General features: G+C 45.8%; 3 protein-coding genes and 1 non-coding gene across 7 annotated transcripts; 2 read left to right on the top strand and 2 right to left on the bottom strand.

Annotated features, from left to right (window-relative positions):
* Nucleotides 1–16,793: 16,793 nt before the first annotated feature.
* LOC140207047 (uncharacterized) lies at nucleotides 16,794–24,627 on the bottom strand. Of its 2 annotated transcripts, none has more exons than XM_072275367.1 (2): nucleotides 23,838–24,627; nucleotides 16,794–19,816 (listed from the first exon to the last, which is right to left on the bottom strand). In XM_072275367.1, the coding sequence occupies exon 2, from the start codon at nucleotides 19,496–19,498 to the stop codon at nucleotides 17,429–17,431; it is 2,070 nt and encodes a 689-aa protein (XP_072131468.1). In that variant the 5' UTR covers nucleotides 19,499–19,816; nucleotides 23,838–24,627; the 3' UTR covers nucleotides 16,794–17,428. The 2 variants fall into 2 exon arrangements, with proteins under 2 accessions (XP_072131468.1, XP_072131469.1); XM_072275368.1 differs by lacking the exon at nucleotides 23,838–24,627 and adding an exon at nucleotides 22,755–23,789.
* LOC140207048 (uncharacterized) lies at nucleotides 24,308–34,021 on the top strand. Its single transcript, XM_072275369.1, has 2 exons — nucleotides 24,308–24,430; nucleotides 31,655–34,021. The coding sequence occupies exon 2, from the start codon at nucleotides 32,063–32,065 to the stop codon at nucleotides 33,083–33,085; it is 1,023 nt and encodes a 340-aa protein (XP_072131470.1). The 5' UTR covers nucleotides 24,308–24,430; nucleotides 31,655–32,062; the 3' UTR covers nucleotides 33,086–34,021.
* Nucleotides 34,022–47,100: 13,079 nt separating this feature from the next.
* On the bottom strand, nucleotides 47,101–85,912 carry LOC140207712 (uncharacterized). 3 transcript variants are annotated; one of them, XR_011888630.1, is made up of 3 exons: nucleotides 85,828–85,910; nucleotides 62,343–62,505; nucleotides 47,101–47,474 (listed from the first exon to the last, which is right to left on the bottom strand). XR_011888630.1 is itself a non-coding variant. In XM_072276264.1 (2 exons), exon 2 carries the CDS (start codon nucleotides 69,562–69,564, stop codon nucleotides 68,761–68,763), a length of 804 nt encoding a protein of 267 aa, XP_072132365.1. In that variant the 5' UTR covers nucleotides 69,565–69,971; nucleotides 85,828–85,912; the 3' UTR covers nucleotides 68,334–68,760. The 3 variants fall into 3 exon arrangements, 2 of the variants coding, with proteins under 2 accessions (XP_072132365.1, XP_072132366.1); XM_072276264.1 differs by lacking the exons at nucleotides 47,101–47,474; nucleotides 62,343–62,505 and adding an exon at nucleotides 68,334–69,971 and having other exon boundaries at nucleotides 85,828–85,912; XM_072276265.1 differs by lacking the exons at nucleotides 47,101–47,474; nucleotides 62,343–62,505; nucleotides 85,828–85,910 and adding exons at nucleotides 68,334–69,971; nucleotides 79,467–79,486.
* A 24,398-nt stretch (nucleotides 85,913–110,310) lies between these two features.
* trnai-uau (transfer RNA isoleucine (anticodon UAU)) lies at nucleotides 110,311–110,404 on the top strand. Its single transcript has 2 exons — nucleotides 110,311–110,348; nucleotides 110,369–110,404. It is a non-coding gene; the product is annotated as a tRNA-Ile (tRNA).
* The last annotated feature ends 33,775 nt before the right edge of the window (nucleotides 110,405–144,179 follow it).

Here is a 144,179-nt window from a genome sequence, read left to right as displayed (position 1 = left end):
TTGTGTTTTGTTTTCATGCATTCTTTGACTTCCCTTGTCAGCTCAACCTTCCGTTAGACCACATTGCGTTTGGGATTGCTTTATCCTGGGCCGTCCAGATTGCACCCAGAAACTCCAACTGTTGCTTTTCTGCCATCATCCCTGCCAGTGTTGCCCTCCAATAAACTTCAGCCACCTCCTTTATCAAGCCTCAGCAGTTTCCTTTCCTCCACAGTAATGATGATAATCTGATTTTCGCTTCTCCCTCTCAAACTGCAGGGTGAATTCTGTTATGTTATCATCACTGGCTCATTATACAATACCCAATCCAGAGCTGCCTTTTCCTTGCTGGGCACAACCACATGTTGTTATAAAAAGCAATCTTGTAGGCATTCTGCCATTGCCTTCTTTTAGATCCAGTACCAACATGATTTTCCCCATCTACCTGCAAAGTGAAATCCACTATGGCCTGCTTCTGTGTTGCATGAGTCTGTGACTCCTTCCCTTGCTCTCTCAATTCTACTGTCTTACACTTTCTCACTCCCCTCAACATCTCACTTTGTACCAATACATCGTGTTTCAATGTGCGATGTTTTACCAAATGTTACCTGTTCTAGGATGTGAAACCCCTCTGTTCTCCCTCTGTCTGCATCCTTTAACAAATAAGAGAACAGAACAGGGCAGAATTACCAGAGGGATGTTCCTATTACATCTGTAATGCCCACGGAAGCAAGAGCAAATAATTTGGAATGTTTTGCAGGGAAACAGAATATTCAGCCCAACAAACTGTGTGGCATCTCTCTTGAAATCCCCCCTCCACTTTTCTATTTATCTTTCTGTCTCTCTAAGCTGACTAGCCGGTCTATCTGCCTGCTGTACACCACTTGGTCATTATTAAAATTCTGCCAACATTTCTGCAAACCGCACCTTTATAGATGGTGTTTGAAGCACTCACACTCACTCTGTCCCCAACACTCTTGAATTTCTGGCTTACTGTCCTCCTATTTACCTCATCGCCCTGTTCCAGGAACTCCTGTCACTTCTGCCTCTGTATGAATTTGCATCTGTGGTTTTCAACATGCTATACCTGCGTGAGTGAAATGAACAGACCTTTGTTGTCAATCTGTGTGTTTCCTGTTGCCTATAATTTCCTGTTTTTTAAATTTTCCTCATTAAAGAGTGGAGTGACATTTACAATTTTTCATTCCCCTGAAGCCAGTCCAGAGTCTACAGATTGTTCCCTGGAGCATAGAGGAATGAGGGGAGATTTGATAGAGGTACAGTATATAAAATTATGATGGGTATAGATAGAGTGAATGCAAGCAGGCTTTTTCCACTGAGGCAAGGGGATTAAAACACCAGAGGACATGGGTTAAGGGTGAGGAGGGAAAAGTTTAAAGGGAACATTAGGGGGGGCTTCTTCACACAGAGAGTGGTGGGAGTATGGAATGAGCTGCCAGACGAGGTGGTAAATGCGGGTTCTTTTTTAACATTTAAGAATAAATTGGACAGATACATGGATGAGAGGTGTATGGAGGGATATGGTCCGTTTGCAGGTCAGTGGGCCAAGGCAGAAAATGGTTCGGTACAGCCAAGAAGGGCCAAAAAGGCCTGTTTCTGTGCTGTAGTTTTTCTATGGTTTCTATGGAAAGATCACCACTAATGCCTCCACAAACATTTCTGCTACTTTCAGACCTGTCGGCTACGCAAGTACCTTCTTCCTAGTAACATCAACTACACTCTCTTTGCACCCAACACTCAATATTCTGGCATAGTGACAGTGTCTTTCACAATGAAAGCCAACGCAAAATAATTATTAAGTTTGTCCACCTTTCTTTTTTCCCCATTACGACCTCTCCAGTGTCATTTTCCACTTGCCTCTCTTTTGCTCTTCGTATATCTGAAAAAAAGCTTTTGGTATCTTCTTCCATGTTATTGGCTAATTAATCTTCTGATTTCATCTTATCTTACCATTTTTTAATTGTTTTCACTTTGTTTTTAAAATCCTCTAGTTTCCAAAAATTGTTTTACTGATTGCCCTCTTTTGATTTTATACTGTCTTTGACATCCTCTTTTCAGCCATAGTTGCCTCATCCTCCCTTCACAATATTTCTGAAATTTTGATATTTATCTACCCTGTTCCTTCTGAATTACTCCCATAAATTCCAGCCATTGCTGCTCTGACATTATTCCTGCTAATGTCCCTTTCCAATCACATTGTCCAGGCCCACTCTCATGCCTCTGTAGTTCCCTTTACTCCACTGCAGTATTGATACATCTGATCTTAGCTTCTCCCATTCAAATTGCAAGGTGAATTCTATCATATTATGATCACAGTCTGATTACACAAGCCCAAATCCAGACTTTACCCTCGTGTGCTCAACCACAAGCTACTTCACAGGCATCTTACAAATTCCTTCTTTTGGGATCCAGCACTAACCTGATTTCCCCAGTCTTCCTTCAAATTGAAAACCCCATGGCTATTATTACATTACCCTTTTTACGTGACATTTCCATCCCCTGTTGTAAATTGTAGCCCACATCCTAGCTACTGTCCAGAGGTCTGCATATAACTCCCATCAAGAGCTTTTTGGAAGCTGATTGACAGAGAAAATTTTTCTGTTTTCTGACTGATGACACAAACAATATCTGTGGTGAGGTGCTCCACTGGTCGAGGAAAACATGTGTTGGGAATGGTTATATCTAGTGTGGGAGCCATTCCTGCTTGTTTATCCTGTAATATTATATTTGAATGGTTATTATGGATTGTCCTATCTGAAATAATGTATTGATTATCATATAATTTGTAAGATTTGACTCTAAAACTGGATCAGGCTTGAATTTATGGTGCCTTAATGAAGTGATGGAGGGCATTGATGAGTTTGTATTTTAAAGCAAGATTTTGGTGAATGATATTTGCCACTTGATTGTACCTTTGTAATTAATCAGATTGAGTTAAACTGCTGCAGGATCCTGAGACGTGTTGGATTGTGTCTGGTTTCTCTTGGCATTTTCTGCATTTACTGCCTTGTTTGTTTGTATTTCCTGTATTTTTGATTTTTTTTCCCTTTTGTTAACCACCTTATCCTGTATTTCTGCAAGGAACCCCTCTGTTTCTGGGAAGAGGTCTCCAACTCTCAGTCAGGTGTTCGATGCTTCCTTGTCACCATCTGGTCTGCTCAGATCATTGGGATGTCTCCCATGGAGGGTCATACTCGTTCCACTGGTTAATATTTTCTTCCATAGTGATGATTCATTTTTCTGAGTTGGCCTCTCATTGAAGTTTTCTGGTCTGTATTTCTTATCACGATTGCGTATACACACACATGGAGTGCTGAATTCTGTTCATTTTTGATGAAAATATATACTTTCTGTTGTGTGATTTTTTTTCAAGTGTCTTATTTCTCTACCTTATTCTGTCCAAGGTAGTGTTAATCTAAGTGTGTTTGAGTATAAATAGTCTTTTCTAAAGTTTTCTACAGTTTTTGATGAAAATATATACTTAGAAGTTTTATTTGACTGTTGTGTGATTTTTTTTTTCATGTTTGTTATTCCCCTTCCTCCTCCTGTCCCAGGTAGTGTTAATCTAACTGAGTCTGAGTGTAAATAGTCTTTTCTAAAGCTTTCATTTCAGTTCTTTATCTTTGTTAATTTTCCCGATTGAAATGCGACCAAGATATTTTTATATAAAAGAAAGTCAATGTCGATATTGATACAAGTGTTTATTGCCTTTGTTGTATTTGTTAACTATTGAGCTCTGTTTGGCAAGTTTTTTAAAGCCTTGAACTAAATTTTGTTAAAGGTTTCCCCTATTTTGCACTATTTTCTATTTTCTTTGCTTGTTGATATTCCAGAGACGTGGGTGTCAAGAGTCCCGATGAAGGGTCTTGGCCCGAAATGTTGATTCCCATCCATAGATGCTGCCTGACATGCTGAGCTCGTCCAGCACTTTGTGTGTAGTTCTCTAGATTTCTCGCATCTGCAGGTCCTCTTGTTTCCAGATACTTATACATTTCTTGAAAGAACAAGCTGGTACTGGGGTTGTGTGGCTTTTTTACTAAAATATTAAACAAGATCATTAGAAAGAGGTGGCATAAAGTTGGAAGGTGCAGAATCTGTGGGTAGAATTAAGGAATAGCAAATGTACAAAAAAAATCCCTGATGGGAATTGTATAGAGACCACCAAACAGTAGTGAGTATGTGGTCCACAAATTACAATGGGAGATAGAAAGTGCGTGACAAAAGGGCAACGTTACAATAGTCATGGGGGATTGTCATGCAGGTGATTAGGAAAATTAGGACGGTGTTGGTCTCAAGAGGAGGAATTCCTAGAATGTCTACAAGATGCTTTTTTAGAGCAGCTGGTGGTTGAGCCCACTTGGGGATCAGCGATTCTGGATTGTGTGTTGTAATGAAGCGGAATTAATTCGGTCACTTAAGTTCAAAGAACCCTTAGGGGCAGTGATCTTAATATGATCAAATTCACCCTGACATTAGAGAAGGAGAAGCTAAAGTCCGATGTGGAATAAAGAGAATTACAGAGGCATGAGAGAAAAAATGGTCAAAATTGATTTGAAAAGAACGTGGGCAGGGATGAAAACAGAGCAGCAATGGCAGGAATTTCTGGAAGCAATTCGGAAGGCACAGGATCGATACAGTGGCATGCAAAAGACACATCACAAAGAGGAAGTAGTATTCCAAAGGTAAGGTGACAAAACCATGGCTGATAAGGGAAATCAAAGACAACATAAAAACCAAAGAGAGGGCATAGAGCAAAAATTACTCAGAAGTTAGAGGATTGGGAAGCTTTTAAAAACAAACAGAATGCAACTAAAATAATTAAGAAGGAAAAGATGGAATACATAGGTGAGTTAGCCAGTAATATTAAAGAGGATACCATTTTTTTCTTCAGGTACATATAGTGTACAAGAGAGGTGGAAGTGGATATCGGACCACTGAAAAATGATGCTGGAGAGGTATTAATGGGGTGGGGGTGCAAGGTGAACTGATGAACTGAATAAGTATTGTACATCACTCTTATCTGTCGGAGACACTGGCAGGAATATGAAAGTCCCAGATGTCAGTGGTCAGAATGTGTAAAGTTACGTTACTCGGGAGAAGTTTCTTGGGAAACAGAGATGGTCTGAAGGTAAATAGATCACCTGGACCAGATGGTGTTCACCCCAGAGATCTGAAAGAGGTGGCTGAAGGGATGTGGAGGCATTAGCAATCATCTTTCGAGATCTTACCCCCACCATCCGAAATGTCCTCTCCTCACCCACCCTCCCAACTCCAGTCCTGGCCCCGCTTGCAGGGCAACAGTCTGCCGGTGTTTGCCCCCAATGTGGTGAATCGCCACCACCGTGGGCTCAGACATTTCCACAGATGAGCCCCTCCTGTCCCCACCGGGACAAACATCCTGTCCGCCCCCTCTCTCACCGTCTTCATCCTCTCCCTCCCCGGGGAACCGGCATCAAACCGACGGGCCGAGCGGTCTCCTCCTACCTGTCAGCGATACATCAGACTCCGGCCGCAGGAGACGCTTCACAAACGCCCCAACTTCCCTCGGAGGGAAATGGAAATAAATCAGAAAGCGGACATTTACTTTCAGGTTTATCCCGCTTTGACGGAGAGATCGGACACGGGGTCAGCGGGGGTAACGCCCTCTCGGCCGGTCCGCCTTCGCGACTGGGTGTAACCAATGATTGACATCGGTTCGCACCAATGGGAATAGCGCAGCGGCTGAATCCTCTGTTGACAGCGGTGGGGCAGGGACTGGTCACGTGATTAGTAGCCCAGCCGTTAAACCGATAAAGCTCGAGCTCACCAGAGCGTGGGTGACGTAAGACACTGCGCACGTGAGGGCAGATCCCGGTGTGGGAGACCCATGTGTGACGTCAGGCACGTGGGGGGGGCTGTTCGACGTCACCTGTGGGGGATCGCTCGTGTTTAAAAACACCTGAATGGACGTTTCTTCTGATTTCAGTGGGACAACAACATTAATCACGGGTTTCATCACTGAATCCAGTGTTGTGAGATGTAAAGTCCCCTGTTATGTGTCCGGCTGTGCCGTGTTGTTGGTGGAGTGGGCAGCGTGGTGTTTGTCTCGATTCGGGTCACAACACCAGAATTGCCAGCGGGGTCCACACACAGTGTATTAGTGACCAGAAAACCTCCCGTCCCTGCAGTCTCTGTCTCCTGGTAAACTCAACACCCTGACAATGTGGACCATAGACACCCCTTCCTCTCAGAGTCAGGGGATCATTCAGACAGCTGATCAAAGAGAGGAATTATATTTATTGGTCATTAAAGTTCATTGTGGATTATCGATACCCCTTCCTCACCCGCCCCGTTTTTGTTCCGATATTTCCCCCCTTCCTTCTCAGTCCTGAAGGAGGGTTCAGCTGGAAACGTTGACTGTCCATAGATGCTGCCCGGTCTGCCGAGTTCCGCCAGCATTTTGTTTGTGTTGCTTCGGATTTCCAGCATCTGCAGACTGGCGGTGCCGCGGCGAACCTCCTGCAAAACGCAGACTCGGTGCAGACCCCAGCCGTCGCCGGTGGTCCTCCTGTACGGGCGGCGGTGAGGAAGGGGCTGATCTCGGGTTTGTGTAAATCGAGGGCCGGTTGCAGTGGGAAATGTTCGAGTACGAGCTCTGCCAGACAGTCAGAGGCTCCGGGCTCTGCGGTCTTGCAGCCCCGGTTTTATTTTGCGCTGAGCTGGGATTGTGGAATCATTTAGTTGTGGGTCCCCTAGCTGGAAGGGTGGATGTGGGTGAAGGGGATCTGACTACGTGTACGGGTGGTGTGGGCTGAATGGTGGGAAGGATATGAATGAAATTTTATTTTTCGGTCAGTACAAACAACAAAAAACATCATTCTCGACGATGATTTCATAAAACAACAAAAACATAGATATTCTTTAACACAGAGCGAAAGGGTGTAGGCTGAAGCTACAGCTTATTACACCTACCCCTCTTACTAATACAAAAACATATTTGGTGTCAATCTTAACATCAAAATGAAAGCATTGATAATCTTTTAACACAAAATCCAGTTCCAAGTATCATTAATTTACATTACTCCCGTTTATTTTAAATCATGTGTTTTATATTTGTTCATTAAATTATTCTGATATATTTTTAAAAACTTTTTTAAGTGTGGTGCATGTTTTTAAATTCTCACTACAACTGTTCCATAGATTCACCTCTCCGACTGAAATACAATGATTCTTTTACATTTGTTCTTATCCTTTGATTTTGAAATATACACATTCCTCTCAAATCATGTTGACTTTCTCTCATTTTAAACCAGGGGTCACCAATCTTTTTCACATTGCGGACCGGTTTAATATTAACAATATTCTTGCAGACCGGCTGACGAGGGTGGGGTTGGGTGGTGTTAATCACGACCAGAATACAGGTGATAAGTCAACTATAAGTCACTTATAAGTGGCTAATACACTCAATTTCGTTTCTAAAAGGGTTTATGTAATGAATTTATTTTTAAACACACAGCACATATTTTCCTTGCATGAATATAGTGATAACTCAACTATAAGTCACTTATAAGTCAATAGCTTCATAACATTTTAAGTAACGTTTGGATATTAAACACACAGCACATATTTTCCTCGTATGAACATATAAAATCATTGCAACACACCAATATCGCTGAATCAGTGGGAGCCCTGGGCTTGTTTTCCTGCAACAAGACTGTCCCATCGAGGGGTGTTGGGAGACAGCGATACTCGAAGGGAGTTCCTTATGTCCAGTCTATTCTGCAATTTAGTTTTCGTTGCATTCATTGCAGAAAACCCCGCTTCACAGAGACATGATGTCGGAAATGGAAGCAACGTTTTCAGTGCTTTCGTGGCTATCTCAGGATATTCAGCCTTGACTTTGATCCAGAATGCCGGCAGGGATGTTATGTCAAACATACTTTTCAGCCCACTGTCACTTGCAAGCTCGAGGAGTTGATCTTCTTCCCGCGCTGACATGGATGATTCACTGGGAACATTCACAAATGGGTCATGGACCAATTCCTTTGCACGTCTCGGGTCATTTGTGTTTGGGAAGTAACACTCGAATTCTGTCGCCAGCGAAGATAGGTGATCGCGCTCCAGCTGTGAGAGGGATGGTGCAGCCTCAGTCTCTCCCAACATCCCAGCTAATGTTGGGAACATGTCAAATATGCCCCTGTCCACTCACCGTCCCCCAGTTCCAGTTTGGCTTTGAAAGCAGACACTTTATCTGCCAACTTGAAGACAGTTGTCATTCTCCCTTGAAGTGACAAATTGAGTTCATTGAGCAGGTTGAAGAGGTCACACAGATAAGCGAGTTTTGCTCTCCACTCCTCGTCACTGAAGTGTGCTGCCAGTGGTGACTTTTTTCCTGAAAGAAATCTCTGTAGCGGCTCTCTTAACTCAAAAACCCTGGCCAGGGCTCTCCTCCTTGATAGCCACCTGACTTCAGTGTGTAAGAGAAAGCGTTTGTGTTCTGCATCCATTTCCTCGCAAAGCTGCTCAAACAGACGTGAGTTAAGGGCTTTTGCTTTGATGTGATTGATAACTTCAACAACGTCACTCAATACGCTGTTAAGATCAGGTGACATTTTTCGGCTAACCAGCATTTCGCTGTGTATGATACAGTGTGTAGACTCGGGTAGTGAAACCAGACAGCCGTCCAGTCACAGCTGCAGCCCCGTCTGTGCATATTCCAACACAGAATGATCAGTCCAGTTAGCCTGACATGCAGTCATTCAAAGACTTGAATAGTTCTGCCCCAGTTGTGTTAGTTGGCAACGGCAGTGCACATCGTCTTGAAATATATATCGCACATAAACCAGCAGTATTGCCTTGTTGTCGACATCGGTAGACTCGTCGACCTGGATAGCATACCATGGTGACTCGTTAAGCCGTTCCAACAGTTGTGCTTCGATGTCCTCCGCTATGGCATCGATTCTCCTTGAATCTGTGGTAGCTGAAAGAGAAACCTGTGCCATCTTGTTAGCTGCAGCTTCTCCCAACAGTTCACGGCACATGACCTTGGCAGCAGGCAGAATCAATTCTTCACCAACGGTGAAAGGCTTTTTAGCCTTAGCAATCCGGCTAGCCACTAAGTACGACACTCTCAGAGCGGCAGCATTTGTGGAGGTGGTGGCTCTCAGCACTTCCTTCTGTCCCACTTGCTCCTGTCCCGCTTGCTCACATTTTTTCCGCACAAAAAACTAAACGGGTTTGTCTTTAAGTGCAGGGTGCTTGGTCTCAAGGTGCCGAAGCAGTTTTGAGGGCTTCATTGCCTCATTAGACAGCTTGTCTCCACATACCACACACAGGAGGCTTGGAGCGTGCGAGTCTCCGGTCGCAATAAATCCGTGTTTTATGTACGACTTGTCGTATTTTCTGTTGCAGGAAGCTTTCTTTTTTTTTGCAGTCTCGGCCTCAGCTGTCTCTGCGTTATCATCATCGTTAGGCCTTTTCTGTCCCCTACCACCTCTTCCAAAGAAACTCCGAAGCAACGTTTGTTGTTTACTCATTGAGTAGCTGTAGGGCCTATGGGAAGAGACGGGGAAATATATATGCCAACTAACCAAAATTCTCCAAGCATTACATTCACAGGTACAACAGGCTTACAAGGAAGAGAACTACCCCACAGACAGGAGTGACTATCCCACCATAGAACCTGGGAATTTTGTCCTGAGCAAGATCTGGGATCGAGGGAAACTGGGACCTCAGTGGAAGCGACCATATCAGGTGTTACTGACCACTCCCACGGCTGTGAAACTGAAGGGGCAATCTCGGTGAATACATCAAACAGACAAAAAACGTGTTACTGAAGGAACATTGTGGATGGACTCTCTCGGACTAAAGGAAAATGTATTGGTGTACGTGTTTATGTCTTTGAGAGGGCTCACCCCAGCATCCGGGGGCCCCCATGTTAACACCTTTCTGTCACACCTATGCCAAACAGGTGGAACTAGGGGCCTGCTGGGTTTGTGGTGAAATTCCCCAGCATGGTAAAACTATGGTTCCAATGTCAGTAATGTTACATGCTTAAGGAGATCTGTGTTTTTTGTGAGAATGCGGTAATGGTCTTTTGGAGGTCACCTGATGTGATTTTCCCGCCGATGTGAGGTCAGGTGATGACATGTGCCCCGTGACGAAATAAGGGTTGACTCAGGTGACGCAGTGGGGTTTTGAGTTTGTGGATTTCCAGGTAGAATGTGTTGTGCCTCCGTTTCTGTTACGTGTTTGTTTTTGTGACGCAGTTTCATTTTTAAAACAGAAGGTGTGTTCTCTTACAAGATATTGTATTTGAGCTGGGAATTTGTGGCTGGAAGTGCCAATTTACTCAATTCTGACAGTTTTGAAGGGAGAGTGAAGAATTCATCTAAGTGAAGGATCGAGAGAAGTCGACATCGGTTGTCAGTTTAATAAAGAATCGACCTTATTGAGTCTTCGTTGGAGAGAACCTGCATTGAGATAACTCTTGCAATAGCGCAATGAGTTCATGCACAAACGCTCTCTCTCTCTCTAAAAGGAATTTGAGGTCAGTTGATTTAAACTGTTTATTTTTGGCATCGGGAATCCTGTGGACAGAACCGGCAGTAAAGGTGCGTCGGTGAAGAAATCGTTCTCCAGAGAAGTCTCTCCCAATTGAATGTGTAAAACTGTTGGACTTTCGAAGTTATCGCTTTAAGAACTGTACCTGACTGTATCGCTTTAAGAACTGTTTTCAGCATTTAACACTTTAAGAACCAGAGTCGAGTGGCGAGCTGGTGAACAACTGCGTACCTGTTAACCTCCAGTTAAAGTTTTCCTTTGTCTTTACCTCCTTATCGTTTATACGTGTTTAATAAATGTTTGGTTGTTTTTATAAAACCTGTCTCGGTAAATATTCATTGTTGCCGGTTACGCAACAGTAATCCCACTGAACCAGAGTGAGGAACTCTCAGCCTGAGCTTTCTCAAATAACACCCAGGGAAGTGAGGTGAGGAACTGTGGTCCAGTCAGAGATAACTGTGGCTGTCAGTGTTCTGAGGGATGGTATCTCTCAAACAGAACTTCCTGTACTGGGAAACATGCATCCTGGCCATACTTGCAGGTGCCCAGCAGCGGAGAGGAATAACTGAGACTGAGCGATTTTGGATGATCGCTTTTCTCTCCTATGGAGTAGCCAGGAATTCACGAGAGATAATCAATTTGGCTACAGCACTTGAGGAGCTGGCCACAATACTGCAGGGGCCCTGACAGAATCACAGGCCCAAGTAACAGAAATATCCACTGAAATGATTGCAATCCGGCAAACAATCCCACAGAATCGTATGGCTTCAGATTTTATCCTGGCTGAGAAAGGGGGAACCTGTGCTATTATTTACACAGAATGCTGCACCTATATCCCTGATGAGTCTACTAACATTACATCCCTCTCCGAGCACACTGCCAAGGAGACTGACAGCATCAAGAAAGTAGGGCAGGATTTACACAGGTTCACTGAAGGGTCGAAATGGTGGTCTTCGGAGGTATGTTCGGTAATATGTGGGACGAGATATTGCATTATGGCCTAATAGTTGTACATATAATTGTTCTCATTACTGATGTCTGCTGTTTTTACCCTCTGATAAATCAATGCCGTACTCGGTTGCTTTCTCTGTAAAAAAATACTGCTTTGTTGATCATGTAATGATGAAAAGGAGGGAGTAATAAAGTATGTAAAAGGGTTAGCACTTCGTTAAACAATAGCAGCCTGTTTTTCTGAAAGAAACTGCTGATGATCAACAGATGTGCTGAGCCATGCTGAGCCATATTTCTCCTTGAGGGTAGCTAGCTAGGATTTCAGGATGCTTATCTCCCTGTGCACTCATGTGCAGAGATAGGACAACTTCAGTCTGTTCTGTGTGTGTAAGCCATTATGACTATTTTGTAATTTGTCTTTAGGGGCTGTCATGTAGTAAATAACTTTGGCTCCAGCCTGTCTTGTGTGTGGGGTATCTGGATGGATATACCTGTGGCATAAGCGGAATTGTTAGTCAGTTGGTGGATTGGTCGGGAACAGTCCTGGACTGAGTAAGCCCCGGGTGCTTGGAATAAAGAGTTTGTACTTATACGGTCTCTGAGTGACTTTATCCGGATTCGACTTCCACAGAATGGGAGTGGTTTTAAAGGGCTGGGCTGCTGGAAGCACATTACCAGACCTGGAATGATTGTAACTGGGTCTGAGAGAAGACCCTGCCTTCCTCCTGTAACCCTGAAGCTAATTAGCAATCATGAATATATTAATCTGTCATAAATATACCCAAATGACAGCCTCACCCAACCTCTGTGGCAACAACTTCCACAGATCAGACATACTTTTGCCAGAAAAATTTTCTCATCTCAGTTTTTAAGGTAAGCATCTTTATTCTGAGACTCTGCTGTCAGATTAATATCTAATGGAAACATCCTCTCCATGTCCACTGTATCCAGGCTTTTCAGCATTTCGTAGGTTTGCTTAACCATACATCCCTCCACCACCCCCACCGTCCCTCTGAACTCCATTGAGCACAGGTGCAGAACCATCAAATGCTCCTCAGACATAAAGCTGATCATTGCTGAAATGCCATGTGGTGATTGGTAAGTTCGTGGCCTAAGGTGGAAGGAGTCAATTTTAGAAAACCTAGCATTTTTCAATTATCTGAAACAGAAATACCACAAAAGTTATTAACTCCAAACTTTCTGCATAATCACTCAAAGAGTTGAACTACACGTGGATGTAACGAGAGCTGTATAACTTTAGGCCTTCCAACTTAGGCCACGAACTTATCAATCACCCCTCGTACAGCTCCGGCACCAAAAAATTGCCACTGCACCCCTGCTCCGGCCGTCCGGCAGAGCTAGCGCTGATTTCCCAATGCCCTAACCCAGATTTACACAACCCTGAGGGTATCCAACTCACCGTCGCCCAAACAGCACACACCGGCTATAGCTGCTGTCGGCACTGCGCATGCGTATAGCAGGAGGTTCTCCGCAGCACCACCGGTGGCCGGAGGTCTGCTCATCCCACCAGTGACCGGAGGTCCATGCAGCGCCACCAGTAGCCGGAGGTCTATGCAGCGCCGCCAGTGGCCGGAGGTCCATGCGGCGCCACCGGTGGCCGGAGGCGGGATGGACGACGGAGAGGTAAATCACAAACAGGACAAAGTCTGCAGATGCTGGAAATACAGAGCAACACACATAAAATGCTGGCGGAACTCAGCAGGTTGGGCAGCATCTATGAACAGCCGACGTTTCCAGTTGAACCCTCCTTCAGGACGGAGATGGAATGGGGGAAAAATCTGAATAAAATCGGGGCGGGCGAGGAAATGCCGAGCTGGAAGGTGATAGGTGAAGCCAGGTAGGTGGGAAAGCTCAAGAGCAGAAGAAAATATGATCTAATAGGAGAGGAGAGTGGAGAATAGGAGAAAGGGAGGGAGCAGTGGACCCAGAGAGAAGTGATCAGCAGGTGACAGGACGTGAAAAGTCAGAGAGGAAGAGAGGGAGTGGGAGGGAGAGGTGAGCGGGAGATTTGTTCACCGGAAGGAGAAATCGATATTCATGCCATCAGGTTGGAGGGTACTCAGAATGAATATAAGGTGCTGATCCTGGACCCTGAGGGTGGCCTCATCTTGGCACAAGAGGAGGCGATGGGTTGACACGTCGCAACCGGAATGGGAATCGGAGTGAAAATGTTTATACACCGGGAAGTCCTGCTCGGAGCAGATAGTTCAAAGGTTAACTTATTATCAAAGCAGGTATCCATATACAACTCTGAGTTTTTGTTCTTCTCCAGAGAGCCACGAAACAAAGAACATGAAAGTCGTTCAGAGAGAAACATCAAGCTTCCCCAGCATGAAAAAAATAACGGCATCCCAATGGTTCACCTTCAAAAAAATCCGTCTCACCGCACAAAACGCAACAATTAATATTGACCCCCCCCAAAAAAAAACAACCCTACCCCGCACAACTGCGGAGGAGCTAAATATAATTCCTCTCTTTGATCAGCTGTCTGAATGATTCCCTGACTCTGAGAGGAAGGGGTATCTATGGTCCACATTGTCAGGGTGTTGAGTTTACCAGGAGACAGAGACTGCAGGGACGGGAGGTTTTCTGGTCACTAATACACTGTGTGTGGACCCCGCTGGCAATTCTGGTGTTGTGACCCGAATCGAGACAAACACCACGCTGCCCACTCCACCAACAACACGGCACAGCCGGACACATAACAGGGGACTTTACATCTCACAACACTGGATTCAGTGATGAAACCCGAGATTAATGTTGTTGTCCCACTGAAATCATAAGAAACGTCCATTAAGGTGCTTTTAAATACGATCGATCCCCCCAGAGGTGATGTCACACAGGCGCACCCACGCGCCTAACATCACACATGGGCTCCCCACACCGGGATCTGCCCTCACTTGCGCTGTGTCTTACGTCACCCACGCGCTGGTGAGCTCGAGCTTTATCGGTTTAATGGCTGAGCTGCTAATCGCGTAACCACGCCCTCCTGCACCGCTGAAAACCAACGCTTCAGGAGCTGCTCTATTCCCATTGGTGGACAGGAATGTCGATCAGTGTTTGCACCCAATAGCAGAGGCGGACCAGTCGAGAGGGCGTTACCCCTGATGAAATCGTATGCCACGCCGACGGCGGACTCACTGTTCGAGCGGAACAAATCCCAAAGTAAATGTCCCATTTTTTGATTTACTTCTAATTCCCTCCGAGGGAAGTTGGGGCGTTTGTGAAGCGTCTCCTGCGGCCGGAGTCTGATGTATCGCTGACAGGTAGGAGGAGACCGCTCGGCCCGTCGGTTTGATGCCGGTTCCCCGGGGAGGGAGAGGATGAAGACGGTGAGAGAGGGGGCGGACAGGATGTTTGTCCCGGTGGGGACAGGAGGGGCTCATCTGTGGAAATGTCTGAGCCCACGGTGGTGGCGATTCACCACATTGGGGGCAAACACCGGCAGACTGTTGCCCTGCAAGCGGGGACAGGACTGGAGTTGGGAGGGTGGGTGAGGAGAGGAGATTTCGGATGGTGGGGGTAAGATCTCGAAAGATGATTGCTAATGCCTCCACATCCCTTCAGCCACTTCTTTCAGATCTCTTGGGTGTTCACCATCTGGTCCAGGTGATCTATTTACCTTCAGACCATCTCTGTTTCCCAAGAAACTTCTCCCGAGTAACGTAACTTTACACATTCTGACCACTGACATCTGGGACTTTCATATTCCTGCCAGTGTCTCCGACAGATAAGAGTGATGTACAATACTTATTCAGTTCATCAGTTCACCTTGCACCCCCACCCCATTAATACCTCTCCAGCATCATTTCCCAGTGGTTTGATATCCACTTCCACCTCTCTTGTACACTAAATGTACCTGAAGAAAAAATGGCGTTCTCTTTAATATTACTGGTTAGCTCACCACTGTATCCCATCGTTTCATACTTATTTATTTTAGTTGCATTCTGTTGGTTTTTAAAAGCTTCCTAATCCTCTAACTTCCTAGTAATTTTTGCTCCATGCTCTCTCTTTGGTTTTTATGTTGTCTTTGGTTTCTCTGATCAGCCACGGTTTTGTCACCTTACCTTTAGAATACTGCTTCCTCTTTGTGATTTGTATATCCTGTGCCTTTCAAATTGCTTCCAGAAATTCCTGCCATTGCTGCTCTGTTTTCATCCCTGCCCGTGTTCTTTTCAAATCAATTTTGACCAATTCTGCTCTCATGCCTCTGTAATTCTCTTTATTCCACATCGGACTTTAGCTTCTCCTTCTCTAATGTCAGGGTGAATTTGATCATATTAAGATCACTTGCCCCTAAGGGTTCTTTGAACTTAAGTGACCTAATTAAATCCGGTTCATTACAACACCCAATCCAGAATAGCTGATTCCCAAGTGGGCTCAATCACGAGCTGCTCTAAAAAAGCATCTTGTAGGATCTCTACGAATTTCTCCTCTTGAGACCAACACCATCCTAATTTTCCTAGTCACCTGCATGACAATCCCCCATGACTATTGTAACATTGCCCTTTTGGCACGCATTTTCTATCTCCCATTTTATTTTGTGGACCACATATTTACTACTGTTTGGGGGTCTCCATACAATTCCCATCAAGGATTTTTTTTTTTTTTTTTTTTTTAACATTTGCTGCTCCTTAAATCTACCCACAGATTCTACACCTTCCAACCCTATGCCACTTCTTTCTAATGATTTTGTTTAATATTTTACCAACAGAGCCACACACAACCCCACAACCAGCTTGTTCTTTCAAGAAGCATGCAAGTATCTGGGAAACAAGAGGACCTGCAGATGCTAGAAATCCAGAGAACTACACACAAAGTGCTGGAGGAGCTCAGCATGTCAGGCAGCATCTATGGATGGGAATCAACATTTCGGGCCAAGACCCTTCATTGGGACTCTTGACACCCACATATCTGGAATATCAACAAGCAAAGAAAATAGAAAGTAGTGAAAAATAGAGAAAACCTTTAAGAAAATTTAGTTCAAAGTTTTTTTTTAAAAAACTGCCAAACAGAGCTCAATAGTTAACAAATCCAACAAAGGCAATAAACATCTTCATCAATTGACTTTTTTTTGAAATAAAAAAAATATCTTGGTCCCATTTCAATCAGTCAAATTTACAAAGATAAATAAGAACTTTAGAAAAGTTTAGAATAGACTATTTACATTCAAACCCACTTAGATTAACATTACCTTGGACAGGAGGAAGAGAAGTAACACACACGAAAAAAAAAAATCACACAACAGTCAGATAAAACTTCTAAGTATATACTTTCATCAAAAATGAACAGGATTCAGAACTCCAGGTGTGTGTATGCAATCGTGATAAGAAATACAGACCAGAAAACTTAAATGAGAGGCCAACTCAGAAAAAGGAATCATCACAATGGAAGAAAACATTAACCAGTGGAATGAGTATGACCCTTCATGGGAGACATCCCAACCATCTGAGCAGACAAGATAGTGACAAGGAAGCGTGGAGCACCTGACTGAGAGTTGGAGAACTCTTCCCAGTGTCACGTACACACAACCCAGTAAAAGTATCAGCAGCAATAGAACACACGTTACGTGGTATCTTATGGTGTTGTTTCACTAAGTACCGGAGACAGAGTTTAAAACAGAACTGATTTATTTGTCACAGATCCAGAATATTAAACTCCAGTCCCATTAAAGGTGAATATGCAGTAGAAGAAACTTCTCCCATGCCCAGTGACCAGGGTGCAGAACTGGGTGTGGTGAGCAGCAACAATAATTGCAGAATTCATAAACTTAAAACTTTTCTGACTACAGTAGTGTGTCATAAAGTTACATACATGACTGAACACCTTCCACAGTCACAGCAGGTGAACAGCATCTCCGCTGTGTGAACTTACTGGTGTCCCTTAGACCAAATAGATGGGTGAAACCCTTCCTTCAGTCTGAGCAGGTGAATGGCCTCTTTCCAATGTGTACTGCCTGGTGTGCCAATAGGTCGGATGACCGAGTGAATCCCTTCCCACACACTGAGCAGATGAATGGCCTCTCCCCAGTGTGAACTCGCTGATGTAGCTTCAGGTGGCATGATTGAGTGAATCCTTTCCCACAGTCTAAGCAGGTAAATGGCTTCTCCCCAGTGTGAACTGACTGGTGTGCTTGTAGGCTAGCTAACTGTGTGAATCCCTTCCCACACAACGAACAGGTGAATGGCCTCTCCCCAGTGTGAACTCTCTGATGTACCTTCAGTTGAAATGACCGGGTGAATCCCTTCCCACAGTCTGAGCATGTGAACGGCCATACTACAGTGTGGACTGACTGGTGTCTCTGGAGGGTGGATGAGTGGTTGAATCCTTTCCCGCAGTCTGGGCAGTTGAACAGCCATTTCCCTGTGTGGGATGCCAGGTGTGTCTGCAGGCTGGATAACTGAGTGAATCTCTTCCCACAATCTGAGCAGGTGAACAGCCTCTCCCCAGTGTGAACTGACTGATGTGTCAGCAGGTGAGATGACAAAGTGAATCCCTTCCCACAGTCTGAGCAGGTGAATAGCCTCTCCCCAGTGTGAACTTGCTGATGTACCTTCAGTTGAGATGACTGAGTGAATCTCTTCCCACAATCCGAGCAGATAAATGGCTTCTCCCCAGAGTGAACTGACTGATGTGCTTGTAGGCTAGCTAACTGTGTGAATCCCTTCCCACAGTCTGAGCAGGTGAATGGCCTCTCCCCAGTGTGAACTCTTCGATGAACCTTCAGTTGAAATCTCCCAATGAATCCCTTCCCACAGTCTGAGCAGGTGAATGGCCACTCCCCTGTGTGAACTGACTGGTGTCTCCGTAGGGTGGATGAGTGAGTGAATCCTCTTCCACAGTCTGAGCAGGTGAATGGCTTCTTTCCAGTGTGGGCTGTCTGGTGTGTCTGTAGGCTGGATAACTGAGTGAATGTCTTCCCACAATCCGAGCAGGTGAACGGCCTCTCCCCAGTGTGAACTGACTGGTGTCTCAGTAGGTTAGATGATGAAGTGAATCCCATCCCACAGTCTGAGCAGGTAAACGGCCTCTCCCTGGTGTGAACTGACTGGTGAGCCAGAAGGTTGGATGATTGAGAGAATCCCTTCCTACATTCTGAGCAGGTGAATGGCCACACTCCAGTGTGAACTGATTGGTGTGTCTTTAGGCCAGATGACCTAGTGAATCCTTTCCCACAGTCTGAGCAGATGTACGGCCATTTCCCAGTGTGAACTGACTGGTGTGCCTGTAGGTGGGATGACTGAGTGAATCCCTTCCCACAGTCTGAGCAGGTGAACGGCCTCTCCCTGGTGTGAACTGACTGGTGAGCCAGAAGGTTGGATGATTGAGAGAATCCCTTCCCACATTCTGAGCAGGTGAATGGCCACACTCCAGTGTGAACTGATTGGTGTGTCTTTATGCCAGATGACCTAGTGAATCCTTTCCCACAGTCTGAGCAGGTGTACGGCCATTTCCCAGTGTGAACTGACTGGTGTGCCTGTAGGTGGGGTGACTGAGTGAATCCTTTCCCACACTCTGAGCAGGTGAAAGGCTTCTCCCCAGTGTGAATGCGCTGATGTACCTTCAGTTGACATGACCGAGTGAATCCCTTCCCACAGTCTGAGCAGGTGAACAGTCTGTCCGCAGTGTGAATTTGCCGATGCACCTTCAGTTGAGATGACAGAATGAATCCCTTCCCACAGTCTGAGCAGGTGAATGGCCTCTCCCCAGTGTGAACTCGCTGATGTACCTTCAGTTGAGATGACAGAATAAATCCTTTCCCACAGTCTGAGCAGGTAAACGGCCTCTCCGCTGTGTGAACTGCCTGGTGTGCCTGCAGGTTGGATGAGCGAGCGAATCTCTTCCCACATTCTGAGCAGGTGAACGGCCTCTCCCCAGTGTGAACTGTTTGGTGAGCTAGTAGGTTTGATGAGCGAGTGAATCCCTTCCCACAGTCCGAGCAGGTGAATGGCCGTTCCCTGGTGTGAATTCGCTGATGAGCCATTAGGTCAGATGATCGAGTGAATCCTTCCCCACAAATTCAGCAGGTGGCCAGCCTCTGCCCAGTGTGAACTAATTGATGTGTCCGCAGGTGGGATGACTGACTAATTCCCTTCCCACATACAGAACAGTGAGTGGCCGTGCCCCAGTGTGGAATTGCTGATGGACTTTCAGTTCAGATGACTGAGTGAATCCATTCCAACAGTGTGAGCAGGAAGGATGATTGAGTGAATCCCTCGATCCACTTCTTAATGGACAAGAAGGGCAACACTGGCGTGTTGTCTCTGAGATTCTGGGAGACAAATTCCTTGCCGTTCTTAACCTGTGAAAAGATTTACAAAATACATCAGTGGGTGAAGGCAACATTTCAGATGAGATCACTTTAGTCACCAAGATGTGATCTGACATCACACTGTGCTTGGGCCCTGACGATTTCTGCACTTGTCTTCCGCAGAGTCCCAGGGAACAACTTGTCAGGCCCTGGGAATTTATCCACGCTAATGTGCCTTAAGACAGCAAACACCCCCACCTCTGTAATCTGTACAGGGTCCATGAAGTTGATGCTGCTTTGCCTCACTTCTATAGACTCTGTGTCCAACTCCTGAAAAATAGAGATGCAAAAAAAAAAAAAAAAAAAAAAAAAATAATTAAATCTCCCCCATCTATTTTGTCTCCTCACATAGATTACCATTCTGATCGTCCAGAGTGGGCATGTTTCTGTACTGACCTTCTCCATGTTTCTGTGGCAGAGAAGCTGGCCAAACTTGACTGGAAGGGGAAACTGGTAGGCGTGACAACAGAGCAGCAACGGCTGGAGTTTCTGGGAGCAATTCGGGAGCTGAGTGATTGATACATCCCAAAGAAGTGGAAGCATTGTAAAGGCAGGAGGACACAACCATGGCTGAAAAGAGAAGCCTAAGCCAACATAATAACCAAAGAGACGGCAAACAAAAGAACAAAAAGTATTAGGAAGCTTTTAGAAAGCAACTGACGACAACTAAAAAAAAAATGTCAGATGAGCTCACGGCATGAAATTATGATTATTGTAGTCATTAATGAATCTTGGTCGCACCCAACAGTCTGAGGCATTTAGAGGAACAAAATATCCGGGGCCTCGATATCCCTTAAAAACCAAGGTTCCCTGCACCAGTTAACTTTCAACTTTTACTTTGACAGGCACATACAAACTCTACACCCTCAAAACTTCACTTCTGAAGGCCTCCCACTTACCAAGTACTCCTTTGTCAGAAAACAGCCTGTCCCAAACCACACTTGTCAGATCCTTTCTGATACCATCAAAATTGACCTTTCTCCAATTGAGAATTGAACCCATGGTTCAGTCTTCACTTTTTCTATATTAACTTGGAATCTCCTGACATTATGATCACTACATACAAAGTGTTCCGATACACTAATTTCTGTTACTAGCCCTGGATTATTTTCTAATAGTTTATTGCACACTTCTATGTCGGGAATTCTACATGCTGACTTCGGGCACATTTGACAAACTCTACCCATCCAGTCCTTTTATATACGGGAGCCCCAGTAATCTTTGGGAATTTAAAATCGCTCACTATATGAAGCATTCTTTCTTGGCATAGTCTGTGATCTCTCCACAAATTTATTTCTCTGAATTCCTCAGATTGCTGGGTGCAAACAAGTCCCAGTAATGGCTACAATATCATATTCCATGCCCTGAGGTCTCTGGTGTCAAGAAAACAACCTCTCTCTCATTGTCACAAAAACAAAGGAGCTGATTGTGGACTACAGGAAGAATGGAGACAGGTTAACCCATATTTGCACCAATGGATCTGGGGTTGAGAGGGTGAACAGCTTTAAGTTCCTCGTCAGACACATCACAGAGGATCTCATGTGGTCTGTACAACAGTGCCTCTTTCACCTCAGACGGTTGTAAGAAGTTTGAAATGCAGCCCCCAATCCAAAGAACTTTCTGCAGGGACACAACTGAGAGCATCCTGACTGGCTGCATCACTGCCTGGCATGGGAACTGTACTTCCCTTAATCACAGACTTTGTAGAGTGGTGTGTACAGCCCAGCACATCTGTAGTTGTGAACTTCCCATGACTCAGGACATTTACAAAGACAGGAGTGTAAAAAGGGCCCGAAGGATCATTGGGGACCCGAGTCACCCCAACCACAAACTGTTCCAGCTGCTACCATTCAGGAAACAGTACCGCAGCATTAAAGCCAGAACCAACAGGATCCGGGACAGCTTCTTCCACCAGGCCATCAGACTGCTTAATTCATGCTGATACAATTGCATTTCTAAGTTATAGTGACTGTCGTGTTCTATTATAACTTAATAAAAATTGCATGTTGCACATTCAGACGGAGATGTGACATAAAGATTTTTACTCCTCATGTATGTGAAGGATGGAAGTAATAAAGTCAATTCAATTCAATTCACCCTCTCCACTATCTGTTCTGTCATTCTGGCTCCCATTCCCACTACAACTTCAGTTTAACCCAGCCTGTCTCCACCACACTAGCACCAGCAAGCCTTACCACTACGACATTAGTCCCCTTCTAGTTCTGGTACCCTAACTACTGAACCCACATCACCCCTTTGACTTTCCTCTGCCAGATAACCACCCACCCCACCTCCTCCAACAGTTTCTAAAGTGGTAGAACAGAGAACACAGAAAACCTACAGCACAATACAGGCCCCTCTGCCCACAAAGCTGTGCCGATCATGACCCTGGCTTAGGACTACCTGGGCTTACCCATAGCCCTCTATTTTTCTAAGCTCCATGTAGCCATCCAGGAGTCTCTTAAAAGACCCTATTGTTTCTGCCTCCACCACCACCGCCAGCAGCCCATCCCATGCACTCACCACTCTCTGCATAAAAAAAAAACTTACCCCTGATGTCTCCTCTATACCCACTTCCAAGCACCTTAGAACTATGCCCTCTCGTGCTTGCCATTTCAGCACTGGGAAAAAGCATCTGATTATCCACATGATCAATGCCCCTCATTATCTCGTACACCTCTATTAGGTCACCTCTCATCCTCCGTCACTCCAAGGATAAAAGGCCGAGATCACTCAACTTATTCTCATAAACCATGCTCCCTAATCGACACAAAGTCCTTGTAAATTTCCTCTGCACCCTTTCTATGGTCTACCTGTTGTTGTGGGGGATGGCCACAAGAGTACTGTACACTGCGATGGCTATTTAACCTCATTCCCCTTCCTGACTCTCACCCAGTTTCATGTGTCCTACACCTTGGGTGTAACTCACCTCTGTTCAATGTCATATCAATCACCCCTCCGACTGCTGATGAATCCAGAATTCATTCATTCCCAGCTCCAACTCCTTAAACTGGTGACACAACATGTGCAGACTGAATGTTATATATGGAGGTTCTCATTTTAACAGCTAGCAAATCATGGTCAATAATCATTTTTATCTGCTCTGGGTTTGATTGACTTCATCTGCACTCTCACACAACCTATGTAGCAGGCCTGCAGTGGGTAATGAAGAATTTTCTCAACAGAGCATTTGAACACCGTCCATACGTGATTTGCTTGCTAACTGATGCTATAAAAAGTCATTTTTTTTCAAATATCGCTCCATTTCTTCCCACTTGCAAATTCTCCAGCAACTTTTGCATCACCACAATACACACAGGTAACACCAGTTTCTGTTTTGTACATAAATATTTCCCCTGAACCCTCCCCCAGGTGACTGACAGTGGTAAACTCATTGATGGCAATGTCAATGAATATGAAGGGAAGGCAGTAGTCTGTCCCATTGGAGTCTGGCACATTTGTGATGTGAAAGCTACTTGTTGCCCAGTACAAAGCTGTTTGATATCATTATGTACCCAGACAGAGTGGGTCAAAACATGTTCTTACGGGTGGAAAAGTCCAGAACAAGAGGAGGTAGAACAAGCAAAACACACAAAATGCTGGATGAACTCAGCAGGGCAGGCAGCATCTATGGAAAAGAGTACTAATGCTGAGTTCCTCCAACAATTTGTGTGTGTTGTTTGGATTTTCAGCATCTGCAGATTTTCTCTTGTTTGTGATTGGAAGTAGAACAAAGGTGATTTTCTCAACAGCTGATGTAAAATATTTTGTTCCCTTTCTCCGAGTTCCCAGTCCTTGCATTTAGACAGCTGGAGCTCAGCTCTGTCTGAGAGATCCATCGGTTCCCACTCCCTCATCAGCCGGAAGCTCCCCGGGGCCCGTGTACGGAGCGTGGGGCTGAGAGAGAGGGAAGAGAGCAGGACTGTCCCGGGATTGCGGGCTACGATATCTGGATCTCACAACAATTGTCCCGAAGTCGGTGTTAAAATCCCGCCCGGAGATTCTCTCTCACCTCTTGCCGATCCTCCCGAGGCCTTTGTGTATTGCGCGCATGAGTGATATTCGGGAAAAGCGCAATCCTGACGCCTGCGCATTTGATCGGTGCTTCAGCGACGGCTAAATTTACAACTCCCGGCTTTATGGGTAATCAGGGCACCATTAAAAGTTTCCGCAAGCACCGCTTCCATGTCCACACCTCAGTTTTTTTTGTGTGTATAGAAAACTCAGCAGCTATTTTAACACAGAAAGCGGCTCCCATAAACAATATACTCAATAGAAACTGGTATTCCGTGTATCTAATACCGAAGTACAACCCTCTTAGGCAGAGTGGCGGGCAACTGGAGTCTCTGCCTGTGGTGGGAAACCCCACCGGTCACGTGATCCCATTTGCCCCCTTCCATTTGACCGCGGATGGGCAGCATCTGCGCGTATGTTTCCGAGGCCCCGCCCTCCGGATGATGTAACACTGACGCCGCGCATGCTCACTGCATCCAGATGGGTGGTGTTTTCCTTTCCGCTCAGTGCTGAAGCCGATTCATCTGCGGCAGCGGGATCGGGAAAGGTCGGGATCGCTGTCCGCGGGCCGAAGTTTTCACTTTCCCATCGGTGAGTATTGAGACCGATCCCGAGCGAGGAGATCTGATGTGGGCCGTGATCCCCGAACTGAGGGCCAGTTACTCATTTAGTACCCAGTTATTTGGGCTCGTCAGAAATGTGTCGACTTTACTTAATCTGCGTTGAACGATCCAAACCAGGAGCCCAGGCTGTCTGTTTCCACAGAATTGAAACGGGAGTCCCGTCAGCCGGTCACGTGAGGCTGTTTTACCGCAGATCTGCCCCGCCCTCCGCTTTGTGACGTAGGATCACGTGGTGTGCCAGCCGTGGGGGTGGTGTGTGAGTGGCAGATTCAGCTGTTGACTCTGTGAGGCTGGGTCCTGGTGCAGCACAGTTTCTGATCCAAGTAAAATGGACCCGGGGTCGAGCTGCCCGGGTTTATGAGGCGCTGAGTTCTGGGATCAGATCTTTGTTTCTGGGGTTCCTTTGGAAACAATGACTGCTGATCTGAGGAGAGACTCGAGGAAATCTGCAGATGCTGGAATTTCAAGCAACACACATAAAAGTTGCTGGTGAACACAGCAGGTCAGGCAGCATCTCTAGAAAGAGGTACAGTTAGGACAAGGGTCTCGGCCCGAAACGTCGACTGTACCTCTTCCTAGAGATGCTGCCTGACCTGTTGCGTTCACCAGCAACTTTTATATGTGTTGCTTGTAACCTGAGGAGAGGATGCGTTCCCATTCCATCCTCACAGGTAGTGGCTGCTCTGTGTTTGCATCAGTAGAAATAAAATAGACCAGTGTTCAAACTGTGTTTGGAAATTGCCCCTCACTGTCACCTGTCTATCAGGCAGTGGAAATAAAACATAAACCCAAGATGCAGGAGATCTGCACTAAAAACTGAAAATGTGTGAGGCCATTCTGATAAAACGTTATTAACCTGAATCATTAAGTTTGTTCCTCTCCCCACAGCTGTTCCTTACCTGCTGAGTGTTTCTGGTAATTCCAGTTTTTTTATGAAACTCACTGGTTTATATTTCCTGAAATGAACCTGTTTTAAGCTGGGAATGGAAATGGCTCATTTTGACATAATAGAACAGTAAAGAAAGCACAACTTTTCCCTGGTACCAACTTGTCTGTTATTCCTGGAAATGTGTTCAGTACAGTTGTTGCTGACAAGGTTTACAAGAATAATCTCAGGAATGATCGGCTTTATGTATTGTCACGTACCCCGTGATGGGTTAAAGATCCAGCAGAAATGGAAAACACTTTGAAGTCCAGTATTGCTATTAACTAATATTATTTATTAGTAACTACACAATACAGTAATATAAATGCAGCTATGTCAAACAGGTTAGCAATGAATATATATATATAGGAATATATAAAAACCAAGCTTCTTCAAGTCTAGGGGTAAATAGATCATCTTACAATGATGAGTAAAGTTCAGTTCAGTTCGTGGTATTGAGTTGAGTAGTGATGGAGAGAGAGAGAGGAAGAGATTTGAGTCTTCAGGTGAGCTGATGGTGTTGATCTTCCCGTTGTCCTCTGAAATCCTTTTGAAGTCACTGACTGTGACCACAACAAAGGGGGCCGTTCTTATGTGGTGGAATTATCAACCCACGCGAGGGTTCGACACATGAATAGCTCCCCACCGGTCACACCCTTTTCACACTTCAAGAGCCGCTGATCGATTCTCCAAAACCCACCTTTTCTATGGGCACAACAAAGCTCATTCAGTGTCCAAAACCATTGTGTCTGTAGGTCTATCATCTGACCTTCTATTTATCTCAGCGCACTGAATACCAACTGCCTATCAAGTAGCTCCTCCCTTCTCTCTGTAAGAATACAGAAGCTGAGAGTGTCCTTGCAAAAGTGTAAACATGCTGCTGAAAAACCATAACATCATCTCAAAGCAGTCTTTGTCTCTCTCTCTCCTTCTTTCTCTCTCTTTTAACAAGGTGTCTGGTGTTGAATACACCTCTATCTCTCTTTTCAAAAGCACAGTTCATAGGGGTAATTCAGGACCCCCGTCACAGTATGAGGAGCATTTGATGGTTCTGGGCCTGTGCTCAATGGAGTTCAGAGGGACGGTGGGGGTGCTGGGGGGATGTATGGTTAAGTAAACCTACCGACTGCTGAAAAGCCTGGATACAGTGGACATGGAGAGGATGTTTCCATTAGATATTAATCTGACAGCACAGTCTCAGAGTAAAGATGTTTCCCTTTAAAACTGAGGTGAGAGAATTTTTTTGGCAAAAAGCTGTCTGATGTGTGTACGGGTTTCAGGTTACCAACCATTCCCTCTTTTCCCAGGTGTGTACAATTATGTTCCCATCATTAAAGGCTTGGTCTCCTGCGAAAGTGCTGTAGCAGGCCACAAATTGCTCCCAATAGTTTGGTCCCGATTCCCCAGGCTTAGGTTTTTATTAAAGTACCTTAGTGATATCTACAGGTTGGTGGAGAGCCCTTTCCAATGCTTGAATTATCTGGTCTGTCTGTTCATTCTCATTATGGTTTCCCGCCTGTAACTCCTGATAGGTTTGGTATCTCAATTCTGCCTTCTATTTCCGCCCCTCATCAGCTGAGAGAATCATGCAGCAGAGACTGAATAAATCTTGCGGGGTCACATTGAACACTTGTATAGTACTGCGGACATACTGAGCAAACTGTGCTGGTCTTTCTTTTCTCTGTGGGGCCTGATTCATGATCATTATCATTTCTTTAGGCTTCCAGGGTGCATACACAGGAATCACTGAGGGCTGTCCCTCCTCCTGCTCGTGGACTGGGCATCATTCGGGTCAGCAATTGTCTTTGTGGAGCCATTAACTCTGGGGTTTTATTGGATTCTTCCCTCCCTGTCTCAGTATAATCCTCGGTATTTCCTTTCTGGATCTCAGGGTATAGGGACCTCCCCTCCCCTGATGCCGCTGTTTTACCTGAGCCGCCACCGTATCTGAGTACTGGGAGAATTGGGGTTCGGGAGCACGGGTGCACGGGTCGGTATGCCAGACATGTGTTCGGGATCCCTTGTTTCCCTATCAGTTAGAACTTTAGACTGACGTTCCTGCCCTTCCCTCCTATGTAAGCCAGCCTTGGTTTGCTTACGTTGTTTTTCCTGCTCTCGTTTTCAACGCCCATCCACCATTCACACTCCGGTTTTAGCCTCTCCCAACCTTTGGCATTCCTTCTGCAGTACATACCTTTGTCCGTTTGTCACATGCATTATTCCTCCAACTTGCTAATAATATACTGTTCCTCTTTACATCTGCCTTTTCCTTCCATTCCCTTTTCAACAACTTCCACTTCTTTCCACAGTTCTTTTTCCATATCAAATTTACTGCTTTTTCTCATGAGGTAATATCCCACCACAGTCTGCTTGGCACTCCCGATATTGGGATCCTGTTTGTGACGCCGAATGTTGAAGTTAAATCTGAATAAAACTTGAGAGACCAGCTTCTTATCATCACCACAGTTTATTGTGTATTCTGCTGCAGGAGTTTGAGACCCAGTTGTCAAAGGGAAGGCAGGTAAGCACTGCCACCAACTGACAAGAGGAATGAGTTAGTCAGGTTACAGCCATATATTTATACATAGTAAGCCCCATACCTTACTGTTGGTAGATGTTATTTGAACTGGTACAGCCACCATGTCTGTTGGTGCAAAACTTAATTAATTAGATAAGAGAGCTCATAAGGTTTTAGTTACAGAAGGATGTACCATCCAGTCCTTATCCGTTGTTCCCTTTGTAAGGCCCTGACTTAATTACAGACAGATGTTCATTCCTGTCCTTATCAGTGAGTCCTCCTCCCTTTACTCAAAAGAGGGTACAATGTATAATGTTATCAACTAACGAAGGTACAATGTATAATGTTATCAGCTCTCAGTCTGTCTCTCTGCAAGCTGCAGAGAACTGGTAATGAGCCTGTCATAGCTAACTGCTGATGACAGAGTTTACTTCAGTTCAACATTCCTGTTCAGTCCCAATTATTCTTTTAGCCAGAGGTTACATAGGTTCGAAATGATTTTTTAATATATCCTCAATTCCTCAGGAGGATTCAGGGAAAATATTTATGTCCAATACAGAAACTAGTGTTACCTGTGTGTATTGTGGTGATACAAAAGTTGCTGGAGAATTCACAAGTGGGAAGAAGTGGAATGATATTTGGAAATCTGACTTTTTAAAGTGTAATTTAGCAAGCAAACCACAGATGGACAATGTGCAAAAGCTCTGGTGAGAAAATACTTCATCACCGGTTACAGGCCTGCTACATAGTTTGTGTGAGAGTGCAGATGAACTCGATCGAACCCAGAGGAGATCAAAGTTCCTATCGACAGTGATTTGCCAGCTGTTAAAATGAATACCTCTCTATATAAAATTCACTGTGCACATGTTGTCACTGGGTAAAAAAATGCACAGTACAAGGTTTATGTATACGCTGGTCATTAAAAAATTAGAGGGGACATTGGTGGGAAGGTGGGGAAACCTCCAGTGTCCCTGATGCCCTCACCTACAAGAAGTTCATCCAGCTGCAGCTTGTAACCCTGTACTTTAAAGAGTTGGAACTTGAAATGAATGAATTCCAGATCATCCAGGAGTTGGAGGGGGTGATAAATATGACATGAAGAGAGGTGAGTTGCACCCAAGGTGCAGGACACAGGAAACTGGGTGAGAGTCAGGAAGCGGAATGAGGTTAAATAGCCATTGCAGAGTACTCTTGTTGCTATCCCACACAACAACAGGTAGACCACTTTTGAAGCTTTTGGGGAGATTACCTGGCAGAAAAAATTCAAAGAGAGGACAGCGGATTCGTTAGTTAGGGGAACAGAACGAGAGGGGACTAATACCCTAGTGGTTAGCCTTGCTAGTGTTAGTGGGGGGGAGGAGGGGTGATGTGGTTAAAATAGTTGTAGGAGGAATGGGAGCCAGAATGACAGAACAGATAGTGGAGAGGGTGAATTCAATTGACTTTATTACATACATCCTTCATATACATGATGAGTAGAAATCTTTACGTTATGTCTCCATCTAAATGTGTAATTTAGAGTCATTTATAATAAATAGTTTTTTCATAGGACATTCAATATAACATAGAAATGCAATTGTATCAGCATGAATTAATCAGACTGATGGCCTGGTGGAAGATGATGTCCCGGAGCTTGTTGGTCCTTTTGCTGTGGTACTGTTTCCTGGATGGTAGCAGCAGGAACAGTTTGTGGTTGTGGTGAATTGGGTCCCCAATATCCTTCGGGCCCTTTTTACACCCCTGTCTCTGTAAAAGTTCTGAATAGTGGGAAGTTCACATTTACAGATTCGCTGGGCTGTCCGCACCACTCTCTGCAGGGTCCTACGATTAAGGGAAGTCCAGTTCCCATACCAGGCAGTGATGCAGCCAGTCAGGATGCTCTCAACTGTATCCCCTTAGAAGGTTCTCAGGATTTGGGGCCCAATCCCAGACTTCTTCAACCATCTGATGTGAAAGAGGTGTTGCTGTGCTCTTTTCAAAACACAGCCATGTGAGATCCTCGGTGATGTTTATGCCGAGGAATTTAAAGCTGTTCACCCTCTCAACCCCAGATCCATTGATGTCAGTAAGAGTTACCCTGTCTCTAGTCCTCCTGTCGTCCACAATCAGCTCCTTTGTTTTTGTGACAATGAGGGAGAGGTTGTTTTCTTGACACCAGTCAGATGTTGTTCAGACCTCAGACAGGGTCAGCAATCAAATGGCTGAGCATGGTGCGATGAATGTGCTGAGCTGAATATATCATAATGCAAGAAGCATCATAGGAAAGCCAGATGAGCTCAGGATAGGGAATTATGATATTGTAGCCATCATTGGGATTTGGTTGCACCCAACAGTCTGAGGGATTGAAAGGAACAAATTTGTAGAGAGTTCGCAGACCATGCCAAGAAACAAAGGTTGATTCAGTAAGTTATTTTAACTTTCTATATTTTGACTGGGACTCCCATACTGTAAAAGGACTAGATGGTTTTGAGTTTGTCAAATGTGCCCTTAATCAGTTTGTAGAATTCTCGATGTAGAAATGTGCAATAAGCTGTTAGGAAATGATCCAGGGCTGGTGACAGAAATTATTGATCATAATGCCATGAGATTCAAAGCAAATATGGAAAAAGAGAGGTCTGGATCACAGGTTGAGATTCTAAATTGGATGGTATCAAAGGATCTGACAAGTGTGGTTTGGGATAGGCTGTTTTTTGGCCAAGGAATACTTGGTATTTGGGAGGACTTCAGAAGTGAAATTTTGAGGGTGTAGCATTTGTATGGGCCTGCCAAATTAAAAGTTGAAAGGTAACTGGCGCAGGGAACCTTGGTTTTCAAGAGATATTGATGCCCTGGATATTTTGTTCCTCTAAATGCCTAAGACTGTTAGTCAATGCCGAAAAAACATTTAAGCTGTCTAATGCAACTACCTGCACCGGGACCATCACCCTCCATACCCCCACCATCCAGGTACCTATCAAACTTCTTTTAAATGGTGAAACCGAGCTCATATTCACCACTTGTGCTGGCATCTCATTCCACACTCTCACGACCATTTCAATAAAGAGCTTTTCCACATGTTCCCGTTAAATTTTCACCTTTCCCACTTACCCATGACCTCTGGTTGTCATCCCACCCAACCTCAGTGGAAAAAGCCTGCTTGCATTTACCCTATCTATACCCTCATAATTTTGTATACTTCTAACAAATCCTCAAAGCAATGTATAATTTCCTTGTTTATGTTTAGAGCCTTTTTCAGGTGTATAAGATGATAAGGGGCATTGATCGTGTGGATAGCTAGAGGTTTTTCCCCAGGGCTGAAATGGCTAACACGAGGGGGCATAGTTGTAAGCTGCTTGGAAATAGATACCAAGGGGATGTCAGTGGTAAGTTTTTTTACACAGAGAGTGGTGGGTGTGTGGAATGCACTGCCAGCTATTTGTGTGAGAGTGTTTCAATTACTGTGGGGCCAGACACCCATGAAGCTCACTGAGAACAGGGAATAATACCAATGGAGAGAGTCAAACTGAGCCAGGTCACAGATTGGAGATGACAGAAATGCCCCATTCTTATAGAGATAGGAAGACCATCAGAGAATTTGATGGTCATTCCAGATACCAGCACTGTGCGCAGTTAGAAGATGATTTCTGTCTCCAACTTGGGTTGAACTTCACTGTAACAGTGTGATGTCAGATCACACCTTGACAACTCAAGTGATCTCATCTGAAATGTTGTCCTTCACCCACTGATGGATTTTGTAAATCTTTTTACAGGTTAAACACGACAAGGAATTTGTCTATGGGAATCTTGAACCCAACACGCCAGTTTTGCTGTCTCTGTCCAGATATTTATGAAGTGGAGCAAGGGATTCACTCAATCATCCTTCCTGCTCAGATGTGGGGAGGGATTCACTCAATCATCTGACCGACTGACATGCTCGTCATTTTACACGGGGGGGAACCCGTTCATCTTGCTCAGACAGTGGGAATCAATTCAGTCAGTCATTTCAACTGAAGGTACATAAGCAAGTTTGCACTGGGACAAGGCCATTCACCTCTTCTGTGTGTGAGAAGGGATTCAGTCGGTCTTCCCACCTGTCGACACACCAGTCAGATCACACTGGGCAGAGGCTGTTCATCTGCTGAATTTCTGGGGAAGAATTCGCTCAGTCATCTGACCTAATGGCTCACCCGCGAGTTCACACCAGGGAGCGACCATTCACATGCTCAGACTGTGGGAAGGGATTCACTTGGTCATCTCAACTGAAGGTACATCAGCAAGTTCACACTGGAGAGAGGCTGTTCACTTGCTCAGACTGCGGGAGGGGATTCACTCGGTCATCCGACCTACTGGTACACAAGTCAGTTCACACTGGGGAGTGGCCATTCACCTGCGCAGACTGTGGGAAGGGATTCAGATCGTCATCTGAACTGAAGGTACATCGGCGAGTTCACACTGGAGAGAGGCCATTCACCTGCTCAGACTGCGGGAAAGGATTCACTCAGTCATCTCGACTTAAGGTACACCAGCGAGTTCACACTGGGGAGAGGCCATTCACCTGCTCAGACTGTGGGAAAGGATTCACTGGGTCATCTCAACTGAAGGTACATCAGCGAGTTCACACTGGAGAGAGGCCGTTCACCTGCTCAGACTGCGGGAAGGGATTCACTCAGTCATCTCAACTGAAGGTACATCAGCGAGTTCACACTGGAGAGAGGCTGTTCACCTGCTCAGACTGTGGGAAGGGATTCACTTGCTCATCCCAACTGAAGGTACATCAGCGAGTTCACACTGGGGAAAGGCCATTCACCTGCTTAGTGTGTGGGAAGGGATTCATTCTGTCATCTTACCTACTGACACACCAGTCAGTTCACACTGGAGAGAGGCCATTCACCTGCTCAGACTGTGGGAAGGGATTCACTAAGTCATCTAATCTGAAGGATCATCAGAGAGTTCACACTGGAGAGAGGCCGTTCACCTGCTCAGTTTGTGGGAAAGGATTCACTCAGTCATCCGGGCTACAAACACACCAGTCAGTTCACACTAGGGTGTGGCCATTAACCTGCTCAGACTGTGGGAAAGGATTCACTTTGTCATCTCAACTTAAGGTACATCAGCAAGTCCACAATGGGGACAGTCCGTTTACCTCCTCAGACTGTGGGAATGGATTCACTCAGTCATGTAATCTGAAGGAACCTCAGTGAGTTCACTCTGGGGAAAGGCTGTTCCCCTGCTCAGACTGTGGGAAGGGATTGACTCAGTCATCGAACTTTGTAATACAATACCAGGGTCACACTGGGAGAAATTTTCAATAAGCTGCATGCTGCATATTTATCCATCACCATTGCTGAATACAATTTCGAGAGTGACTGTCGGCGCTGAACTCTGCAATTATTGCTGCTGCTCACCACACCCAGTTCTGCACCCTGGTCACTGGGCACGGGAGGAGTTTCTCCTGCAGCCTATTCACCTTTAAATGGACTGGAGTTTAATATTCTGGATAAGAGACCAATAAATCAGTCCTATTTTAAACACTATCTATGGTACTTAGTGAATTTATAACACACCTAGTGTACAGTAGAGCGTCAACTCAGGCCGGCTGGACCCTGCCATGTATTCAGTTCCAAAACAGTCCTCTGTTTAAACCCTCCCCTGTTGTTCATCTCTCGCTCTCCCTGTGGGATAGGTTCCAGTCACCACGCTGTGGGTGAAGAGGTTTCCCTTGAACTTCCTGCAGACTGAAGAAGTCGAGGAGAAGGGAATCATCAGCGGGGCGTGGTAACGAATGACAGAGTAGCAACATTTGGAAGCTGATTGACAGAGAAAATCTTTCGGATGTCTGACTGATGACACAAACACCACAAACTGTGGTGAGGTGCTCCACTGGTCGAGGAACATGTGTGTGTTGGGGAAGGTTTTATCTATTGACTGTTGTGATTTTATTTCTCATGTGTGTTATTTCTCTTCCTCCTTCTATCCAAGGTAGTGTTAATCTAAGTGGGTTTGAGTGTAAATAGACTTTTCTAAACTTTTCTAAAGTTCTTATTTATCTTTGTAAATTTTACTGATTGAAATGGGACAAAGATATTTTTATATAAAAAAGCTAATGTCGGTATTGATGAAAGTGTTTATTGCCTTTGTTGTATTTGTTAACTATTGAGCTCTGTTTGGCAGGGTTTTTTTAAGCCTTGAACTAAATTTTGTCAAAGGTTTTCACAATTTCACACTACTTTCTATTTTCTTTGCTGGTTGATATTCCAGACACGTGGGTATCAAGAGTCCCAATGAAGGGTCTTGGCCTGAAATGTTAATTCCCATCCATAGATTCTGCCTGACATGCTGAGCTCCTCCAGCACTTTGTGTGTAGTTCTCTAGATTTCTAGCATCTGCAGGTCCTCTCGTTTCCCAGATACTTATATGCTTCTTGAAAGAACAAGCCAAGAACAAGCTGGTAGTGGTGTTGTGTGGATCTGTTGGTAAAATATTAAATAGAATTGTGAAAAGACGTGGCATAGAGTTGGAATGTGCAGCATCTGTGGGTAGAATTAAGGAACAGCAAATGTAATAAAAAATCCCTGATGGGACTTGTATAGAGACCTCCAAACAGTAGTAAGTATGTGGGCCACAAATTACAGTGGGAGATAGAAAATGTGTGCCAAAAGGGCAATGTTACAATAGTCATGGGGGATTGTCATGCAGGTGATAAGGAAAATTAGGACGGTGTTGGTCTCAAGTGGTGGAATTCCTAGAATGCCTATAAGATGCATTTTTAGAGCAGCTCATGGTTGAGCCCACTTGGGGATCAGCTATTCTGGATTGGATGTTGTAATGATGCAGAATTAATTAGGTCACTTAAGTTCAAAGAACCCTTAGGGGCAAGTGATCTTAATATGATCAAATTCACCCTGACATTAGAGAAGGAGAAGCTAAAGTCCGATGTGGAATAAAGAGAATTACAGAGGCATGAGAGAAAAAATGGTCAAAATTGATTTGAAAAGAACGTGGGCAGGGATGAAAACAGAGCAGCAATGGCAGGAATTTCTGGAAGCAATTCGGAAGGCACAGGATCGATACAGTGGCATGCAAAAGACACATCACAAAGAGGAAGTAGTATTCCAAAGGTAAGGTGACAAAACCATGGCTGATAAGGGAAATCAAAGACAACATAAAAACCAAAGAGAGGGCATAGAGCAAAAATTACTCAGAAGTTAGAGGATTGGGAAGCTTTTAAAAACAAACAGAATGCAACTAAAATAATTAAGAAGGAAAAGATGGAATACATAGGTGAGTTAGCCAGTAATATTAAAGAGGATACCAAATTTTTCTTCAGGTACATATAGTGTAAAAGAGAGGTGGAAGTGGATATCGGACCACTGAAAAATGATGCTGGAGAGGTAGTAATGGGGTGGGGGTGCAAGGTGATGGCAGATAAACCGAATAAGTATTGTACATCACTCTTGTCTGTCGGAGACACTGGCAGGAATATGGAAGTCCCAGATGTCAGTGGTCAGAATGTGTAAAGTTACGTTACTCGGGAGAAGGTGCTGGGAAACAGAAGGTCTGAAGGTAAATAGATCACCTGGACCAGATGGTGAACACGGCAGAGATCTGAAAGAGGTGGCTGAAGAGATGTGGAGGCAATAGCAATCATGTTTCGAGAATCGTTAAGGAAATTATATCCTGATAAGTTTTTTTCTTCACTACTCCCCCTCTCCCAGTTTCACCGATCACCTTCCACTTCTTCCACCCCTCTCACCCCCACACTCTTCATCTGAGGTCTCAGCTTTTATCCCCCAGTCCTGGTGAAGGGTCTCGGCTCAAAACATCGACTGTTTACTCTGTCCCATATGTGCTGCCTGGCCTTCTAGGTTCCTCCAGCATTTTGTGTATGTGTTGCTTGGATTCCCAGCATCCACAGATTTTCTTCTGTTTCTGATAAAAACAAAAGCGGGATCATATTATACAGCAAGAAAATGGTGGAAAAGTTAGAGGATTGGAAAGCTTTTGCATAACCAACAGGAGACAACTGAAAAAAAAACACAGGAGAGACAAGATGAAAAATGAAGGTAAGTGAGCCAATGATATCAAGTTGTTCAGATATATAAAGAGTAAAAGAGAGGCAAGAGTTGATATTGTACCGCTGGAAGATGATGCTGCTGAGTCAGTAATAGTTAAGAAATAGCGGCTGAGTGTAATAAGTATTCTGTGTCAATCTTCACTGTGTAAGACACTAGCATTATAAGACCATAAGACATAGGAGCAGAATTAGGCCATTCAGCCCCATTGAGTCTGCTCTGCCGTTCTATCATGTCTGATCCCGGTTCTCACTCAACCCCATGCACCTGTCTCCTCGACATCTCCTGTAATGCCCTGACTGATCAGCAAACTACTAGCTTCTGCCTTAAATGTACCCACAGACTTGGCCCCCACTGCCGTCTGTGTCAGAGAATTCCACAGATTCACTGCTCTCTGACTAAATAAAATCCTCCTTAACTACTCTAAAAGGTGGCTCCTCAGTTTCGAGGCTGTGCCCTCTATTATGGCTACACCCACCATACAAAAAGTCCTTTCTTCATCCACCCTATCCAGACCTTCCCACATTCGGTGGGTTTCAGTGAGATTTACCCCCCATCATCTGCATTTATTAAACATGTGTCAGTGCAGGAGTACAGGCCCAAGGCTGGCAAACGCTCCTCATATCTTAACCCCTTCATTCCTGGAATCATCTTCTTGAACATCCTCTGGACTCTCTCCAATGACAACACACCTTTTCTGAGATATGGGTCCCAGATACTCTTAAGTGCAGCCTAAGTAGTGTCTGGTAAAGTACCAGCATTATCTCCTTGCTTATATGTTCTACTTCACTTTCAATAAATGCCAGCATTGCATTTACCTTCTTTACCACAGACTCCACCTGTAAATTAACCTTCTGGGAGTCTTGCCCGAGGTCTCCTATTTCCTTCTGTACTTCTGTTGTTTGAACCTTCTCCCCAATCAGATAATAGTTCACTATTGTTCTTTTTGCCAAAATGCATTATCCAATATTGTATTTCATCTGCCACCTTTTTGCCTGTTCTTCAAATTTGTCTGTGTCCTCCTGCAATCGCATTGCTTCCTCAGCACTACCAACGCCTCCACCTATCTCTGTATCATCTGCAAACCTTGCCACAAAGCCATCAATTCCATTATCCAAATGATTGACAAACAATGTGAAAAGTAGCGGACTGAATACTGACCCCTGAAGACCACTAGTCACTGCTAACCAAACAGAAAAGGCTCCTTTTATTCCCACTCTTGGCTGTCAGCCATTCCTCTGTCCATGCCAGTATTTCTCCTGATTTTTATCCTGTCAAGCAGTCTCATGTGTGACACCTTATCAGATGCCTTCTGAACATCCAAGTAAATGATATACACTGTCTCTCATTTGTCCACCCTGCTTATCACTTCCTCAAAGAACTTTAACAGATTTGTCTGGCAAGATTTCCCTGTATAAAAGCTATGCTGGCTTTGACTTATTTTATCATTAGTCTCCTAGTACCCCAAAACCTCATCTGTTATAATAGACTCCAACACTTTCCCAGCCAGAGGTTAGTCTAACTGGACTATAATTTGCTTTCTTTTGCCTTCCTCCCTTCTCAAAGAGTGGATTGACATTTGCAATCTTCCTGTCCTCTGGGACCATGCCAGGATCAAGTGATTCTTGGCAGGTCATGACCAATGCATCTGTTATCTCTTCAGCAACCTCTCTCAGGACTCTGGGATGTAGTCCATCTGGTCCAGTTGACTTATCCACTTTAAGAACCTGAGTTTGCCTAGCACGTTTTCCTTTGTAACAGCAATGGCACTCACTCCTGCTCCCTGACACTCACGGATCTCTGGCACACTGCTGGAGTCTTCCACAGAGAAGATGGATGTAAGGTACCTATCAAGTTCATCTACCATCTCTTCCCCATTTCTATCTCATGAGCATCATTTTCCAGTGGCCCAATATAAACTCTCACCTCCCTTTCACAATTTTATAATGGGTCATATTTTTGTCTGGTTTGCTCTCATATTTCATCTTTCCCCTTCAAATAGCTTTTTGTTTAGTTGCTTGTTGTTGGATTTTAAAAGCTACCCAATTATCTAACTTCCGAATCACTTTTTCTACCTTATATGCAGTTTCCTTGGCTTTTTTTTACAGTCCTTATCTTCCTTTGTCAGTCACGGTAGCCTAGCCCCGCTGTTTGAGAACTACTTCTGCGGGACATATCTGTTCGGTACATTATGAACTATTCCCAGAAACGTCAGCCATTTCTGCTCTGGCGTCATCCCCACCAGTATCCTTCTCCAATCCACCTGGAGAATCACCTCTCTCGTGCCTGTGTAATTCCCTTTGTTCCATTGCGATACTACGCATGTGACCTATGCTTCTCCCTCACAAATTGCAGTAGGAATTCAATCACATTATAATCACTGCCTTCTAATGGTTCCTTCACATTAACCTCCCTAATAAGATCTGGGTCATTACACGACACCCAATCTAAGATAACAGTTCCCCGAGTAGGCTCAACCATCAGCTGCTCTAAAAACCCATTTCATAAGCACTCAATACATTCCCTCTCTTGCAATCTCACACAAATCTGACTTTCCCAATCCTCCTGCAGATTGAAGTCAATTGTATCATTAAATTTAATACATAAATGCCTAACATTCAGGAGTATCTGGGGCAGAAGTGAGGATACATGCTTTTACCAAGGACAGAAGGTGTTTTGGAATCTGAAAGGCCTGAAGGTAGATAAGACTCCTGGACCAGAACGTGAACACCGCAGGGTTCAGAAAGAGGTAGCTGAAGAGATTGTGAAGGCATTAGAGTCATAGAACACCACAACACAGGAAAATGCCATTCAGCCAATCTAGTCTGTGCCAAAGCTGCCGAGTTCCAACAACTTCCAACTGGACCATGGCCCTCCATATCCTTCTCATCCATGGACCAAAGCAAACTTCTCTTAAAGGTTGAAATCAACCCTACCATTTGCTCTGGCAGCTCGTTGCACACTCTCCCCGCCTCTGAACAAATAATTTCCCCCTTAGTTTTCTCTTAAAGTAATGAGTAATTATCTATACGAATTACTAGATTTTGGAACAGTTCTGGCAGACCAGAAAGTTGCAAATGTCACTCCACTCATTAAGAAGAGCGGGAGGAAGAAGAAAGAAAATTATAGGTCTGTTAGTCTGATCTCAGTGGTCAGGAATATGTTTGAGTGTATTAAGTGTGAAATTTTTGGGCACTGTAATTGGGGACGAATGATGATGGCAGTTATATACAGGACAAGGTCAGCAAGATTCCTTTAGAGGAAATCGTGTCTGACAAATCTCTTGGAATACTTTGAGGAAATAACAGGCAAGATAGATAAAGCAGAGACGGCGCATGTTGGTTGCTCAGACTTTCAGATGATCTTTAACAAGGTACCCCATGCAAGGCTTATTGAGAAAGTAAGGAGGCAGGGGATCCAACAGGACATTGCTTTGTGGACTCAGAACTAGCTTGCCCACAGAAGACAAAGAGTGGTTGTAGATGGGTCATATTCTGCATGGAGGTTGATGACCAGTGGTGTGACTCAGGGATCTGTTCTGGGACCCCAAATCTTCGGGATTTTTATAAATGATCTGGATGAGCAAGTGGAGGGATGAGTTTGTAAATTTACTGATAACACAAAGGTTGGGGGTGTTGTGGATAGTGTGGAGGACTGTCAGAGGTTACAGCAGGATATTGATAGGATGCAAAACTGGGCTGAGAAGTGGTAAATGGAGTTCAACACAAATAAATGTGAGATAGTTCATTTTGTTAGGCCAAATATGATGGCAGAATATACTATTAATGGTAAGACTCTTGGCAATGTGGAGGATCACAGGGATCTTGACGCCGAGTCCATAGGACACTCAAAGCTGCTATGCACATTGACTCTGTGGTAAAGAAGACGTACGGTGCATTGGCCTTCTGTGGGATTGAATTTAGGAGCCAAAAGCTAATGTTGGAGGTTTATAGGATCCTGAATAGACCCCACTTGGAGTGCTGTGCTCAGTTCTGGTCACCTCACTACAGGAAGGATGTGGAAACCATAGAAAGGGTGCAAGGATGTTGCCTGGATTGGGCAGCATGCCTAATGGGAATAGGTTGAGTGACCTCTGCCTTTTCACCTTGGAGCGACAGAGGATGAGAAGTGACCTGATAGAGGTGTATAAAATGAGAAGCATTGATCATGTGGAGAGACAGAGGCTTTTCCGAGGGCTGAAATGGCTGTCTCAAGAGGACACAGGTTTAAGCTGGAGGATGAGAGGTGACCTGATAGGGGTGTACAAGATGATGAGAGGCATTGATCTTGTAGATTGTCAGAGGCTTTTCCGAGTGCTGAAATGGCTGCCACAAGAGGACACAGGTTTAAGGTGCTGGGGAGCAGGTACAGAGGAGATTGTCAGGGGTAAGTTTTTTACACACAGACTGGTGAGTGCATGGAATGGGCTGCCAGCAACGGTGGTGGAGACGGATACAATGGGGTCTTTTAAGAGACTCCTGGGCATGGAGTTTAGAAAAATAGAGGGTAGCCCCAGGTGATTTCTAAAATAAGGACATGTTCGGCACAGCATTACGGGCAAAAGGGCCTCTATTCTGCTGTAGTTTTTCTATGTTTCTAATTTCCATTCATATTTCTCTGTCCTCACTGACAGGAACATTGAAACAGCAGGAGGTGGCCATTCAGCCCCTCTAACCATCAACAAGATGACGGCGGCTCTCCCATCTCAGCCATGTGTTTCTGTCCGATCCTCATTTCCTCAAACCCTTCAGTCTCCACACATCTGCCCATCTCTATTTTATGTGAGGACGATCACTGAGTCCTCACTGCCCTCTGTGGTGGGGATTACAGAAATTCACCACCCTCGGAGTGGAGACATTTCCCCTCATCTCAGTCCCAGACAGTCCACCCCCTTTTTCAGAGACTGGGATCCCTGGTTCAACCGGTAATGATGTTGTGCATTTCAATGTGTTCACCTCTCAGTCCTCGATTCTCGAAATGAAAGGGTTATCACATTTGATCTTTCTTCATATGATGACCCACCACTCCAGGGATCAGTCTGGTGAATCTTCATTGCACTCTCTATAACAAATACTCTCTAACTCTTTGTTAACCCTCTATGGAATTAATTTCCATCTTCTGCAGCCCCGTGTTGCCCCAACCACTCACCTCCCACCCCTGTCACTATTTCCACCTTCCCACCTCCCCCTCACCTGGACCCACCTCTCACTCCCCAGCTCTTGCCCCATCCCCACCCCTCACCTCTTTTCTCTGACTATTTCCCGTCCACTCTCAGTCCAGAGGGAGGCTCTCGGCCCGAAATGTTGACGGTCCATTTCCCTCCACAGATGCTGCCCGACCCACTGAGTTCCTCCGGCAGTTTGTTCTTTGGTCTGTATAACCCGTGTTAGTGTGGGGAGCGGGATTTTACACCATATTCCCGGTACAGTCTCAACAAAACACAAATAATTGTCACTTTGCCCGGACCATTGGCCCCGCTTGCAGGGCAACAGTCTGCCGGTGTTTGCCCCCCAATGTGGTGAATCACCACCACCGTGGGCTCAGACATTTCCACAGATGAGCCCCTCCTGTCCCCACCGGGACAAACATCCTGTCCGCCCCCTCTCTCACCGTCTTCATCCTCTCCCTCCCCGGGGAACCGGCATCAAACCGACGGGCCGAGCGGTCTCCTCCTACCTGTCAGCGATACATCAGACTCCGGCCGCAGGAGACGCTTCACAAACGCCCCAACTTCCCTCGGAGGGAAATGGAAATAAATCAGAAAGCGGACATTCACTTTGGGATTTGCTCCGCTTTGAAGGTGATTTCGAGCTTGGGCGGCAGACGGGTCAGCGAGGGTTACGCCCAGTCGGCTGGTTCGCCTCCGCTATTGGTTATAACCCGTGATTGACATCGCTGTGCACCAGTGGGATTTCGGCAGCTTCTGAAACCTTTGTTGACAGCGGTGGAGGGGCGGGGGGAGGAAGAGGCTGGTCACGTGATTAGCAGACTAGTCGTTAAACCGATAAAGCTCGAGCTCACCAGCGCGTGGGTGACGTAAGACACCGCGCACGTGAGGGCAGATCCCGGTGTGTGACGTTAGGCGCGTGGGTGCCCCTGTGTGACGTCACCTGTGGGGGATCGCTCGTATTTAAAAACACCTGAATGGACGTTTCTTCTGATTTCAGTGGGACAACAACATTAATCACGGGTTTCATCACTGAATCCAGTGTTGTGAGATGTAAAGTCCCCTGTTATGTGTCCGGCTGTGCCGTGTTGTTGGTGGAGTGGGCAGCGTGGTGTTTGTCTCGATTCGGGTCACAACACCAGAATTGCCAGCGGGGTCCACACACAGTGTATTAGTGACCAGAAAACCTCCCGTCCCTGCAGTCTCTGTCTCCTGGTAAACTCAACACCCTGACAATGTGGATCATAGACACCCCTTCCTCTCAGAGTCAGGGGATCATTCAGACAGCTGATCAAAGAGAGGAATTATATTTATTGGTCATTAAAGTTCACCCAGATTCGTTTAGACGGATTTGATGTGGAGTTCGGGGGTCACAGTGAAAGGGCGGCAAGGCTAAACTCTCTCCCTTGACCAAACAGTCTTTCCAGCTGAGGCAGCAATTCACAATTTACTTCCTCTGACCTTTCATACCTCTCACCTGCTTTTCACTTCTCCCTGGGTCTTCTCCTCCATCCCTTTCTCCTATTCTCTAATCTTCTCTGCTACTAGATTTCTTTTCCCTCCTGCTCTTGAGGTTTCCCACCGACCTGGCTTCAACTATCATCTTCGAGCGAGCCTTTTCCTCAGCCGCCCTGTTTTTATTCAGATATTTCCCCTCTTCTTTCTCAGTCCTGAAGAAGGATCTCAACCAGAAACGTCGACTCCTTTTGATAGATGCTACCTGACCTGCTGGGTACCTTCAGCATTTTGAGAATTGTTTTGGATTTCCAGCATCTACAGACTTCCTCGGGTTTGTGATTTACTTCTTAGTCGTCACTTCGGCCACCGCAGACTCTGCGGAGACCTCTGACAACCGGCGGCGACGTGCAGACCTCCAGCTACCAGTGGTGCTGCGGAGACCTCCGAGCTTCCTGCTGGATGCAGGCGCAGTGCCGACCCCAGGTGTCGCCGTGGTTCTCCGGCGAGAAAGGGGCTGATGTCGGGTTCGTGTAAATCGGGGGCCGGTTGCAGTGGAAAATCATCAGTACCGAGCTCTGTCGAACGACTGGAGGCTTCGCCCTCTCCGGTATCGTAGAACCATAGAACATTATAACACAGAAACAAGCCATTTGGCCCTTCTTGGCTGTGCCGAAACATTTTTCTGCCTAATCCCATTAACCCGCACCTGGACCACCTCTCACCCATGTACCTGTCCAAGTTTTTCTTAAATGTTAAAAGTGAGCCCGCATTTACCACTTCATCCGGCAGCTCATTCCAAACTCCCACCACTCTCTGTGTGAAGAACCTCCCCCTCCCATATTCCCTTTAAACTTTTCCCCCTTCATCCTTAACCCACGTCCTCTGTTTTTTTTTCTCCCCTAGCCTCAGTGGAAAAAGCCTGCTTGTATTCACTCTATCTATACCCATCATAATTTTATATACCTCTATTAAATCTCCACTCTTTCTTCTACGCTCCAGGGAATAATGTCCTAACCCTTTCTCTGTAACCGAGTTTCTCAAGTCCTGGCAACATCCTTGTAAACCTTCTCTGCACTCTTTCAACCTTATTAATAGCCTTGATATTAATAATTTGGTGACCAAAACTGAACACAATACTCCAGATTCGACCTCACCAATGCGTTATGCAACCCCACCATAACATTCCAACTCTTATACTCAATACTTTGATTTATAAAGGCCGATGTACCAAAAGCTGCTTTACGACCCTATCTACCTGTGACGTCAGTTTTAGGGAATTTTGTATCTGTATTCCCAGATCCCTCTGTTCTACTGCACTCCTCAGTACCCTACCATTTACCTTGTATGTTCTACCTTGGTTTGTCCTTCCAACGTGCAATACCTCACACTGGTCTGTATTAAACTCCATCTGCCATTTTTCAGCCCATTTTTCCAGCTGGTCCAAGTCCTTCTGCACGTTCTGAAAAACCCTCCTCACTGTCTACTACACCTCCAATCTTTGTATCGTCGGCAAATTTGCTGATCCAATTTACCAAATTACCATCCAGATCATTGATATAGATGACAAATAACAATGGACCCAGCACTGATCCCTGTGGCACACCACTCGTCACAAGCCTCCACTCAGAGAAGCAATTCTCTACTACCACTCTCTGGCTTCTTCCATTGACCCAATGTCTAATCCAATTTACTACCTCTCCATGTATAGCTAGGAACTGGATCTTCCTAACTAACCTCCCATGCGGGACCTCGTCAAAGGCCTTACTGAAGTCCATGCAGACAACATCCACTGCCTTCCCTCAATCCACTTTCCTGGTAACCTCCTCAAAAAACTCTAATAGATTGGTCAAACATGACCTACCATGCACAAAGCCATGTTGACTCTCCCTAATAAGTCCCTATCTATCCAAATACTTGTAGATCCTGTCTCTTAGTACTACTTCAAATAATTTACCTACTACCGACGTCAAACTTACCAGCCAATAATTTCCCAGATTACTTTTAGATCCTTTTTAAACAACAGAACAACGTGAGCTATCCTCCAATCCTCCGGCACCTCACCCATAGATATCGAAATTTTAAATATATCTGCCAGATCCCCTGTAATTTCAACACTAGTCTCCTTCAAGTTCCGAGGGAATACCCTGCCAGGTCCTGGGGATTTATTGACTCCAATTTGCCTCAAGATAGCAAGCAGCTCCACCTCTTCAATCTGTATAGTTTCCATGACCTCATTACTTGTTTGCCTTATTTCCATAGATTCCATGCCAGTTTCCTTCTTAAATACAGACACAAAAAAACCATTTAAGATCTCCCCCATTTTTTTTGGTTCCATACATAGCCAACCACTCTGATCTTCAAGAGGACCAATTTTATCCCTTATAATCCTTTTGCTCTTAATATACCTGTAAAAGCTCTTTGGATTATCCTTCACCTTGACTGCCAAAGCAACCTCATGTCTTCTTTTAGCCCTCCTGATTTCTTACTTAAGTATTTTTTTGCACTTTTAATACTTCTCAAGCATCTTATTCGCTCCCTGTTTCCGATACATGTCATATATCTCCATCTTCATCTTTATCAGAGTTCCAATATCCCTTGAGAACCAAGGTTCCTTATTCTTATGCACTTTACCTTTAATCTTGACAGGAACATACAAACTCTGCACTCTCAAAATTTCACCTTTGAAGGCCTCCCACTTACCAATACAGGAACAACCTGTCCCAATCCACACTTTTTAGATCCTTTATCATTTCTTCAAATTTGGCCTTATTCCAGTTTAGAACCTCAACCCGAGGACCAGATCTACTTTTATCCATGATCAAGTTGAAACTAATGGTGTTATGATCACTGGAACCGAAGTGTTCCCCTACACACACTTCCGTCACCTGTCCTAACTCGTTTCCTAATAGGAGATCTAATATTGCATCCTCTCTAGTTGGTAGCTCTATATATTGATTCAGGAAACTTTCCTGAACACATTTTACAAACTCTAACCATCTAGACCTTAAACAGCATGGGAGACCCCTATATTAAGCTGCTAGCCAAAGCAAGATTTACATAAGGATAGATGACTGAGTGAATCCCTTCCTACATTCACAGCAGGTGAACATCCTCTCCCCAGTGTGAACTCAGTGATGCACATTTGGTTGATTTGGCTGAGAGAATCTCTTCCCAATGTCTCAGCAGGTGATTGGCCTCTCTCCAGTGTGAACTGACTGGTGTCTCTGTAGTTGAGATGACCAAGTGAATCCCTTCCCACAGACTGAGCAGGTGAACGGCCTCTCCCCAGTGTGAATTCGCTGATGTACCTTCAGATTAGGTGACACAGTGAATCCCTTCCCACAGTCCAAGCAGGTGAACGGCCGCTCCCTGGTGTGAACTCGCTGGTGTGTCATCAGGGTGGATAGCCAAGTGAACCCCTTCCCACACACTGAGCAGGTGAACGGCCTCTCCCCAGTGTGAACCCGCTGATGTTCCTTCAGTTTAGATGACCGAGTAAATCCCTTCCCACAGTCTGAGCAGGTGAACGGCCTCTCCCCAGTGTGAACTGACTTGTGTACCAGCAGGTCAGATAACCGAGTGAATCCCTTCCCACAGTCTGAGCAGGTAAAGGGTCTCTCCCCAGTGTGAACTCTCTGATGTACCTTCAGTTTAGATGACTGAGTGAACCCCCTCCCACACACTGAGCAGGTGAATGGCTTCTCCCCAGTGTGAATTGACTTGTGTACCAGCAGGTGGAATGACTCAATGAATCCCTTCCCACAGTCCGAGCAGGTGAACGGCCTCTCTCCACTGTGAACTCGCTGATGTACCTTCAGTGTAGATAAGCAAGTGAATCCTTTCCCACAGTCCCAGCAGGTGAACGGCCTCTCTCCAGTGTGAACTCGCTGATGTACCTTCAGTTTAGATGACCAAGTGAATCCCTTCCCGCAGTCTGAGCAGGTAAAGGGTCTCTCCCCAGTGTGAACTCTCTGATGTACCTTCAGTTTAGATGACTGAGTGAACCCCCTCCCACACACTGAGCAGGTGAATGGCTTCTCCCCAGTGTGAATTGACTTGTGTACCAGTAGGTGGAATGACTCAATGAATCCCTTCCCACAGTCCGAGCAGGTGAACGGCCGCTCCCTAGTGTGAACTCGGTGATGTACCTTCAGTTGAGATGAACAAGTGAATCCCCTCCCACAGTCCGAGCAGGTGAATGGCCGCTCCAAGGTGTGAACTTGCTGGTGTGCCATTAGGGTCGATGACTGAGTGAATCCTGTCCCACATTCTGAGCAGATGAATGGCCTCTCACCAGTGTGAATTCGCTGATGTACCTTTAGTTTAGATGAGCAAGTGAATCCCTTCCCACAGTCTGAGCAGTTGAATAGCTTCTCCCCAGTGTGAACTGACTTGTGTACCAGTAGTTCGGATGACCGAGAGAATCCCTTCCCGCAGTCTGAGCGGGTGAACGGCCGCTCCCCGGTGTGAATTCGCTGGTGAGCCATGAAGTCAGATGATCATGTGAATCCTTTCCCAGAAGTTCAGCTGATGACTAGCCTCTGCCCAGTGTGAACTGACTGGTGTGTCCACAGGTGGGAAAACCAACTGAATCCCTTCTCACCCACAGAACTGGTGAATGGCCTTGCCCAGTGTGAACTTGCTGATGTACCTTCAGTTGAAATGACCGACGGAATCCATTCCCACTGTCTGAGCAGGGGAATGGCCTCTCCCCGTGTAAAATGATGGGCGTGTCAGTCGGTCAGATGATCGAGTGAATCCCTCCCCACAGTCTGAGCAGGAAGGATGTTCGAGTGAATCCCTTGCTCCACTTCTTAATTATTTGGACAGAGACAGCAAAACTGGTGTGTTGTGTTCGAGATTCCCGTAGACAAATTCCTTGTCATTTTTAACCTGTAAAAAGATTTACAAAATCCATCAATGGATGTACGACAACGTTTCAGATGAGATCACTTTAGTTGCCGAGGTGTGATCTGACATCACACTGTTACAGTGAAGTTCAACCCAAGTTGGAGAGAGAAATTATTTTCTAACTGGGCACAGTGCTGGTATCTGGAATGACCATCAAATTCTCTGATGCTCTTCCTGTCTGTATAAGAATGGGGCATTTCTGCCATCTCCAATCTGTGACCTGGCTCAGTTTGACTCTCTCCATTGGTATTATTCCCTGTTCCCACTGAGCTGCATGGGCTCCTGGCCCCACAGTAACTGAAACACTCTCACACAAATAGCTGGCAGTGCATTCCATACCCAGCAGTCTCTGTGTAAAAAACTTAGCCTGACATCCCCTTGGTATTTATTTCCAGCACCTTAAAACTATGCCCCCTCGTGTTAGCCATTTCAGCCTTTGGAAAAAAAAACCTATGGCTGTCCACACGATCAATGCCCCTCATCATCTTGTATACCTGAAAAAGGCTCTAAACATAAACAAGGAAATTATACATCGCTTTGAGGATTTGTTGGAAGTATACAAAATTATGAGGGTATAGATAGGGTAAATGCAAGCAGCTTTTTCCACCAAAGTTGGGTGGGATGACAACCAGACGTCATGGGTACGTGGGGAAGGTGAAAATTTAATGGGAACATGTGGAAAAGCTCTTTACTGAAATGGTCGTGAGAGTGTGGAATGAGATGCCAACACAAGTGGTGAATATGTGCTCAGTTTCACCATTTAACAGAAGTTCGGATGGGAGCCTGGATGGTAGGGGTATGGAGGGCAATCGTCCTGGTGCAGGTAGTTGCATTAGACAGCTTAAATGTTTTTTCAGCATTGACTAGATAGGCCAAATAGCCTGTTTCTGTACTGAACTACTCCATGTTTCTGTGACAGAGAAGCTGGCCAAACTTGTTTGGAAGGGAAAAGGTAGGAGTGACAATGGAGCAGCAATGGCTGGAGTTTCTGGGAGCAATTCGGGAGCTGAGTGATCGATACATCCCAAAGAAGTGGAAGAATTAGAAAGGCAGGAGGACACAACCATGGCTGAAATGAGAAGCCAAAGCCAACATAAGAAGCCAAAGAGAGGGCAAATAATGAGCAAAAACTATTGAGAAGCTTTTAGAAACCAACAGAAGACGACTAAAAAAAAAAGTCAGATGAGCTCTGGGGTGGAATTATGATATTGGAGTCATTAATGAGTCTTGGTAGCACCCAACAGTGTGAGGCATTTAGAGGAACAAAATATCCAGGGCCTCAATTTCTCTTGAAAACCACAGTTCCCTGCACCAGTTGCCTTTCCACTTTTATTTTGACAGGCACATACAAACTCTACACCCTTGAAACTTCACTTCTGAAGGCCTCCCACTTACCAAGTACTCCTTTGCCAGAAAACGGCCAGTCCCAAACCACACTTCTCAGATCCTTTCTGATACCATCAAAATTGACCTTTCTCATATTTAGAATCTCAACCCATTGTCCAGACCTCTCTTTTCTCATATTTACTTTGAATCTCATGGCATTATGATCACTAATTCCTGTTTTTACTCCCATATAAATCCTATTTGTGACAGATGTCACTTTGAGGTGGCTTCTTTGACTTATATGTTCTGATCTCGCCCCTCTTGGAAAAATTCTGGAAAGATATTTTTGATATTATTTTAACAGTTTTGCGTTTTGATTTACAACTCCATCCAATTACGGCAAGTTTTGGTTTGCCAATGACGGAACATAGATCTTCATCCTCTTCAGCTTGTCGGATAATCCCACTTGTTACATTAATGGCCAGAAGATCCATTTTATTAAATTGGAAACAAACCAACCTCCCCCTCTACATTTCAATGGTTTTCCCAAACTATATCATGTTTAAATTTAGAAAAAATCAGAAGTGTCACGATTCGAAGAAGGGGTCTGAGAGTCTGAGTGGGAGTGCCGAGAAAGACATTTTTGAAATTTTCGTTATTTTTTTTTCACCAACGGCATTCTGAGAGGCGGGACTGCGCAGGCGTGTGACGTCGGGCAGTGCAGCGCGGCAGATTTAAAAGGGCAGACATCCTGCTTCGGGTTTGATTCGAAGAAGGAGTCTGAGAGTCTGAGTGGGAGTGCCGAGAAAGACATTTTTGAAATTTTCGTTATTTTTTTTTCTCCAACAGCGTTCTGAGAGGCGGGACTGCGCAGGCGTGTGACGTCGGGCTGTGCAGCGCGGCAGATTTAAAAGGATCAGAGCCTCATAGAGTGGGCAGCGGAGTTTGCGGGCGGCGGAGTGAGCCGGGAGCAGAGTGAAGACTTAAGGGCTTCGGCTCAACAGGCTTCGGCGGAAACAGGCGAGGCGAGGGAGGTTTGGCATCCATTTTCTGTTGTTATTTGAGGAGAGGGGCAGTATGAGTGTGAGGGCAGTTTGCTGTTCTCGGTGTCGGATGTGGGAGGACCTGGAGTCTACAAGCCTCCTGGAGGTCTACATCTGCGCCAAGTGTATCGAGATGCAGCTCCTAAGGGACCGCGTTACGGAACTGGAGCTGCAGCTCGATGACCTTCGTCTGGTCAGGGAGAGTGAGGAGGTGATAGAGAGGAGTTGCAGGCAGGTGGTCACGCCAGGGCCATGGGAGGCAGACAAGTGGGTCACGGTTAGGAGGGGGAAAGGGAAAGGTCAGGTAATAGGGAGTACCCCGGTGGCTGTGCCCCTTAACAACAGGTACTCCTGTTTGAGTACTGTTGGGGGGGACAGCTTACCCAGGAGAAGTGACAGTGGCCGTGCCTCCAGCACAGAGTCCGGCCCTGTAGCTCAGAAGGGTAGGGCAAGGAAGAGGAGGGCAGTTGTGATAGGGGACTCGATAGTAAGGGGGTCAGATAGGCGATTCTGTGGACGCAGTCCAGAGACCCGGATGGTAGTTTGCCTCCCTGGTGCCAGGGTCCGGGATATTTCTGATCGTGTCCAAGATATCCTGAAGTGGGAGGGTGAGGAGCCAGAGGCCGTGGTACATATAGGTACCAATGACATAGGTAGGAAAAGGGATGAGGTCCTGAAAGGAGAATATGGAGAGCTAGGAAGGGAGTTGAGAAAAAGGACCGCAAAGGTAGTAATCTCGGGATTACTGCCTGTGCCACGCGACAGTGAGAGTAGGAATGCGATGAGGTGGAGGATAAATGCATGGCTGAGGGATTGGAGCAGGGGGCAGAGATTCAAGTTTTTGGATCATTGGGACCTCTTTTGGCACAGGCGTGACCTGTACAAAAAGGACGGGTCGCACTTGAATCCTAGGGGGACCAATATCCTGGCAGGGAGATTAGCGGGGGCTACTGAGGTGACCTTAAACTAGAATGGTTGGGGGGTGGGAATCAAATTAAAGAGGCTAGGCGTGAGGAGGTTAGTTCACTACAGGGGGATGGGAACCAGTGCAGAGAGGCAGAGGGGTGTAAAGTGAGGGTAGAAACAAAATGTACTATGGAGAAAAGTAAAAGTGGCAGGCCGACAAATCCAGGGCAAACATTAAAAAGGGCCACTTTTCAGCATAATTGTATAAGGGCAAAGAGAGTTGTAAAAGAGCGCCTGAAGGCTTTGTGTGTCAATGCAAGGAGCATTCGTAATAAGGTGGATGAATTGAAAGTGCAGATTGTTATTAATGATTATGATATAGTTGGGATCACAGAGACATGGCTCCAGGGTGACCAGGGATGGGAGCTCAACGTTCAGGGATATTCGATATTCAGGAGGGATAGACATGAAGGAAGGGGAGGTGGGGTGGCGTTGCTGGTTCAAGAAGAGATTAACACAATAGAAAGGAAGGACATAAGCCGGGAAGATGTGGAATCGATATGGGTAGAGCTGCGTAACACTAAGGAGCAGAAGACGCTGGTGGGAGTTGTGTACAGGCCACCTAACAGTAGTAGTGAGGTCGGAGATGGTATTAAACAGGAAATTAGAAATGTGTGCAATAAAGGAACAGCAGTTATAATGGGTGACTTCAATCCACATGTAGATTGGGTGAACCAAATTGGTAAAGGTGCTGAGGAAGAGGATTTCTTGGAATGTATGCGGGATGGTTTTTTGAACCAACATGTCGAGGAACCAACTAGAGAGCAGGCTATTCTGGACTGGGTTTTGAGCAATGAGGAAGGGTTAATTAGCAATCTTGTCGTGAGAGGCCCCTTGGGTAAGAGTGACCATAATATGGTGGAATTCTTCATTAAGATGGAGAGTGACATAGTTAGTTCAGAAACAAAGGTTCTGAACTTAAAGAGGGGTAACTTTGAAGGTATGAGACGTGAATTAGCTAAGATAGACTGGCAAATAACACTTAAAGGATTGACGGTGGATATGCAATGGCAAGCATTTAAAGGTTGCATGGAGGACTGGGAGAATTACAGAGTTCAGCAGAGGAGGACAAAGGGCTTAATTAGGAAGGGGAAAAAAAGATTATGAGAGAAAACTGGCAGGGAACATAAAAACTGACTGTAAAAGCTTTTATAGGTATGTAAAAAGGAAAAGACTGGTAAAGACAAATGTAGGTCCCCTGCAGACAGAAACAGGTGAATTGATTATGGGGAGCAAGGACATGGCAGACCAATTGAATAATTACTTTGGTTCTGTCTTCACTAAGGAGGACATAAATAATCTTCCAGAAATAGTAGGGGACAGAGGGTCCAGTGAGATGGAGGAACTGAGCGAAATACATGTTAGTAGGGAAGTGGTGTTAGGTAAATTGAAGGGATTGAAGGCAGATAAATCCCCAGGGCCAGATGGTCTGCATCCCAGGGTGCTTAAGGAAGTAGCCCAAGAAATAGTGGATGCATTAGTGATAATTTTTCAAAACTCGTTAGATCCTGGACTAGTTCCTGAGGATTGGAGGGTGGCTAATGTAACTCCACTTTTTAAAAAAGGAGGGAGAGGGAAACCGGGGAATTATAGACCGGTTAGCCTAACGTCGGTGGTGGGGAAACTGCTGGAGTCAGTTATCAAGGATGTGATAACAGCACATTTGGAAAGCGGTGAAATGATCGGACAAAGTCAGCATGGATTTGTGAAAGGAAAATCATGTCTGACGAATCTCATAGAATTTTTTGAGGATGTAACTGGTAGAGTGGATAGGGGAGAACCAGTGGATGTGGTATATTTGGATTTTCAGAAGGCTTTTGACAAGGTCCCACACAGGAGATTAGTGTGCAAACTTAAAGCACACGGTATTGGGGGTAAGGTATTGGTGTGGGTGGAGAGTTGGTTAGCAGACAGGAAGCAAAGAGTGGGAATAAACGGGACCTTTTCAGAATGGCAGGCGGTGACTAGTGGGGTACCACAAGGCTCAGTGCTGGGACCCCAGTTGTTTACAATATATATTAATGACTTGGATGAGGGAATTAAATGCAGCATCTCCAAGTTTGCGGATGACACGAAGCTGGGTGGCAGTGTTTGCTGTGAGGAGGATGCTAAAAGGATGCAGGGTGACTTGGATAGGTTGGGTGAGTGGGCAAATTCATGGCAGATGCAATTTAATGTGGATAAATGTGAAGTTATCCACTTTGGTGGCAAAAATAGGAAAACAGATTATTATCTGAATGGTGGCCGATTAGGAAAAGGGGAGGTGCAACGAGACCTGGGTGTCATTATACACCAGTCATTGAAAGTGGGCATGCAGGTACAACAGGCGGTGAAAAAGGCGAATGGTATGCTGGCATTTATAGCGAGAGGATTTGAGTACAGGAGCAGGGAGGTACTACTGCAGTTGTACAAGGCCTTGGTGAGACCACACCTGGAGTATTGTGTGCAGTTTTGGTCCCCTAATCTGAGGAAAGACATCCTTGCCATAGAGGGAGTACAGAGAAGGTTCACCAGATTGATTCCTGGGATGGCAGGACTTTCATATGAAGAAAGACTGGATGAACTGGGCTTGTACTCGTTGGAATTTAGAAGATTGAGGGGGGATCTGATTGAAACGTATAAGATCCTAAAGGGATTGGACAGGCTAGATGCAGGAAGATTGTTCCCGATGTTGGGGAAGTCCAGAACGAGGGGTCACAGTTTGAGGATAGAGGGGAAGCCTTTTAGGACCGAGATTAGGAAAAACTTCTTCACACAGAGAGTGGTGAATCTGTGGAATTCTCTGCCACAGGAAACAGTTGAGGCCAGTTCATTGGCTATATTTAAGAGGGAGTTAGATATGGCCCTTGTGGCTATGGGGGTCAGGGGGTATGGAGGGAAGGCTGGGGCGGTGTTCTGAGTTGGATGATCAGCCATGATCATAATAAATGGTGGTGCAGGCTCGAAGGGCCGAATGGCCTACTCCTGCACCTATTTTCTATGTTTCTATGTTTGATCCTTCGGTTAAATTTGAAGAGACTTGGAAGCCATTTATTCAACATTTTCATATGATGTAGTTTGACCTTTTCTGAATCCTTTTTATTAACTTGGAATATGTGAATAGAGGAGCGTAGTTGACGACATTAATGAATGTATTCGATCTAATATATTGGTTCAACCTTGTTTTGTTCTGTTTGCTTTTTTTAGGGTTTAGCAATTAGTTCTATTTCTTTTTTTTTGGTTTTTTGGGTTTTTTTGCAATATCATTTTCTTCTCATTTCTTTTTTCTTCATGATTGACTATATCGAGAGTTTGGAAGTCTATTACACTTGGACTATTTGTAGTATTTTTTGTATATGTTTAATAACAATAAGGTAATTCCAATCTTTGTATCACTATTGTTATTATGTTTATGAACTTGAAAATTAATAAAAAGATTAAAAAAGAAAAAAGATCACTAATTTCTGTCACCAGCCCTGGGTCATTTCCTAACAGCTTATTGCACACTTCAATGTCAGGAATTCTACATAGTGATCAAGAGCACATTTGACAAACTCTTCCCCCTTTTACAGTATGGGAGTCCCAGTCAATATATGGAAAGTTAAAATCACTTACTGAATCAACTTTTGTTTCTTGGCATGGTCTGCGATCTCTCTACAACTTTGTTCCTCTAAATCCCTCAGACTGTTGGGTGCAACCAAGTCCCAGTAATGGCTACAACATCATAATTCCCTGCCTGAGCTCATCTGGCTTTCCTACGATGCTTCCTGCATTGTGATATACACAGCTCAGCACATTCATCGCACCACACTCAATCATTTGATTGCTGACTCTATGTGAGGTCTGAACAACATCTGACTGGTGTCAAGAAAACAAACTCTCTCTCATTGTCACAAAAACAAAGGAGCTGATTGTGGATGACAGGAGGAATGGAGACAGGCTAACCCCTATTGACATCAATCGATCTGGGGTTGAGAGGGTGAACAGCTTTAAGTTCCTTGGCATAAATATCACCAAGGATCTCACATGGTCTGTACATACCGGCTGTGTTGTGAAAAGAGCACAACAGCACCACTTTCACATCAGATGGTTGAAGAAGTTTGGGATGGGACCCCAAATCCTAAGAACTTTCTACAGGGACACAATTGAGAGCATCCTGACTGGCTGCATCACTGCCTGGTATGGGAACTGTACTTCCCTGAATCGCCGGAACCTGCAGAGAGTGGTGCAGACATCCCAGCACATTTGTAGATGTGAACTTCCCACTATTCAGGACATTTACAGAAATAGGTGTGTAAAAAGGGCCGAAAGGATATTGAGAGACCCAATTCACCACAACCAAAAACTGTTCCTGCTGCTATCATCCAGGAAACGGTACCACAGCAAAGGACAAACAGGATCCAGGATATCATCTTCCACCCGGCCATCAGACTGATTAAGTCATGCTGATACAATTGCATTTTTATGTTACATGGACTGTCCTATGTACAAACTATTTATTATAAATTACTATATTTAGATGGAGACGTAACATAAAGATTTCTACTCCTCATGTATATGAAGGATGTATGTGATAAAGTCAATTCAATTCAATTCACCCTCTCCACTATCTGTCCTCGCAGTCTGGCTCCCATTCCTCCTACAACTTACTTTAACCACATCACCCTCTCCCCCCACACGAGCACAAGCAAGCCTTACCACTGGGATATTACTCCCCTCTTGTTCTGTTCCCCTAACTAACGAATCCCCTATCATGCCTCTGACTTTCCTCTGCCAGGTAATCCCCCCCAACAGCTTCTAAAGTGGTCCAACTGTTGTTGTGCAGGTTAGCAACAAGAGTACTCTGCAATGGCTATTTAAACTCATTCTCTTCCTGACTCTCACCCAGTATCATGTGTCCTGCACCTTGGGTGTAACTCACCTCTCTTCATGTCATATCTATCAACCCCTCCAACTCCTGGATGATCAGGAATTCATCCATTTCAAGTTCCAACTCCTTAGAGTGCAGGGTTACAAGCTGCAGCTGGATGCACATCTTGTAGGTGAGGGCATCAGGGACACTGGAGGTCTCCCCACCTTCCCACCAATGTCCTCTCTAATTTGTAATGACCAGTGTGCACTTAAATCTTGTACTGTGCATTTTTTTACCCAGTGACGACATGTGTACAGTGAATTTTATATAGAGACCCTGACGAAGGGTCTCAGCCCGAAACGTCGACTGTACCTCTTCCTCGAGATGCTGCCTGGCCTGCTGTGTTCACCAGCAACTTTGATGTGTGTTGGGTAAATTTATCTGATTGTTAATTGAGCAGGAGGCTTCATGCCCGGTAAATTACTAAGAGAACATGGGTCAATTGCAGTCGATTGACACGAGTGGGCCAGGAGCAGCCCTACACAATATGTGTGAGAGTTTTCCAGACAAGGAAAAGGATTTGTGAATGCTGAGTGCAGAGCTGAATAAGAAATTGGGGACAAAATGTGGCCACTGGGGGGTGGGGGGAACCTGGGATACTACCTCATGAGAACAAGCAGTAAATTCGATATGGAAGAAGAACGGTGGAAAGAAGTGGAAATTGTTAAAAAGGGAATGGAAGGAAAAGGCAGATGTAAAGTGGAGCAGTATATTATTAGCATGTTGGGGGAATGATGCATGTGACAAAGGGATAGAGGTATGTACTGGAGTAGGAACGCCAAAGGTTAGAGGACGCTAAAAGCAGAGCGTGAATAGGTGAAAGGGGCCGAAAATGAGAGCAGGAAAAACAATGTAAGCAAACCAATGCCGCACTAGGTAGGAGAGAAGGGTAGAAACATCAGTCTAAAGTTCGAACTGATAGGGAAACAAGGGATCCTGAAACCGTCTCTGGCACACCGACCCTATTTGAGGACAGTGACTGTGATGAACTGCCCACCTGAATGCTGCCCAAACCACGAGCAGGAGGGGGGAGAGCCCTCAGTGATTCCTCTGTCTGCACCCTGGAAGCCTCAAGAAATGATAATGATCATGAATCAGGCCCCAGATAGAAAAGAAAATCCAGCACAGTTTGTTCAGTATGTCCGCAGTACTACAGAAATGTACAATGCGATCCTGCATGATTTATTCTGTCTCTGCTGCATGATTCTCTCAGCTGATGAGGGGTGGAAATGGAAGGCAGAATTGAGATACCAAACCTATCAGGATTTACAGGCAGGAAACCCTAATGAGAATGAACAGACAGAATGGATCATTCAAGCCTTGGAGAGGGCTCTCCAACAACCTTCAAACATCACTAAAATACTTGAATGCAAACCTAAGCCTGGGGAATCGGGACAAGACTATTGAGCGCGATTTGTGGCCTGCTACGGCACTTTCACAGGAGACCAAGCCTTTAATGATGGGAATCCGTTCCCCCAGTTTAATGCCTTACTGCTCCAATGCTTACCAACTAAGTTAGCCAACACGATTAAAACAAATAACATGGATTAGACTGATAATGACCGAAATCAAATGCGACGAGCTTTGACATATTATTGGGACCCGGCTTTCAAATCCTGATCAACCCCAAAGGGAACTAATATTAAAAGTGAATATGTTCAGCAGGGTGAAGGACGCGAGCAAGCTATATCTGGGGATCAGAAATGGGAACAAAAACCTACCAAGGGACAGGTGGGGACAACAACGTGTTCAGAAATTGACAAGCAAGGAAGCTTCCAAACATGAGTACCACCCCTCGGGAAGAGCCCAATGTAATATTGCAATTTGCTGGAATTCCAATTCCGTTTATGATTGATATGGGCGCAACCATAACCACTCTCAATCAGGAAATAGTATCAGAAAAGAGATTCCAGCTATCAGATTCTACAATCACTCTGTCTGGGTTTGAAGGCACGGAACGTACGTATTCACATACTCAGCCACTGAAGGTGGAATTCCAGGGAGACCCAGTGTTTGGTTTCATTTACAGTCACCACCAGTCAGGGGTGTAATCTAGCAGGGAGAGACTTGCTCTGTCCGTTGGAAGTTGAGATTCTATGCACGGACAAGGGTATCACCCTGGTACTAGCGAACAATCGACTGCTTCCCTAGTTTCCGCCCCCCCCAGTGGTGGGAACTTAATCTGAACTCCACTGCGTTTGAACCCCTTCTGCCAGCGGCCAACTCTCATGTGACTCTGTACTATGACCCTACGGGGTGCTCAACTGAGGAAAGCCAATATTATGCACCCCTCGAGGGACAGACGTTCCCAGTCACGGTGATTGGAGGGGTTAAAGGAAGAGAGGGCAGTGCATTACTTGCCGAAGTTCCGGATTTCCTTTTGGCCACAGACAGGTCTGGTGGTTCCCCATACCACCATTAGGGTTTGCCCTGGGTTCAAGCCAAAGAACTTAGGGTTCCTTGCCAACACCTTGACGAAACAAGCCTCCAGCACCGAGGGAGACTGGCAAGACTTGGCCACGGGCCAACTCCGATACTGGAAGGAGTCGGAGGTGAAGACGGGACATCTGAAGACACTCTTTTAATATTGACTGAACTCAAGACTCATCTCTGGGCAATTTCAGGCCATTAAGTTGACAGCACCAACTGCTCCCCTGTCCGGATCACCGTGAAGGAAGGACAGACTTTCCCATCCATTCCGCAATACCCCCTCAAGCCCGAGGCAACGTTTTATGAGGATGGAAGTTGTTTTGTGGATCCAACAGGAAAATGATATTCTGGCTATGCGATAGTGACAGACAGTGAAATAGTTGAGCAGGCCTCTTTTGAAGCAGCTGTCTCCGCCCAGAAGGCTCAGTTGATTGCTCGGACTCGTGCCTGTATCCTAGCAACAGACTAAAGTGTGAACGTTAACACAGACTCCCGTTATGCATTTGAAGTTGCACATGACTACAGGGCTCTCTGGAAAAATGGGAATTCCTGACTTCCTCTGGCCACCCCATTAGTAATGCTGCTCTACAGCTACCTCAAGTTTTGGCTATTATTAAATGTGAGGCCTACACCCGCATGTCCGACCTGGTCACTAAAGGCAATGCTTTAGCAGATAAGACAGCAAAAATTGCAGCAGAATCCTCGGTAGTTGTAGTTTCCTTGGATTCCCGTCAAGCAACCCTCCGTGACTTAAGCAGAATGGGTTTGCCAGACATGCGGGAGGTACGTACTTTTCACGGGGACGCCTCTGAGGAGGAGCGCAAACTGTGGTCCCAGGTGGGGTGCCAGAAAGACCCCGATCTAGGTTTTTGGATCAACCCAGTGGGACAGGTTTGTGTTCCTGCACAGTTTTTACCAATATCGGTCGATTATATACATAATTGAACACACCTAGAAAAGGAGGGAATGGTTGGTAACCTGTACCCTGCACACCGGGTATGACTCCCTTGACAGGTGGACCTATTTTATGTCTGCAAGTTGATTATATTGAATTGCCTAGAGTACATTGCTATCGATACTGCTTAGTTATTATAGATGTGTTTAGTAGATGGACTGAAGCTATTCCAACTACTAATAATACTGTTATGACTGTTGTGAAGATATTATTACAGGAAATATCTCCCAGGTACGGCCTGCCAGAGATGCTGAGCTCTGACAATGGCCTACACTTTGTGGCAAAAGTAAACAAAGGAGTATGTAACGAACTAGCTAACAAGCAACAATTCTACTGTGTACAACACCCACGGGCCGCTGGCATAGTGGAAACAGCCAATGGCACTCTGAAGAGTAAATTGGCCAAACTAACAGCAGAGACTGGACTCACTTGGTGAAGGTCCTACCATTAGTCTTATTCCACATGAGGGTTACCCCACAGGGGGGAACAGGGTTGTCACCAGCTGAAATCATTTATGGATGGCCCATGAGGACACCCTGGGGACCAAGACCTTGTGTACCATTGCTCCCAGAAAGTCTACCAGCAAAATTGGATACGCATACCCTCGGGGAAGAGATGGGGAATTATATATGCCAACTAACCAAAATTTTCTAAGCATTACATTCACAGGTACGACAGGCTTACAAGGAAGAGAACTACCCCGCAGAGGGGAGTGACTATCCCACCATAGAACCTGGGAATTTTGTTCTGATTAAGAACTGGGATTGAGGGAAACTCTGACCTCGGTGGAGAGGACCATATCAGGTGTTATTGACCACTACCACGGCTCTGAAACTGAAGGCGCAATCTCGGTGGATACATCGAACAGACTACAAACGTGTTACTGCAGGAACTGAGTAGTAGGACTCTCTCAGACTAAAGGAAAATGTGTTGGTTGATAGTGGTGTGATTAACCCCTCGGTTTCTTGCCGTGGACTGTCATTTTAGGAGAGAGTGCCTGAGTGACGTCAGCCGTCGGCTTTCTCGGCTCCTGTTTGAGAGAGAGAGAGCGAACTATTTGACTATACAGCGTGTTTACATTGCATATGTGGATTTTGTTGGAGCATCCTGTGGCTACCACTTTTGTTAACCCTTAGCTGGTTTCGGGTGTGTTATGTGGGAACCACTTGTGAAAAGGGATATTCTGTGGAAATCACCGTCGGTAATACCTTGTGTTTTGGATCTGGATTAGGAAAACCTTGTCACAAGACAAGATCACAAAACAAAGGTGCAGAAGTAGGCCACTCAGCCCATCGAGTCTGCTCCGCCATGTGGTATCCACCTGTGTGTTCACCCTTGCCTGGTTGGTAGTTCCCTTTGAAGATGGTATTCCTGTGGTAAGCTACCTTTGGTGATAATTCATATGTGGATTTGGAACGACAATGGATAAGATCTACGGCAACTGTTAGCCTGTTTTACCACCGTGGAATTCGACGTAATTGCCTTCTCTCGACATTCACCTTGGATTACAAATATCTCTCATCATTTATTCCGTGGATGAACTGAACTTTCATACTTTACCATCTAAAAGCTTTAAGCTTGGTATTCCCTGAGCTCAATGGTTTGGGAGTTACATTTACACATATCTATACTCATAACACTGTTAACTTTAGATTATCTTGCTTAAGTTGTTATATTATAAGTAGATACTAATAAAGATAGTGGTTTGAACATCAAAACCAGACTCCAGATGTCATTTATTGCTGCTGGTTCATTTGAACTGTTACGGGTATGTAACAGTGGTGTTCGTGTTTATGACTTTGAGAGGGCTCACCCCAGCATCTGGGGGCACCCATGTTAACACCTTTCTGTCTCTCTGTCACACCTATGCCAAACAGCTAGAACTAGGGGCCTGCTGGGTTTGTGCCAAAATTCCCCAGCATGGTAAAACTATGATTCCAATGTCAGTAATCCCGCTCAACCAGAGTGAGGAACTCTCAGTGGTCCAGTCAGAGATGACTGTGGCTGTCAGTGTTTTGAGGGATGGTATCTCAGGCCCCCACCAAATGGAAATTCCGATACTGGGAATCATGCATCCTGGCCATACTTGTATGTGCCCAGCAGCGGAGAAGCTGAGACTGAGCGATTTTGGATGATCGCTTTTCTCTCCTATGGAGTAGCCAGGAATTCACGAGAGATAATCAATTTGGCTACAGCGCTTGAGGAGCTGGCCACAATACTGCAGGGGCCCTGACAGAAACACAGGCCCAAGTAACAGAAATATCCACTGAAATGACTGCAATCTGGCAAACAGTCCTACAGAATCGTATGGCTTCAAATTTTATCCTAGCTGAGAAAGGGGGAACCTGTGCTATTATTTACACAGAATGCTGCACCTATATCCCTGATGAGTCTACTAACATTACATCCCTCTCCGAGCACACTGCCAAGGAGATTGACAGCATCAAGAAAGTAGGGCAGGATTTACACAGGTTCACTGAAGGGTCGAAATGGTGGTCTTCAAAGGCCTGTTCAGTAATATGTGGGGCATGATATTGTATTATGCCCTAATAGTTGTACATATCATTGTAATAATTACTGTTGTAGGCTGTTTTTACCCACTGATGTCAATGCTGTACTCTACTAAACAATAGCAGTCTGTTTTTTCTGAAAGAAACTGCAGATGATCAACAGAAGTGCTAAGCTATGCTGAGCCATATTTCTTCTTGAGGGTAGCTAGCTAGGGTTTCAGGATGCTTATCTCCTTGTGCACTCATGCATAGAGATAGGACAGCTTCAGTCTGTTCTGTGTGTGTAAGCCATGATGACTATTTTGTAATTACAGGCTGTAATAGTAAATAACTTTGGGCTCCAGCCTGTCTTGTGTGGGGGGTATCTGGATGGATATACCTGTGGTGTAAGGGGAATTGTTAGTCAGTTAGTGGATTGGGCAGGACAGTCATAGACTGTTCCTGTTTGAGTGACTGACTGAGTAAGCCCTGGGTGCTTGGAATAAAGAGTTTGTACTTATACAGTCTCTGAGTGACTTTATCCGGATTCCAGTTCCACAGAATGGGAGGGGTTTTAAAGGGCTGGGCTGCTGGAAACACATTACCAGACCTGGAGTGATTACAACTGGGTCTGACAGAGGCATAACTGGCTCTTCTGGGCACATTCAATCTCACTCCAACTATTTCCTACCTTCCTTTGTACAGGTATGTAATGTCTAAAGGACCAATGTTTGAGTAAATGTAACTCACCAAACTTTCTCCTGACTGAATCACTGGTTTCTCCAACTCAGAAGGATTCTCTCCAGTTGATGTTCTTAATCCTCGGGCTGGTTCAGTTGTTGTTGTTTCCTCGTCTTCAGTTGTGGTTTGATTCCAGTTGTGGGTTTTTCTTCCAATTAATGTCTCACTTTAACTTTAACATGAAAGATAATGAAACACATTAACAATAAAAAGGAGAACCAAACATTTCTGCTTCATGTTTCTAAGAACAAAACTCACTGAAATTTAAACGTTGAAGGCAAATATAATGATCTCAGTGAACAATCTTTTATTGTCCCTCACACGTCACAAAACGATATGGGATAAGAAGGAGCCATCATTCAGTCATGGTAAGACATAAGACACAGGAACAGAATTAGGTGATTCAATCCATCTGGTCTGCCCCACCACTCAACCATGGCTGAGTTTTATTCCAACACCATATTCCTGCCTTCCTCCTGTAACCCTGAAGCTACTTAGCAATCATGAATATATTTATCTCTGTCATATATGTACCCAAATGGCAGCCTCAACCAACATCTGCAGCAACAAATTCCACAGATCAGACATCTTTTCGCCATTTTTTTTCTCATCTCAGTTTTTAAGGGAAGCATCTTTATTCTGAGACTGTGCTGTCAGATTAATATTTAATGGAAACATCCTCTCCATGTCCAGTGTATCCAGGCTTTTCAGCATTCGGTGAGTTTACTTAACCATACATCCCTCCACCAACCGCACCGCCCCTCTGAACTCCATTGAGCACAGGAACAGAACCATCAAATGCTCCTCATACATAAAGCTGATCATTCCTGAGATTATTCTTGTAAACCTCGTTAGCAACAGCTGTACTGAACACATTTCCAGGAATAACAGACAAATTGGTACCAGGACAATTTACAGGGAAAAGTTGTGCTTTCTTTACTGTTCTACTATCACAGAATGAGTCATTTCCATTTCCAGGTTAGATGAGGTCCATTTAAAGAAATATAAACCAGTCCAGGGTGAATGTAATAAAAAGAAGCTGGAATTACAAGAAACGCTCAGCAGGTGAGGAACAGCTGTGGGAGAGGAACAAACATTGCAATTCAGGTTAATAACGTTTCATCGGAATGACTGCAAACATTTTAAGTTTTTAGTGCAGATCTCCAGCAAGTTGAGATTCTGCTTGATTTTCACCGAGGGACAGACAGGTGACAGTGAGGGGGGAGGGGATTTCCAAACACAGTTTGAACACCAATCTCACTGGTCTATTTCAACTGTTGTAAACACGGAACAGCCCATTTACTCATGGCCTCTCTCTGTGAAGATGGGATGGGAACTCAACTGTTTTGTTGAAGACAGAAATGGAGATCACTCCGCATGAGAGAAAGTGTACTCTTCTTTGCTGACTCTCCTGTAAATTCATGGGGTTGAAAATATTCATAACACTGGACGATGATCAGTCTGATCCATTTACCATCTGTTTCCATGGCAGATCTCTCTGGAGTTGTTGATCTAACCAGGCTGTGGACATCTGTCATTCTTCAGGGAATTACTAAAAAGTGAAGAATGAATATTGTGAATCTAGACCAAGAGAAGAACCCCTGAGGCAGGTCTAGAGGAAGTCTTGAATGTGCTGCTGATATAGTTGTTATCATAGAACAAGGTCACTTAGTGTATCACTCCCATACAATTTATTGGAGCAATCTATTTGACCCATTCCTAAATTAATTCCCTTTAGAAATTCTCTATTGAAACAGTATCCACCAACTTTTCAAAGAGTAGCTTTAAGATCCTGATTATCATGTAAATTCAGATAAAAGGGCACCGCAGTGTCACAGTTGATAGAACTACTGTGTCACAGATCCAGCACTCCAGGTTCAATCCAAGCAACGCACACAAAATGCTGGAGGAACTGACCTTTTCCTCTGGAGAATAGATACTGCACAATCCTTCCTGCTTCAGCAGAGGATATCTCAGATGCAGGTCACTATTACTTGAACAAAGATTCAATAAAGGTCGATCCTCTCCAATACAATGACTTAGACGAGGCAATAATGACTTAGACGAAGGAATTAAATGCAGCATCTCCAAGTTTGCGGATGACACGAAGCTGGGTGGCAGTGTTAGCTGTGAGGAGGATGCTAAGAGGATGCAGGGTGACTTGGATAGGTTAGGTGAGTGGGCAAATTCATGGCAGATGCAATTTAATGTGGATAAATGTAAGGTTATCCACTTTAGTGGCAAGAACAGGAAAACAGGTTATTATCTGAATGGTGGCCAATTAGGAAAAGGGGAGGTGCAACGAGACCTGGATGTCATTGTACACCAGTCATTGAAAGTTGGCATACCGGTACAGCAGGTGGTGAAAAAGGCGAATGGTATGCTGGCATTCATAGCAAGAGGATTCGAGTACAGGAGCAGGGAGGTTCTACTGCAGTTGTACAAGGCCTTGGTGAGACCACACCTAGAGTATTGTGTGCAGTTTAGGTCCCCTAATCTGAGGAAAGACATTCTTGCCATAGAGGGAGTACAAAGAAGGTTCACCAGATTGATTCCTGGGATGGCAGAACTTTCATATGATGAAAGACTGGATCGACTAGGCTTATACTCTCTGGAATTTAAAAGATTAAGGGGGGATCTGATTGAAATGTATAAAATTCTAAAGGGATTGGACAGGCTAGATGCAGGAAGATTGTTCCCGATGTTGGGGAAGTCCAGAATGAGGGGTCACAGTTTGAGGATAAAGGGGAAGCCTTTTGGGACCGAGATGAGGAAAAACTACTTCACACAGAGAGTGGTGAATCTGTAGAATTCTCTGCCACAGGAAACAGTTGAGACCAGTTCATTGGCTATATTTAAGAGGGAGTTAGATAAGGCCCTTGTGGCTAAAGGGATCAGGGGGTATGAAGAGAAGGCAGGTATAGGGTTCTGAGTTGGATGATCAGCCATGATTGTATTGAATGGTAGTGCAGGCTCGAAGGGCCAAAAGGCCTACTCCTGCACCCATTTTCTATATTTCTATTAATACAGCCCAACGACATCAGCTTTACCCAACTCTGGCAGTTCCTGTACTTTAGTAAGGTCTTCACTCTCCAATACTACTAACAATAGAAAGTAGAACTCCACTTTAAAACGAAACTGCACCATAAGGCGAATACGCAGCATAACAGAGTATCTGACAAATTAAATAACAAACTAAACTTAAAACTCAACTGGAAAAACTAACTGCATCGCACCAGAGGTCTCTCTTTATATACCTGGTGAGAACATGTCATCACATGACCTAACATCGGCGGGAAAATTACATCATGATCATCACATGCTGAATTACATCATGGTCATAAGACAGTTACAAGATATCCATGAGGTATATCATGGGCTCATAACTTGTTAACCAGCCTCATGTTTGGCACCTTGTCAAAGACCTTCTGAAACTGCAGGTTCACATCATCAACCAATTCTCCTTTGTCTATCTTACTTATTACCACTTCAATAAATTCAAAGAATTTCAGCACACTTTTCAGGCAAGATTTTCCCTTGAGGCAAACATGCTGAAGGCTGATTTTATTATGTGCCTCAAAATGCCCTGAAAACCCATCCCCAACAAGCGACACTACTATCTACCCAACCAATGAGGTCAGACTAACTGTCCTGAAACTTACGTTCTTCTATCTCTCTCCCTTCTTGAATAGCAGAGTGACATTTCCAAATTTGGAGTCTTCCGCAACCATATCAGACTTCATTGATTCTTGAAACATCATTACTAATACCTCCACAATCTCTTCGGCTACCTCTTGCAAAACTCTGGTATGTACACCACCTGGTCCAGGTGATCTATTTACCTTCAGACCTTTCTGTTTCCCAGGAACTTTCTCTTGAGTAACGGCAACCTCACACACTTCTGACCATAGACATCTGGACTTCCACCATCCCACTGGTTGCTTCCACAATGAGGATTGATACGAAGTACTTATTCAGTTCACCCGCCATCTCCTTGTTCCCCATTACTACCCACCCCACCCTCCCCAGGCATAGTTTCCCTCTGGTCTGATATTCACTCTTGCCTCTCTTTTACACTTTATGTATCTGAAGAAACATTTGGTATCATCTTTAGTGTAATTAGCTAGCTTCATATTCCATCTTTTCTTTCTTAATTACTTTTTTAGTTGCCTCTTGTTGGTATAGAAAAGCTTCCCAATCATCTAACTTCCCACCAGGTTTTGCTCTGTTATCTGCCCTCCCTTTGGCTTTGCCTTCTCATTAGATGTGGTCGTATGATGTTGTCTTTAGAATAGCTCTTCCTTTTTGGAACATATATATCCCGTGTCTTCCAAATTGCTTCCCGTAATTACAGCCATTGATGCTTGGCCATCATCCCTGCCAGTGTTTTTTTTTCCCCCAATTAAATTTGGCCAATTCCTCTCTCATGCCTCTGCAGTTGTCCTTATTCCATGGATATACTGATACATCTCTCTTTAGCTTCTCCTTCTCAAATATCAGGGTGAATTCAATTATATTAAGATCGCTTGCCTCTCAAGGTTCTTTTGTTTTTTTATGCTCTAAATCGGTTCATTGCCCAACACCAAATCCAGAATAGCTGATCCCCAGCTGGGAACAACCAGGAGATTGGTGACCAGTGGTGTGCATCAGGGATCTGTTTTGGGACCCTTACTCTTTGTGATTTTTATAAATGAGGAAGTGGAGTGATGGAGTAGTAAGTTTGCTGATGACACAAAAGTTGGGGGTGTTGTGGATAGTGTGGAGGGCTGTCAGAGGTTACAGCAGGACATTGATAGGATGCAAAACTGGGCTGAGAAATGGCAAATGGAGTTCAACCCAGATAAGTGTGAAGTGGTTTATTTTGTTAGGTCAAATATGAGAGCAGAATGTACTACTAATGTAAGACTCCTGGCAGTGTGGAGGATCAGAGGGATCTTGGGGTCCAACTCCACAGGACGCTCAAAGCAGCTGCGCAGGTTGACTCTGTGGTTAAGAAGGTATAACGTGTATTGGCCTTCATCAATTGTGAGATTGAAGTTAGGAGCCGGGAGGGAATGTTGGAGAAATATAGGACCCTATTCAGAACCCACTTGGAGTACTGTGCTCAGTTCTGGTCGCCTCACTACAGGAAGGATGTGGAAACCATAGAAAGAGTGCAGAGAAGATTTACAAGGATGTTGCCCGGATTGGGGAGCATGCCTTATGAGAATAGGTTGAGTGAACTCGGCCTTTCTCCTTGGAGAGACGGAGGATGAGAGGTAACCTGATGTATAAGATGATGAGAGGCATTGATCGTGTGGATAGTCAGAGGCTTTTTCCCAGGGCTGAAATGGCTGCCACAAGAGGGCACAGGTGTAAGGTGCTGGGGAGTAGGTACAGCAGAGAGGTCAGGGGTAAGTGTTTTCTACAGAGAGTGGTGAGTGGGTGGAATTGGCTGCCGGCAACAGTGGGGGAGGCAGATACGATAGGATAATTTAAGAGACTTTTGGATTGGTACATGGAGCTCAGAAAAATAGAGGGCTATGGGTAACCCGAGTAATTTCTGAGGTAGGGACATGTTCAGCAGAACTTTATGGGCCGAAGGGCCTGTATTCTGCTGTAGGTTTTCTATGTTAACTCTTCAGAAGCAGAGAGCATGACCCATAATGTGGAAATCAGCCATGAATGAGGAGGTTAACTACCAATGTCATTCTTCCTCAGCCTAGAGATTTGAGGGGAGAAGAGCATGTCAGATAGAATTGCAGTCAACTTGACTTCTTCAGTCTGCAGAAAATTCAAGGGAAACCTCTTCACCCAAAGAGTCGTGACTGTTTGGAACCCATCACCACAGGGAGAGCGAGAGATGAACAATAGGGGAGGATTCAAAAGGACTGTCATGGAACAGAATCACTGGCAGGGTCCAGCCGGCCTGAGTTGCCTCTTTACTCTATATTAGGTGTGTTATAAATTCACTAAGTACCGGAGACAGAGTTTAAAATAGAACTGATTTATTTGTCCCAGATCCAGAATATTAAACTCCAGTCCCAATAAAGGTGAATATGCAGCAGAAGAAACTCTTCCCGTGCCCAGTGACCAGGGTGCAGAACTGGGTGTGGTGAGCAGCAGCAATAATTGCAGAGTTCAGCACCGACACTCTCGAAATTGCATTCAGCAACGGTGATGGATAAATATCCAGCATGCAGTTCACTGAAACTTTCTCCCCAGTGTGAACCCGGTAGTGTGTCACAAGGTTAGATTACAAATTGAATCCCTTCCCACATTCACAGCAAGTGAACGGTCTCTCCCAGTGTGAACTCAATGATTCACATTTGATTGAGAAGGCTGAGAGAATCTCTTCCCAATGTCTGAACAGCTGAACGGCCTCCACCCGGTGTAAACTCACTGGTGTCTCTGCAGATGAGATAACTACATGAATCCTTTCCCACATTCACAGCAGGTGAACGGCTGCTCCCATGTGAACTGACTGGTGTGCCAGTAGTTGGGATGACCGAGTGAATCCCTTCCCACATTCTGAGCAGGTGAACGGTTTCTCCCCAGTGTGAACTTGCTGATGACTCAGTAGGTGGGATGACTGAGCAAATCTTTTCCCACAGACTGAGCAGTTGAACAGCTTCTCCCCAGTGTGAGCTCGCTGGTGTCTCTGAAGAGTGGATGACCGACTGAATCTCTTCCCACAAACTGAGCAGTTGAACGGCTTCTCCCCAGTGTGACCTGACTGGTGTACCAGTAGTTCGGATGACCGAGTGAATCCCTTCCCGCAGTCTGAGCAGGTGAACGGCCTCTCCCCAGTGTGAACTGACTGGTGTACTAGTACGTCGGTTGACTGAGTGAATCCCTTCCCGCAGTCTGAGCAGGTGAATGGCCTCTCCCCAGTGTGAACTCTCTGATGTACCTTCAGTTTAGATGAGCAAGTGAATCCCTTCCCACAGTCTGAGCAGGTGAATGGCCTCTCTCCAGTGTGAACTCGCTGATGTTCCTTCAGTGTAGATGACTGAGTGAATCCCTTCCCACAGTCTGAGCAGATGAACGGCCTCTCTCCAGTGTGAACTCGCTGATGTTCCTTCAGTGTAGATGACCGAGTGAATCCCTTCCCACAGTCTGAGCAGGTGAATGGCCGCTCCCCGGTGTGAACTCGCTGGTGTGCCATTAGGGTGGATGACCGAGTGAATCCTTTCCCACAGACTGAACAGGTGAATGACCGCTCCCCGGTGTGAACTTGCTGGTGAGCCATCAGGTCAGATGACTGAGCAAATCCTTCCCCACAAATTCAGCAGATGACCAGCCTCTGCCCAGTGTGAACTGACTGGTGTGTCCATGGGCAGGATGACCAACTGAATCCCTTCTCACACGCAGAACAGAGGAATGGCCTTGTCCAGCGTGAACTTGCTGATGTACCTTCAGTTGAGATGACCGAGTGAATCCATTCCCACTGTCTGAGTAGATGAATGGCCCTTCCCCTGTGTAAAATGACAAGCGTGCCAGTCAGTCAGATGATTGAGTGAATCCCTCCCCACAGTCTGAGCAGGAAGGATGATCGAGTGAATCCCTTGCTCCACTTCTTAAATATCTGGGCTGAGACAGCAAAGCTGGCGTGTTGTGTTCAAGATTCCTGTAGACAAATTCCTGGTCATTTTTAACCTGTAAAAAGATTTAGAAAATCCATCAATGGGTGAAAGACAACATTTCAGATGAGATCACTTGAGTTGTCAAGGTGTGATCTGGCATCACACTGTTACAGTGAGGTTCAACCCAAGCTGGAGAGAGAAATCATCTTCTAAATGGACACAGTGCTGATATCTCGAATGACCATCAAGCACTCTGATGCTCTTCCTGTCTCATTAGGAATGGGGCATTTCTGCCATCTCCAATCTGTGACCTGGCTCAGTTTGACTCTCTCCATTGGTATTATTCCCTGTTCCCACTGAGCTGTATGGGTGCCTGGCCCCACAGTAACTGAAACACTCTCACACAAATAGCCGGCAGTGTATTCCATGTATCCACCACTCTCTGGGTAAAAAACTTACCCCTGACATCCCCTCGGTATCTGTTTCCAAGCACCTTAAAACTACGCTACCTTGTGTTAGCCATTTCAGCCCTGGGAAAAAACCTCTGACTATCCACACGATCAATGCCCCTCATCATCTTATACACCTAAAAAAGGATATTAACACATTACTTTGAGGATTTGTTAGAAGTATACAAAATTATGAGGGTATAGATAGGGTAAATGCAAGCAGCTTTTTCCAGAGTTTGGGTGGGATGACAACCAGAGGTCATGAGTAAGTGGGGAAGGGGAAAATTTAATGGGAACATTTGGAACAGCTCTTTACTGGAATTGTCGTGAGAGTGTGGAATGAGATGCCAGCACAAGTGGTGAATATGAGCTCAGTTTCACCATTTAACAGAAGTTTGGATGGGGGCCTGGATGGTAGGGGTATGGAGGACAATGGTCCCGGTGCAAGTGGTTGCATTAGACAGCTTAAATGTTTTTCGGCATTGACTAGATGGGCCAAATAGCCTGTTTCCATACTGAACTTCTCCATGATTCTATGACAAAGAAGCTGGCCAAACTTGTTTGGAAGGGAAAAAAGTAGGAGTGACAATGGAGCAGCAATGGCTGGAGTTTCTGGGAGCAATTCGGGAGCAAAATGATCGATACATCCCAAAGAAGTGGAAGCATTGGAAAGGCAGGAGGACACAACCATGGCTGAAATGAGAAGCCAAAGCCAACATGAAAGTCAGAGAGAGGGCAAACAAAAGAGCAAAAACTATTGGGAATCTTTTAGAAACCAACAAAATATGATTAAAAAAAATATGATGAGTTCAGGGCATGGAATTATGATATTGCAGTCCTTAATGAGTCTTGGTAGCACCCAACAGTCTGAGGCATTTAGAGGAACAAAATATTCGGGGCCTCAATATCTCTTGAAAAACAAGATTCCCTGCACCAGTTACCTTTCAACTTTTATTTTGGCAGGCTCATACAAACTTGACACCCTCAAAATTTCACTTCTGAAGGCCTCCCACTTGCCAAGTACTCCTTTGCCAGAAAACAGCCCGTCTCAAACCACACTTGTCAGATCCTTTCTGATACCATCAAAATTGACCTTTCTCCAATTTAGAATCTCAACCCATGGTCCAGACCTCACTTTTTCTATATTTACTTTGAATCTTATGGAATTATGATCACTAATTTCTGTCACCAGCCCTGGATCATTTTCTAACAGCTTATTACACACTTCTACGTCGGGTATTCTACGTACTGATTAAGGGCACATTTGACAAACTCAAACCCATCTAGTCCTTTTACAGTATGGGAGTCCCAGTCAAAATATAGAAAGTTAAAATCAGTTACTGAATCAACCTTTGTTTCTTGGCATCGTCTGCAATCTCTCTACAAATTTGTTCCTCTAAATCCCTCTGAATGTTGGGTGCAACCAAGTCCCAATAATGGCTACAATAACATAATTCCCTGTCCTGAGCTCATCTGGCTTTCCTACGGTGCTTCATGCATTGTGATATACTCAGCTCAGCACATTCATCGCACCATGCTCAGCCATTTGATTGCTGACTCTATCTGAGGTCTGAACAACATCTGACTGGTGTCAAGAAAACAAACTCTCCCTCATTGTCACAAAAACAAAGGAGCTGATTGTGGACGACAGGAGGAATGGAGACAGGCTAACCCCTGTTGACATCAATAGATCTGGGGTTGAGAGGGTGAACAGCTTTAAGCTCCTCCGCATAAACATCACCGAGGATCTCACATGGTCTGTACGTACCAGCTGTGTTGCGAAAAGAGCACAGCAGCACCTCTTTCACATCAGACAGTTGAAGACGTTTGGGATGGGGCACCAAATCCTAAGAACTTTCTACAGGGACACAATCGAGAGCATCCTGACTGGCTGCATCACTGCCTGGTATGGGAACTGTACTTCCCTTAATCGCAGGAAATTGCAGAGTGGTGCAGACAGCATAGCGCATCTGTAGATGTGAATTTCCCACTATTCAGGACATTTACAGAGATAGCTCCGTAAAAAGGCCCCAAAAGGATATTGGGACCGAATTCACCACAACCACAAACTGTTCCTGCTGCTACCATCCAGGAAATGGTACCACAGCAAAAGGATCAACAGGCTCCAGGACATCATCTTCCACCAGGCCATAAGCCTGATTAATTCATGCTGATAAAATTGCATTTCTATGTTATATTGAATGTCCTATGAACAAACTATTTACTATAAATAACTATAACTTACACATTGCACATTTTTGACGGAGACGTAACGTAAAAATTTCTACTCCTCACGTATATGAAGGATGTATGTAATAAAGTCAATCAAGTCACCCTCTCCACTATCTGTTCTGTCATTCTGGCTCTCATTTCCCCTACAACCTGTTTTAACCACATCACCCCCTCCCCCCACACTAGCACAAGCATATTAGTCCCCTCTTGTTCTGTTCCCCTAACTAACAAATCCCCTATCACCCCTTTGACTTTGCTCTGCCAGGTAATCCCCCGTAACAGTTTCTAAAGTGGTTTACCTGCTGTTGTATGGGATAGCAACAAGAGTACTCTGCGATGGCTATTGAACCTCATTCCCCTTCTTGACTCTCACCCAGTTTCCTGTGTCCTGCACCTTGAGTGTAACTCACCTTTCTTCATGTTCATATCTATCACCCCCTCCAACTCCTGGATGATCCAGAATTCATCCATTTCAAGTTCCAGGTCCTTAAAGTGCAGGGTTACAAGCTGCAGCTGGATGCACATCTTGTTGGTGAGGGCATCAGGGACACGGGAGGTCTCCCCACCAATGCCCCGTCTAATTTGTAATGACCAGTGTGCACATAAATCTTGTACTGTGCATTTCTTTTACCCAGTGACAACATGTGCACAGTGAATTTTATAAAGAGAGGTATTCATTTTAACAGCTTGCAAATCACTGTCATTTAGAACTTTGATCTCCTCTGGGTGCGATGAAGTTAATCTGCACTCTCACACAACCTATGTAGCAGGCCTGTAATGGGTAATGAAGGATTTTCTCACCAGAGCTTTTGCATATTGTCCACATGTGGTTTGCTTGCTAAATTACGCTTTAAAAAGTCAGATTTTCAAATATCACTCCACTTCTTCCCACTTGTAAATTCTCCAGCAACTTTTGCATTGCCACAATACACACAGGTAACACCAGTTTCTATACTGGACATAAATATTTCCCCTGAACCCTCCTGAGGAATTGAGGATATATAAAAAAAATCATTTTGAAACTACGTAGCCTCTGGCTAAAAGAATAATTGGGACTGAATAGGAATTTTTGAACTGAAGTAAACTCTGCCTTGAGCGGTCACCTAAGACGAGCTCATTACCATTGCTCTGCAGCATGCAGTGAGACACAATGTGAGCCGATAACACTCTACATTGTACCTTCATTTGAGTAAAGGGAGGAGAACTCGCCGATAAGGACAGGAATGAACATCTGTCTGTAACTAAGGCAGGGCCTTGCAAAGGAAATAACTGATAAAGACTGGACTGTATATCCACCTGTAATTAAAACCTTGATTTAGCAAACTCTCTTATCAAAGTAATTATGTTTTGCACCAACAGATTTGTGGGCGTACCAGTTCAAATAACACCTTGCAAGAGTAATGTATGGGGCTTACTATGTATAAATATACGGCTGTAACCTGACTAAGTCAGTCCACTTGTCAGATGGTGGCAGTACTTACGTGCCTTCCCTTTGACAACTGGGACTCAAGCCCCTGCAGGAAAATGCACAATAAACTGTGGTGATGATAAGAAGCTGGTCTTCCAAGTTTTATTCAGATTCAGCTTTAACATTTGGCGTCACAAACAGGATCCCAATATAGGGAGTGCCAAGCAGACGTACTGAGTAAGTGGCTGGACCACTCTGGGACTGCAGACACCGATCGGGCGCCCAATAGGTATTTTACCTTGTCTCACTCTTCGTCAGTTCCTCTGGAGGTACGGTTCCTCGCCCAAGGCTGATTTCATACCTTGACGGGATCGGGAAAGGATCTATTGGAAGACTTGTAGAAGGTAGGCAAAGTTTTATTAAGTGGACAGGAGGCGGTACTGGGTAAATTTTACTAAGTGGGCAGGAGGCAGACGTGCCGGGTAAATTTATCAGTTGAGCAGGAGGTGCCAGCCGGGTAAATTTATTAAGTGGGCAGGAGGTGGTACTGGGTAAATTTCTCTGATTGTTAATTGAGCTTTGTGCCGGGTAAATTACTTGGAGAACATGGATCCACTGCAGTCGATTGATAGGAGTGGGCCGGGAGCAGCCCTACACAGTATGTGTGAGTTTTCCAGACAAGGAAAAGGATTTGCAAATGTTGAGTGCAGAGCTGAATAAGAAATTGGGGACAAAATGTGGCCACTGGGGGGGGGGGGGGGGGGGGAACCTGGGATATTACCTCATGAGAACAAGCAGTAAATTCGATATGGAAAAAGAACTGTGGAAAGAAGTGGAAACTGTTGAAAAGGGAATGGAAGGAAAAGGCAGATGTAAAGTGGAAGTTGGAGGAATAATGCATGTGACAAAGGGATAGAGGTACGTACTGCAGAAGGAACGCCAAAGGTTGGGAGACACTAAAAAGCGGAGCGTGACTGGGTGGATGGGCACCGAAAACGAGAGCAGAAAAAACAATGTAAGCAAACCAAGGCTGGCCATGATAGGAGAAGGGCAGGAACGTCAGTCTAAAGTTGGAACTGATAGGGAAACAAGGGGTCCCGAACCCATGTCTGGCATACTGACCCTGTCTGAGGACAGTGACCGTAATGAGGAGTGGGCACCCACCGTACCTGGGGCCAAGTGCACCCAGTGCCCCTGAACCCCAATCCTCGGGGTACTCAGATACAGTGGCCGCTCGGGTAAGACAGCGGCGACAGGGGAGGGGAGGTCTCTATACCCTGAGATCCAGAAAGGGAATACAAAGGATTATTCCGAGTTGGAGGGAAGAATCCAATAAAACCCCAGAGTTAATGGCTCCACAAAGACTATTGCCTACCCGAAAGCTGCCTAATCCACTAGCAACGGAGGAGGGAAAGCCTTCAGTGATTCCTGTGTATGCACCCTGGAAGTCTCAAGAAATATAACTCCAGCCCCAGACAGAAAAGAAAAACCAGCACAGTTTACTGAGTTATGTCCGCAGTACTATACAAATGTATAATGTGACCCCACAAGATTTATTCGGTCTCTGCTGTATGATTCTGTCAGCTGATGAGGGGTGGAAATGGAAGGCAGAATTGAGATACAAAACCTATCAGGATTTACAGACGGAACATCATAATGAGAATGAACAGTCAGACCAGATTATTCAAGCCTTGGAAAGGGCTCTCCAGCAACCTGTAAACATAGAAACCATAGAAAAACTACAGCACAGAAACAGGGCCTTTGGCCCTTCTTGGCTGTGCCGAAGCATTTTCTGCCTAGTCCCACTGACCTGCACACGGACCATATCCCTCCATACAACTCCCATCCATGTATCTGTCCAATTTATTCTTAAATGTTAAAAAAGAACCCGCATTTACCACCTCTCCTGGCAGCTCATTCCATACTCCCACTACTCTCTGTGTGAAGAAGCCCCCCCCTAATGTTCCCTTTAAACTTTTCCCCCCTCAGCCTTCACCCATGTCCTCTGGTTTTTTTCTCCCCTCGCCTCAGTGGAAAAAGCCTGTTTGCATTCACTCTATCTATACCCATCATAATTTTATATACCTCTATCAAATCTCCCCTCATTCTTCTACGCTCCAGAGAATATAGTCCTAACCTATTCAACCTTTCTCTGTAACTGAGTTTCTCAAGTCCCGGCAACATCCTTGTAAACCTTCTCTGCACTCTTTTGACCTTATTTATATCCTTCCTGTAATTTGGTGACCAAAACTGAACACAATACTCCAGATTCGGCCTCACCAATGCCTTACACAACCTCATCATAACATTCCAGCTCTTATACTCAATACTTCGATTAATAAAGGCCAATGTACCAAAAGCTCTCTTTACGACCCTATCTACCTGTGACGCCAGTTTTAGGGAATTTTGTATCTATATTCCCAGATCCCTCTGTTCCACTGCACTCCTCAGTGCCTTACCATGAACCCTGTATGTTCGACCTAGGTTTGTCCTTCCAACGTGCAATACCTCACACTTGTCAGTATTAAACTCCATCTGCCATTTTTCAGCCGGTCCAAATCCCTCTGCAAGCTTTGAAAACCTTCCTCACTGTCCACTACACCTCCAATCTTTGTATCATCAACAAATTTGCTGATCCAATTTACCACATTACCATCCAGATCATTGGTATAGATGACAAATAACAATGGACCCAGCACTGATCCCTGTGGCACACCACTAGTCACAGGCCTCCACGCTGAGAAGCAATTCTCTACCACCACTCTCTGGCTTCTTCCATCGAGCCAATGTCTAATCCAATTTACCACCTCTCCATGTATACGTAGCGACTGAATTTTCCTAACTAACCTCCCATGTGGGACCTTGTCAAAGGCCTTACTGAAGTCCATGTAGACAACATCGACTGCCTTCCCTTCATCCACTTTCCTGGTAACCTCCTTGAAAAACTCCAATAGATTGGTCAAACATGACCTACCACGCACAAAGCCATGTTGACTCTCCCTAATAAGTCCCTGTCTATCCAAATGCTTGTAGATTCTGTATCTTAGTACTCCCTCCAATAACTTACCCACTACCGACGTCAAACTAACTGGCCTATAATTTCCTGGATTATTTTTCGATCCTTTTTTAAACAATGGAACAACACGAGCCATTCTCCAATCCTCCGGCACCTCACCTGTAGACACTGACGTTTTAAATATATCTGCCAGGGCCCCTGCAATTTCAACACTAGTCTCCTTCAAGGTCCGAAGGAATACCCTGTCAGGTCCTGGGGATTTATCCACTTTAATTTGCCTCAAGATAGCGAGCACCTGCTCCTTTTCAATCTGTACAGTTTCCATGATCTCCCTACTTATTTCCCTTAATTCCATAGACTTCATGCCAGTTTCCTTAGTAAATACAGACGCAAAAAACCTAATTAAGATCTCCCCCTTTTTTTTGGTTCCGCACATAGCCGACCACTCTGATCTTTAAGAGGACCAATTTTATCCCTTATAATCCTTTTACTCTTAATATACCTGTAAAAGCTCTTTGGATTATCCTTCACTTTGACTGCCAAGGCAACCTCATGTCTTCTCTTAGCCCTTCTGATTTCCTTCTTAAGTATTTTCTTGCACTTTTTATAATCCTCAAGCACCTTATTTACTCCCTGTTTCCTACACGTCATACAAGTCTCTCTCCTTCTTTATCAGAGTTGCAATATCCCTTGAGAACGAAAGTTCCTTATTCCTATTCACTTTGCCTTTAACCCTGACAGGAACATACAAGCTCTGCACTCTCAAAATTTCTCCTTTGAAGGCTTCCCACTTACCGATCACATCCTTGCCAGAGAACAACCTGTCCCAATCCACGCTTTTTAGATCCTTTCTCATTTCTTCCAAATTTGGCCTTCTTCCAGCTCAGAACCTCAACCCTAGGACCAGATCTATCTTTATTCATGATCAAGTTGAAACTAATGGTGTTATGATCACTGGAACCAGAGTGTTCCCCTACACACACTTCCGTCACTTGTCCTAACTCGTTTCCTAGCAGGAGATCTAATATTGCATCCCCTCTAGTTGGTACCTTTATATTGATTTAGAAAACTTTCCTGGACACATTTTACAAACTCTACTCCACCTAGACCCCTAACAGTATTGGAGTCCCAATCAATATGTGGAAATTAAAATCCCCTACCACCACAACTTTATGTTTCCTGCAGTTGCCTGCTATCTCTCTGCAGATTTACTCCTCTAATTCTCGCTGACTATTGGGTGGTCTATAATACAACCCCACTAATGTGGCCATACCTTTCCTGTTTCTCAGCTCCACTTATAAGGACTCAGTAGACAAGCCCTCTAATCTGTCCTGCCTGAGCACTACTGTAATATTTTCCCTAACGAGCAATGCTACTCCCCCACCTTTCATTCCTCTGCCTCGATCACATCTGAAACATTGGAACCCTGGAATAGTAAGCTGCCAGTCCTGCCCCTCCTGTAGCCAAGTTTCACTAATTGCTACAACATCATAATTCCATGTGTCAATCCACGTCCTCAACTCATCTGCCTTCCCCACAATACTCCTAGCATTGAAATATATACACCTCAGAAGATTTTTACCACCACTCACAACCTTTCTATTTGCGGCTTTGCTTGAACTTTTAACATCATATATTTTCACCCCAGCCTCACTGTCAGCTCTGGCACTCTGGTTCCCATCCCCCAGCAAATCTAGTTTAAAGCTTCCCCATCCCCCTGCAAATCTAGTTTAAAGCCTCCCCAATAGCACTAACAAACCTCCCTGAAAGGATATTGGTCCCCCTGTAGTTCAGGTGTAACCCGTCTCTCTTGTACAGGTCCCACCTGCCCCAGAAGAGGTCCCAATGATCCTGAAATCTGAAACCCTGCCCCCTACACCAGTTCCTCAGCCACTTGTTCCTCCTCCAGAGCATCCTATTCCTACCCTCACTGGCACCTAGCACAGGTAGCAATCCTGAGATTACCACCCTCGAGGTCCTGCTTTTCAACTTCCTACCAAGCTCTCTATACTCACTCTCCAGGACCTCCTCACTCTTCCTTGCTATGTCATGGGTACCGATGTGCACCACGACATCTGGCTGGTCACCCTCCCACTTCAGAATGTCATGCAATCGATCAGAGACATCCTTGACCCTGGTACCCAGGAGGCAACAAACCATCCTGGATTCTCTGTCCCGACCACAGAACCTCCTATCTGTACCTCTAACTATTGAGTGCCCTATCACTACCACTCTCCTCTTTTCCCCCCTCCCTTCTGCTGTGATATCCCAGGACCCAACCTCACAGAGTCACACAGCTGAATCTGCCACTCACTGACCCTGAGAGTCTCACACATCATCCCCACATTTCACACTGGGTGGTGCAATCCGGGATTTCCCCACAACCAATGTCCAGCTGCTCGAACTCCAGCTACCCACCACTCCGTGCAAAGAAATAAAGTTGTCGCTCACATCTCCTCTTACCTTAAATGTATTAGACATTTCAACCCCCAGGAAAAACATATCGTCTGTCTGCTCTATCTATTCCTCTCGTAATCTTATAAACGTCCATCCAGTCTCAGCCCAGCCTGCTCCGCTCCAGAGAAAACAACATAAGTTTGTTCAACCTCTCGTTTCAGCTCATGCCCTCTAATCCAGGCAGTATCCTGGTAAACCTCTTCTGCGCCCTCTCCAAAGCCCCAACATCCTTCCGAGAGTGGGGGCGACCAGAACTGTATGAAACACTCCAGATGTGGTCAAACTGGAGTTCCATAAACCTGCAACACAACTTCCCGACTTTTCAACTCAGTGCTTCAACTAATAAAGACAACCGCGTCATTTGCCTTCTTATCCACCCAATCAATCTGTGCAGTCTCTTTCAGGGAGCGATGAGCTTGGAGTCTAAGATCCCTCTGATCATCAACACTGTTCAGGGCTTTTGCATTTAACGGTGTACTGTCTCATACATTCGACCAACCGAGCTGCCAAGATCATCATCACTAATCAAATCTCGGAGGGGGTTCGGAGACTGGACAGAGGATGAACAAGATGGGCAGGAATGAGCAGATGGAACCAGGTGGGAGAAGGGATCAAGGACAATCACTGATGATCCTCCAGCAATACACAGATACTGAATTAATCACACATACTCCTGAATAAAAGATCCTAAAATGACAAAGTTAGAGGAAACAATAAGAATTTTGGCATATGCCCTTTGACCCTCACCAAATTTTTATCAACACATCATAGAAAGTTTCCATCCGGACACTTCACGCATTTGTATGGCAACTACTCTTTCCGTGACTGCGAGGAACAGTAGAGAACTTTGGATACAGATCAGCACACCACAGAAATCATTCTCCCCCCTAGACTTCACCGTCCCTCAGTAAAGCAGGCAGTGAAATCAAAGATCTCCAAAACCTGGGATGTTCTCCTTTCTCACCCACCCCAGTCAGGGAGAAGACACAACAGCCATAAAGCTTCAGGACAAATGTGAGGAGCCTCAGGAAGCGAGGCAAGTTGGGGGAAGTTAATGGGACTCAGTGGCCAACATCAGATTTCCCCAACACAACATGGAGAAAGAATTACCACCCATCCGGGGACTTTCAGCACACACCACATGATCTTGCATCACAAAGCAGAGGGTGGGGCACAGCTGCGGCACACAGCCTCACCTGAGCTGTTGGCGAGACTCCCACTTCAATTGTGCGGAAATAGACAGCCTGGGCTCCTGGTTTGGATCGTTCAATGCAGATTAAGTGAAGTCCACACATTTTTTGACGAGCCCAGAATAACTGGGTACTAAATGAGCAATCGGCCCTCAGTTCAGGGCTCACAGCCAACATCAGATCTCCCCGCTCGGGATCGGTCTCAATACTCACCGATGGGGAAAGTGATATCTTCGGCCCGCAGACAGTGATCCGACCCCCCTGCACCCCAACCCAGGAGGCGAGGATACTTTCCTGATCCTGCAGACGACCCACTTCATCACTGAGCGTAAAGGAAAACACCGCTCACTCGGAGACTGTGAGCATGTGCGAAGATCTTGTTATATCTGCGGTTAAATGCCAGGGGCAAATGGGATCACATGACTGGTGGGGTCTCCCATCACCCCAGGCAGAGCACTCCAGCTACCCACTACTCTGTGGAAAGAAACAAACTTGCTGCTCACATCTCCTCTCACCTTAAATATGTTAGACATTTCAACCCCCAGGAAAAATATATCTTCTGTCCACTCCTCTCGTAATCTTATAAATGTCCATCCAGTCTCACCCCAGCCTGCGCCGCTCTGGAGAAAACAACACAAGTTTGTCCAACCTCTCGTTATAGCTGATGTCCTCTAATCTAGACAATATCCTGGTAAACCTCTTTTACACCCTCTACTATTATTCTGATATTTCACATTCTTAAAATACTGATCCTAACTGACCTAAGACTGGGAATGTTTTCTTGGATTAAATGTCAGGAATTGTGTAAAACTGAGTATTTGGCTATGGTGTCTGTAAGCTTCTGACGTCAACAGTGGCCATTAATATGAAAAACAAAATTTGCTAGCATATCAAACAGAAAAAATGGCAAATTTTTGGTTCTCATTGATCAATCAACAAGCCTGAGCATTAACACCGCCAAAATAGTTTATTTGAAACGTGATAAGGAAGGTGATCCCCATTTTATGTTTTCAGATCTAATTGAACTGCCTGATCAGAAATCTGCAACTATTGTTAAGCATCTTTTGAATTGTCTCATGAACCATGGGTTTGATGACTCTTACTTGAAACAGAACCTTGTAGCATTTGCTGGTGATCGGGCGAACGTAATGCCTGCTGTCAAATCTGGTGTTGCTACAATTCTCAAGGAACATTACCCTGATGTGACAAATTGGCACGGTCTTAATAACAGATTAGAACTTGCAGTAGGTGATTCAGTGAGAGAAGTTCATAGAATAAATCATTTTCAATTACTTATGGACAAATTATATTCTGTTTACAGTAGATCATCTCTAAATCAAAAGGAACTGTCTGAATGTGCCTCTCAACTAGAACTACAAATTTGCGAAATAGGCCGTGTTCTGGGCACCAGGTGTGTGGCTAGCTCATTTCGAACAGTTTCAGCAGTGTGACAAAATTATGAAGCACTGTGTTTTCATTTTGAAAAAGCAATGAAGAATGAAACAGGATCTGGGAGTGAGAGAAAAACCTATGAAGGTCTGTTGAAAAGATTCTTCAGGACAGTTTCTATTGGACTGAGCTCTAACGTATGACACGTTGCATGAACTTGGTTTACTGTCAGAGTGTTTACAGAAACACACTACTACGACTGTTTATGCAGACAAACTGACCCAATGGATCAGAAGATCACTGCATGGACTGAAAGACCAACCTGGTACAAAAACTCTAGAAGCTCAAGAGGCAGTTGAAAAGGGGAAGTTTGGAGAAATTACCTTAACAAGCAACAACAAAATTGTCTCCATTAACTATCGACAATTTCTTGCTCGTCTTATAAACAATCTGCAGCACCTTATGTTCACGGCAACATCCTTGAAAGGTTCTCAAACTTCCAAACCTCAAAGTATGTATTAATTCCCAGCCAAATGAAATGTGTGTCCTTGATAAAGATAACTGGCCGGCTGAAATACCGCTTAATTTTTTTTTCAAGTCAAGTTGTATTTTATTCTCATTTCGACCATAAACTGCTGGTACAGTACAGAGTAAAAACGAGACGACGTTTCTCCAGGACCCTGGTGCTACATAAAACAACACAAAACTACACTGGACTATGTGAGACAGCAAAGGCTACCCAAGACTACATAAAACAACATTAAAAAACTGCACTAGACTACAGCCCTGCACAGGACAACATAAAGTGTGCAAAAACAGTGCAGGGCAGTACAATAATTTATAAACAAGACAATAGGCACAGTAGCGGACAAATTACAATATAATAATAAATGATGTGAATGTCAATCTAGACTCTGGGTATTGAGGAGTCTGATGGCTTGGGGGAAGAAACTGTTATGCAGTCTTGTCGTGTGAGCCCGGATGCTTCGGTACCTTCTGCCTGATGGAGAATTATGGAGAAGCTGCAATATCATCTTTCCGTAAGAGGTCTAAGCCTTCTTCTTCCTCTGCAATAAATGCCTTCGGAGATTACGTGGAGGATCGTGGACTCCGCATCCCCCAAGATTTATGCCCCTTACTGAGCTGTTCACAAGTTATTCCTATCAGTACTGCTGAGTGTGAGAGAGGATTCAGTCACAACAACTTGATAATAACAACAACACACTCAAGGACTCTCATAGATCATGTATCATCACTTATGTTTGTTAAACTACACAGACCTCCTCTAGTTCAGTGGAATCTGAGCCGTATGTCACAACATGGCTGCAGTACCACAGATCAGATCAGCAGATGATACCAGGACAAGAGTTGCTTCAGACCCACGAACACATATTACACCTGACCCTTTGTGGAAATTATTGTGAAACTTCTCATTGGTGGTGTTTGGTAAGTAGGTAATTATTTTTAAATTGGTAAAATACATGATTACTGTCTTTTTCTTTACTCGCTTGATAATTATATTTTATGATAATTAGTGAGTGCAACCGTGTAATACTTAGTCATATTATTAAATTATTATATGTTTTATTGTACCAGTTACACACTGAAATGTACTGATAGGCTATACTATTGTTCATGTTTTAACTATCACTATATTTCTGTGTAGCTCTGGAATTGATATATTTCTTTCATCTTGGTTTACCATTATACCAGCGCCAAAGAAGAAGAATGTGGGCTGCCTTAAGGACTATTGCCCGGTAGCACTTACATCGACAGTGATGAAATGCTTTGGGAGGTTGGTTATGACTGAAATGAACTCCCGCCTCAGCAAGGACCTGAACCCACTGCAATTTGCCTATCGTCACAATAGGTCAACGGCAGACACAATCCCCACAGCTCTTCACACAGTTTTAGACCACCTGGACAACACAAGCATCTACGTCAGGCTGCTGTTCATCGACTACAGCTCCGCATTTAATACCATCACTCCCACAATCCTAATTGAGAAGTTGCAGAACCTGGACCTCTGTTATTGCATTCTCATCTTCCTAACCAGAAGAACACAGTCTGTGCAGATTGGTAATAACATATCCTCTTCGCTGACGATCAACACTGGCGCACCTCAGGGGTGTGTGCTTAGCCCACCGCTCTACTCTCTGTATACACATGACTGTGTAGCTGGGCACAGCTCAAACACCATTGAGAAATTTACTGACAATACAACCATTGTTGGTTGAATCTCAGGTGGTGACGAGGGGGCGTACAGGAGTGAGATATGCCAGCCAGTGGAATGGTGCCACAGCAACAACCTGGCACTCAATGTCAGTAAGACGAAAGAGCTGATTGTGGACTTCAGGAAGAGTAAGACGAGGGAACACGTACCAATCATCATAGAGTGATCATAAGTGGAGAGAGTGAGTAGCTTTAAATTCCTGGGCATCAAGATCCCTGAGGATCTAACCTGGTCCCAGCATATTGAAGTTGCTGGTGAACGCAGCAGACCAGGCAGCATCTCTAGGAAGAGGTACAGTCGACGTTTCAGGCCGAGACCCTTCGTCAGGACTCGGCCTGGAACGTCGACTGTACCTCTTCCTAGAAATGCTGCCTGGCCTGCTGCATTCATCAGCAACTTTGATGTGTGTTGCTTGAATTCCCAGCATCTGCAGAATTCCTGTTGGTTGTCCCAGCATATCGATGTAGTCATAAAGAAGGTAAGACAGCAGCTGTACTTTATTAGGAGTTTGAAGCGATTTGGCATGACAACAAACAAGCTCAAAATCCTCTATAGCTGCACTGTGGGGAGCATTCGGACAGGCTGCATCACTGTCTGGTATGCAGGGGCTACTGCACAGGACCGTGAGAAGCTGCAGAAGGTTGTAAATCTAGTCAGCTCCATCTTGGGTACCAGCCTACAAAGTATCCAGGACATCTTACGAAAACGGTGTCTCATAAAGGCAGCATCCATTATAAAGGACCTCCACCACCCAGGGCCTGCCCTTTTCTCACTGTTACCATCAGGTAGGAGACACAGAAGCCTGAAGGCACACACTCAGCGATTCAGGAACAGCTTCTTCCCCTCTGCCATCTGATTCCTGAATGGACATTGAAAGCTTTGGACACTACATCGCTTTTTAATATACATCATTTCTGTTTTTCCACATTATTAACAATCTATTCATTATGCATAATGATTTACTTTTTTATTTATTATGTTTTAATTTATTTCTTATCTATGCCAGAATATGTATTGCATTGAACTCCTGTTGCTAAGTCAACAAATTTCACGTCAATTGACTGTGATAATATACCACACTCAATTTGTTTACCTGTTCATTACTCGATTGGGGCAAGGAGGTTGCCCAGTACATGAAATCAGCAGGTACACAAACTGGGTGTGACATATATACGGAGAGGATCTAGGAAATGGCAAGCATTTTGTCAGCTCCGGCACCTAAAACAATTAGCACTGCACCCCTGCTGAAAGGACATCCCACTTTCTAACAACCGCCCCCTTTCAGGCCTAGGGTCCCACATCTTTCCGACCACTCACCCCACACCCACAGTCCACCCGTAACCTCTACCCACACACAGACAGATCCCCTTCACCCCAAACCCCCTCCCAGCCTGGGAACCACAACTGACTGATCCCACAGCCCGGGCTCGGACGCAAAGCTAAAACCGGGGCTGCGGGACCGGAGAGCCCGGAGCCTGCAGCCGTCCGGCAGAACTCGGTCCCGGCCCTTTCCAACTGCAGCAAACCCCCGATTTACACAAACTCCATTACTCACCTCCCCGATAGCAGAACCGCCGGCGACAACTGTGCTGGGCACCGGACCGACGTTCAGCAGGATATTCGCCGCAGCACCACCCGTGGACGGAGGTTCATGCAGCGCCGCCGGCGGCCGGAGGTCCATGCAGCGCCACCAGTAGCCGGAGGTTCATGCAGCGCCGCCGGTGGCCGGAGGTCCATGCAGCGCCACCAGTAGCCGGAGGTTCATGCAGCGCCGCCGGTGGCCGGAGGTTCATGCAGCGCCGCCGGCGGCCGGAGGTTCATGCAGCGCCACCAGTAGCCGGAGGTTCATGCAGCGCCGCCGGTGGCCGGAGGTCCATGCAGCGCCGCCGGTGGCCGGAGGTTCATGCAGCGCCGCCGGTGGCCGGAGGTCCATGCAGCGCCGCCGGTGGCCGGAGGTCCATGCAGCGCCGCCGGTGGCCGGAGGCGGGAGGGACAGCGGAGAGGTAGATCACAAACACGACAAACTGCAGATGCTGGAAATCCGGAGCAACACAAACAAAATGCTGGCGGAACTCAGCAGGCCGGGCAGCATCAATGAACATTGGACGTTTCCAGTTGAACCCTCCTTCAGGACTGAGATGGAATAGGGGAAATATCTGAATAAAATCGGGGCGGGCGAGGAAATGCCGAGCTGGAGGGTGATAGGTGAAGCCAGGTAGGTGGGAAAGCTCAAGAGCAGAAGAAAATAGAATCTAATAGGAGAGGAGAGTGGAGAATAGGAGAAAGGGTTGGAGCAGTGGATCCAGAGAGAAGTGATCAGCAGGTGAGAGGACGTGAAAAGTCAGAGAGGAAGAGAGGGAGTGGGAGGGAGGGGTGAGGGGGAGATTTGTTCATCGGAAGGAGAAATCAATATTCATGCCATCAGTTTGGAGGGTAACCAGACGGAATATAAGGTGCTGATCCTGGACCCTGAGGGTGGCCACATCTTGGCACAAGAGGAGGCGATGGGTTGACACGTCGCAACCGGAATGGGAATCGGAGTGAAAATGTTTATACACCGGGAAATCCCGCTCGGAGCGGATAGTTCAAAGGTTAATTTATTATCAAAGCAGGTATCCATATACAACTCTGAGTTTTTGTTCTTCTCCTGAGGCCACGAAACAAAGGAAGAACATGAACCCCGTTCAGAGAGAAACATCAAGCTCCCCCAGCATAAAAACAAGAACGGCATCCCGATGGTCCACCTTAAAAAATACCCGTCTCTCCGCACAAAACACAACAATTACATCGACACCCCCCAAATAAAAACAACCCTACCCCGCACAACTGCGGAGGAGCTAAATATAATTCCTCTCTTTGATCAGCTGTCTGAATGATCCCCTGACTCTGAGAGGAAGGGGTGTCTATGGTCCACATTGTCAGGGTGTTGAGTTTACCAGGAGACAAAGACTGCAGGGACGGGAGGTTTTCTGGTCACTAATACACTGTGTGTGGACCCCGCTGGCAATTCTGGTGTTGTGACCCGAATCGAGACAAACACCACGCTGCCCACTCCACCAACAACACGGCACAGCCGGACACATAACAGGGGACTTTACATCTCACAACACTGGATTCAGTGATGAAACCCGTGATTAATGTTGTTGTCCCACTGAAATCAGAAGAAACGTCCATTAAGGTGCTTTTGAATAAGAGCGATCCCCCACAGGTGACGTCACACAGGCGCACCTACGTGCCTGACGTCACACATGGGCTCCCCACACTGGCATCTGCCCTCACGTGCGCGGTGTCTTACGTCACCCACGCGCTGGAGAGCTCGAGCTTTATCGGTTTAACGGCTGGGCTACTAATCACGTGACCAGCCTCTTTCCCCCCCCACCGCTGTCAACAGAGGATTCAGGAGCTGCGCTATTCCCATTGGTGCGAAGCGATGTCAATCACTGGTTACAACCAATAGTGGAGGTGGACCGGCCGAGAGGGCGTTACCCCCACTCACACCGTGGCTCGCACAAGTGTCAAACTCCTCATCCGAGCGGAGCAAATCCCAAAGTAAATGTCCGCTTTCTGATTTATTTCCATTTCCCTCCGAGGGAAGTTGGGGCGTTTGTGAAGCGTCTCCTGCGGCCGGAGTCTGATGTGTCGCTGAGAGGTAGGAGGAGACCGCTCGGCCCGTCGGTTTGATGCCGGTTCCCCGGGGAGGGAGAGGATGAAGACGGTGAGAGAGGGGGCGGACAGGATGTTTGTCCCGGTGGGGACAGGAGGGGCTCATCTGTGGAAATGTCTGAGCCCACGGTGGTGGCGATTCACCACATTGGGGGGCAAACACCGGCAGACTGTTGCCCTGCAAGCGGGGCCAATGGTCCGGGCAAAGTGACAATTATTTGTGTTTTGTTGAGATTGTACCGGGAATATGGTGTAAAATCCCGCTCCCCACACTAACACGGGTCACACAGACCAAAGAACAAACTGCCGGAGGAACTCAGTGGGTCGGGCAGCATCTGTGGAGGGAAATGGACCGTCAACATTTCGGGCCGAGACCCTCCCTCTGGACTGAGAGTGGACGGGAAATAGTCCGAGAAAAGAGGTGAGGGGTGGGGATGGGGCAAGAGCTGGGGAGTGAGAGGTGGGTCCAGGTGAGGGGGAGGTGGGAAGGTGGAAATAGTGACGGGGTGGGAGGTGAGTGGTTGGGGCAACACGGGGCTGCAGAAGATGGAAATTAATTCCATAGAGGATTAACAAAGAGTTAGAGAGTATTTGTTATAGAGAGTGCAATGAAGATTCACCAGACTGATCCCTGGAGTGGTGGGTCATCATATGAAGAAAGATCAAATGTGATAACCCTTTCATTTAGAGAATCGAGGACTGAGAGGTGAACACATTGAAATGCACAACATCATTACCGGTTGAACCAGGGATCCCAGTCTCTGAAAAAGGGGGTGGACTGTCCGGGACTGAGATGAGGGGAAATGTCTCCACTCCGAAGGTGGTGAATGTCCGTAAATCCCCACCACAGAGGGCGGTGAAGAATCAGTGATCGTCCTCACATAAAACAGAGGCCGGCAGATGTGTGGAGACCGGAGGGATCGAGGAAATGAGGATCAGGCAGAAACATGTGGCTGAGATGGGAGAGCAGCCGCCATCTTGTTGATGGTTAGAGGGGCTGAATGGCCACCTCCTGCTGTTTCTCACTTGGTGTTTCAGTGTTCCTGTCCAGTGAGGCCGGAGGAATGTGAATAGAAATTAGTGTTTACAAACACAGACTGATTTAAATGAAACCTGCACATTTCCAGTTTGTGTCTGAAAAGTGTGTTTGATCGGGATGGGAATCGACCCCATAACTCTGTGACCTGGAGGTGGAGGGAAAGGGACAGGGAAGATATGGAGGGATATGTAACTATGCAATAATGTGGGAAATGTGGCGGATGGGTCGGGCAGCGGGTGAGGGGCAAGGAGCAGAGTCACCTGTTCAGGTGGGAGACCCTCCACCCGTCACCTGATCCCGTTTCCTGTTCACATTTCCCCGCAGATCTGCAGCATCTGCCGCTCACTGCTCTACGTGTCCGTGTAGCTTCATCTTCTGCCCATTCAGACAAGGCAGTGAGATCCGGATCTGTCACGTCCTCTCGTTGTGGGTGGACAATATGTTTTTATCTGCAATATTTTCAGCATGTTTCATTCCACTGTTTTTACCTGCTGAAGTGCAGCCAATGTTTCTGGATCTATGGCCCATTTATGTGAGAATTTAGCCTTTTCTATTTATCTGAGCTTCTTATAAATGTGTAGTTTAGTTAAGCTTCACTCCAGAATTTGCAATACAACAACCCAGTCAGTCAAATAGTTCCACACAATTAAAATAGTTTATTTTTATGTTGTACTACTTACATAATTTAACTGTTTAATATGTATGTTCTTATTTTAAATCACAATTGTTAAAATCTATTGTTATGAATTAGGTTCTACTGCTGCTGCAGAGACAATGAATTTCATGACAAATGCCGGTGCTATTAAACCTGATTCTGATATTGATATGGGAGACCCACACCGGTCACCTGATCCCAGTCACCGCAGATCGTAATGCGAGATTGAAGCCTTTTCCATTTATCTGCATTCCTCAGAAATGACAACAGTTAAGTTTCCTTCTGTGGTTCCAGAGCAGAAGCTCAGTCTGTCTAATATTTCCACACAATTAAAATGGGAATTTGTTTATTATCATCACGTACTGAGCTACAGTGAAATTCTTGCCTGACGTACCATCCACACAGATCACTACATTACTACAGTACATTGAGCTGATATACGACAAAACAATAACTGTAACAAAGCATTATGGCTACAGAGAAAGTGCAGTGCAGATAAACATATGGTGCAGGGTCACGTCGAGTTACACTGTGAGGTCGAGTCCATTTTATCATTCATTTGGCTTATAACCGCAGACAGGAAGCCGTCCTTGAGCCTGGTGGTACGCGCTTTAAGGCTTTTGTATCTCTTCCCCGATGGGGGAGCGGGTTTGCAGCAAGAATGTCCGGGTTGTGAGGATCTTTGAGTACACGGCCTGCTTTTCCGACACACAGGAAGTGTAGGAAGAGTCCATGGAGGGGAGGCTTGTTTATCTGATGTTCTCTACTCTCCAAAGTTCTCTGCAGTTCCTTGCCGTCATGGACAGAGCAGTAGCCATACGAAGGCGTGAAGTATCGACAAGAAGCTCAGAGACCTCGGCCCTCACCCTGCCCTTGTGTAGCTGGATCCTGGACATCCTGTCAGATTGCCGGCAGGTGGTAAGAGTGGGCTCCCTCACCTCTGTCTCTCTGACCCTCAGCACACATACCCCACAGGGCTGTCTCCTTGGCCCCCTCCTTTACTCTCTGTATTCCCATGACTTGTGTAGCCACCCACAGCTCCAATCTGCTAATTAAATTCGCTGACGACCCTACATTGATTGGCCTAATCTCAAATAATAACTTTCAATCGATCAAATGCATCCTGACAAGGCTCGGTCCAGACAAACTTTTCAACCTTCTTTGTGTAAGTGAAAAGGGGGTTGGAGTATGGGATAGGAAGGGTTAAATGGTGTATGTGATCTGGAAAATATAGCAGGGGCGGGAACTAGACAACAGAACCGGGCACGGTTAGGATGTTGCAACTGCATGCTCATCTCTCAGAACAGAAGCGCTGACTGACCTGTACCTCTGCACCTGAAGCTGTTGTGACCCTGATGAAATTGCTGACCACTAAACCGTCATAAGCGTGGACAGGGGAAACAGCTGCTAACTGAAACCTTTCTTTTGGATATAAATGTAACCTTGTACTCGTGCTGGGCAGAGCTGACTGCCAGACGCTGTAGAAGCGTATGGTGGTTACCTCTGCTCGGATCAGGTTGAATAAAGAATTGATCGTGGTCTCTGAGTGAATGGTGAATTGATAAGGACAACTTGGCGAGCCAGCCAGGAGTCCCAACGGGAGCCTCCAGCGGCCCTGGTGTTAGTGAACTAGCGATCCACTGGACGCCGCTGAGACGGGCGGGCCCACGGGGTGACTTTCCCCCGGTCCTCTCACGGTCTCCTTTGGTTGCTTGTTCCCCTCAGGGTTCCTGCTGAGCTGCTCAGCGGACTCCACGGACCACAGTCGGTAGAGGCCACGAGGGGAAGTGGTTTTAACGTTGACGGATTTCTGTATGAGAATCTGTATGAGAAATAGTGTCTGAGAAACGGGGAGTCGGGGACTCCGGGGCCAGGGGCCGACACGTAGTGAAATAGTGTCTGAGAAACAGGGAGTCCGGGACTCCGAGACCAGGGGCCGATACGCAGTGAAATAGTGTCTGAGAAACGGGGAGTCCGGGACTCCGGGGCCAGGGGCCGACACGCAGTGAAATAGTGTCTGAGAAACGGGGAGTCCGGGACTCCGAGACCAGGGGCCGACACGCAGTGAAATAGTGTCTGAGAAACAGGGAGTCGGGGACTCCGAGACCAGGGGCCGACGCGCACGATTTGTTTTGGAGGTCCAGGACCTCAATGAGGGGTTACAATCCCCGATGAAGTATTATGAGTATTAAAGCCTGCCGGTGCTAATAAATTGGGCAGCGGATCATTGGTAGTGACCTATTACATTTTTCTTTGAGTGTGTTACAGCAAATTGGTCAGCGGGTTAGTGGCAATATCCTATTACATTTTGAAGCTGGTAACCATTCTAATTGGCGTAGGAGGGGACGGGGTGTGTAGATTAAATTGATCAGCACAGGGCAGAGCAGACGTTTGGCCAAACACAGGGGAAGTGGCTCTCCCCTGCAGTCCATCCGGATGCTGTAGCAACGTTTTAGGTACACTTGTGAACTAGTGGAAATCTCGCTTTTCTACGACTGACTGAGTTGGGGTCGCCTCGCACACGAGTACTGCAGTAAAAGAATCGGGGAGGGACGGGTGATATTTCACTGAAACTGCATCCAGCCTTAGACCGGTTGTCAAGAGGGGAAATCTCCCACGCGAAGGTCAGGACCTTGAAGTGGATTCGGGAGTAAAGTGATAAACATGGGTCAGACTGTGAATAAGGGGGACATTACCACCCCACTCGGAAAGATGTGTAAGGAAAATCCGGAGCTAGAAAAGAACCTAAGACGTCTTAGTGCGCGCTTAAATAAAAGATTGGTGGTGGGGGTGGAAATTGGCCATTGGGGGGAACTTGGGACCTGGACAAATGCAAAAAAAAAAACAGAGACTGAAGTCTGGAAGCAAAATTGCTCTCAATAATGGAAAGATTTGATTACAATGTGGGTAAAAGTAGCGGACAGATTAAATGAGCGTTCCAGACAGACATCCTGGGAAGAAAATGCCAAAAAACGAAACATCCCTATTACCGATGATCAGGGCCAGGTCCGACCATATGTGGTTGTAAAGGCCTTATGTGAATTATTTGATAAACAACAAATTAAATCAACCGGGAAAGATGCACCTTTGGATATGTCAGGACTGCTGATTTTATTTGACACCGTCGAAGAAACCGACAATGAGGATGTAATAATTCCTTCAGCCCCTGCAGGAATCCCACTCCCTCCCCCACCCGGTTTACCAAATCCTTCAGGTCAGGTCTCGAAACCACCCCCTATTCTCCTACCCCCACATCAGCCCCCGTGACGGCCCCTGTCCCGGCATCCTCCGTACTTCCCGGGACTATTACTGATGGCAGATCAGGTACCCCACAATTTTCGGACTATATTGCTACCCGAACTCACTGGCGGACCACACAGCTTCCAGTCCCAAAGCCCCAGCCGAAGCGCAACGCGGTGGCTCGCCCAACTGACGGACTGTTGGGCCATGGTCCCACCCGAGATCCCCAGGACCCTGATGATCCAGACCCCAACTCTAATTTTGATCATGAGTACGAGAATGACTGGCCTCCGTGACCCGACAGTTCCCATTTAGGACTGTGCCTAATCCCCAGGCAGGCCAGCATAATCAGGGACCAACTATTGAGGTATACACTCCTTGGAAGCCTCGGGAAATGGCCATGATAATGCAAGGGGCCCCCGACAAAAAGACCGATCCCGAAGGGTTCATTGATCACCTACTACGCGTAATCCGAATCTGTCAGGCTGCTCCCCAGGACCTTTATTGCCTCTGTTACATGGCCCTTAATCCTGTGGAACAGGAGAAATGGCGTTAGGCCCAAGGAGGCCATGCAGATTGGGCGGCTTTTAGTGCCGCTTTCCCCCAGGGCCCGGACCAGATCCAACGCATTGGAGACACCCTGAGAAGGGCCATGTCCCAACCAATGGATCTCATCAGAGTATTGAATTGTAAACCTCGGAAAGACGAGGACGGTCCCGAGTTTTTTGACAGGTTTGCTTCCATTTACGCCACGTATGCCGGGGATCCCAACTTTGGTCAGGGAAACGATTCCCCCGACTTTAATGCCCTCCTTATGCAGTGCCTGCCGGAGGAGGTCTGTCTGAATGATCTCCGGCCACCGGTGGCGCTGCATGGACCTCCGGCCACCGGTGGCGCTGCATGGACCTCCGGCCACCGGTGGCGCTGCATGGACCTCCGGCCACCGGTGGCGCTGCATGGACCTCCGGCCACCGGTGGCGCAGCATGGACCTCCAGCCACTGGTGGGATGAGCAGACCTCCGGCCACCGGAGGTGCTGCGGAGAACCTCCCGCTAAACGCATGCGCAGTTGCCGGTGTGTGCCGTTCGGGCGGCGGTGAGTAAGATTTCCTCATGGTTGTGTAAATCTGGGTTAGGGCATTGAGAAAGGAGCACTATTCTGCCGGACGGCCGGAGCAGGGGTGCAGGCAATTTTTTTAGGTGCCGGAGCTGTAAGAGGGGCGATTGATAAGTTCGTGGCCTGTTAGAAGGCCTAAAGTTATACAGCTCTCGTTACATGCACGTGTAGTTCAACTCTTTGAGTGATTAGGCAGAAAGTTTGGAGTTAATAACTTTTGTGGTATTTCTGTTTCAGATAATTGAAAAATGCTAGGTTTTCTAAAATTGGCGCCTTCCACCTTAGGCCACGAACTTACCAATCACCCCTGGGCATTTCAGCAATGATCAGCTTTATGTATGAGGAGCATTTGATGGTTCCGGACCTGTGCTCAATGGAGTTCAGAGGGATATTGGGGGTGGTGGGGGGAGATGTATGGTTAAGTAAGCCCACCGAATGCTGAAAAGCCTGGATACAGTGGACATGGAGAGGAAGTTTCCATTAGATAGAGAGTCTGTAATCTCACAGTAGAGTCTCAGAATAAAGATGCTTCCCTTAAAAACTCAGATGAGAAAAAAAATTTGGGGAAAATATGTCTGATCTGTGGAACTTGTTGCCGCAGAGATTGGTTGAAGCTGCCATTTGGGTATATTTATGACAGAAATTAATATGTTCATGATTGCTAAGTAGCTTCAGGGTTACAGGAGGAAGGCAGGAATATGGGGTTGGAATAAAACTCAGCTATGGTTGAGTGATGGGGCAGACCAGATGGATCGAATCACCTAATTCTGTTCCTGTGTCTTATGTCTTACCATGACTGACTGATGGCTCCTTCTTATCCCATATCGTTTTGTGACGTGTGAGGGACAATAAAAGATTGTTCACTGAGATGATTATATTTGCCTTCAACGTTTAAATTTCAGTGAGTTTTGTTCTTAGAAACATGAAGCAGATATGTTTGGTTCTCCTTTTTATTGTTAATGGGCTTCATTACATGTTAAAGTTAGACCTGCGGTGAGAGATTTATTGGAAGAAAAACCCCAAATGGAAGCAAACCACGACTGAAGACGAGGGAACAGCAACAAGTGAACCAGCCCGAGGATTGAGAGCATCAACTGGAGAGAACCCATCTGACTCGGAGTGATTCAGTCAGGAGAAAGTTTGGTGAGTCTTATTTACTCAAACACTAGTCCTTTAGACATTACATATCTGTACAAGAGAAGGTAGGAAGCAGTTGGGGTGAGACTGAATGTGCCCAGAAGAGCCAGTTATGCCTCTGTCAGACCCAGCTGCAATCACTCCAGGTCTGGTAATGTGCTTCCAGCAGCCCAGCCCTTTAAAACCACTCCTATTCTGTGGAAGTGGAATCCAGATAAAGTCACTCAGAGACCGTTTAAGTACAAACTCTTTATTCCAAGCACCTGGGGCTTACTCAGTCTATGACTGTTCCCGCCCAATCCACTAACTGACTAACAATTCCCCTTACACCACAGATATATCCGTCCAGATACCCCCCACACAAGACAGGCTGGAGCCAAAGTTATTTACTACATGACAGCCCCTAAAGACAAATTACAAAATAGTCATAATGGCTTACACACACGGAACAGACTGAAGCTGTCCTATCTCTATGCATGAGTGCACAGGGAGATAAGCATCCTGAAACCCTAGCTAGCTACCCTCAAGAAGAAATATGGCTCAGCATGGCTTAGCACATCTGTTGGTCATCAGCAGTTTCTTTCAGAAAAGCAGGCTGCTATTGTTTAACAAAGTGCTAACCCTTTTACATACTTTATCATTCCCTCCTTTTGATTATTACTTGATCTACAAAGCAGTAATTTTTTACAGAGAAAGCAACAACGGTAATGATAACAATCATATGTACAACTATTCGGCCATAATGCAATATAATGCCCCACATATTACTGAACAGGCCTTCGAAGACCACCATTTCGACCCTTTGGTGAACCCATGTAAATCCTGCCCTACTTTCTTGATGCTGTCAATCTCCTTGGCAGTGTGCTTGGAGAGGGATGTAATGTTAGTAGAGTCATCAGGGATATAGGTGCAGCATTCTGTGTCAATAATAGCACAGGTTCCCCCTTTCTCAGCCAGGATAAAATCTGAAGCCATACGATTCTGTGGGACTGTTTGCCGGATTGAAATCATTTCAGTGGATATTTCTGTTACTTGGGCCTGTGATTCTGTCAGAGCCCCTGCAGTATTGTGGCCAGCTCCTCAAGTGCTGTAGCCAAATTGATTATCTCTTGTGAATTCCTGGCTACTCCATAGGAGAGAAAAGTGATCTTCCAAAATCGCTCAGTCTCAGCTTCTCCGCTGCTGGGCACCTGCAAGTATGGCCAGGATGCATGTTTCCCAGTATAGGAAGTTCTGTTTGAGAGATACCATCCCTCAGAACACTGACAGCCACAGTTATCTCTGACTGGACCACAGTTCCTCACCTCACTTCCCTGGGTGTTATTTGAGAAAGCTCAGGCTGAGAGTTCCTCACTCTGGTTCAGTGGGATTACTGTTGCGTAACCGGCAACAATGAATATTTACCGAGACAGGTTTTATAAAAACAACCAAACATTTATTAAACACGTATAAACGATAAGGAGGTAAAAACAAAGGAAAACTTTAACTGGAGGTTAACAGGTACGCAGTTGTTCACCAGCTCGCCACTTGACTCTGGTTCTTAAAGTGTTAAATGCTGAAAACAGTTCTTAAAGCGATACAGTCAGGTACAGTTCTTAAAGCGATAACTTCGAAAGTCCAACAGTTTGACACATTCAATTGGGAGAGACTTCTCTGGAGAACGATTTCTTCACCGACGCACCTTTACTGCCGGTTCTGTCCACAGGATTCCCGATGCCAAAAATAAACAGTTTAAATCAACTGACCTCAAATTCCTTTTAGAGAGAGAGAGCGTTTGTGCATGAACTCATTGCGCTATTGCAAGAGTTATCTCAATGCAGGTTCTCTTCAACGAAGACTCAATAAGGTCGATCCTTTATTAAACTGCCAACCGATGTCGACTTCTCTCGATCCTTCACTTCAATGAATTCTTCACTCTCCCTTCAAAACTGTCGGAATTGAGTAAATTGGCACTTCCAGCCACAAATTCCCAGCTCAAATACAATATCTTGTAAGAGAACACACCTTCTGTTTTAAAAATGAAACTGCGTCACAAAAACAAACACGTAACAGAAACGGAGGCACAACACGTTCTACCTGGAAATCCACAAACTCAAAACCCCACTGCGTCACCTGAGTCAACCCTTATTTCGTCACGGGGCACATGTCATTACCTGACCTCACATCGGCGGGAAAATCACATCAGGTGACCTCCAAAAGACCATTACCGCATTCTCACAAAAAACACAGATCTCCTTAAGCATGTAACATTACTGACATTGGAACCATAGTTTTACCATGCTGGGGAATTTCACCACAAACCCAGCAGGCCCCTAGTTCCACCTGTGTGACAGAAAGGTGTTAACATGGGGGCCCCCGGATGCTGGGGTGAGCCCTCTCAAAGACATAAACACGAACACCACTATCAACCAATACATTTTCCTTTAGTCGAGAGAGTCCTTCTACTCAGTTCCTTCAGTAACACGTTTGTTGTCTGTTCAATGTATCCACCGAGATTGCCCCTTCAGTTTCACAGCCGTGGGAGTGGTCAGTAACTCCAGATATGGTCCTCTCCACCGAGGTCTGAGTTTCCCTCAATCCCAGTTCTTGATCAGGACAAAATTCCCAGGTTCTATGGTGGGATAGTCACTCCTCTCTGCGGGGTAGTTCTCTTCCTTGTAAGCATGTCATACCTGTGAATGTAATGCTTGGAGAATTTTGGTTCGTTGGCATATGTATTTCCCCATCTCTTCCCCTAGGGTATGCATATCCAATTTTGCTGGTAGACTTTCTGGGAGCAATGGTACACAAGGTCTTTGTCCCCAGGGTGTCCTCATGGGCCGTCCATAAATGATTTCAGCTGGTGACAACCCTGTTTTCCCCTGTGGGGTAACCCTCATGTGGAATAGGGCCAGCTTCAACCAAGTGAGTCCAGTCTCCGCTGTTAGTTCGGCCAATTTACTCTTCAGAGTGCCATTGGCAGTTTCCACTATGCCAGCGGCCTGTGGGTGGTGTACACAGTGGAATTGTTGCTTGATAGCTAGTTTGTTACAGACCCCTTTGTTTACTTTCACCACTAAGTGTGGCCCATTGTCAGAGCTCAGCATCTCTGGCAGGCCGTACTTGGGAATTATTTCCTGTAATAATACCTTCACAACAGTCATAGCAGTATTATTGGTAGTTGGAACAGCTTCAATCCATCTATTAAACAAGTCTATAATAACTATGCAGTATCTATAGCAATGCACTCCAGGCAATTCAATAAAATCAACTTGTAGACGTGAAAAAGGTTCACCTGTCAAGGGAGACGTACCCGGTGTACAGGGTACAGGTTACCAACCATTCCCTCCTTTTTGGGGTGTGTACAATATTGGTAAAAACTGTGCAGGAACACAAACCTGTCCCACTGGGGTGATCCAAAAACCTATATCGGGGTCTTTCTGGCATCCCATCTGGGACACAGTTTGCGTTCCTCCTCAGAGGCATCCCCCTGAAAAGTATGTACCTCCCGCATGTCTAGCAAATCCATTCTGCTTAAGTCACAGAAGGTTGCTTGAAGGAAACCCGAGGGAACTACAACTACCAAGGGTTCGACCACACTTCTGGCTGTCTTATCCGCTAAAACATTGCCTGTAGTGACCCGGTCGGACATGCGGGTGTGGGCCGCACATTTAATAATAGACAAGACTCGAGATAGCTGTAGAGCGGTGAGGAAGTTGTTTACAAAGGTGGCATTACTAATGGGGTGGTCAGAGGCAGTCAGGAATCCCCATGTTCCCAGAGGACCCCGTAGTCATAGAAACATAGAAAATAGGTGCAGGAGTAGGCCATTCGGCCCTTCAAGCCTGCACCGCCATTCAGTATGATCATGGCTGATTATCCAACTCAGAACCCTGTACCAGCCTTCCCTCCATACCCCCTGATCCCTTTAGCCACAAGGGCCATATCTAACTTCCTCTTAAATATAGCCAATGAACTGGCCTCAACTGTTTCCTGTGGCAGAGAATTCCACAGATTTGATCACACTTCACTCAGAAGTCAGTGTGAGTGTCGAAAGAGTTTCCAGAGCAAGTGGTGGATGCAGATTCAGTTGCAGCGTTTAAGAGACGTGGATAGGTGCATGGATGCGAGGGCTATAATCGGATCCGGTGCTGGTGCAGGTCGATTACACTAGCCAGTAAACATATCGTCACAGTTCGGAAGAGCCAACTTGTCTGCTGATGTGAGTAGTCTTCAACAACTCTGCATCCTATCCTGAAGGATCCTCTCCAGTAACTTGCGTACAGCAGACGTGAGGCCAGCGAGTCTATTGTTTTCCGGGATTATCCATTCCGATTAAATAATGGAATAACATTGATCATCGTCTTATTTCTGATCTGCTTGTGCCTAGAGATAACACAAGTATGTTGGTCACGTCCCCAGTAATCTCATCCTCTGACGCTATCAATATTCTGCAGCACAACCCTGTCACGGTTTGGTTAATTATCCACTTTACTGCTCTTTTAGAGAGCGAACACTACCTCCTTTGTCGTCCTGTACTCACAGAGGTTTAAAAGACGTGATGGATTAAGCGCAGGGTAGGGAAGTCTGAGTTATTCATTCTTACAGCGGGGAAAGAGGCCTTCAGCCTCCGCGCCCATGCGACTAACACGTATATCCAGGTTAATTCGTCTCCCAGATCAGGCGGGACAAATGCAGGTCGATGGTACTATCTTGATGGACACCTGGTCGGCATGGAAGGAGTGAATCGATGGCCCTTTGTCAATGCTGTAATGGAAGTGCCTCGGCCGAAACATCGACTCTAGTCTCTCAATAGCTGCTGCGTGATCTGCTAGGATTCTTGAAGTGTTTTCAATTCAGTTCCGGATAGGATTTATTTCAATGGATGCATTGTTCGCGAAGACTGCAGAGGAAATTCACCAGGAATAAGGAGGCGTGTGTCACAGTGCAACAGAGCCTGTCCGCTGGAAAACTCAGATGAGCAACTTGCCCAAAATGTCCTTCTTCAACATTTCCCTATCGTTCCGCGGTACCGGACAATACCACGTACCCAGCGACATACCAGGAGGCACCACACCGTATAGACAAAGGCACTATCTACTTAGCGGGGATGAGGGGAGGTGGGGTGACTTGGGCCATAGAAATGGTAGTAACCACCTCGAGCTAGGAAACTTGTTATTTCTGGTGGATCGTCAGTGATGATGGCAGACGGAAACTATATGACATCTTGTTGGCAGCCTTCTCCACTGAAAACGATCCCACGAGGAGCGGTGCCAATCTGCGGCTCTCAACTTTCCGGAAAAGATCCCATGATGCCAACAAGACCTCATCTCTTGGTAGGAACCGGGCATGTTGTCTCTGGGCGCGCAGCAAAGAAGCCCTTGCTCGTCCCCAGGAGTGCTTGTAGCGCTGGGTCAGCTGTTCAGCAGCAGGGACTCCTATGTCAATCTCTTAACCAGCGAGGAGCGGGGGCTCAGTTCCTGCCTGTCGTTGAAAGGGAGACCTACTCGTGGAGTCAGACTGGTAGTCATTGAGGCCGAAATTTGGCCAAAACAATTGTGAGCTCCCGAGCGTATGGTTGGAAGAGTAAAGTTAGCGCAGGCTTGACTCCCACTCCTGTTTATCTCTCCCAGTGTGACCATTGGATTGAGTTTGAAAACCAGATGAGAGGTTGGCCGTGGCGCATGCAAGACAGCAGAAAACCTTCCAAAGGCGGAAAGTGAACGGTGGTCCAAGATCAGTCGCGATGACAGCCGATGGGAGAATGGTGAGGGTTGGCTGGTCAAAGGCAGTGGACATAACAGACACGCAGGACGCTGGCGTGATGTTTTGTTCCGATTGCAGGTGGGTGAAGCAGCTTCAATAACTCCAAAAAACTGAAGTTTGGTAAAATACTGAAAGGCTTTTATTCGCTGTACAATACGACCTCCATGATGAGTGTCTGCCCCCGGATTGAGGGGGAGGGACAAGGCGAAATCACCTTTATACAGGAATCTGTGGGAGGAGCCACAGGGGTAGTCAGTAGAGGGGCGTGTCCAGACAGTTAACCCAGTTACAACATGTATACATGGTTTGCCACATTCACCCCTCCTTTTTAAAAAAAAAAGAGTTCCGCGGGTTGAAGTGACTGACAATATTTGAAACAAGTATATTTACAGGTCAAGTCTATCAGGCTGTCGAGTCCGTTGCTGTGATCTACATAACACCAGTGGTGGTTGCATTGGTGACGGCGGTTGTGCTGGCTCCGGCCTGTCCTGAGGTGCCAGCACGTTAGGCGTTGTTAATCCCTCTTCTGTGTGTGTCGCGCCTGCTATGGGAGTGTCGTGTGGTGCCTGTGTAGGGCTTGGAGTGCGCGGTGTCTCGTGGATACATACATCGCTGGGTACGGGGTCAATGGTCACTACAGAGTGTTCAGGGTAGGGGCCCGGTTGCTCCTGCGGGCGCCAGGTCGCGGATGGAGACCGTGCCCTCCCGCCCATCAGGTAAAACCACACAGGCATAGTGAGGGTTCGCATGAAGTAAGTGAGCCCTCTCGACTATCGGGGAGTATTTATTGCTCCTCACATGTTTCCGGAGCAGCACTGGCCCCGGGGACGTCAGCCAAGTTGGTAGGGTGGACCTAGTGGTCGACTTTCTGGGAAAAAGAAAGAACCGCTCATGAGGGGTGTCATTGGTGGCCGTGCATAACAGGGAGAGGATGGAGTGGAGTGCCTCGGGAGGACCTCCTGCCAGCGAGAGACTGGCAGTCCCTTTGATCTAAGGGTTAAGAGTGTGTCTTTCCACACCGTGCCATTCTCCTTCTCTACCTGTCCATTCCCCCGGGGATTATAGCTCGTGGTTCTACTAGTTACAATTCTCCTAGCCAGTAGGTATTGGCGCAGCTCATCACTCATAAACAAGGACCCTCTGTCACTGTGGATATAGCACGGGTATCCGAACAGAGTGAAGAGCTTACGCAGGGCTTTTATAACTGAAGTGGAAGTGGTGTCGGGGCAGGGGATGGCCAAGGTGAACCGCGAGTACTCGTCGATAACGTTAAGGAAGTACACATTGCGGTCGGTGGAGGGAAGGGGGTCCTTAAAGTCAACACTCAGTCGCTCAAAGGGGCGGGTGGCTTTGATGAGTTGTGCCTTTTCGGGTCGGTAGAAGTGCGGTTTGCACTCTGCGCAGACTTGGCAGTCCCTGGTCATCGTCCTGATCTCCTCAAGGGAGTAAGGCAGGTTCCGGGCTTTCACGAAGTGGAAAAGCCGGGTGACCCCCGGGTGGCAAAGATCTTCATGTAGGGTGTATAGCCGGTCGATCTGCGCGCTGGCACATGTTCCCCGGGATAGGGCATCGGAGGGCTCGTTGAGCTTCCCAGGCCTCTACATGGTGTCATAGTGGTAGGTGGAGAGTTCGATTCTCCACCTCAGAATTTTAACATTTTTGATTTTGCCCCGCTGTTGGTTATTAAACATGAATGCGACTGAGCGCTGGTCAGTCAGCAGGGTGAACCTTTTGCCGGCGAGATAGTGCTTCCAGTGCCTAATAGCTTCCACTATGGCCTGGGCCACATTCTCCACTGCGGAGTGCCGAAGTTCAAGACCTTGAAGGGTACGGGAGAAGAACGCCACTTGTCTTCCTGCCTGGTTGAGGTTAGCGGCCAGTGCGAAGTCGGAAGCGTCACCCTCTACTTGGAAGGGAATGGCCTCATCCACCGCATGCATTGCTGCTTTGGCAATGTCCCCTGTCCTCGGCTGACAGGGGGAATGTGGTGGACTTGACCAGGGGAAGGACCTTGTCTGCGTAGTTAGAGACCCATTGGGCATAATATGAAAAGAAGCCCAGGCCCCTTTAGAGGGGCCTGAGGGTGTTGAGAAGAGGGAGTTCCAACAGCTCGTCAGATATGCGATGAAATTGATCAGTTTGTCTGATGGTCAGAGACGGACAAACAAGGATAATTATCGTCCATGGATGACAAGGGCTGGGAGATTCACACAGAGTGACGGCGTTCTCGTGATGTAGAGAAGAACAGGAAAACGGATGTTCAAACAACAATAACGTTTTCAGATGCCGGTTGATAACGTGGTGTTGAACACGTTCCGATTGTTTGCCTTCACTGACCGGAAAGGTCAAGACATAATCATATATAATATTTCACAAACAAGGGAAATTCTGCAGATGCTGGAAATCCAAGCAACGCAAACAAAATTGCATATGTAATAATTGTCTGATTAGAGATCTTAACGTTCCTCTTGTGAATGCAATGGAGCCGATGCACAGGGGTTTCACCAGGAAGGGCCGAGCATGGGACATTGCAGATATCAGTGAAGGAACTGTCATCCTCTACTTGATGCGGAGGAGGAAGTGATGCTTCATACATAAGTTCAAAAAGTATTAGCGAGGTACATGTGTTTAGAACGTTACGTACCCCGTAACGGGTTAAAGAACCAGTAGGAATGGAACACACCTGGGCTCTGGTTTTGCTCTATACTGACACTATTTTCATGAGTATCTCCGCAATGCAGTCATATGGAACTAGTTAAATCGAACAGGTTAGCAGAGCTTATGCATATATAGGTGTGGAAATATAAAACCCAAACTTCTTCAAGCTTAGCTGGTAAGTGATACTGTCTTACGATAGTAGGTAAACGAAGTCAGTTCAGTTGGTGTTATTGAGTTGAGTTGAGTAGAATTGAGGGGAGAGAGAGGTGGTTTGTTGTTCACGTAAGCCGCTGACGTCGATTCTTCCCGTCGTCCTCTGAAACTTCCAAGTTAGCCAACCTTGACCAATTTAAGAGCACCGTCTTCAAGTGATAATCTACCAACTAAGGCAAGGGTTAGAAACACCGGTAGACTCCAAAGGGTCGCTCTTTCACGCACTAATAAACATAGATCGATACCACTTAATCGATCCTCAGTCCCACACTCGTGGGCACCTGAGAGTGTAGTGGTAATTTCACAACACCTTAGTGCGTCTACGCGTCCCTTCTTCTGTGCGTCCTGTGAAACAAGCAACTACGCTGGTTTAAATACTGTTGCGCTGAGCACCGGCTGTCCATCAAGTAGCTCGTCCTCTCTCTCTCTCTCTTTGTAGGCTCTCAGAAGCTGGCAGTATCCTTGCAGAAATCCCAAACAAACTGTGCAGTAACCGCCCCCCCACCCCTCTCTGTAACAAGTTGTTTGTGCTGTACAGCTTTCTCTTTCCGATAGGCAGGGTTCTTAAAGGCACAGTCTATAATGAATAACTTAGGATCTCATCACAAGTATTGCAACAATTTCTCTAAAGCGATGGACGTAGATTTAGTGGAAGTGTAATTTTCAGACTATGTTCGGGTAATGTGTTGACTTTCTTTGTTTCATTCTGACGAAATGCAACGACGCGACGATTTAATTGCACATTTGCCGGCCGAGGTTAATGAGTTGGGCTGCTCAATACTTGTCCAAGCGATTAATCCCGATTTCCTGCTTAATGTTGAATCCACTGACATCAGGTTTTTAATCTCCGTCTGCGTCCTGCTCCACTGCCACAGTGAGGAGCAGCATAAATGGAGGTAACGGCACTTCGTCCTCACATTGAATGTTGCTGTTGCCTCGATTGGGAAAAAACTGTGGGTTTTTGTTCTTGCACCGGCTGAATTGCCCTCTCGTTTTATGGTGAATCCTGTCATGGTCTTGTCCGTGAAGTCCACATTCCAGTTCACAGTCCGGTCCGTCGGCTCATTAATCCGGGTTTTCCCGTTTTCCCTTGTTCTATGTTGTGCCTTTATTGAGACACCTGATTTTAGTTTGGGCTGGCACATAAATATCTCTACAAATACCCTGCTGGACTGTTTCCTTCCCTTCTGCTTCCTTCTGAACCTCTGCTGGCAACCTTCTCAGCATCCTCATCAAGTTCAGCCGCCGGACTGAGACCGAAGCCTTGCCACGCTAGAGAATGAACTATCTATCGTTGAGTTTGGAACTGCCTCCTTGTGTCCCCGTGTTTAGTGTCCGTGTTCTGTGTACGAGTCCCGGTACTACGTCCTGTGCTCCCCAAGGAGGGGTCCCATGTCTGTGTTCTGTTGTCCTGTGCTCAGGTCCAAGGCTCTGTGTTCCTGTGTTCCAAGACCAAGTCCAGGCGCAGTGTTTTAGTCCATTACAAATCTGAGCACCGGGTACTCGCCCAGCCCAGGGGAACCTCGCCCAGCCCAAGAGTACCTCGCCAAGTCCGGTGCTGGAGAATCCTCGTCCCGTGCTCGATCGTCCCCATCCGTATCCTCGGCTGTCATCCCAGCCCTGCGTCCGATTAAGGGTTCCGGCCCTGCGTCGTAGAAAGTTGCCTGGCCCTGCGTCCTAGAAGGGGTCCAGGGCTCCGTACCCAAGAGCCTAACCAAGCCGAGTCCAAGCGCCGAGCCAAACCGAGTACAAAAGCCTGGTCCTGCCCTGGAGGAACCTCATCCTGCCGCGCAGCTTCATCTTCCAGCGCTAGAGGTTCCTTGTCTTGCCCTTGCCAAGGTCCTAGTCCCCAGTCTTCACCAGGATCCTAGTCACGAGTCCTTGCCAAGATCCTAGTCCCGAGTCCTTGCCAAGATCCTAGTGCCGAGCCTTTGCCAGGATCCTAGTGCCGAGCCTTTGCCAGGATCCTAGTCCCGAGTCCTTGCCAAGATCCGAGTTCCGAGTCCTCGCCTAGAGCTGGGTTCCGATCCGAGTCAAGACCAGGTTCTAAGTCCCAACCAAGACCAGGTTCCGTGTCCTTGTCCAGACTCTGGTTCCGGAGTTCCGAGTTCCTAGTCCAGGATCATTGTTCCAAGTTCCACGTCCGGGTTCCGGGTTCCTAGTCCAGGCCCTGAATCTTAGTCTCGACCAGGGCCTGTATCAATGTCCAGCGTCGTTTCTTTCCTTGCTTTCTTGACAAACCTATGCTTGTTTCTAGAACTTCAGAGTCTGTGTCTTGTATTTGGGTCCGCTACCAGCGCACCTTATAACAGAAGCCCAAGTCCCTTTCTCGCCCCGGTGCGATAAAACCCTGATGAACGACAGTATTTCGCGCCCCACAAGCTCCATGGTCTAATTCATCTTTCTACGTCCCGCACTCTTCATGTTGACAATTGACACACGTACAGTCTTGCCGCAGGTCCGAGAGTGATTGTTAGCTTATTTCGCTTCCTATGGGATCTGTTTCACTGGGCGAGTTCTACTGGTCTATGTTTCTGCTTATGACCTTCAACTAATATCTGCCACGTTACTCACGCTGAGAAAATACTGGGCCATAAATTACCAAATGCCCATGGCCAAAACCGGCCGATCATTGAATGGAGTAAAGCTGAGACATTATTTGACGTGCTCTAACGGCAGGTGAATCACGTCTAAAAATGTGTGAGAGTTCTTCTAGGATGAGGTGTACATTGTCGAAAGTGGCCGGGTATAAATGTCGAGTAAATGCCTATGTGTACACCCACTAAGTTTCCCTTATGCTCCACCAACAAAAACAAAACAAGCTTATTGAGTGCACTTGTAGTGTATCTGATGCCATCCCTGAGTAACAATCTCCATCCCCAAGTAACAATCTCAATCCCCGAGTAACAATCTGCATCCCCGAGTAACAATCTCCATCCCCGAGTAACAATCTCCATCCCCGAGTAACAGTCTCCACCCCTGAGTAACCATCTCTACCACTCTGTGAGAATCTCCATCTTTGAGTAAGAATCCCCATCCCCATGTATCAATCTCCATCCCCGAGTAACAATCTGCATCCCCGAGTATCAATCTCCATCCCCGAGTAACAACCTGCATCCCTTGAGTAACAGTCTCCACCCCTGAGTAACAATCTCCACCCCTCTGTGAGAATCTCCACCTTTGAGTAAGAATCTCCAGCTCTGAGCACGAATCTGCATCCCTGAGTAAGAATATCCATCTCTGAGTAACAATCTCCACCCCTCTGTGAGAATCTCCATCTTTGACTAAAAATCTCCATCTCTGAGCACGAATCTCCGTCCCTGAGTAAGAATCTCCACCCATTGCCATCCTCCCGACAGAGAAACGGCTGCCATCCCAGTTTCGGCTTTCCAGTTTCCCCGGAGTACAGTGAGATGCTGCTGTCCCTTTAAGACTTGGACTGACAATTATTGCCTGCCAGATTCCTCCATGGAAATTAGGGGGTAGTAGAGGTATAATTTGTCCATCAGTGCTAATCACCCCATCCTTGACCTTAGCTGTTCCACCATGAGCACGATCTGTGATGAGTCAACATGATGCGTTCAGATCAGGTCATGCACAGCACATACCTCCGCCGCACCGCTCGGGTGTGTTTCTGGGGTACGGGGGCTAACGACCCTTGTGCTATTCCTATCGCTGAGCAGCAGTGAACCATCTGACTGGCCTATCAGAGTTCTCTTTGGGAACTAGTTGACTTGATCAGCATTTCTTATCTGGCTATTGTTCACGATTGCACTTAATAAAACAAAAAGTCTGTACTTACATGTCAACTACTCAGTTGTGCTCAGTTGTGAGACATTACTCTGCATTGGGGTTCATTACCATCCATAGCTCTCTGGTTACATCCGCAGGATTATAAGGCCCCTCAGCCACCGTTTTACATGATCCATGTGACGTTTGTGCTACAGCTGAAACAACTACGGAAGCAACAGCAACAAGGTCGAATGGCAAGCCACTGTAATATTGATTGTTCTTTACGTCCTTTCACACACTTACGGCATCTTTTCCTGCTCTTTTTGTGAGTATATTTAAATTATCTAAGCAAGAGGCGATTCTTTGCTAAACGCATGTTGTTACAATTCTCTACATCATTTGTGATAGGAGTGTATTTTGATGAATGATTTGTGGTTTCTCTTTAGGGTTTTACATGAGGAGATTTGCAAGGACGTTGCCTGGATTGGAGAGCATGCCTTATGTTGAGCGAACTTGGCCTTCCTCCTTGAATCGACGGAGGATGAGAGGTGACCTGATAGAGGTGTATAAGATGATGAGAGGCATTGATCATGTGGATAGTCAGAGGCTTTTCCCCAGGATTGAAATGGCTAACACGAGGGTGCATAGTTTTAAGGTGCTTGGAAGAAGGTACAACGGGAATATTGGACAGAGTAATGGATGTGTGGAATACACTGCCAGCGAAGGTGGTAGAGGCGGATACAATAGGATCTTTTAAGAGACTCTTTGATAGGTATATGGAGCTCAGGAAAATAGAGGGCTATGCGGTAGTTAAATTCTCGGCAACTTCTGGAGTAGGTTTCATGGTCGGCAAAACATTTTTGGCCGAAGGGCCTGTAATGTGCCCGAGACTTTCGATACTTATATATGTTTCTGTCAAAATTCTGTCATTCTTTCAAGATTTGTAAGAAAATTGCTGGTATCTATTAATGCACCATGAAGGAAACTAAGGTTTCATACCAATACCAATGGAAGTTATCAGTTCCAGAAAATTTCAATTTGTTGCTATTTCTTATAATCACATTTAGCAAATCGATTGTAACTTTAGGTATCACAATTTTCCACCCGAAGAAGAAGAAAAGTTGTATACCTTTGAACCTCAAGTTTTACCCTCTTGAGATGAAAACGAAGAACAATAAGGCGGTTGATCGATCAACCTTGCTTTTGTCAGATAAAAGTTGCTTTTGTCAGTCGAAATATGAAATTCAAAAGTGAAGAGGTTATGTTGCAAATTTCTAAAACTTAGGGTAGGCTATTTCTGTAGTATTGCATACAATTCTGGTCACCCTACTGTAAGAAGGATGTTGAAGCTATGAAGAGGGTTCAGAGGAGGTTTACCTGGATTAGAGGGCATGTGTGTTTATGAAAGGTTGTATTAACATGGTTTGTTTTCTCTGGAGCACCGGGAAGTGAGGGGAGATCTAGCAGAGGTTTAGCAGGTTTGAGAGAAAGTGATAGAGTAGACAGGGAGTGTCGGGTTCCCAGGATTGAAGTAACTAATACTGGACGCCATGCATTGAAGATGAGAGGAGGTAGATTCTAGTGAGATGACAAGGTCAAGCTTTTTAAATCTGAGTGCTGGATGCCTGGAGTGCACTGCCCGGTACGGTGGTAAAAAGAAAAACATTAGCGGCTTTAAAGAGATCGGAATCAGAAAAAAAAAGAATCAGGGTTATTATCACCGGAATGTGTCGTGAAATTTTGTAACTTAGCAGCAGCATTTCAAAGCAACACATAATATAGAAGAAGAAAGTTGATAATTAATAAATCAATCAAACAATCATTTACAGGATATGTATGTCAAATTGATTAAAAATCGTGGGGAAAAATAACAGAAATAATATATATTTAAAAAGTGAGGTAGTGTTCACGGGTTCAATGTCCATTTAGAAATCGATGGCAGAGGGGAAGAAGCGTTACTGAATCGCTGAGTGTGCGCCCTCAGGCTTCTGTACCTGCTGTCTGACGGTAACAGAGAGAAAGGGGCCTGCCCTGGGTGCTGGTGGTCCTTAATAGTGGACGCTACCTTTCTGAGACACCGCTCCCTGAAGATGTACCGGGTAATTTGCAGGCTGGTACCCAAAATGGAGCTGACTAGATTTACAACCTTCTGCAGCTTCTTTCTGCTCGGTGCAATAGCCCCTCCCCGCCCCCTCCATACAATACAGTGATGCAGCACGACCTCCAATGCACATCTCTGGAGGTTTTTGAGTTATTGGTTGACATACCAAATCTCTTCAAACTCCCGATGAAGTTTAGTCGTTTTCTCGCCTTCTTTACAACTGCATCGATATGTTGTGACCAGCTGAAGTCCTCAGGGATCTTGACATCCATGACCTTGAAACTGCTCACCGTCTTCACTTCTGATCCCTCTGAGCACTGGTATGTGTTACTTCGTCTTATCCTTCCTGAAGTCCTCAATCAGTTCTTCCGTCTTACTAACGTTCACCGCAAGGTTGTTGTTGCGACACCACTCCACCAGTTGGCATATTTCGCTCCTGTACGTCCTCTCGTCTCCATCTGAGATTCTACAAACAATGCTTGCATCATCAACAAATTTATAGGTGGTATTTGATATGCACATTTGATGATTCGATATGCACATGGATGTAAGGAAATCGAGGGATATGGGAAAGAGGGATTCGAGTTTGAATGTTTTTGACTTGTTTTTTACTTAGTACGGTAATCCATTGTGGGCCAAACGGCCTTTCACGTATATTTCAATGCTGTATGATCTATGATATATGAATTCCTTCTAATTTTCTTTCTAGATATTTAAAAGCACGTGTTTGCAGCGCTGGGCTCTAGTGGCGCAATAGGTTAGCGCGCGGTACTTATATGGCAGTACACGGCGGAGAAATGCCGAGGCTGTGAGTTCGAGCCTCAACTAGAGCACTTGTGATTTTAATGCTTGCAACGCCCAGGTGACTGGGCGTTTCTCAAGCTGAGCATTCAACTGATATGTTACATTTAATCTTCGAAAGCGAATATTGAAACTTCCTGATTGTTTAACCTTGACACGGCGTGAAGGAATCTGGGCCAAATTTACAGAAGTTAAAAAGAAGCGAGGCCAAGCTTCCGTGGGCGGTGGCAAAAGGGAGTCGAGAAGGAGACGAAGACATGCAGAAAGGGGAAATAAATTCGCTTTCGAGTTTGAAACCTGTAAATGGACAGAGGTGGAGGTAGCAGGATTCGTTGTGTAAGGGGAGCGCCAGAATAAAGGTGGCGGGAATCACTATCACTGAGAAATTCGCCGAGGTATCGAGGCTTTACCCATCAATCAAATCCCTGATGGTGGCCGTTTTATATTAATCGCTCTAAAGCTCCCTCGGCGTTCAGTTGACAATGCCTGTTTCCCAGATCCTGCTCTTCTCCCAGTACCGAGTACAGTACCCTTTCAACAAGCATGCACTCCTTTGACGCATCTGCGAGTTGTACTTTACTATTTTTAAATCTCCAGAAATGTGCTATCTGAAAAGTTTGGTTATTCTCAGTTTCCAGCTTATCTCTACCCTGAGGACCGTGGAGCAGAGAGACAGTAATTCATTTATTATCTTTGCTTGTTTCCCAGTGAATTTAGTGGCGATGGTGATCCTGTCCCGGGGAAAGTGCGGCCTCTCCACCTGCACCACTCTCTACCCGGTGGCCACGGCAGCGGCGGATCTACTGACCATCGTGTTTGCGGTGATATTGTGGCGGGTCGGTTATTATTACTTCCCCGGGACTTTCCTGGACATCACCCCCGTGTGCAGTGTGATCTCCGTCCTGGGAGAGGCAGCAACAGAAAGTTCTGTCTGGTTCACCGTCACTTTTACGTTTGATCGGATTGTCGCCATATGCTGCTCGAAGTGGAAAACAAAGTATTGCACCGGGAAAACTGCGGCTGCGGTTCTGACAGCAACCGGCGTCCTTCTCTGTTTTAAAAATATGTCTAACTTCTTTATATATCGTCCCGCGAAAGTGATCAACAATATACCCTGGGACTGTATTCGAAAGCCGGGCCACGATACGGATCCCGGGGGGTAGGATATAGCTGGTTTTCTACCGTCCTAACGCCATTACTCCCGTTCGTGCTTATACTCCTGTTCAACGCTCTGACAGTCTGACACATTTCAGTGACTAGTCGTGTCCGTAAGGGGCTGAGGGGTCAGAGCAAGGCGGAGAACCGCAGTGACCCGGAGATGGAGAGCAGGAGGAGGTCTGCGATCTTACTTCTCACCATCTCCGGAAGCTTCAAAATCCTGTGGTCGGTGAGTGTTGCCGAATTTCTTTACTTCACCATTGCCCGATTGGATCCAAGTAATTACAACTATTCGGAATACATATTTGAACAGTCAGGAGACATGCTGATGATATTAAGTTGCTGCACAAACACTTTTATTTTTGGGGTAACTCAGTCTAAGTTCAGAGAGCAGTTCATCAGCGCAGCGAAATATCTGCTCACGTCAATTGTTAAACTAATTAAACAAAATATCTAAGTTTGTCTCCCTGGCAATCACAGTGTTTTCCATCTTGACACTGCAACACTGCCGGTCACTGGAGAACGTAGCAGCGTGAGAATAAAACTGGCTGAGTGGCCGAGAGAGACACAGCACGAGAACGGACCCTTCCGCGCCCGCAGCCCACGACATCCACCTCCTACCAGTTATTAAACTCATCCAAAGTTTAGATTTATTTGTTCACCATGCTCCCGCTGTCGTCACCGCTGCACCTCCCGACAATGTATCCTGCGGCTATCGTAAATGCACATCCGTCAATTTTCCATCGCAAAGTGAACGGGCGGAATTCTCAGTGATCTGATCGAGCCTGGTACGTGCTGGGAGAGATGAGACAGCACCGCAAAAAGATTTAACTGATTGCATCCAACATACTATGAAAAGGCCACATCCACGTATACAAATATCCTAACTTCAACTGACGGTGTCCAATGAGCTGGCATCAAAATCGTGGTGTGTTTACTCGCGCAAGCAATGACTGTCCAGGGTCCAATTAGCATCTGCATAAAGTCTATTTCTGAAGGTCTATTGATGTCCTTGTAAGAAAGGCGCCTTTCTTCCTTGGACACTCCCAGGGTGTGTTATACCGCGTGGGAAAGACGTTCAATGAACGCAACGCGGTAGGAGCTCTCGTTAGGCACTTTATCAATACTTTGAGAAAAGGGATCATTGTTAATTAACTCGGCCGAATGACATGAGATAAGACCATTGGACCGAAGGATAATTGGGTCATTAGTTTCTCTGCCGTTCTTTCCTGGGTGACCTGTTTGTCAACCCCAGTCTGCTCGCGTCTCCCAGAAACCGTTAACACTCTGAACATCAAGAACTATTCAACTTTTTTTTTCTTAAGTACAGAGAACTTACACGATCAGTGGAATTAAATTTGATCTCACTTGAAATACAAGCCAGCATTGAATTTACTTTCGTTACAGCCGAAATAACCTTACCGGCATCCGGAAGTTGAACTCATAAGTCAATGTCCATCTCGTCTTCCTGAGTTTTCCCTCCGGTTAAAAAAAACCTTCAATCCATTACTCCGAAGTGCATGTCCCACTCCCCTGTTACGTCATTGCCTACTCTGTCAAATTGAAAATCTTACTGTCGTCTCACTGCAAGTAAACTTTGTCATCTGAATCCCATCATGAGCTGACTCATGTCCCAATTGTTCCCCAGCACATCGCTGCATCCCTTATATAACGTCAGCTGCCTCCTGGCCTTTCGATTCCCTGCTCTTCGATAAGGGCAAAACCATCTCCGCTGTAGTTTTCCAAAACACCCTCGGCTAGGGCAGGTCAGGATCTGACGGAATTCAAGACCAAATCGGTAATAAAAGCAACTCATTTGTTATTTCAGTCTTTTGTATAAGAATGAAAAAAAAAAGAGAATTAGCAGTCTTCACGAATTTAGAGTAAGACTTGTACATGCGCTTCGCATTAGATAAACCCGTTGTGGAGAAATGGTTAGCACTGCAGGGATGGGAGAGAGAGAGAGAGAGACGAAAATTGGAGACAAGAGAATCCGGGGGACAGCGATATTGGTGAGAGAATGAGAGAGGGACTGGGGAGAGAAACGTGGGAGAGGGACGGGAAGTGTGGAAAGCAGAGACTGATACAGGGGCGAGAGTTTAGGTGAGGATAAAGGGCAGAGGGCGACAGACGAAGGGAGAGAGAGAGATAAACTGAGTGAGAGAAAGAGCGAGACTGTGGAGAGACAGACTGTGGGATAGAGAGAAGGGAAAGAGGGACGAGGACATTCGGAGTGAGAGAGACCAGGGCTTGAATGGTCGAGGGTGACAGAGTGGGAAAAGAGAAACTGAAGGCGAGAGACAGAGTGGAAGGAGTGTGGGAGAATGGACTGAGAGAGACAGCGGGAGGGATTGGTAGAGAGCGACTGGGAGTTAGGGACTTCGGGAAAAGTAAGAATAAGAGAGAGTGGGAGGATAGCGAGAAGGGGGTGGGGTGGTGGCACAACGAGGGACCAGGGTTGGAGAGTGGGCGTGGAGAGATTGACAACGGGAGAGAGACACATGCAAAATGCCGGGGGAGCTCAGCAGCCCAGGCAGATCTATGGGAAAACGTACAGTTGACGTTCCGGGCAGAAACCCTTCGGCAAGACTGGAGTAAAAAATGCTGAGGAGTGAATTTAAAAGGTAGGGGGGAGGGCGGGGAGAGAGAAACACCGGGTGACAGGTGAAACCTGAATGGGGAGGGCTGCAGTAAGGAGCCTGGAAGTTGATCGGTGATAGTGACACCGGGACATTGAGGAATGAAAGAGACAGCAGGAGCACAACAGGGAGGCAGTGGGCTGGCAAGAGATAAGGTGAGAGGGGGGAAACATAGAAACATAGAAATACAGAAACATTGAAAACTGACAGCACAATACAGGCCCTTTGGTACACAAAGCTGTGCCGAACATGTCCTTACTTTAGAACTACCTAGGCTTACCTATAACCCTCTATTTTTTCCAAGCTCCATCCAGGAATCTCTTAAAAGGCGCCATCGCTTCCGCCTCCAGCACGGTTGTCGACAGCCCATTCCACGCACTCACCACTCTCAGTATGTATATATATATATATATATATATAAAAAACTTACCCCTGACATTTCCTCTGACCTAAAGAAAGGGGGTGGAGAACAGTGAAAGCCGGCCGTGGGCATTGCCAGAAGTTTGAGAAATTGATGTTCATGCGATCAGATTGGAGACAATCCAAAAGCAATACAAGGTTTTGTTCCTTCAGCCTAAGTGTGGCCTCATCGCAACAGTGGAGGAGGCCATAGATGGACATATCGGGATGGGAATGGGACGACGAATTAAAATGGGTGGCCACTGGGAGATCTCGCTTGATCTGGCGACGAGAGCGTAGATACTAAACAAAGCAGTCTCCCAGACTATGTTATATGTCACCGATATGCAGGAGGCCACACCGGGCGCAACGGACACAGTAACTGAATCCAACAGAATCGAAATGTTGCCTCACCTGGAGGTACTGTTTCAGGCCCTGAATGGTAGTGAGGGAGGAGATGTATGGACAGGTGTAGTGCTTGATCCGCTTGCAAGGATAAGTGACCAGAGGACATTAGGGGAAGGGGCGGATGGACAAGGGAGTCGTGTTGGGAGCGATCCCTGCGGAAAGCAAAAAGTGGGGAGGGGTTGTAAGGTAAAGAATTGCTGAGGGCCTCCAACTTCTTTCAACAATCAACATCCCAGCTTCTTACTTCATCCCTACCCCTCCAGGGTTCACCTATCAACTGGTATTTCTCTCTCACATCCCCCACCTTTTAAATCTACTCCTCAGCTTTTCCCCCACTCCTTCCGAAGGATGTCGGTCCGAAACAACCACTGAACTCTTCTCCACAGGTGCTGCCTGGCATGCTGAGTTCATGCAGAATTTTGTGTGTGTTATTCCGATTTCCAGCATCTGCAGCTTTCCTCTTGTTTGTGAGCGTAGAGAAAGATTGTTTTAGAGGCGGAATAGAGCGGAAATATCTGGAGGAAACAGGAAGACGAGAGATGGAAAGACTGGAGAGGGTGATAGACACTGGGGGTTGAGAGAGACTGGGATGAGGGAAGGTGGGAAGCGTGAGTCGGAGAAAAGGCTTACGTACCTTGAGTGTCTCGAGGGCTTTCTGGGATTTGCATTTCCACGATTCTAAAGTCCTTCGGAAACATTCAACCCTTCCTGTCTCGCTAAACCCTCCATTCCAGTCTCGTCGAACCCACACCTTCCCAAACCGTATCCTTGCTCTGCCTCCTGCCAGCCCGTCTTCGTGACCATCACCTCCCTTCCCCTCTCTGTTAACTCCTACTTCCCTCTCCGTCATCAGAAGGCCAGGTCTTGGCGAGTAGGATTATGAAAACCCCCAAGACGTTGTGAAGAGGATGAAGAGAGTGAGGGTAGTTCGGGTCAGGGATAGAAGATAAAACATGCGCTGGAGTCGGCGAGGTGGGACAAGTCCTTAATGATGACTTTACTTCCGTATTCGTCAGTGAGAGTAGTCTTGAAGTTTGTGAAGGCAGCGTTATATCCTCTTGCGTGGTCAGGATATAACCCAGATTAATGCTGGAAGGGGAGTAAAAGATTATGTTTTAAAGCAAGATTTTCGTGAATGATGATTTCCACTTGATTATCCTTGTGTAAGTAATCGGAATGAGTTTAACTACTACAGGATGATGTAATAAGCTTGACTGTTCCTTGTTTCTGTTGGAATTTTATGCATTTATCGTCTCCAAGTCTTAGACTTTTATTATGTTTTTTTTAAATATATTTTTTTTGAGTGTAGAGTTCTCACTGTGTCAGAAGGCTGTGAGTGGCGGGGGGTCTGCGAGAAGAGGGGTGGCCGTTAGCGTGTGCTATAACTGCGGTAAAGAGGGACATTTTTGGAGAGAATGTGAGTGGCATGGGGTGCGCTATAACTGTGGGGAAGAGGGTCACTTCCAGCAGAAATGTGGGCAGCAGGGAATCCCTCCGAGGGGGAGTCCCCGGGCATCCAAGCAGGGAGAGGTGTCGGGAAATTTAGAGCAGACCCAGTGAGGGAACGGTCTGGTGTCTCTGGGGGAACACGATGTACCAAGGAACCCCGAAAGCGAAAGACCCGATTCCAGAAGGAGTAATGGGTCCCCGATCCAGCGTGCCGCTATACGGGGTCGCAGGTCGCGTTACTATACCGTTGGTTTTACAACCAGTGTTTAAAGCATTTGTCCGTGACCCCATTCAGTGCACTGGAGAACTGGCGCGTCAGTGCTGGTGATTATGCGTATGACGCGTATTTGTCAGAGAGACTGGAGTTTTCAGTAGCCGATGTGGGGTTGTCCGAAGTTCGGGAGACGTTAATGCTGGTTTGTCCGGACCTGATTGAGACGGGGGGTGATTCAATTCTTGTGGGGACCAACACCCCTGTGGTGCGGAGGCTCATGGGGGCCTGCCAGGAAAGGGCAGGTGAGAACTTTTTCGAGACCCGGTCTGTGCACCCAATGTTTCGAGCTGCTTTTGTGGCAGTGCGGAGCCACCCTGGGCCGGATACTGAACGTAAGCGAGGGACTGTGTGGTGCACCCAGTCGAAGCCTAAGGCAATAAGGTCCGGGGAAGTAGCGAGGGTGATGGGAACCCCCAGATTTCCCTGTGTGCTTGATGGTGAGGCCTTTTAGTGGACCTCGAGGGGGAGTAAAGATTTCCGGCTGGGGTGCTGGTGAGGCCCGAAGTGCAGAGGCTCTCCGTGGTACAGGCGAACAGGATTTCTGTGATTGTCAGAACAGCACAACGAGAGAAATCTCCTTTAAGAGAGGGTTGCCGCTGGCACATCTGTTCCCGGTAACTGTAATGTCGAGCGCCCCCTTGAGGCCTGCTGGAGAGATACGATTGGAAAACATAGAGAAGCTGACTGCTGAGGCTTTTAACTTTGGGAACTCGCCGGTGTCGCCGGGTTGGAAGAAGAGGCTGGTGGAGAAGATGTTGCAGCTGGAAGATGTTTTTTCCCTTGGCGATTTCAATGTGGGTTGTTTCAAGAGCACTCGCCGCACCATCCGGGTGACTGAGGACACGCCGATCAGAGAGAGGTCGCGGCGACTGTCTCCTGCCGATGCGGAAAATGTGCGCCAGCACCTGCGTAAGTTGAAGGAAGCAGGGATCATCTCTGAATCACGAAGCCCTTATGCATCTCCAATAGTAATGGACCGGAAGAAGAACGGAAAGGGATGCATGTGTGTGGACAATAGGACTCTAAACCAGCGCACTGTCCCCGACCCGTATACAGTCCCGAGCGTCGAAGATGCGCTGACCTGTCCCAATGGAGCGAAGTGGTTCAGTGTTCTGGATTTGAGGAGTGGATACTACCAGATCCCGATGAGCGATGCCGATAAAGAGAAGACGGCATTTATATGCCCTCTGGGATTTTCCCAGTTTGAAAGAATACCCCAGGACATATCGGGAGCCCCTGTCACTTTCCAGAGGGTCATGTGGAAGAAGGTGGGGGATATGAATTTGTTTGATGTGTTGGTGTACTTGGATGACTTGATAGTATTTAGATACGCCTTGGAAGAGCATAAAGCGAGGCTACTGAAGGTACTAAGCCGACTGAATGAGGAAGGGTTAAAACTCTCCCTGGACAAGTGCCAGTTCTGCAAGACGTATGTTAGCTATGTTGGGCACATAATCTCGCGAGATGGAGTTGTTAATACCCGGCTAAGATAGAAGCGATGACAACGTAGCCGGAGATTCGTGAAGGGCTACGCCAAAGTGAGTCACCCCTTGAACCAGCTTCGACCTGGTTACCCTCCCTTGGGGCAGAAAAGGAAAAGGGGAATGCAGACCGGAGATTATCTCTACCGAGCGGAACCTTTCGGACAGAGGTGGGATGCAAAATGTAAGGAGGCTCTTAAATTGCTGAAAGAGTTGCTGACCCAGGCGCCAGTGCTGGCTTTTGTGGAACCCCGGTTACCTTATGTACTACACACTGATGCCAGCCGAGAGGGATTAGGGACCGTCTTGTATCAAGATCAGGGTAGCCGGTTGAGGCCTGTAGCGTTTGTCATCCGGAGCTTGTCGCCCTCCGAGAGGAACTATACCACCCACAATTTGGAGTTCCTACCGTTGAAATGGGCATGGTCGATAAGCTGAGTGACTGTCTCTACGAGGCCAAGTTTGAGATGAAGACGGACTGTTGTCACATGGTCACTTTACATCCTGACGTCCGCGAATTGGATGCTGCAGGCCATCGGTGGTTGGCGGCCTTGTCGTCTTATGATTTCAGCCTGAACTACCGGCCGGGGAGCCAGAACGTCGATGCCGACGCTTTGTCCCGACGGGTGCATCAGGAACTGGAGAGTGACCAGGAGTGGGAGAGCGTTACTGACCCTGCGGTGAAGGCCATGCTTCAGTTCGCTATGACTGTGAAGGCCGACGAAAAGGAGATGCCGGTTCACGCAGTGGACCCACTGGGGGCTTCTGACGACGCCCTACCCCCTGTTTACTGTGACCTGACTGCTCTGAAGACCAAGCAGCTGCTGGAATTGAGTCCGGGGGAAGTGGCTGCTGCTCAGCGAGATGGTCCGGGCATTGGCATCGTTTGATACGCGGTAGATAAGGGCGATATGGCCTGGGCGGTGAAGAAGAAACACGTTTCAGTGCCTCCGTTACTGAGGGAGTGGCCTCGGTTGAAGTTGAGGAAACAAATTTTATACCGGGTAACGTCATCCTCGGACCGATCTCGGTGTTGGCAGTTGGTCCTGCCTGAGAAGTATCGGAAGATTGCCTTGAAGTCACTGCGCGATGAGTCTAGACATTTGAGGATGGAGACCTATGGGTTACTCAAGGACAGGAGTTACTTGCGTCGAATGAAGTCGGAGTTTTAAGAGTACTGCAAGTCGTGTATTCGCTGCATACGCCGGAAAACACTGCCAGTGAAGGCTCTTCCTTTCTCACTCTTGCAGAGTGCAGGGCCCTTGAACTTGGTGTGTATGGATTTTCTGTCTATAGAACCCGATGCCAGCAACACGGCGAATGTCTCAGTCATCACGGACCACCACACCAGATATACTCAGGTTCTTCCGACCAAGGACCAGAGGGCGACTACGGTGGGAAAAGCGTTATGGGTGAGTATTTCTTGCATTATGGCCTTCCCCGGCGGATACACAGTGATCAAGGACGGGACTTTGAGAGTAAGCTCATCTATGAGTTACTGGGCATGCTGGGAGTTGAGGAATCGAGGACCACGCCTTATCATCCGCAGGCCGGTCCCCAGGCGGAGAGGTTTAATCAGACCTTGTTAGACATACTCGGGACTCTGGAGGTCAGCAAAAAGAAATGAAGGAGTCAACATATTGGGCATTTGTTTCACTGTTACAACTGTACAAGCAATAAAGCTACTGGGTATTCGCCCTGTTATCTGATGGTTGGGCGTGAGGCGAGGCTGCCCATTGACCTCTTTTTCGGGATTGACGCGGGTGAGGTGCAGCCAAAGTCTTATCTGAAGTACATGTCTGATATGAGGAGAGAGCTGAAAAGGGCTGACGAAATAGGCTGGGGCGGCGGCCGCCAAGCAGAATCGGGAAAGTAAGAGGAGGTATGACCAGTGTTACGTGGGCGACAACAATGGATATGGAATTGAGACAGGTTTTTATAAACAAACATAAACATTTATTAAAGACTGATCAAAAATAGTGAAAATTTAAAAAAAAGGACTAACTTAACCGGAAGTAAACTGCTCTGCAGCAATTTAACAAACCACCAAACTCTGGAATTGTTCTTACAGTGGTAAATGCGAACACAGTCTTAAAGTGGCAAATTGGAAAGTTCGAGTGATTTATACAGTCAATTAGGAGAGGCCTCCCTGAAGTACAGAATTCCTCGAACACGTGACGTTACTGCTGATCCCAGCAGAAATATGCCTTGTACGAAGGATTCGCAACGAAGGAAAATAAAATGGTTTAAAGGAACTGACCTTCTTCTCTGGAAGGTGAACACTGCACCAAACTTTCCTGCTCTTGCAGATGTTATCTCAGATGCAGGCCACTATTCTTGAACGAAGATTCAATAAGGTTGATCCTTTATAAAATTACCGAACGACAGCAACTTTCCCCAGTCGTTCGGGTTCCCGTACATTGGTAAGGTTTTCACTCTCCAATACTGGACTGTAAAGGCGAATCAAAGATGCTACAAACAAAGACTGGCAGCGATTGGTGAAACTGCCAGCAGCAACCTTTCCATCTTAAAATATGAAGTAAATCTCCGTTTTGAAGTGAAACTGCGTCATGAGACGAATACGCAGAAAAACTAAACACCGACGAACCAACCAACACAAAACTCTTGCGTCACAGCAAGGCTTTCCCGGTTTATACCTGTTGGAACAGGCCATCACGTGACTTCACACCGGCGGGAAAATTGCATCATGTGACCTCACACTGGCGGGAGAATTACATCACCACACCATCACAGGACCATTACATCATGCTCACAACATACTGTATTACAACATGGTCCTAGAAGAAGCGATATCTGCCATTGGTCACCTAGTTTCATGCCACTTCCCATTCCCATTCCAATATGTCAATCCGTGGCTTCCTCGACTATCGCCACGAGGCTATACTCAGGTTGGAGGAACAACACCTTATATTCCGTCGGGGCAGCCTCCGAGCTGATTGCATGAAGACGATTTCCCAAACTTCCGGTAATGGCACTCCCACCTACCTTCACCAAGCCCCATCCCCTTTTCCGTCTCTCTCCTTATCTCCTTGCCCGCCAATCGCTTCCCTTTGGGGCTTCAACCTGATTTTCTTTCTTCCATACTCTTCTATTCTCACCTGCCAGACTTCTCCAGCTCCGGACCTCTTTCACCAATCAGCTTCCGCAGCTATTTATTTCAACCCTTCCTCCCATGGTTTCACCTATAACCCTGTGTTTCCCTTTTTAAATCTACACCTCACCTTTTTTTCTCCAGTCCTGCTGACTGGTCTCGTCCCAAGACGTCAACTGTCCTTTTACCGATGTTGAGATCTACCAACACTTTTTACTTGAATTTCCATCGTCTTTATTTGTGAGAGAGAAGGAAGAATTTTGTTAGTCGGAGGGTAGTGTATCTGTGGGACGCTCTGCCCCAGACTTCGTCGGAGGCACAGTTTCCGTCTATATTTTTGTGTATAATCAAGAAGTTGATCATTACTTGATCGGTTAGGGAATCCAAAGATATGGCAAGGTGTAAGGGATTCAGTGTGGGATCTAGGATCAGCGGAGCAGACTAGATGAGCTGAATGGCATAATTCTACACCCAAGTCCTCTGGTCTTATCGTATTATGGAACAAGCCCCCACATTCATGATGAATCTTCTCTGCAGTCTTACAGCACAAAAGATCCTTTGCACAGAATACCAAGTAGAAATTAATGACACTGTTGAAGAAACTTGGCAGGTCAGCCAGGATCTATTGAGAGGAATAGAGTCTCTGTTCGGAGGAAACTTTCCTTTACAGCGTTGACACAGAATCTTCGGCCCAACCGTTCCATACCGTACTGCTGTCCATTTAAATTAGTCACATCTGCCTGCCTTTGACCTAGCACTTCTGGGACATGAATTAGTTTGAATGTACATCTAGATCGTAATGGCATACACGCTGAAGGGTCTTTTCCCTGCCGTAAAAGTCTGTGAAGAAACGTTTCCTATGCTGTACTTACCAAAACTGATTCGTTTTGGAAGCTCGGGGCCAATGAAGAGATAGTGCTAAAGAGCAGTGAGCTGGGTAATTTCTCAGGGCCCACTGGGCTCTACTGCATATTATTCCGAGAAGCAGGAGTTGAGATTACTGTGGTCTAGACCAGTATATTTGCGTTCTCTGCAGCCACAAACAAGACCCCAGAAAAGCTGTGATAAATATTAAGACGTGGAATTGATAATGCAGGAAAATATAGACGAGTGAGTTTCACGTCAGGGGTTGGAAAGATACTGGAAAGGACGCTTTGGGTTAGGACGTAGAGCTATCGAACACCACACACATAAGTAGACCGCCTCACTCTTCTGATTTGTGACAGCATATTGTCTGGCCCAGTCCCATTTGCCTGCACAAGAACCGTCGCTTTCATTCCATTCGCATCCATGTACCCATCAGCGGGTCTTCTGAATGTTGATATTCAACTTGCATTTACTACTGTTTCTTACAGCTCATTCCAGACTCCCACTGACCCCTCCGTGAAGATGTTTCCTCTCATGTTCCGCTTAAATATTTCAACTTTTTCCATTAGTCTATGATTACTTGTTTCAGTGCCACCTTACCTGAGGAAGAAAAGCCTCAGTTTGGATGAGACTAAATCTTTTAAAATATTTTTATTAATTTTCAAAATTATAAACTTAATAACAAAGTTGGTACAAAGTTATTGGAATAATCTTAATCAGCAAATACAAAACGGATTTTAAGTAACATAGATATAAAAGACTTCAAAACTCATAATGAAATTAGTCATTAAAAAAAGAAATAAAAAGAAAAAAAATATATATGAACAAAAAAATCCCCAAAAGAAAAAAAAAGAAAAAAACCCCCAAAAAAGAACAAAACAGGGCTAGACCAATATCTTGTATCAGACACGTTCAGTAATGCCGTCAACTTCACTCCTCTGATCATATAATTTAAGTTTAAAAAAATGATTCAGAAGGGTCAGATTATATCATATGAAAATGTTGAGACTAAATCTATTGAATTATTCTCTCTAACGCTGGCCATCAAATCCTCAGAAAATCCTGATACGTGACGTTTGTTTTATTCTTCTCTCTCTGTGGAAAGGGGTGAAACCTCTCTCTGTTTGTAAGATTGAGAACATGAAATATGCCGATATTACCAGGTGATTAATAGGTTTGTTGACCTCCGTCACTCTTCGTGGGGTTTGCTGTTACTTGTTTGTTTGTTGGGTGGTCAGCCCTGATGCTTCCTGAAGGAGCAAGTGAGGGGGTGGGGGCGGGAGATGGGGCTGGTGATATTTTTCGTGGTTCATTATTTTTCCAGGGTTTTCTTCTGTTTCGAGGATGTATGCGAAGAGCAAGAATTTCAGGATGTACATTCTCTGATAATACATGGAGCCATTAGACCTGTCGGATGCTAAAAGGGCTCGATGGAGTTTATCTGGCGAGGACGTTCCCGCGCTGGGGGAATTTCGGACCAGAAGACGAAACCTCAGAGCACAGGGCCAACCATTTAGAATGCAGAAGAAGAGGATTGTATATAGGCCGAGAAATGAACCTCTAGACTGCGTTGCCACAGACGGCTGGAAATTGAGAATATTCAAGACAAGAGTTTATAAACATATAAAGGATGATGGGGAGAAGGCACGAGTCTGAGGCTGAAAGGGTAATGGATCAGCGGGAAACAAATTGCGAAGTCGTCTCGCTGGACGGAATGGCCAAATTCTGCCTCTACATCACATGGCCTTATGGTCGTATGGCATCCAGGAATATTGAGGGGCCACCGCTCCTCTCGCCTCGCTTTGCCCGCAATATCCCAGAGTGCCTCACTGCAATCCTGACACGCGGTTCTGTCGGCTTATGTACGTATCCACCTATCCACCTATCTGTCTGTCTGTCTGTCTGTCTGTCTGTCTGTCTGTCTGTCTGTCTGTCTGTCTGTCTATCTATCTATCTGACTGTCTATCTATCTATCTATCTACCTATCTATCTATCTGACTGTCTATCTATCTATCTATCTATCTATCTATCTGTCTGTCTGTCTGTCTATCTATCTATCTACCTATCTATCTCCATCTATCTCTCTATCCAGACATGCTGTGCGGAACAGCACCTCCCAACCCTGACTGTCGTCGAGAACAAGGTAATGTGGTAGTGGAGAAGCTGAAGTTGGTGATTTTACGAAACGGTGTGAAAACTTTGAGTTACCATTACAATCAGGTGCGCGTTCATGATTTAAAAGGTGGAACTTCGCGGGAGCATTTCAGATTTTGACTGTGATCTTTTCTATCAGGTCCGCTCTCAAGTTTTAAAAGACAGAACTTTTCGGAGTTGGACTGAGGCCAATAGTTGAGCGGGATTCATCAGAAACGTTGAGTTAAAATAGCATAATTTTGCGGGGCGGCCATTCTGGGAAAGGGCATTGTTGCGAGTGGGCCAGTGTTTGGAGTGGCTTTGGATCACCAGGCTTCGCGAGATCAGGTTTAGGTGAGCTAATTACCTGATCGATTTCTCTTTTTCTCCCTAATTTTTCATTCCTCGCCCATGAGGGTACAGCGGTGCAGAGAGAATGTCTCCGGTGGCAGACTTTTGTTCCGTGCTTCAGATATGGTCTTCCGGATAACCAAATTAGCATCAGAAACATCGAGCTGTGGCTCCCCCGTGAACACATTAAGCAACTGGCGCTGTCGCTCGATGAATTTTGGCTCACAAAAGCGACTGTGGACAGGTAGGAGCTGCAGGGAGGCCGGCGTCTCTAGATTGCAGGAGGGAGGCAACTGGGTTTTTGTCAGCAGAAGGAAAGGAAACGGGAGCCAGTGCGGAGTTTTCTGTGCCCTTTCCCCTCTCTATTAAGACACTGTAAATACCGTTGATGACTGCCTACAAGAAAGGGGCGGGGGTCGCTGTGGCCGGGTTTCTGGCACTGAATCTGCGGCTGCTGCTCACAAACGAAGAGTATTGAAGAGGACTACAGGGTTTGAAGGAGGTTGAAACGTCCGAGGAGCAGAGTCGAGATTCTGTAGGCGTGATAGAGACTCCTGGATGATATGTTGACTCTCAGCTGCCAGGATCAGGGATGTCTCAGATCGGAACCATAATATTCTGACGTGGAACAGTAGGCAGCTAGGTGTCTTGGTACCTATCAGTACCAATGACATCGATAGAAAAGATAAAGTGGTACTGAAGAGAAATGTTAGGTTGCGAGATGAAAACGGAAAAACAGGACATCCACTGGTCGGGAAATCGGTGTACTGAGGGTTACAGTCTGCGTTTACTTCCGCGCCCCTCATGTGTTAACGGGCGGCGAACCTCCCAAAACCGCAACTCTTCCCGGAACTTTCAATTATCACCCGGCGGAACTTCCATCATTTCCACAGAAAATATATATTAATAAAAACCCGCAGAAATCTCAGCCAAGTGCATCACGGGAACCAGCCTCTCAGACATCGAAGGCATCTTCGAAAATAGATGATTAGAAATGGGGCATCCATCATTAAAGATATTCAATCCTGGACATGCCCTCTTCTCATTGCTGCCGTCAATGAAGAATTGACGGTGTCTGAGGACCCACACACCAAGTTTCAGGAAGTTTATTTTCCTCCAGCACCAGATTTCTAAATGGACAATGTACCCCTCTACACTACCTTAATATTTACCCTCTGTTTAAGAACTACATATTTACCTTAAAACACTTATTTTAGGAACACATTTCAGTATTTATTTTACTGAACGACTGCCGTAAAACAACAAATTCCAAACATAGGACTGTGATATTAAGCCTACTGCTGAATGCGTTCTCCTCCACGCCCCTTCCCCCGTCCCCCGTAAGCTCGATGGCCGTTCTCTCTGACAGCCATCTATCCGCACGAGTCACCTCTATAGTCACCTCCAGAAATGCCACCCTCTACCCACCCTCAACGACCCTTACTTTGGTGTCAAACGTTTCTCTCCACCGACCAGTCATTCATCCCTCCTCCCACCCTCACACTCGGCATCCTTCTGCTTGTCCTGCAGTGAATGCTCCACTCCCCACCGTGACCATTAATGTCCCTGATTCCCACACACCCGACTGCCATGTCTTCCATCCCTGGTGTTACTGTCTCCCAGCGATAGGGGTTCAGTGACGCGCCCCGTGGTGATTTACAGCCCTGGGATTGGAGGGGGAGAAGCGTAGGAAAACCGTCTGCCCGGAGTAGGGGAGACCCTGTCCGTCACTCGGCTAACACCCACCTGCAGTCTGCCCACCTCAGCCATCGCTTCAGACCAGAGTACTTCCACGCCAAGTGATATCATACCGACGGGAGTTCGTTTTGCCTATCGGACCCAAGAGAGTAATCCCACTGGTGACAGTCCCTGCGTCGGTGTGCCGCACCATTTCCTCACCCTCACACACCAGGCGGCTTCACCAGCAGCTTGCAGTTGCCTCAGAGTGACTCGGCATTGGTGGGGAATTGGGATGGGCTGTTTCAGGCCACTGCATTGTCTGCTCTGGGAGCAGGCTGCTCTATGCGTCCGGTGGGGCTGCACAGACCTTCTTAATGGCCCGCCGGTACCGAAGGCAGCGAGCTTTTAGCAAGAGACGGAGACCAGTTTAATGCAAACAGCGTCAGTTTTATTGAGTCATGCAGCTGGATGGATTAACGGTTATACGACGGCGGGACAGCGATCAGCGGGATAGTGTATAGTCAGTACCGATACCAGAGAGTGTGAACACCGGAAAACTTTAACCCCTTCCCATAATCAGAGCAGAGGAGAATTATTGCAGTTACACGGAGACAGGAGGTGGATCATATCGAACGTCCACTGCGTGTTCTGCCCAGTGTCTGTAACGCTCCAGCGCCGACAACCCGTGCGGCCAGACAGAAGTGGTCTGTGGCCTTCATCTTCCCCAGTGCGTTCCCCGAGGAGACACAGACATCCCCTCCAACCCCAAGCGTCAACCTGCGTGGCCCGCGGTTTTTGATGTATTTCCGATCTCACTCTTTCACCAGGAATGCAAAAGAGCCCGAGGAAGGACTCATCTGAATGTTCACCGTGACGCGGCGCCCCACACCAACATGGGCAAAGTTTTCTCAAGGCTGCTTCCATTATCAACGTGGCCCAATGTTCTTGGGTCAGTGGAGGATCATGGTGGCCGGAAGTCCTAGAACTGGGCTCCTCAGCCAGCCACATTGCGGTTACTGCGGGGGTCGGTGATGATCGGTCACGTGTTGGTTATCGGGTGCCGAGGCCAGGCTGGGTGAATAGGCCAGTGCTTTGATTACTGAATAACGGTATGGGAATGCGTTATTAGCGGAGTGCGTGCCGAAAGCGGTGATTGATACGAAGCAAGGTGGGGGGATCCAAAGCGATTTCCGTCGTCCTCACATGCGTGGGCAATCCGCTCTGCCAGTGGCAACGAACCAGATCTCCACACTGAAAGGTGCAAGAGAAAGGTGAGGGGAAACTTCCTGAGTGCAACCGCTGTCCCTTTATTGACGGGATCGTCCTCATCAGCAGAGAACCGGCCCCAAAAATCGGCAGTGCTTGGCCGGCTGAGTGTGGAGAGCCGGCGGCACAGATGCGCTGAGAAACGCATTCCTACCGTTAGGCAGCATGGGATCTACGATCAGACAGGGTAAAAATATCGCCAGCAAGGAGACTAAATATCCAAGGTGTTTTCCACGGATGTGGGGAACTGAAGGATTACATGTGTCAGGACAGGACTGATCAGGAATAACAGAGCCTGGTGTCGGAGAGGTAGGAAAGGTCCTTAATGAATATTTCTCTCAGTATTCATGATTCAGAAAGACCTTGACAAATGTGAGCACAACGATAACAGGCTGATATGCTTGAACAGGTCAATGTTGTGTAGGATAAGTGCATAGAATGGACGATCTGACAATTCAGCTGCAGATTGGCCAATATGACGTTGAGGTTATCTCTGAAACTTGGTTAAGGGATGGCTGCCATCGGGATCTGAACCTCCAAGGATATAAGGTATATCGGAAAGATAGGTTAGTAGGCAGAGGGGGTGCTGTAGCTCTGTGTATAAGAAATAATATTAAATCATTGGAAAGAGGTGACATAGGATTGGAAGGCGTAGAGTCTCCATGGGTTGAGTTAAGAAATAGCAAGGGTAAAAGGACATTAATGGCAGTTGTATACAGGCCTCCAAACAGCAGCCGGAATGTGGTTTACAAATTACAGCAGGAGATAGAAGACTCATGTCAGAAAGGCAATGTCATGATAATCGTTGGGGATTTTAACATGAAAATGGATTGGGAAAACTGGGTCAGTACTGAACCTCGAGAGAGAAGTTGTAGAATGTTTAAGGGATAGCATTTTAGAAACCGTTTGTTGCTGAGCCAACTAGCGGATCGGCTGTGCTGGATTGGGTGTTATGCAATGATTGGAGGTGGTAAGAGAGCACAAGGTGAAGGAGCCATTAGGGAACAGTGATCGCAATATGATCGAATTCATATTGATATTTGAGAGGGAAAATAAAATCTAATGTGTGGAATTTCAATGGAATAAAGGATATTGCAATGGCATGGAAGGGAAACTGGCCGAAGTTGACTGGAAAGGGACATTTGAAGGAAAGACAAAGAAGAAGAAATTTCAAGAAGAAGAAGGGCGGGACCGCGGCTGGCAAGTAGAGTCAGAGCCGATGTAAAGGCAAAAGACGGGCCATAAAATAAAGCCGCAGCTAGTGGGAAGATCGAGCATTGGGAAGCTTTAAAAAACTTGCGGAAGTAAACTACGAAGGTCATTAAGAAGGAAAAGATGAATTACAAGAGGAAGCTGGAGACTAATATCAAAGAAGATACCAAAAGCTGTTTATTGTACATTAAGGGTAAAAGAGAGTCGAGGGCAGAAATAGGATCAATACAAAATGACGCCGGAGATACTGCAATGAGAGATGTAGAGATGGCAGAGGAACTGAATGCGTATTTTGTATCAGTGTTCACAATGGAAGAGTCAGCAGTGTACCGAACATTCACGAGTGTCAGGGAAGTGAAGCACGTGCTGTGAAAATTACGACTGAAAAGGTGCTCAGGAAGTTTAATGGTCTGAGGGTGGATAAATCTCCTGGACCTGATGGATTGCACACCCGTGTTCTGAAAGAAGTAGCTGGAGAGAATACAGAGGCATTAACGATGATCTTTCAAGAATCGATAGATCCTGACATGGTAGCGGATGACTGGAAGATTGCAAATGTTACTCCTTTATACAGGAAGGGTGGGAGGCAGCAGAAAGGAAACTATAGACCTGTTAGCATGACATCAGTGGTTGGGAAGTTGTTGGAATTGATTGTCCGGGATGAGATTACGGAGTACGTGAAGGCACATGACAAGAAAGGTAAAGCCAGCATGGTTTCCTGAAAGGAAAATCCTGCCTGACAAACATACTGCAATTCTTTGAGGAAATTAAAAGCAGCGTAGACAAAGGAGATGCAGTAGACGTGGTGTACTTGGATGTTCAAAAGGACTTTGACAAGGTGCCGCACATGAGTCTGTTTAGCAAGATAAGAGCCAATGGAACTACAGGGAAGTTACTAGCTTGGTTACTAGTCTGATCGACAGAAAACAGAGTGTGGAATGAGAGGATTGTATTTTGGTTGGCTACGGGTTACCAATAGAGCTCCACAGTTGTCACTGTTGGGACCGTTACTTTTTACGATGCACGTTAATGATTTTGACTACAGTATTAATGGATTTATGACCAAATTTGCCAATAATACCAGGATAGGTGGAGGAGCGGGTAGTGTTGAGGAAACAGAGAGCCTGCAGAGAGATGTAGGTAGTTTAGGGGAATTGGCAAAGTACTGGCAAATGAAATACAATGTTCGAAAGTTTATGGACTTGCACTTTGGTGGAAGAAATAAACGGACAGACTATTATTTCGATCGGGAAAGAATTCAAAATGCAGAGCTGCAAGGGAATTGGGACCTCATGTGCAGGACACCCTAAAGGTTAACCTCCAGGTTGAGTCGGTTGTTAATCAAGGCGATTGCTATGTTGGCATTCATTTCTCGAGGCACAGAAACACAGAATCATAGAAAACCTGCAGCACGATATAGGTCCTTCGGCCCACAAAGCTGTGCCGAACATGTCCTTACCTTAGAACCTCCTAGGCTTACCCATAGCTCTGTATTTTTTCGAAGCCCCATTTACCTATCCAGAAGCCTTTTAAAAGACCCTATCGGTTCCCTCTCCACCACCGCCGCCGGCTGCCTATTCCACACACTCGCCACTCTCTGCATAAAAAAATACCCCTGACATCTCCTCTGTCCCTACTTAAAAACACCCTAAAACTATGTCCTCTCGTACTAGCCACTTCACTACTGGGAAACAGCCTCTGACTATCCACATGACCAATGCCTCTCATTATCTTGTACACCTCTATATGGTCATCTCTCATCCTCTGTCGCTCCAATGAGGAAAGGCCCCAGTTTATTCAATTGATTCTCATCAGGCATGCTCCCAATGAAGGCAACCTCATTATAAAATTCCTCTGCATCCTTTCTATAGTTTCCAGGTCCTTCCTGTAGTGAGGCTACCGGAATTGAGCACAGTACTCCAAGTGGAGTCTGACCAGGGTCCTATATAGCTGCAACATTACCTCTCGGCACTTAAACACACGGCCAATACATTGTATGCCTTCTCAACCGCACAGTCAACCAACGTAGCAGCTTTGAGTGTCTTATGGACTTGGAACCCAAGATCCCTCGAATCCTTCACATTGCCAAGAGTCTTACCGTCAATGAAATATTCTGCCATCATTATTAACCTACCAAAATATACCACCTCACACTTATCTGGGTTGAACTCCATCTGCCAATTCTCAGCCCAGTTTTGAATCCTATCACGGTCCCGCTGTGACAGCCCTCTACAAGATCCACAACAACCCCAACATTCGTGTCATCAGCAAATTTACTAACCCATCCCTCCACTTCCGCATCCAGGTCATTTATAAAAATCACGAAGAGTAGGGGTCCCTGAGGCAAACCACTGTTCAACGACTTCCATGGAGAATATGACCCGTCTACAACCACTCTTTCTCTTCTGTGGGTAAGCCAGTTCTGGATTCATAAAGAAAAATCCCCTTGGATCTCATGTCTACCTACTTTCTCAATAAGCCTTGCATGGGATACCCTATTAAAATGCCTTGCTGAAATCCATACACACTACAGCTACGGTTATACCTTCATCAATGGGTTTAATAACATCCTCAAAACATTCAATCAGGCTCGTAAGGCAACGACATGCTGACTACTCCTAATCATATTATGCCTCTCCAAATGTTCATAAATCCTGCCTCTCAGGATCTTCCCTATAAGTTTACCAACCACTAATGTAAGACTCACTGGTCTATAATCTCCTGGGCTATCTCACCTCCCTTTCTTGAATAAGGGAACAACACCCGCAGCTCTCCAATCCTCCGAAACCTCTCTCGCCGTCATTGATGATGCAAAGATCATCCCCAGAGGCTCATCAATCTCCTCCCTCGCTTCCCACAGTAGCCTGGGGTGCATTCCTTCGGGTCCCGGTGACTTATCCAACTTGATCTTTCCAAAAGTTCCAGTACATCGTCTTCCTTAACAACTACATGCTCAAGCTTTTCAGTCGGCTGCAAGTCATCCCTACAATCGTCAAGATCCTTTTCCGTAGTGAAGCAAAGTATTCATTAAGTACCTCAACTGTCTCCTCCTGTTTCATACAAGTTTTTCCACTGTCACACTTGATTAGTCCTATTATCTCACGACTTATCTTCTTGCTCTTCACATACTTGTTCAGTGCCTCGGGGTTTTCCTTAATCCTTTCCCACAAGGCCTTCTCATGGCTCTTTCAGTCTCTCCGAATTTCATTCTTAAGCTCATTCCTGCTAGCCTTATGATTTTCTAGATCTCAATCACGGTCTAGTTTTTGCACCTTTCGCAAGTTCTCCTTTTCTTCTTGACTAGAAGTATAACTGTCTTTGTACACCACAGTTCCTGTATCCTACCATCCTTTCCCTGTCTCATTGAAACGTACCGCTGTAGGACCCCACGAAAATATCCCTTGAACATTTTCCAGAATTCTTCCGTACGTTTCCCTGAGAACTTTTTTTTTTTTTTTTTACAATTTATGCTTCCATTTTCCTGCCTGATAGCCTCATATTTCGCCTTGTCCAATCAAACCTTTCCCTAACTTGTCTGTTCCTATCCCTCCACAATGCTGTGGTAAAGGAGAGAGAATTGTGATAACTGGCTCCAAAATGCACTTCCACTGTGATACTTGACAACTGACCAGTTTCATTTCCCAATACCTGAATAAGTACAGCTTCTCCTCTGGTAGGCTTATCTACATATTGTGTCAAGAACCCTTCCTCAACACACAACTCCATCCCATCTAAATCCTTCACTCTAGGAAGATGCCAATCAATATCTGGGAAATTAAAATTTCCCACCACAACACCCCTGCTATTATTGTACCTCACTTCACTTGGAATATAAGAGCAGGGATGTGATGTTGAGGCTCTATAAGGCACTCGTGAGACCACACTTGGAGTATTTTGGGCAGTTTTGGACTCATTATTTTAGAAATATATTCTGACATTGGAGAAGGTTCAGAGAAGCTGCACAAGAATGATTCCAGGAATGAAAGGGTTACCGCATGAGGAACGTCTGGCAGCTCTTCGGCTGTATTCCCTTGAGCTCAGGAGAATGAGGTGGGATCTCGGAGAAACATTCCGAATTTTAAAAGGCGTGAAAAGATATGGCAAAGTTATTTCCCATGGTAAGGGACTCCAGGAAAATAGGGCACGATTTCAGGATTGAAGGACGTCCTTTGAGAACTGAGATGCGGACAAATTACTTCAGTCAGAGGGTTGTAAATCTGTGGAATTTGTCGCCACCAGCAACTGTGGAGGCGAAGTCGTTGGGAGTATTTAAGGCAGTGATAGATAGGTTCTTGATTAACCAGGGCGTCAAAGGGTATGGGGTGAAACCGGGCGAAAGGGGATGACTGGAAGAATTGGATCAGGCCATGATTGAATGGCGGAGCAGACTCGATGGGCCGAATCTGCTCCTGTATCTTCTGGTCTTATGAGCTGAATCCTTTCAAGAACCTGAGGATAGTTAAGTCTCTGGTGCCGGGGGATATTTACTCCAGTTTTCTAAGGGAAGAGCAGTAAGGTCTTTAGGCGCTTTTGGCGATGGACTTTGCGTCCTACTGCCCTCTTCAGTCGTACCGGCGGATTGCAAGGAGTAAATGTTTATTTTTTGTTCAAAGAATCTAATGGGGATAATGGCGGGAATCATAGAACAGTAAAGCTTATGCCATTGTGAGTAAAATGCTCCAGTAGATATCCCGGCAGTATATACAGGCATTTGAAGAAATAGAGTCTGATTAGAGATGGTCAGCATGGTCTTGCCAGGTGCAGGTCATGTCTCAAGAATGTGATTGAATTCTTTCTGATGCTGCAAACCACGTTAATGGTTTGTAGGAGGATGGTGTATACATGAATTTTATTAAGATGTTTAATAAGATTCCTCATTGTTGGCCCACTCAGAAAGTCATGTGATAGGGGATCCAGAGAATCTTGTCTGTGTAAGTAGGACTGGCGTGCCCAAGAGACAGTGGGCTAGCAGTTGGAGATTATTGCACCTGGAGGTCAATGAGATGCTGTGATCCGTAGCGATCTGTTCTGTGACTCCTGGATTTTATGAATTTTACAAATGAGTTGGATGAGGAAATGGATAGACATAGTAAACAAGCAAAACATGGATGCTGTTATGGATCATGTGGTGGGTTATCTCAAGTTACACACTGGGCATTGATAGATGCAGAGCTGGGTTGAGAAATGGCAGGTCAAGTTGAATATGGGAAGAGTGAAGAATTACACTTTGAAAGGCCGTATTTGATTGCAGAATCCATGGTTAATGACAGTTTACTGTAATTGAAAATATTGAAGAGCAGAAGCACTTTCAACGTTGACGTCCATTATCCCTTAATGTTTCCGCGCCATTAAATAGAATGGTTAAGAGAGTCTATGGATGGTTTAGGATAAACCGCCCGGGGAACGAGTTCAATAGCCGCGAGGTAATGTTGCAGCTCTATAAAACTCGAGTTAAACCACACTGGGAAATTGTGCTGCACCCCAGATTGGAAAAATCTGAAAAGGGGAGGGAATTTTAAAGCGATTTTTTGGTAATGTATAGGGGCTGCCAAAAGTGTGTTTTTACGCATCGTAGTGAGTGTGTGAAACGCAGTATCAATGGTGGTAGTATAGACACATGCATTAGGATCAATTCAGAGATTTTCTTAGCACACGGATAACGGAGCAATAGACGGCTTTGTCGGAGAACAAGTTTAGAGGCGCTAAAACATCAAGGACCAAAGGGGCTACAAAAACCTGCACTGTTCAGTGTTTTCTTATCTATGTACAGGATAAACTAGGATGGTTCGCACAGTTTATAATAGGGAGGATCATGCCTGGGCAATGTTTCAGGAGCTCAGGGTAGGGACAGAGATCAGTGACCACACCGGGGTCGTGGAGACATTACAGGAGCCGAAGGAAGCTGTTCAAAACCGTTCCTTCCCTTGAAAGAGCAAAGTGAGGAGAGTTTCATCTCTTTCTCGCCGCTTCGCTCCCCGCCCGACCGTGCATGAGCACAAGGCTGGTACTGTAACGTCTCTGGTTCATTAACTAACGCAATCACGGACAGAGCATTCGGATGCTACTTACCTTGACTGCTTCGAGGTGAAGTAATACAATACCCTGATGGAGAGGGTGGAAAAATAAGAAAAATAATTAATGCTCCGACATTGTGAAGTTAATTGTCACCCACAATCCACATCTCACTGACACTCAACACTGATCCCTTCCTGATATGCTCAGAGGCAGCACCGGGACATCAAACTACCTTCCCTTTGGACACGTTGACCCTCCAGCTTCAACATCAAGTTCAAATTTTCCACCAAACTCCTTTCCTCCGTTTGCTCCAAACCGTGGAGCCCTACTGCGGTTCGCTGGGGCACCGGCCCAGCTTATCTGCCCTCTCACACAGACACACACAATGCAGCAGTCACACTTTATCAGTTCTTGGAGGAGTAGCGTGACGACGGAGGCTTCTGGAATAGAAAGCGTACGATCACACTGATTGGTTTGCACTACAGGCTCTGCAATAGCTGCTAGAACATTAATGAACAGCCATGTAATGTGAATAACAACATGTGTAAAATTACAAGTTTGATCTCATGGGGATCTTCAACTTCCCCGATACAAAAATGTACATTCTCAGTGCAAGAGTAATAGACGGGGAGAATGTCTTAAATGTATCCAGGATGCTTTATTAAATCCAAACGTGCACACTCCAGCGAGAGGAGGTGTTGGAGTGAAAAAGCAAACGTATGTAAAGCTCCCTAAATTCGGATCAAACGGTGGAAATCGAGAGTATAACGAATCCAGTAAAGAACGAAAAATGCGAACGAGGAAAACCAAAAGGGGACGTGAAAAGTCCCTGGCAAGCAGGATTAAAGTGAATTTAATTAAGCAGTATTCAATAGAAACATCAACAACAAATGACTAACTATGGACAGTGTATAATCATGTCACTTTGGGGACCTAGGGAAGGCTATGTTTGCTTCAATGCGGAAAATGTAAGTGATGTATTCACTGAGTATTTTGCTTCCGTATTTATCAAGGTAAAAGACATGGAGGAGCAACAGATCGGAGCTCAGTGTATAAATATGTTAGGTGTTTAGAGGTGAAGTAGGAGAAGGAAGTGTTGGGCCTCCGAATGAGTTTTCAGGTGGATAAGTCTCCAGGACCTGATGGAATTTCCACAGGTTAGAGAAGGAAGAAAGAGACGGAATTGCACGGTCCTTGGCAAATATCTCCTCCCTAGCCACGTGAGAGATCCTAGAGGACTGAATACTGGCTAACATTTTACATCTACATGAAAAGGGGAAAAAAGAGAAATGCTGGAAACTATTTACACGTGAGTTTCACGTTAGTTTCTTACAAGAGAGAATTAGTTGCTGAAGGGCCTTTTTGAATCTGGAGTTCTAATTAGTGAAGCTCAGCAGGGATCTGGGCTGGGACCCCTTCTGTTCGTGATGTGAATAAATAAGCGGGACGCAAATGTCGACAGATTTGTTAGTAAGTTTTCTGATGATACCTAGATTTGTGGAGTTGTGGATAGTTTAGAAAAAACTTGCAAAACATACAGCGCAACATAGATCAGTTGCAGATATAGACAGAAAAATGGTAGAAGGAGTTTAACCGCGATGAATTTGGAATGTTGCACCTTGGTCGGGCAAATGCGAGGAGCAAGTACTCTGCTATTGAAAAAAAACCTGAATTATTTTGCTGCTCAGAGAGATCTTGAAGTCCAAGTACATAGCACCTCGGAAACAGTTACAAAGGTCGATAAGGAGGTTAAGGAAGCTTATGCAATGTTTGCTTTTACTAGTAAAGATATTTAGTACAAATGGCAATAGGTTATGTTGTAAATTTATGAAAATCTAGAGTATTGCATATAATTCTAGTCATGCCACCGTAGGAAGGATGTTGAGGGTTTGGGTAGAGAGCAGAGGAGGATTACCAGGATGCTGCCTGGTTTAGAAGCCATGTGCTAACATTAGACACGACAACTTTTGTTTGCTTTGGAGCGAAGGAAGCTGATTGGGAATTGTGAGAGGCGCAGATAGAGTACACAGGCAGTTTCTTTTTCCCAGGGTATATATATCTAATAACAGAGGTCATGGATTGTAGATGAGAGAGGGTATGTTCGAAGGCGATGTGAGGGGTAACTTTTAATCCAGAGAGTGGTGAATGTTTGGACTGTGCTGTCTGGCGTGGTGGTAGAGGCAAATACATCAGAGGTTTTAGGAGATGGTAAGATAGGAAACCCTGTGATTGTGAGGAAGACGGAAGAATATGGGCATTGTGTAAGTAAGAGGGATTCGTTTGGCGGGGGGTGGGGTTCATTTACTTTCCAGTTCGGCACAATATTGTTGACCGAAGGGCCTGTTCCAATGCTGTATTCTTCTATATTCTTTGTTCTCTCCCTCCCACCCTTCCGGCAGCATGAAAGCACACCCAATGTTGCGACGGGCCTGGTTCATTTAACGCCTGCAGACAAACACAGCTTTCGAATTCCACTTACCAGCGGATAAGGACTTGTTTTATCCAGAACCATCTCCTATTTGAAGAATATGAAGAAGATACAAACGTTGGTTATGTGAAAAACTCTCTGAGAAACGGTGCAATGTTCACTCAGCCTTCTCTTTGTGTGCACTATGGGTTGAGGTGCTATTTTAAGTGGGACAGTACAGAGGGTCCATATGTTACCGACACTCAGTACTAAAGTGAGGTGAGGGACTGTAGGATGTGTGAGGCCGAACAGATTGTAAGCATTTTCGTAACACTGTGCATATATTGTTATTACGTTTTCTTTATTTACATAATTCATTGTGAGTTATATATAGGAGGTACCTGAATGGCATACGCCATTATGGCAATACGTTATATGTGAGTACCTCACGAATAGAACAATAAGTAGACAAGTTACCCCGGACATCTCTGTATTTCATTGGATTATTTTCCAGAGTTAGTGAACATAACAGCACGGGAAACGAAGGCGTCAATGTTTTGGGCAGAGTGGGGGAAGGATATCCTGGGTCAGATCTCCTTGTTCTCATAAAACAGGACAAAAGTGTGAGCACATTTCCCGTATAGTATCTGTAGGGACTGGGAGTGTTGGCTCTAATAACCAGGCGAGACTATAGCTGCGCGACGTGTGCAGTCAAGGGGAGCACAACATTTCCAAGAAGACCATATTTTAAGGTATAAGGAGAACAAACGAGAGATTTCAGGGCATATTGGACCAATTGAAAGTGACTCTCCACCTCATATTCTCGATATTGATATTTATTGCTTATTCAGCTATTATTATTATTTCTTATTTTCCATTTTGCCTTCCAATACTTTGTTGTATCTGGTACATTGGTCGCCAATACCATAAAATCAGAAGAGCTTAGGATCATAAGACATAGGAGAAGGATGCGGCTATTTGGCACATGAAGTCTGCTGCACTATTTTATCATAGCTGATCCATTTTTTTCCCCTCTCAGTCACAATCTCCTGCCTTCTCAAGTATCCTTTCATGTCCTGACTAATCAGGGTTCAATCAAGCTGTGCCTAAAATATACTAAATAACTTAGCCCCACAGCTGCCCGTTGCAACAATTTCCACATATTTACAATTGTCTAGCTGAAGACATTCCGCCACATCCCCTTTCTAAAGGACATCCCTCTATTCTCCTGTTGGCTCTGGCCTCAGATTCCCGCACAATGGGATGCAAGCCTTCCAGAGTTTCCCTATCAAAGCCATTCAGCGTTGCATGGGCTTGAATTCTAGACAGTAGAGGCCGAGAGCCATCCAATGTTCTTCATATGATAATCCTTCCAATCCTGGACTTATTTTCCTGAACCTCATACATCCTCTGAATTTTCAAAAATGTCAGCACATCCTTTCTTAGAAAAGGGGCCCGAAACTGTACATAATCTCTAAGTGAGTCCTCATCTCTGCTTTATAAAGCCTTAATAATACGTCTTTCCTTTCTTTTATTCTACTCCTCTGGAAATAGATGCCTAACATCGTATTTGCCTTCCTCACCACCGATTCAGCCGGGAAACTTAACTTCACATTCTTGCCCGAGGGCACCCGAAATCATGTGCTCCTCAGATTTTTGGTTTGTTTCTGCGCTTGGAAGATAATCTGCCCTTTTATTTCTTCTGCCAATTGCCTGACTATCAACCTTCTGATAAGTACTCCATCTGCCACTTCTTTGTGCATTTCCCTACTCTGTCTAGGTCTGTCTGTGGGGTCTCACCTCCTCCAAACTTTCTGAAACTTCACCTATTTTCGTATCATCTGCAAATTTTCCACGAAAGAAAATGACAGTTTCCTCATCCAAAATCATTGACATGTAACGTAAGAAAGAAGCTGTCCCAACCCAGATCCCTGAGGGCAACCCTAGTCACCGGCAGCCAAACAGAAAGGTCTCCCTTCTTTCCCACAATTTGCCTTCTGCAAATCAATGCTAGTGTAGTTTTTGTAATACCATGGACTCTTACATTATTATGCAACCTCACGAGCGGTACTTTCTGAAGATTCATGTACACAACATACCGTTTTCCTATCCTGCTTGTTAGTTTCTCAAATTATTCCAACAGATTTTCAGGCAAGAGGTTCCGTTGAGGAAACCATGCTGACAAGTGACTATTTTACATACGCCTCCAAAACGCCAAACCACATCCTTATCAACTTACTCCAACGCTTTACCAACCACTGATGTCTAACGAACTTCCGTACAATTTCGTTAGTTGTGCCTCTCCTGCTTCTTGACAAGTGAAATGACATTTGCAATTTTCCATTCCTTCGCAACAGTGCCAGGATTTCTTTCTTGAGACATCTCAACTAATGCCTCTACCATCTCTTCAGTCACCTTCTCAGAAGCCTGGAATGTATGCCATCCTGTCCAGGAGACATCCACATTAGACCTTTCAGTTTCCAAGAACTTTCTCTCTTGAAATGGCAACTTCTGACATTTCTGCCCACAGACACTCTCTATCTGCTCGAGTTTCCATAGTAACGTTTGATGCAAAATATATATTCAGTTCGTCCGCCATTTCATTGTCTCCTATTACTAGCTCTCCAGTATCATTTCCCAACAGTCCGATATCCACTCACGTCTCTCTTGTACACATTATGTATCTGAACAAACCTTTGACATCGTCTGTAATATTATTTAGTAGTTTGCTACGCATTCCATATTTTCCTTTTTAATAACTTTTTATTTCTCTTCTGTTGTTTTTTTAAAAAGGCTTCCCCATCCTCTAACTTCGCACTAATTGCTTTTGTGCTAGTTTTGACATCTCTTTTCAGCCAACGTTATGACGCATTTCCTTTATAAGGCTTCTTCCACTTGTGGTTGTATACATTCACGCCTTCCTGATTGTTTCCAGAAATTCCAGCATTGATTCTGTGTCTCCAGCCGTCCCAGTGGTCTTTTCCAATTAATTTTAGTAAACTCCTTTCTCATGCCGCTGCAATTCCCTTTACTCCACTGTAATGATGATACATTTGACTCTAGCTTCTCCGTCTCAAATGCCAGTGTAAATTCTATTATAGTATGATCACTTTCCCCATGACGGCTATTACCTTAAACTCTCTGATCTAAAGAGCAATCTTGTAGCCATTCTAGAAATGTCCACTCTAGGATCCTGCACCAAAATGATTTTCCCAATCTATCTGCATATTGAAATCCCCTATGACTATTCTAACACTCCATGTTTTGCATGCATTTTTATCCCGTTTTCCTTTGTAGACCATATCCTTACCGCCCAAGAGACAGTTTGTATCGAAAGGGCTTGCCAGTCTGTATATCAGCTTTTTTTTTACCCTTGCTGTTCCTTAGATTTACCCACAACGAATCAAAACATTCAGACCCTTTGGTAACCCTTTCTAATTAGTCGATTTGAGTTTTTATCAGCAGAGATATGCCACCCCCTGTGCCTACCTGTCTGTCGTTTCGATACAACCTGTGTCTTGGATGGTAAGCTCCAAGCTGTCATCTTTCAAAAAAAGATTTAGTGATGCCATAACGTCATACGCGTCAACTGTGACACAAGACCATCTCACCTATTCCGTATATCACCTTCAATACGGAATTCACCCTTTAACAAACGTTTGTGCATTGCAACTCATGTTGTCCACTGCCATTCTGTTGCATCGTCAGAGCACTCCGTGCTCGCAGTCTCACTGCATACTGTCCCTGTCTGGAAACCAAATACCTCATGTTCGGCACTCGCACTCTGGTTGCCATTTCTTTGCCAAATTAGCTGAAACCGTTCATAAATCTGAAGGACTGGCTCCTACACCAATTCCGCAGCCACGCATTCACCTGTCAAGTCATCGTATTCTTCCCCCACTGGCGATATCGAGACATTAATCACGCTATTACTATCCTGCAGGTCATTTTTTCAGCTTTTTATCCAGCTCCCTCAATTCTCTCTTCAGGACCTCCTCACTTGTTATAACTACGTTATTGGTGCCAGAATGCTGACCTTCACCCCGCAGAATGTCTTGGACCTGATCTGAAACATCTCTGATCCTGTCAGCAGGGAGGAAACATACCATCCGAGTCTGGCTATCGCGCCCACAAAATCTTGTCTCTGTTCCTCTGACTATGGATTCTCCTATCACCACTGCAGTCTCCTCATCTCTCTTATTCTCTGAGCTACAGCACCAAATACAGCGCCAAGGGCCGGTCAGTGCTGCTCGTCCATGCTCTCAACAGCATCCAAGTTGGTATACTGTTCATTAGGGGAAGCGACGACACTTCCTTTCCTTCTCCTGACAGTCTCCTAGTTGCCTTTCTCCTGCAACCTCAGGGTGATAAACTGCCTATAGATCCTAGCTATCAGCTTCCCATTCTCAAGTGTGAGTCGAAGGTCATAGACCCGCAGCTCCAGTTCCTTATGACACTGCGGATCTGCAGCTCGGTTCTCCTGGTGCAGATGTGCACCGGGAGACTGGGGATCTCCAAGAGTTTCCATCTCGCACATACCGTACGAAACACTGCCCTGCAGCCATTCCCGCTATTGTTCCATAACAGACGGGAAATCAAGAATTAAGTATCAAAGAGAATCTTGCGAACAAGAGGAAGGTTCTGGAATCCAAGAAACACACACAAAATACTGGACGAATTCAGGAGAGGAGGCAGCATCTATACAAAAAAACGTGCTCTCGAAGCTTCAGGCTGAAACACTTCGGCAGGACTGGAGGAAAAAAAAACTGAGCACTAGATGGAAAAGGTGTGTTGCGGGGAGTGAAGGACAGAAACACAATGTGATAAGTGAGACAAGGGCGAAGGGTGAAGTGCAGAGCTGGGAAGTTGATTGGTGAAAGAGAAATAAAGCCATTGGGGAATGAAGGTGGTGGAGGGGTGATTTGTAGCTCCAGAGAGAGGCGACGTGCGGCAAAGGACATAAGTTGCGAGAAGGAAAAGGGCATTGGAAGTGGTAACGAAACCATTTTAAAATCACCATATTAACAGCGGAGGTGGTGAGGCGATACATTCTGAAAGTTACAGGCTTGTGACCCTTATTTCAGTCGTTGGTAAAATGTTGGATGCTGCTATTACGAGTGCGCTTTTGATGTACTTGGACTCACGTTATGTGTTAGGCTAAATTCAGCATAGTTTCCTTCAGGGGAATAATGACTGAAAAATCTGTTAATATTTTTTGAGGAAATAAAGGAAGGCTTGATCATAAGACAAGAAAAGCATAAACATATAAGACACATGAGCAAGCTTTGGCCATTCTTCTCACCGAGTCTGATCCACCATTCCATAACGGCTGATCCCGGACCACACTCACCCCATAAACCGGCCTTCTCAATATCCTTTGATGCTCTCACTAATCAGGGAAAGATCAACTTTCGCATGAAAATGCGCAAGAACTTACCCATATTGGGTTCTTTGGGTTTGTCTGGCCGTTTCCCGTTGCAATAGCTATAGCACTCATGCCTGCTCCTTGGCGCTCACGGACCACTGGAACATTGCTGGTGTCTTCGTCAGTGAAGCGGATGTAAACCCAAATTCAGTCCGTCTGCCATTGGTTTCCCTTCCATTTCTACATCACCAGCATAATTTTCCAGTGGCCCACTACCAACTCTCAGCTCCCTTTTACTCAAGATAATTGGAAAAAGAAGAACTTTTGATATCCTACAATATATTATCGGCTACTCTGCAGTCAAATTTCATCTTTTCCCTTCTCATCACTTTTTAGTTGCCTTTTGCTGGATATTTAAAAAAGAAACTTACCAAACATCCAACTTCCCGCTCACTTTCGCTTCCTTATATGTGCTTCCTTTTTTTAGTACAATCCTTACCGCCGTTTGTCAGCCACGGTTGCCTATCTCTGCCGCTTAAGAACACTTTCCTCTGCGGCACATATCTATCCTGCGCCTTGTGAATTATTCCCAGTAATTCAGACAACTGCTCTGTTGTCAACCCCGCCAGTATCCTCCTCCAATCCACCTCGGCAAAGTCTTTCATATTGATTCATGTGAGTCATGCTACTCCCTCTCAAATTTCAAAATTAATTTAATCATATTATGGTCACTGCCTCCTAAAGGTGCTTTACATTAAACTCCCGAATGCGACCTGTGTTATTACAGAACAACCAATCCAAGATTGTCTTTCCCCGACTAAACTTGAGCACAGGCCGCGCGAAAAAGCCATCTTGTAGGGGATCAACAAATTCCCTGTGTTGCAATCCGACACCAATCTTTTTATTTCCACAATCCCTTTGCATATTGCAGTCCTGCATTACAAATGTGTCATTACAATTCTTACATACCTTTTCTAGCTCATTTTGCAATCTGAAGCACACATCTTGGCTACTAATTTGAGGCCTATATATGATTCCCACAATATTTTTCCCAGTTTCAGTTTCTTCACTCCAGCTACAACGGTTCAACACACTTTGACGCTATGTCACCTCTTTATAATGATGTAACACCGTCTGAAAGCAACAGATCCACAACATCGCCGATACCTTCCTTTCAGTACACAGTATATCATTTGATGTTAAGCTCCTAGCTATGCTCTTTTTCCGCCACGACTGACATACAACATCCCTAATTGCGCCACGAGTTCGTCAACCTTATTTTGATTGCAACGTGCAATACGTACAGCACCTTCAGTTCAGCAGTTTTAGTCCTTTTGAATTTTGCCTCTGTGGCAGAATTTAACTCTTTGTTCTGTCTACATTTCTACCCAATCATTAACTTCTCCTCCATTACATGCCCGTTAAACCCATCATCTGTATATAAACCCGCGGGATCATGCTCAACAATACATCTTGCTTTCCGTTACACTGCCATGTTGTTTCACACCACTTTCGACAGCTCTACTAAATCTGAGAAAGTCAATTGCTGTTGCTTTCTTAGATTTTCAGAAGGCCTTTCACAAGGTGCCGC

Source organism: Mobula birostris, chromosome 13 (assembly GCF_030028105.1).
Source record: "Mobula birostris isolate sMobBir1 chromosome 13, sMobBir1.hap1, whole genome shotgun sequence".
Classification (NCBI taxonomy): domain Eukaryota; kingdom Metazoa; phylum Chordata; class Chondrichthyes; order Myliobatiformes; family Myliobatidae; genus Mobula; species Mobula birostris.
The sequence above is the reverse complement of the archived record's forward strand: the minus strand, read 5'-3'. Positions and strand labels throughout refer to the sequence as shown.

What these genes read in the sequence shown, in the direction of transcription:
- LOC140207048 (XM_072275369.1), top strand. Translation starts at nt 32,063, where the DNA reads ATGGCTCACCCGCGAGTTCACACCAGGGAGCGACCATTCACATGCTCA.
- LOC140207047 (XM_072275367.1), bottom strand. Translation starts at nt 19,498, where the DNA reads ATGGCTCATCAGCGAATTCACACCAGGGAACGGCCATTCACCTGCTCG.
- LOC140207712 (XM_072276264.1), bottom strand. Translation starts at nt 69,564, where the DNA reads ATGGCTCACCAGCAAGTTCACACCGGGGAGCGGTCATTCACCTGTTCA.